Genomic DNA, 141,423 nt, shown 5'->3' on the forward strand with positions numbered 1-141,423 from the left:
GGACAAAAACAAAGAGCCGTGACGTGAGCAGGATGGATGATGTCACTTCCTGTTGTTAACCTCACTTGCTGTATGTTTCTATTGGGTGGTGGCAGCTGTGGAAGTTTGACCGGCCTGAACAGTGAGCGCTGCTCTCTGACAGAACGTTCTGGATGTCTGTCCCCTCAGAAGAGCTTCATTTGTCCTTGATTTGCTCCTCCAGTGAATGAAGATGACAGCAGAGGGTCCGTGGCGGTATAATTAACTCATCTCACACTCGTCTGTGTGGCTTTGTCAGCCTCTCAGCACATTATTTATCAAACTGAGAGTCTATTTGTGGAGCGAGAAAATCAGCGTGTTGGATCCTACTGCTCTGTGAAATATTCCCAGTGTGCTCTGAAAGGACAGCACACAGCTCAGAGTCAAAACGTCACCAGCTCACTGAAGGCTTCATTTCTTCTTCTGTTTGTTTTTACATTTCCAAATACAACACTTCCACGACGTCAGCTTTGTTTGTTTGTTTGTTTTCGCTGCAGCACAGTATCTTCCCTAACCCTGGAAAAGATTTTTTCAAAGTGCTCTGTTGGATTGTAAAATTCTTTCTTGTCCCCGGGGGGGACAGATTTGTCCAGACACGCAAAACTAAAACCAGCACAAAGACATGAACACGTTTAAACTTAACAACCATGGACATCATGACGATGGACGTGAGAGAGAAAAGAGACACAAAGATCATGAGTGAGCCTCCTTCGTGTCTGCACGCAGAGGCTGAAAGATAAACACAATCCACAGAACGCTGTTCAAACCACAGCTGGATTAAAAGTCCACTCGAGAAGAAGACAAAAAGCACTCGTGACTGCAACGCGGCGACGGGACTGGCTGGAGATCTTAAAGACGTTTCACCTCTCCCCTTCATCAGCTCAGAAGCCGAGGTCATAAAACACACCACTGGAAATCTCTCCATCATTTCAGGAGGCCTGCTCCGGATATTCACCTGACATCATTCTCCTCACAGCTGGAGACGATCCCTGTCAGACGGGGGGACGGGGGGGGGGGTAAAACACCATGTAAAAAAAAAAACTGTACAGAAGTAGGGTATGAAGCTATGAGTCTGCTACACGATGCAATAATGAGAATATAGATACCAATAAAAAAGGAAGAAGAAGAAACTAGCGAAGAAAGAAACGTAAAGTAGCCGTTAGCATGCAGACGCTCGATGCACCGTGCAGCAGTAACAGGATCCCGCAGCCTTCTCACATGGAGGCAGGATAAAGTCCAGGGGAAGTGTGAGCTCCCGCTCGCTGACACTTACAGCAGCAGCATCAGGAGGAGGAGGAGGAGGAGGAGGAGCAGGCGACCACAGCTGAGGCCAGCAGAGCCAGAAGCCAGAGAATTACTAATAAGCACATCAGAGGTGCTCGGCCTTGAACGCAGCACCGGCTTCCCTCAGAGGCTTTCACATTCACATGCAGGTAGACGGAGAGCAGTCAGAGCCGCTGCCTTTGAAATCCCGCCGGAGGATCCCAGATTAACATGCAGCTTCTGCCCACAGAGACGACTCGGGGGACTCCAGCCTCTCTGACCTCGGCTGATGAGCTCCTTTATCACATTCATATGCGAACAGGGAGCTATTATTAGTGTTATCATCGCTGTGTTTGCACCCACTAAACGCTGCCAGGATTTATCACGGAGCGGGGAAATGAAACAGGAAACAAGCGTGAGTGCACTGTGAAACACGCCGTTCGTTAACGTGGCGTGTGAGCGCCACAGACGGACTGTTCCTTTAAGGTGGATTCTCTCTTTATTAAAGTCCCGTGCTGAATGTTGATGTGGATCAGAGTGCTGACTCAGGAAGCTCATTTGGAATCTAAATGAAGCATCTCTTTGATCCCCCCCCCCCCCCCCGTCAGCTCAGGATCCATCGCAGCTCAAACTCAACGTTTCGTACTATGAACGGATTCATGTAAAGTTTTCAATGAATGCACCTGAACGTGACGCTCGTATATGGGCTGCTTTTATCTCAGATTCGATGATTCAGGCTGCCATATTTGCACACCTGTGACCTTTCACCTTTGATTTGAATGGATCAGAGGCGTAAAGGGGCGTCACAGATGTGTGACGGTTTTAGCCTCCACAACACCATAATGCAATGAAAACATGGCTTCTGTCATTGCTGGTAAAAACAGGAAGGGTGTGATGGGCGGAGCTTGGAAAAAGTCTCATAGTAGAAACGTAAACGTTGATTTCTTCTCCTCGCTTGACTTTAACTTTTTAAACCTGCATCATGATGGTGTTATTTCAGTAAAATCAAAGTATTAAACTGAACACGACACATGACTATCCACATTTTCTTATATTTTGGGTGGTGAACAAAATAAAATTAAAACCCTGCTGTTGACGTCTTTCCTCTTCTTTCAGTTTCTTCTGCTTCTCTTTTCTATAAACTCTGCGTGCGAGCGGTGATTAGCTCCGCTCTGCTGCTTATCTTATTCATTAGCCTCAGTGTGTGTGTGTGTGTGTGTGTGTGTGTGTGTGTGTGTGGAGAGGAAGTCGATACCCACCACAGTGTTATTGCCCGCCATCCATAGCTGTCGTTTTATCAGTGTTGTTTTTTATTGGGAGAGAGGGAAAGGTCTCCCCGGGCCAAGAGAAGAGAACATGTTGAAGCAGAGAAACAGGCGGACACGATGAAAGTCTTTAACAAAAGCCCCTCCCCCTCTGTGTGAGGGGGCGTTAGAGGGGGGAGGGGGCGTGGCTTTAACGGGAGCACAGGGGGGCGTGGCTTTAATGGGAGCACAGAGGGGGCACAGAGCGAGAGGAGGGGCGTGGCTTTAAACGGGAGCACGGGGGGGAGTGGTTAGGTGCAGACGGAGCACTGAGGGAATGCTACTTTTAAAAACATGCTAGTTTTCATAAAAATTACCAACCCTGCCTCAAAGCGGTCTCTCTCTCTCTCTCTCTCTCTCTCTCTCTCTCTCTCTTTCTTTCTTTTTTTGTTTTGTAGTGCAAGCTGTTTAGCGCCCTCTGCAGGCTGAGGTGAACCTCACAGGTCACACCTACACATTCACACACTGATGACAGAGGCTGCTTTGTGTCCAGCAGTGTTAACTCATTCGTTCACGTCACACGCCTCACACAGAGCGCCAGTCCACCTTGAATATATCCTGTTTGTTTGAAAGTGAAGCTCCGGCTGCATCCAGCAGCTGATGCTCAGATCACTGATCCTCCGCTCCACTTTCACTCAGGCCTCAGCTGCTCTCAGATCAGACTCCCACAGCCGTAAACCTGCTCAGCTTTGATCAGGCAGCGAGGTGGCGTGCGGGTCACAGACACCGACAGCTGCACTGTCACCGGATTCTGCCCTCTATTAACCTCCCAAACCTTCATGCACTTCCCTCTATGGAGGCTTAAAAAGTTTGATGATTCACTCGCTGAGTCAGTCGTCAGACTCTTGAACGAGCACATCATGCAGAAATATTCTGGATGCTGCGTGCCTCATTTTAGGCACATTTACCCGAAGCAATCAGAACAATCCACGTCTTCGCCGTCATTTGAGACGATCGTTGAAAAACGTTTAAAACGTCAGGGGATCTTTTAGAACGAACCGCCTGATCGATTGGATCCAAGTACGCTTGACCCCAAAGTCCCGTCACTTTGATCAGAGTGAACAGAAATGGTCACGGGAAAGATTTGTGTGTACTCGTGAACGGTCGACGGCGGGATGTGAATGCAGTGGAACGCTTTAAGATGTCACTTCAAACCCAACTGTTTCCCCGCTCTGCAGGCGCGCTTCGTCCTCTGAGCGGCGCGCCGTGCTTCTTGGCAGATTTACAAATCAACGATGTGCATACTGCCCGTTTAGTTTCCTGTTTATTGATGCTGTAGTCGTGTGTGTGTGTGTGTGTGTGTGTGTGTGTGTGTGTGTGTGTGTGTGTGTGTGTGTGTGTGTGTGTGTGTGTGTGTGTGTGTGTGTGTGTGTGTGTGTGTGTGTGTGTGTGTGTGTGTGTGTGTGTGTGTGTGTGTGTGTGTGTGTGTGTGTGTGACTTCCTGTGTTCCTGGAGCCAGCAGAAACTCGACTCACTGCAGGATTTTGCACGTTCACATTGGCCTCATTTTTTTGAAGTCTGGAGGTTGAAGTGAGGAGGCGGGGCCGCAGCACACACACACACACACACACACACACACACACACACACACACACACACACACACACACACACACACACACATGCAACAATCGTACTCGTGTGACTGTATGAAACGTGCTCGCTTTGAAATGCCACCCCGGAGCCGCTTGGTGATTCAAACCAACAAAGGCTCAAACAGCTGAGCTCTGATCAGAACAGAGAAGTGCACCTCTCTCCTTGAATCTCCACAGACATCAAACCCGTGTGACCTTCACGCCGTTTGTGTCGCTGCTTCTCTGTAACAACACGTCGTCTCGGAGGGGACGCATAAATCACCTCGGAGCTTTTTTGTTTTCTCTCAGGCGCACAAATGACTTTATGCTTCGCTGTCTGTCATACATTTTCATAATGACTCCGTGATGCGTTGCTGGAATCACAGCCAGCCTTGTTTTGGGGCTCGGGGGGGGGGCTCGCCATCTGTCGCCTCGTTTCCTGTCCTTCCTCTCTTTCCTCTCCATCCCTCTGCGGAGGATTCCCTGCTGTTAGTTTGACTCTCCACTCTGAGAACCATTAACCCCGGACCTGGACTCACATGAGGCGGCGGGCGAGCTGGGGCGGTCTGGTAGCAGGGGGGTAGCTTTAGGCGGGGTTGTATGTTGGTAAGACATTCTTATAAAAACACATAAACAATCACTCCTTTTTTTTTCTTTTTTTTCCTGCCGCTCGTCCTCTGAAGTCTTTGAATGCATCGTTCGTTTTCGTCCTCAGGATGTAAAGACGCCGGATGAAGATGAGATGACGCGCTGCACGCTGTCATTAAAAAACCATGAAGGCAAACACAAACAAACCTGTTTCATCATCAGTCACACACACGTGTGTGTCATTCCTCTTCCATCGACACGAGAGGTTAAACGCACACAATCAAATCAACAAACTCCTCCCCAGAGGAGAAGGTAAAATACTTCCCGTCTGATATTTATTCTAGTCCTGCTGTAACTAACTTTTATCTTAAGAGATCTGAGATTTTCCGGGAGTTTCTATCTGAAGGCTTCGGAGCCGCTCTTTAAGCGCCCTTCTTCTGTCAGTAAAGACTGGCCTTTTCACAGCAGGCGAAGATAACAAACAGACAATCAATAGTCTCGTACCGGCTCATGAACGCAGCTTGGAGCCTAATGATGCGTTCAGGGTCATCTGTCAAACTGTGATGAGGAGAGTGGGTGTTTTTTTACGCTCTGTCGTCGATGGTGTTTAAAGACAGAGATTATCAGCTAACGACGTTCCAGCTGCTCTCGTGATGGAGCTCCAGCAGTTTAGGTGTCCGCCGCCGCAAACACTCGCAGCTCGCAGTTAACGGCCCGAGAAGAGGAGGGGGGAGGGATGAAAGAGGCGTCATGGACCCGCTGCTGGTCAAATGACTGAGAAGCCTCAGATTCATGAGGAGTGTGTGTCCAGTTTTTTATTTCAGATGGATCCTCTTGTTCACTTCCTGTTCGACGTTTCCTTGATTCGCTCGTTTGTTGTCTAATTAATGAATCAATTAAACAATGTTTTTCTTTCTCCTCAGATGTACATCCAGACGGCCACGCTGACCGTCTCCCTCAGCCTCAGCGCCTCCGTCTCTCTGGGAATGCTCTACATGCCGAAGGTGTACATCATCATCCTCCATCCCGAGCAGAACGTCCCCAAACGCAAACGCAGCTTCAAGGCCATCGTCACCGCCGCCACCATGACCAGCAAGCTGTCGCAGCTGGCGGCCGAGCGGCCAAACGGCGAGGTGAAGACCGAGCTGTGTGAGGGTGTGGAGGCCAACGGTGAGTGTCGCTATTTAACATTTGATGCTTTGGGGGGGTCTAAATGACGGGCGGCTGTAAAAACGGTTCAGCTGGCTTCGGTCATCCGGTTGCCACGGCAACGTCCGAATCCTTTGGGCTAAATAGGGCCTCGTTAAAGTTTTTCATTCCCTGACAGGCTCAGAAGATGATCAGGCTCAAGCGTGATACGTCAAACATGTTGTCGTACAGGGCTGTTGGGGGTTCAGGGCCTTGCTCAAGTGCACCTTGGCAATACTTGGGAAGTGAACCGGCACCTCACCAGTCCAACTGAAATACTAAGTTTTACATTTGTTTCCTTGCTGAATTAATCTAATTCTTTAACTTCTCCTCTCATCATTTAGACTTCTAAATCTGTAATATATCTATTGAAATCAAGCGATCTGATTGGTTCAAAGCTGGCAGCATGGTTTAATACCTATCCACATTCGCTGTGTGAACGTCTTCTACAAAATGAACCTTTATTAGTATTCAGTGTTGTCTGACCCGAAGAAGAAGGTTCCTCTGTGAAGGTGAAGGGAGAGTCAGACCCCCCCCCCCCCCTCCCGCTGTGACGAGGATTTAACAGAACGCTGAGTGGAGTTTGCTCAGACGTCACCTGAGACCGGATCTGATGAAGCCCAACTGTTTACAGAGTTTCACTTCAAAGCCGCGTCTTTCGTCCGTCAGCAGAAAAGTGGGAGCCGTCGGATTGTTTGCTCGTCAGAGATGTGCTGACTGAACCGATGTGCTTTAATCTAACGAGCTGCGGCTCTCACATCACTTTCTCAACGTCCTCCTAATCCTGCGCCGTCTTCGCTGAATAGCAGGGAAGATACAGGGCTTTTAAAAAACCACATTGTTGAGGCTCATCGAGCTCAACAAATCACAACAACAGCTCGTCTGACTGTTACACTAACGAGAAATATTCACGGTCACCTGAGGTTAAACCCATCAGTTTAAATGACTGAACGAACTTAACAAAGGAAAACTACATTTCAGCTTCTGTACTTCAACTTCCTGCTCCGACTGGAAGTTAGGAAACGTTTCCTCGCGGAGCAAATCGAGACAAAGTCACATATTATACCAAACATCATGAGACCAATCTGTATGTGTGTTAATGTGTTTCTGCTTAAACTGAATTCTTTACAACTCCAGGATTCTTGGACGTGAGAGTGTCGTTCTCGGGTTTGTATTTTGCTGACGTCATGAAGTTGCATCAGTAAAGGTTGATATGAGTTCCATGCAGAATTAACTGAGGTTGTCAGCTTGTCTCCTTTTGGAATAGACCTGAAAACACACACACACACACACACACACACACACACACACACCACTTCAGACTTTGAATGTGTGTCAAAGCGCCCGACAAAAAGAACGTTAGTTAAAAGAGTTGTCAAGAAAAATGGGGTAAGACACACACTTTCAATCCGCTGAGTTGGAGGTTAAAACAGGACGTGCATGAGGAGTACAGACAGATCACTGTGATAGTTTCTCTATTTGTGCAGATATAATAAATATAGTAATAATAAACGTACATAATAAAGGCACAAAAAGCAATCTTTCTCTCAACTGGCTCGCTCGTGAAAAAAAGTCGCTTTACCAATCTGCAGTTTCCTTTTCTGTCCTCAGTGCCACCGACAAAAAACACCTACGTCAGCTACACCAACCACGCCATGTGAGCAACCTGCTCCTTCAGGACGAGGAGGCGACGGAGACAAAAACGAGAAGATTTCTGTGAGGGTCCGAGGAGACGTCGCCGTCGGAGATAAAAAGTCAGAACGATGTGAAGGAACCGAGTCAACACATCTGTGGTGTTTTTAATGTTTACAGAAGAAAAGGAACGGGGCGACAAAAAACCTGAGAGAATCACAACTGAAAACCATCCGAGAGGTCACAATGGAAGCAGGAGGATGGCCAAAAAAAAAGAAAAAAAAATCAATTAAAACAAGTCTTAAAGAAGAAATAGAAAAAATAATTTGTGGGGATCGACCATATTTGTTGTGATTCTAATTGTACGTTTAAAAAAAAAACAAAAAAACAACTTGTGGTTTGTGAAATTTCTGATTCTTGTCTCATGTCGTCCGTCCGTCGACCTGCATTATGAGATGAGTGCGTCGCTGTTTTCGGCTAACTGAACGGTAGCTTTTGGTGGTGAAGTGTCTCAATGCCATGGTTGAATTGAAGCATGCCTGTTTTTTTTATACAAATGATCTATTTATAATAAAGGAATGTTTCACAACTCTGTGCCGCGCCTCAGTCTGTCGGAGGGGGGAAAGTGTGAATGAGGGAACATGTGAGGTACTGTACTATATTTAGTTCCAACCAAGCAATCTGACAATGAAAACAACGCTTTACTGTCCCTCAAGGCTGCCACATCTTGGCACAGTTGGTACACAGACCGGCACAGGAATGAGTCCTGGAACCAGGATGTGAGTTAGCATTTTAGCGCTATGGGTTGCTAACTCTAAAAGTCAATGGGGATTTTGAATGGGTTTGTGGTTAGACGCCTGAAATAAGGTCTGTGGTTAACACAAGCTGAAGAGATGTTGATGTTTTGTTAGACGAGATAAGCTACGTTAGCTAAGACTCCCACTTCAATGAATTTTAAAGTTTTTCTGCGAACTTTAAACGGCGGTTGCTAACGAGTAGCTAACTGAAACTACATTGGTTGTTGCAAACATTAAACGTCATCACGACAGGAACTCTTTCACTAATCCTCCTTACAGCCTCTAGTCATGTTTTACAGTGCTCTTCTAAATATTAGTTTAATAAACCACTTATTAAGCTAACGTTTAGCTAGCTTGTCAAAACCGCTGTTTAGATCGATGAAGCATAACGGTCGTGACGTCAAAAATCAACCGACCGCGGTGTAGTTAGCTTGGAGCATAGCATTAGCTTTTTACTTCTCTCGGCTGCATTAACTCTTCAAACTTCATATAAATGATGTTCATCTGTAAAGATTATCCAACTGAACTAAAAAGCTACGCACCAGAAAAAAATGTAATGCGAGACAGTCAGGACTCAGAGAGACAGTTAACACAGGACATACTGGAGCTCTGCTGTGTTAAAGTGTTGCACATTCTTCATGTAAGGATGTACTACTGATTTTCAAAATACGATGATTTACATCGTGTGATTAAATGGGATGTGACAGTTTAGACATGGCCCGTTTATTCAACAGAGAAGAAGAATTCCTCCTCGTCCCTGCATTATTACGCTGCGGAGTAAAACTGAGAGAAACTCCATCCTCGCTGCAGTTCGACCTTTAACATCATACAAACCTGAGTGTGGCAGGAGCGCGGCACAGTGTGCGTCTCATTACAGACTTTAGAGAGGGAGAAAAAAAAAAGACGGTCAATGTGATCAATACGCGCCGTGGAACCGAAGAGGCAGGATCAATACGAGCTGCCAGAGAGAACTCTTCATGCATGTAATGAATATTTCTGCATCTCCTGGCAGAGGAGAAGAAGAAGAAGAAGAAGAAGAGGAGGAGGACAGATAGAGTCTGAGCGATGAAGCCTCCGGGCGTACTGCTTTTATTTCCCCCGACGCAGCTCTCATTTCACACAGTTTCAGCCAAGAAAAGGAGACTCTGTACTGGCGCTGGAATCAAACTGAAGATGAAACGGCACATCTGAATTCTTCCACAGGTTTCCAGTTTTTCTTCTTCTGTTTTAATCAGGCTCGTCTGTTAGCGAGTCTGAAACAGCTGGCAGGTAAGAGTTTGTATCGCTGAACAGGAAGTTCAATTTTCATCTCTCGATCAAGATGCACAACGCTTTCTTCCGCTCCTGTTTCTGTTGATTTGTTTGTGTGCAGCTGATTTTTAAATCTGTAAAAACAACCTAAAAAAAAAAGACAAGTTTGCAACGTTGTCTTCTTTATTCCCGCGGGATCTTGTAGTTCTCCTGTGATGCGTGCACAAGCTGCTCCGCTCCTCACGTTCCAGAAAACAATGGACCCAGTGGCGAAGGATGGGCGCCGTCCCACGGAGGAAAAAAAACCAGCACAGATTGGGAGTAAGGCAAGCTAAGCTAACAAGCTTCCTGTTGTTGTTTTTATTAGACATGAGAGCGGTATTGATATTTTCCACTCCTCCCAAAATTGTTGAACTCTTCTTAACTAACTTCGAGTCGTGAGAGCGACGAGAGAAGAATTCATGTTTCACTCTGGAGCTTTTTAACGAGTTCATCTGATGCTTCTGTGCACATTTCCGACGATGAAGCAGCTGATGAATTCTGACATCCCAAAGAAACCCATTAACTGCACAATGATGTCTGTCCTACTTCTGTCTGGTGGCTGCACGCCGCCTGGTTTCAGAGCAGACTCAGTGTATCTCATGTAGGAGTAGTTAATGGTACATTGATTAAGAACACAAGTTCAAACCTGATGGGGAAAACGAAAGCTGCCTAATATTGGTCTGTTCACTGAAACAGAACTAATGTGGCGGTGACCTCTGACCCCAGAGCTGTGAAACCCAAGGGGGCAATTATTTTCTTAACATGGAAGTTACAGATCAATAGCTCGTTAGCATAAGCTCTCTGCAGTGTCGTGACTAAGCTCAGCCGCCGTCACGTCTTTGTTCTGTACATTCATTTTGTTTCCACGGCAGCGTCATCTCGGTTCGCCACTCTGTGAATTCACACGCATTTCTTTCTTTTCTTTCTTTTTTTTAAGATTTATTGTTGGGCTTTTATTGGAGAGATAGGACAGTGGACAGAGACGGAAATCAGGGTTGGAAAGTGGGGATTGACATGCGGGAAAGGAGCAACAGGCTGTTGAGAAATATAGCTTCCATACATGAGGACGCGCGCACTAACCACTGAGCCACAGGCGCAGCATTGGGGTACAGCTCCACATATGCACATAATCAGACATGAGGGGGGTAAATATCGCTCGAGTCTGATTGTGCACATGATCTGTTGTGTCCTGCAGGAGGGGAAAAAAATGACCAAATCAAACACAAGAGGTCAAGGTACGTTATGGAGGTTCAGATGATATCTGAAGGCTACACGACAACCGGCGTCAGAACCTTCCAGTGACATGAATCAATAATAATCAGCAGAGCCGGCGTGGGCCTGGGGGCAGAACCATCTGAAACAGAAATGTGACAGACGGGTCTGAATGTGTTCCCACAGAGGGAGAGTCAGTCGAGCAGCCTGGCAGAACACGCTGCTTGTATTTATGAAGTGAGTGCCAGGAAGTAATCAGCTCCAGGGAGGACACTGCCAAAAGAATCAGCAAAAGGGAAATTAAATTCAGTCCACTGAGGTCTCCAAAATGAGAATTTGAATAAAAAAGACCTCAGCTCACTCGCATCACTGGAGGAAAAAAAAAAGTAAACTAAAAAGTCTGAATGTTGTCCTTCTATCGCTAGTAGTTTAGCATTTTTTGACGAGGATGCTACTTCAGTTTAGCAACACAACCCACACGTCTGCATGCTGTGCTGTGCTCTTCATAGGGATGTATCAGTGTCGTTCATTTCTCCATATATCCAGAGGAGCGGAAGCTTCTAGACACCGTCATGGACTTGTGATCACGTCTGAGCTCCTTGAAATATCTCCATCATTTCAGGAGGACTGCTGCTGACCTGGCTGCTCCTCACAGCGGGAGGCGGTCTCGGTCAGACGGGAGGGGGGGCCCCGGGGGGTTTCCTGAGGTAGGTAAGTGAAGGCTACTTCTCATCTTTAGTTATTCATCTCCTTCCTCCTGTGTTCACTTGAGGCTGGCTGCAGGAGGCTTCAAATCAGCTCCAGCTCTCATGTTGACTAATAGTTAGACTGAGACAGCATTTCCAACATGGCGGCTGCTGCTGATGAGCCTCCGGCGCCCCCTGCAGGAACAGACGGTTTCTTTACTCTTCTACAGCTTCCATATTTTGAAGAATATTAATATTGTGTTTTCACAGGAAGCTTCTTGTCATGTTGTGAGAAAGTCGTCCTCCCTGATGGATTCTGACGCACTCATAAAGGTTTATTTTTAACATCTCAGGTATCGATTCACAGCTCTGCTGATCGACAGAGGTGTGTGTGTGTGTGTGTGTGTGTGTGTGTGTGTGTGTTGAAGGGGGGTCACAGCTCACCCCCCCTGACTCTCTGAGGTTTTAATTGGCTGCAGGTGGGTTCAGTCGCAGGTGGTCTGAGCGCTGTAGCGCGAGTTCAGAGGTGGGTCAGCGCTCGGCCTCTGACTCTGCAGGTGTTCTGTTGTGTCAGTGCAGCACATTTAGACTGCGAGGAACAACGTTTATAAAGAGAGTAGCTTCCACTACAAATGCACATTTATACTGGCTCCTCTCCTGTTTGGAGCTTCACTTCATCTCCTCTCTTCATCCTCTCCTCACAGACTTTAAAGGCATCAGGTGTGCAGGGTTGAGAGGACACACGTGTCACAAAAGATCAGGAGTTTGTGTATTGATTGTTTGATTTCCTGTCCTGGGCGAGCCAGTTGTTGGGTTTTATTTTTTCAGCTTCAAAAGTCTCATGGCCTGTGTTACAGAACCTGGAGGTTCAGCTTCGGAGGCTGCAGGTTCAGCAGCGAAATTCTTATGAATAATACGTGTTATCTGTAATAAGGCGTGTAGCTGAGCTGATTGACAGGTGGACGCTGTGTCACGGTTTGTCAGGAGGCTTAAAACCCGCCTCAGCTCTCAGCCTGTCGTTAGCTTGACTCAAAGTTAGCCTGAGACAGCATTTCCAGCACTGAGACCGCCACCCATGGGACTCCAGCGCCCCCTGCAGGGACACACGGGGGACTCCAGCGCCCCCTGCAGGGACACACGGGGGACTCCAGCGTCCCCTGCAGGGACACACGGGGGACTCCAGCGCCCCTTGCAGTATAATACTGATGCTGAATGGGTTCACTGTACAGTACTCTGAACTGCAATGCATTTTGGGTAAATATGATCAGACTGTGTAGATATCACAGTAGTTTGAACCTTTTGTGATTTTTTTTCCTGTTGACCTTTGAGAGAAAGAAAACACTTCCTGTTTAACCTGAACTTAAAATGCCAGGAGGACCTGTGAAGCAGAGTGTGACGTTTTAAAACTGGAGAAAAAACAAACAAACTACAACTCCTTCCAGGATGTAAAGTAAAACTACACTTCCTCTCTGTTTACGCCTCAGCACGCAGAGATAAAACGTGGTCACACCTCACACTGGGATCTTTGTTGTGTCTTCTTCAGAGCATGTTTGACATTTTCTGATCTTGATGCCTCCGCACGTCGGAGGAGGAGGAGGAGGAGGCGTGCGCTCCCTCACTGCATCCTGGATGTTTGTTTGTTTTTTTTGTTGCAGATTGAACGTATTCATATTCAGATGAGGCTGCTCTGGGATCATTCACTGTGATATTAACATGTAAATCAGATGATTACGATGTGAAATCAGCCGTGTGTCTCGCAGGCTTTTTGTCCGTGTTGCCTGTTTATAAGACTCTTAATGAAAAATTGGTTTTACAAATTGCATTTTTTCTGAAACACACTCGTACATAAACATGAGCCTGCAGGCGGAGCTTGACTGTCCGACAGCAGGAGCATCACCCTGTGTCTGTCCTGCGGTCTGTGTTGGATTGACAGGCTGCCTTTCGCTCTGTGAAATCAGAAGAGAAATTTAAACCACTTTTATTCATCACGTGTTTCTTCATTACATCGTCACCTCTTTGCCAGCATCTTCCTCAGAAGATGTTTTCATGTCCTCGAAGCAATAATGACATGCACCCTCCTGAAATGGTTCTGGAGCTTTTAAAGGATGAATGTGTGACCAATCAGGTTGGAGGTTTGTCTCTGGAGGAGGCGTGGCCAAACTGCAGTTTAGTTTTGGTTTCACGCTGGAGCTCAAAGGCAACAACTACAATTTCTTCCTTTAAATGACAAACTTTTGATCCCGGACTCAATCTGAGTTTATATCAAGTCCACCTCATATTTATGCTGCCTGAACAGAAATCCGTTTCCAGATTAAGTTTAATTAAAAAAAAGTTGCCGTCAGCGGCGGGACGAATAATGAACTGTTTGAGCTGTTTCTGCAGGATGCTGCCTGTCGCTGCCTTTGCATTTCAATGAGCCAAATTTGTTTTGAACATACTTTAATTTTTTGAAAAATGCATCTTCTTTTTTTGGCTTCAAATTAGTTTGACCAATTCAAGGAAAACTCAGGAATAAGGTGCAGAACGCTTCCTCTTGATACACACCTGCACATGAAGACATCCCGACACCCTGACACACTCCTCTTCATCACCCCCCCCCCCTCCCCTCCCCCCGGGCTAGGACTAAGAATAGCTGCAGCCCCCCAGGAGCCGCTGCATGACCCACGGAGGAAGCTCAGAAATGAATAATTACCTTTTCCTGTCACTCACACGCTGCATAATTTACCCTTAACTGTGAGGGAAGTGTTGCATTTTTCTTCATTAAGGCGTGCGTCGCTCTGAGGCTGAAGTGTTTATTCAGAAACGCACCCCAAAGGATTGTGGGAGACAGAAAGCAGATCTTGAAGCGAGGACGACACCTGTGGGATTAGCTCCTGTTCTTCTGTCTGCAGGTCATCATCAGACAGACCACACAGTGAACGCTGAGTGTGTGCAGCAGTTAAAGCCATACTTCACCCATTCAAACATGAATCTGTCATTGGGTCATACTTGTTGTAGAAATGTGATTTTTTTTTTTTTTGGAGCCTTCTTGACCGAGAAAAAGCAGAAAATCTATTTTAAACTGATTTGAATCAAATACTACAACTCCCAGAATGCACAGCGCCGCAGGCCACTCCCACTGATCCCACTGAACACCAGAGCGAGCCTATAGGCTACAAGCTAAAAGCTAACTGGTTTTCAGATCCGGTACTGTTTGTTTTCTTTCTAAATGGTGAATTATTGTTGTTTAATCCGAACAAGGACAAGAAGGACGTCTTCACCACCAGCTGATGAGACATGTGGACACGATGCCATGTTCACATTGGCTGCAGAGGAAACCGACACCCGAGGTAAGACTATATTTCTGTAGCTTCAGTGGATGGAAACATGAGAAACTCCACTTGTACTTCTTCCCTGCCAGCTTAAAAATCTTCACGTGACGCAATATGACGATTTTTGTGTCATATAAAGAAAAACTTTCAGGCAAAGAAAAACAGGATTTTCTCGTCTCAGATTCACCACCATTCAACACAACCAGCATGTTTCTAATGATAGGTGAAGAATCCCTTTAAGCTCAAACTGGTGAGAAACCAGTTCAACAAGATTATACTGGGTAAATGTGTCTGTAGAGTAGAGCCAATAAATACAAACAATAGTAATGAATTGTAGCTTTTTCAGTTGTTATTTCTCGGAAACATCTCTCAGCTTTAAAATGTTATTTATGTAGCGTTTGAAATCCTTAAATGAAGCACCTGAAGGATACCTGTATCATTTTTAGAGCAGTTTAATCTCAGCAGAACTCCTACGACCCCTCGGCTGTGTTCCTGTAAAATCACAGCAGCATCTCCTCGTTGGAAATGTGTTTGGGTGTTACTCATCATACTTATCTGTCCGCAGCATGTGTTCTTCCCGGCTCCTGCCTCATTCTGAATGCATTACACCGAAAATCATTCATCCCCTGTCAAACAGTACACCTGTACGCTCAGATACACTTCACTGATTCTCCGCTATCCCTGCTGTCCTATTTACATTCCCTCCACCGCTCAGCCTCTAAAAGGGGCGAAAAACAAGCTGCAGGAAGGCCCGCAGCTCCGAATTATTTCAACGCTGTGTGTTTCTGTTTGCAAAACATCAAAACACACAAAATCGCTGCAGAGGAATGTTGAACAAACGGCACAAATCAACATCCTCATCGTCGTCATCTTGATCCCTCACAGAGCCCGAGGAGTGTTTGCAAACTCGGCAAAGTTTGGAAAGTTTCTCTGAGCTGTTTTTCTGAGTTGCATTCACTAAATCGCAGCTGAAATCCTGATGGGAAGTAAAAGTCGCCTTCACGTTTTTCAGCGGCAGAAACTCAGCGATGTTATCGTCTCCTGCCATCGAGTGTCGTGATGTGAGTGATCTGGAGTGAAGATGCGTCTAACTTGAAATCGACTGACCACAACGGTGAGGTCATTTTACATTTTTGAATGAAATCCGATTTTCAGGGAATCATTTCATCTGCTTGTATCCCAGATTCCTTCAGTCACTCCGGTGTCTGGATTCAGCTTTACCCTTTAATTCCACCAGATCCGTGTCCACTCCGTTCTGGCAGTGAAGCTGATACGTTTCACTTTAGGTAATGTGTGTGCTTCCACTGGGTCGGCACGATGCAACAATTTAGCACAGAAAGGCAGAAGTGAAACAGGAAGTCAGACACATAAAACATTCGATTTACATTCAGAATAAAACACTCCGGTTAACGCTGGAATTCCTTTGTGCCGGCGCTCCAGCTGATCGGCTGTGCTCTCCGTGCTGCGGAGCCGTCGTGCATCGTGCACCGGAGCGGACATGCAATGCACACAGATCTGGTGGAGTTGAGTGGTTAGAGAAAAGGGCGAGGAGCAGAGCGTGTCAACTGTCTTCAGAAATGTAATGAAGAGTTTGCATGACGGCATCATAACGACTATTTTTATGAAGGTTTTTTTGTTACCTCTCATTTTAAGGCGTCTTTCTAATGTTGGCAAGTGTTCAACTCTTTTTTTTTTCTTGACATTGTGACCCATTTTCAGGAATTGGTTTGACCTCAGAGAAACACATTACCTTCATTTCTTTATCTGCAGGATCTCCAGAAGAGCCTCGACTCGTCTCCCCCTCTGAGTCCCAATCAATAACGCCAACCATGTGGAAAAGAAATGAAAGTGAGCGTCCTTGTTGTGTTATGAGGAAGGTTATCTTCATCAGAGACTCTGACAGCTGGATGCTACATGTCTTAGTTTATTCTCCTGTTTAACAGCTTTCTGTCTTTTTCACTCTCATTTTCTCTCCATGAGAGACAGAGAGTCTCTGACAGCCTAAGTCTTACAGCTGTACAATCATTCAGCAGCAGAAACTCATTCTTCCAATCTTCATGTGAATTCTCGGTTGTGATTGGCTGCTGGGTTTTCATTTCTCCTTGATAAAAGACACGCTGTAGTTTATTATTCTCCATTCTAAAATGAGTAAATTCACATGAATGGTTTCAGCAGCGTCTGCTCAGGCGGGATACGCAGTGCAAGATAATCAGCCTGATTTGGCGCCTGATTCCTCCCGTCAGACAAAGATCGGTAAAGTCCAGATTTTGTGGATGGTGTTAGGATCCAATCTGGAAAATTAAACAAAATGGACGCCAAGCGTGAAGCGACCTGAGTGAACAAGGAAGCACAACGACCACAGCGACTCCACCTGTTATCCACCTCCAGCTCACACTTGTAAGACGTGCAACCAGGGGACCATCGCCGAGGATTCTGGGCGCCTGTGTACCGCTCAAGTTCACCATTTTCATCCATAGTTCCTTTTTTTATTTTAATGAACTTTCAAAGAAAACGTTCTGTGATCGCCAATTCTTGAGCACGGGTCGTGTGCCACGTTTGTTTAAAGTTGTGTTTACCTACAAGAGATTTCCTGAGACTTCCTGTTTTTTAATGTCAGGGCTGATTAAATCTGTGTGTGGTTGTTTGGACATTTTATTAAATTCAGCACTGCCTGCAAAAATGTTTCATAGAAACGTAATCCTGAGTTAATACAAGAAGCTCTTTCATCCTTTTATGTTCAGGCTCACAATCCCCACAGAGTGCATCGGTGCAACCTGATTATGTAACGTCTGTCTTCACAACCTGAACTCTTCAATCCGCGGTAACATGTGGGGTTTACTTCTTGTTGTTGCTGACGCAGATTGCGATGTGCTGCGATGTTTCCGCCCTGAATCTGTCAGTGCAGATGAGACGCGGAGCCGCACGGAGCCTTTAGCTCAGCTGTTACTCATCAGTCGTCTCCTGCTGTCATCCGACATGTTGTCTTCAGATGTCGCTTCCCGCTGAGACGCAGTGGCTGAACCCCATCTTCTTGTCTGTGCACATCAAAATCAAACGCACCTCTTTGTAAATACAATTGTGTCACATGTGGCAGTAAGTCAGAAGACATCCTCCTCTTGATGCGCTCAGTCTTCATCTGTTCTGCTTTTTTACCCCCGACAAGCATCACTGACAGTAACAGAGCCACGTATCACAACACTGAGCAGTCACTGCAGGGGACTGCAGACTTAACTGTTGATGATTTACGCTCCCAAAGTTCAAAGTTTTAAAGTTCAATGATCACACTGTCAGCAGACGTAAACATCACGTTCAGAAACACATCAGCTTGTACAAACACAGGGATGAAACTCACTGCTGACAGATTTCAGGCAGGTGCAGCTGAACTCCTGACAACAGATGTTTTAACATGAGGAACTTACAGACACAAGGAAACCACAGGAATGTCTTACTGTCTATGTAGGCAGCAGAGGTCTGGTAACCCTTTTGGTACTGACATGGAGCAACAGCCAACCGCTCGGATGTTCTGGTCGAGCGATGCGTTGGAGATAAAGGACCAGTTTACAATCTAACAGACAATTTGAGGAGCGAGAATGGAGGTGGAGCTGAGAGACGACGTCCAAGAGTGTCTTTCAGTTGCTCAGCCAGCCAATCCTACCAATCCATCTTTCACCAAACCCACACAAAAACATGGTAAACCAACAAACAGAAACCAACCCAAAAACATGGTAAACCAACAAACAGAAACAAGCCAACCATTGTACCAATCCTTCACCAAACCAACCCCCCTCAAAAAACTGCAAAACTCACAATGTTTGATTTCAGATTTGAAGGAGAGACAATAAAACAGAAAGTGTCATTTGTTCTTTGGAGAACATCCGTCTTCATTTTTTACGACTTCCAAGTGACACTTTAACGCAGCAGCAACAACAACAAAAAGACAAAATGTTTATCAGCTGGAATAATGGAAAAAGAAATGGCCGGTGCCTCGTCTCAAAGTGACACTGCAATTAGTCTTCTGATGGAGAAAGAACCTGAGCCAGACAGAAGTGAGAAATTGAATTTGAAGTGTCAAAATAGTTAGACTGGCTGCAGCTGACACAAAGGAAATGATGTCTTTTACAGAAAAGTGAGACAGCAGCCTCAGCGTCCCGGAGCACCTCAAGGACATTCACGAGGCTCTAATAGGTCGAACACATGAGTGAGTTTTTAGTTCACTGCTACGAAAAAGCACTGAACATGTTAATAATGCTTCATCTAATAACCAAAAGTCCATTTACTGCGACTTCTGGGCAAGCCGAGGCCATCAGCACTAATCAACACACCAACGTTCAGTTTTAAAAAGCAGTTCACCCATCTCTGTACGGTTTGATAGCATGGCTGAGACAAAGATGAAGAGGACAGTGATGGAACAATTTCAGAAGAAAAAAACAAAGAGAGAGAGAGAGAGTGACTGAGGAAGAAGCAGGACGTTCATCCCTGCAGATATTATTCATAACAGATCACGATGTACCAGCAGCCACGCTGGGTGCTGAAAGGGGCGGCAGTAGCTCAGTCTGTAGGGACTTGGGTTGGGAACCGGAGGGTCGCCGGCTCAAGTCCCGGCTTGGACCATGTCCGGAAACTGGTCTGGTAGCTGGAGAGGTGCCAGTCCACTTCCTGAGCACTGCCGAGGTGCCCCTGAGCAAGGCACCGAACCCCAAAAACCGCTCTGCAGCGCTCTCTGTGGGCAGCCCCCTCACTCTGGGACCTCTCCATTAATGCAGAGTGAAAACCAAATTTCCCCTCGCGGGATTAATAAAGTATATAAAAAAATAAAAAAATTTAAAAAAGTCATCGAATCCAAGTGACGCCTCAGGTTTGCAAACAAATGAATAATAACACCTAAAACACAAGAAAGGAACGGTCCTGATGAAACAAAGTCCAAACTGGAAGTCACTAGTGATTTACACACTGCCTGTTCTTTTATTGGGACATGCTGCCTCAGTCTGATCTCCCTCTTTGTCACTGAGCCTGGGTTGTGACACACCAAACCAAATTCCTTCGTTTCAGTTTTGTGCAGCACAGTTTATCCCCCAAAAAATCTAAACGTCGGCACAAAGATGAGCAGCTTGTTGCTGTCCTGCTGTCCTCTTTGATTTATAGCATGCGGCTCTCAAAGACGCTCGGAGAAGTTGCTGCTGGTGTTGTTTGCGCTTGCTGCGGGTTTGTTCCTCTTTTGTTTCCCCACGCTGCTTTGAATGTTCCTCTTAACAGAGAAACCATCTGAACCTCCTGCAGAGACAAATAATGACTTCTGTAATTATGCTGAAATCATTTGTGTGCGGCTCACGGTGTGTGTGTGTGTGTGTGTGTGTGTGTGTGTGTGTGTGTGTGTGTGTGTGTGTGTGTGTGTGTGTTCAGAGGTTGAAACATCTCCTCGAGTCGTGTCTTCAGTCTCAAACAGGACTGAAAAGCTGGATCGCGTCTTCACTGCAGCTGAACGCAGACATGAGAGTTGACGTCCAGAGTCTGTCGTCCAAAACAAGAACAAACAGAAGGATTGTTTCTGCTGTCTGCTGCGGTCTGCACCGACACACAGCAAACAGCTCACCAGACTTTCTCCGTGCAGAAGAGAAACCACAGCCTGGTCTTGATGTCCGGGGGGGGTTGTCTAAGCAAGTGGTTTTCATCGAGCTGGGTGTGCCATGGGAAGACCAGGTGGAGGAGACTCAGGAGTGACCTGGTGCAGACCTGGTTGCGGACTGTCGGAGGCTCGGGTGGGAGGCCCGCTTGCAGGTGGGATGTAGGGACAGTCTCTTCACCGGGTCCTGCAGGGGCCTCTTGGGTATCTACCTTCTCTGGTCCAAACAAATCCAGACCCTTCAGGAGCAGAATCTAAAGTTAGAAGGAGGACATGTTTCCTCACAGAGGAAGAGAGCGGCATCATTTCATTCAGTACACATTTGTTTTTATATATATTTATATTCTTGCATAAACCGGCGGTCACTTTTTCGGAGCAACACAATCCTGGGTGGGCCCCATCGTCATGCCTTTTTTCAGCAGTGTGCAATCATTTCTATTATTATTAAAGTAGGCACACCATCATTATGCTTTTATTCCTGCTTAGCAGGTATTTCACAGCAGAAAGCCATTTTCATTCCCAGGCGGCAGGAAACGCTGCAGAAAGCCATGAAAATCATGTGTTTCCCTGGAGGGATGAAAGCACTTTAGGACTTTCTGTCTCAGTTCAGAGGCTGATGAAACTCCCTGAAGCGTTTCACATTTTCTGCCCTGCCAAAGGGACAAAAAAAAAAAAAAAAAAAAGCCGCTTCCTGCTGATACGTTAAAACACCTCCGGAGCTACACAAATGATTTTGCAGCCTGGAAACATACGAGTGCAGGTACAAACCTGAATCACTTTGCTCTCCAAGAACAAAGTGTAAAGAGCAGCCGGCTGTTTGTGACGAGAGGGAGAAAGATGTTTTAGAGTGCCTCCTTTTTACTCATGTATCTAATGCTCTATGTTAAGGACTCGCTGGTATTATGAAACATCACTCTGTGGGAGGCCGTTCAAACTTCAAAAGTAGTCGTCATACAAACTACCAAAGGTTTCTGCCTCGAAAAAAGAAGCTGATGTTGAAGTGCAAAATCCTGCAGTTGGTCGGAGGCCGGCTGCAGGAGCACAGGAAGTCACAAACACGCCACGTTTAGGTGAGCGTGGTTACTCTGGTGCCTTTTAAAACAACACATGGAGGACTTGACCTGATGCACGCTCAGTTTATAAGACAGACAGATCTGAAAATAAAGACAAAAAAATGTAACACAAAGTAAAGTCCACACATTGGAGAACAACGCGGCAGCTGCTTTACTGACTTTGTAGCTTATCTGGAGTCATTTTAATCAGATCATGAAGGCTGTCCACGTCCTGTTTCCATGTGCTCGTGCATGATCTGTAGCGGGACGAGGAACACCTTCACCAAGCCTGCCACCGTACGGATAACCCAGTGTGACCTCCGGCTTCATTTGTGTGCCGGTCTGGAGAGTTTGAAACTCACCTGCACGTTTCTTTTTTTTTTGTCTCGTCATGGATTTGTAGATTTTTCCATTCCTGTTTAGTTCTCTTCCATGTTGGGAATTCTTGACCTAGAAAGCTAGTTTCGGAGCATCTTCAGAGGACTTCCTCTAAAAGGAAGAAGATATACTTTCATAATGATAACTTTATTTATACAGCACTCTTCAGATAAGATAAGATAATCTTTTATTCATCTCACGAGCGGAGAAATTTGCAGTGTTACGGCAGCAAAGCAGGATAGCAGAAGAAAATCACACAGTGTAAAAAATTTAAATAGATAAAAATATAACAGAAAAAAAAACATACATCAAAAACAGTAATCAAGAGCTAGTACGAAAAAGAAATGTGCATCAATTAAAGAGCTATTAAAAACATGCCTCAGAAAGGAACAGTTGAAATGAGAGTAACTTCAAGAGCAAAGTCACACTGATCGACCCTCCGGTACCTGAAGTCCTTACAGACTGACGACTCCTCCTGTGTCCTCCATGTTGTGTTTCCTTCTCGATTCAAATGATCCTTCAAAGAGTCTCCATTTAAAGAAAACTAGCTGAGAAAAATAAGCTGTAGAATATTTTCAGAAACAAAAAGACAAACAGCCTAAAATACCACACGACTAATCGTGCTCCGAGTTCTCCAGGCCACGCCCACTTTTTCCAAAAACACTGAAGTGTCCTGTCGTTTAAAACATCATTACACTGTTCAGGGATCTTTGTCCTGCTGCTTCAGGGTGAGCATCCCACAATGCATTGCTAACTACAGTTCTTACCTGTTTGAGATCAAAGCAGCCGATTGGTGGGAACAGAGCTTTAGTTTTTTATTGAGTCTCATCTCACCTTTCTGCTCTCCTCAAGAAAGTAAAAAAAAAAAAAAAAGAGAGAGAGAGAGTTGGGAAATAAATGTGGCTCCAAGAAACGGCAGCTTGTGAAAAGGGCTGGTGTTACTGACAGAGGAACATTCATTGTGCAGAAAACTCTTCGACAGTCAGACACGGAGCCGCAGCGCTGCAACAAAGAGAGAACTGGATACTGTTCATGTCTGTCTTTGTGTTCGGGGAGGGATCTGGCAGGCACTTTGGGCCTGATGGGAAATGTAGATCAGTGGGTAAGTGGATGTAAATTCCCTCCAGCGGACTGAAGCTCTGCACTGCATCAGAATCCAACGCCATCAATTATTTAATATGTTGGAATTAAAGACTGGCACGCCTCGCAACCCATTTACAGTTTTTAGGGGGAGTGAAATATTAATGCGGACGAGAGCAGGTCACTGCGGAGGCAAAGAATACAAGTTTACTGTGGAGTTTAAAGTGTGAGTAAACACTGTTGTATGATGCTGATTAAAAGCTCAGTTCAAACTCTGATCTCTCCGCAGGCTCCGGGAAAACTCTTCAAATGGTTTTATTATGGAGCGAAGGGGCAGGAAGCGTCGACTCAGGTGAGAGAAACAAAAATGAAATAAATTTGGTTTAAAATGAAAACAGCACTTTTGGTTGAAATATGAAAAACGTTGTAAAACTTCGTTCATCCAAAACTACACACCAGAATCCCACTGTGACATCACAAGGAGAGCACATTTGAAACGGAGCATTTTCCTCTTCTGCAGACCACAAACAAAGGACTGGATGGATTTATTTCACACGTCGCGGGTCAGTAGACAGGTTGCCTAAATAAAAGTTTATCAGCCTCTCCTGCTCACACACACATTGCCCGATTGTTCTTCACAAACGTTCCTATAATATATTGCTCCGATCGATTCCCTGCTGTTTACACTGTTTGCCTCGGACCTTCTCGCCTCGCCATAATCCCGAGAACCCCCTTTAGCCTTCTGTCCCGACCCGACCCGAGACTTTGGTCGACTTCACTCCCACTCTTTTACACCGTGGTCACTGTACGTGCAGCCTGCTGATGCTTCATCCTTCATCCTTCATCATTCCCTGGACTCTCGAAGCAAAAAACCACTGATCCCTGTGTCTCCAGTGCGCCGCCTTTCGGTCCGAACACGCCCTGTTAATGTGGAGAAAAAACACACACACGTATGAATCCCAGCAGAACAGCTGCAGTGCACCCATAAAGTGTAGGTTAGCCAACACAGGTGTGTCGAGTCATGGTGAAAAAGCAGCACATGCACCTCCCCATGGATTTATCCATGCTAATATGAGTTGATTAGCCCTTCTGCCTGCTGCATCTGCTCTGTGGTAATGCTTTAAATTGACTCCGAGCTTTGCGACAGGGTCACTGCGAGAGAGAGCGGACCGACTGAACGAGCTGGGTAACAAGATCTGACACCGTCGAAGGCAGGCGTCTGCACGCAGCGGAGCGGAGCGGATCACGGGACCGGACCTTTGACTGATTCCCTCTTTAGTGTTCTGATGAGCTGAGTCTGTTCTCATGTTCATGTTGAATGTGTGGCATGCTGCAGGAGTGACAGTTTCCTCTCTGCGGGTTGAGAGTTTAGTTTATTGGTTCTTCTTCACTTTGTTCCTTCAAAGGGGGGAAGAATCTTTGGAAAATCCCAAATATATTCCCGACACACGCTGATGTTTAAAACACAAAGACACTCCCTCTGTTCGATAGCTTCTTACGTTGGTCAGCCTAAAACAAAACCCTTCAACTGTGCGTCGTCTCCCGTCCTGATTTACTTCAACAGAATCGTCTTCATCGACCCGAAGTCCCAGCTTTTTGTTTCTGTCTCTGAGGACGGACGCAGACCGGAACATTTACGCCACGCGAGTCGGACGTTTCTTTTTCAAACTCTGAACCTGTGATGGAACACGAGGAGAAGAGTCCAGTCCCTCCTGACTCTAAACACAGGACTGATGTCGTTACTAAATCTGTCTCGACTTTCAGAAACCGCTCCTTCAGTCGTTTCCTGTCGTGAGATTATTTAAATGGAGCTGATGCGGCGCTGTCGTCCAGGTGCAGCAGAGTGGAATGCACAATGTCTTTAATCACATTTTTTACACCAGAACACTTCCAATAATGAGCCATTCTTCTCTCTTAGCACAGCTCGGCTGCTGAAGGATGATAATTGAGCCCCCTGCATCAGGTGAATATTTTCCATCTGTCACGTGAAGGCCAATGAGAACGCTCGGACAAACACGGTCCCAGCGAGAGCAGCGTTCCTGTCACACGCGTCACTTTAATGAACAGAGAAAACACATTCTTCAGCCTGGTTAATGGAGCTGCTCAAACAAACTCTCCGGATGTTTCCACTCCAACTTTACTCTGCTGCTGCCTCGACCAATGAGCAAGCAGCAGCTGTGTCCCGACTTATTTAACCTCAGTGAAATCCTGACTCTGCCCTCGGTTGGGATGTAAGCAGCAACGTCTGACATGAGAGGAATTCGGGCTGGCTGTAAACGCCCCCCCCAAAAAAAAATCAAGCTTGGCTCTCCTAGCAACCGTAACTAAAACAGACAGTGCTGTAAAAACAAAAGATGGAAAGGTTTGGCGTGGCAGTATTTACACGACCAACGGTCCCGGGTGAAACCCACAAAATGTTTTGAGCAGATGTGCCTTTCGTGGTTTTTTTGGTTGGTGTTCATTTTCCCGCCACGTTGGGGAGTTTGTAGTCTCCTCCCTGTTCCCTCTGAGGCCTTCCATCACAGTGCAGGACCAATCAGAGCAGCGACTGGCGTGAAGGAAGCAGGTCGCCGCCTGTTTGTGACGGGCAGGAAGAGAGCGATGCAGCATGACATGACAGCTCATCAGCCGTCGCTGCACGCAGCATGAACAGCTCCTGTGATTGGCTGCTGAACAGTCCTACCCTCTCGCCCAATAACAGCCTCCCTGAGACGCCCAACAAAAACGTTCAGTTTTGTGCAAAGCTGTTTTAACCTTCCGGGCTGCCGTACCTAAAAACCAGAAGCAGGGCGGGAAGTTTGAAGCGTTTAAACTTGACTTCTTTTCCTGCGTTATCCGTGGGCAGGTTGTGATGGTGAGTGTGGGAGTGCGGCCGACCTCCTGTGAGCGTCAGTTTGCATCCGTCTGCTCAGGTTTAATATTCCTGTGTGGTTGTTTCTGTCCGTCTGATTGGCTCTGAGCTCTTCTGTCTGTAATGATCCAAACATCCATCCCTCACTGTTGTGCTGTTATCGAGCTCCCGACGTGCTCCTTCACATTATCATAGATCAAGGAAATGATCCACGTCTCACACACACACACACACACACACACACACACACACACACACACACACACACACACACACACACACACACACACACACTATCAGCCCGCGGCAATTAGCTTCATGAAAAAGTTATTTGCAATTTGGCTTTTAACTTAGGTATTAATTTTGCAATCAATTAGCCCGAGTTCATCTTCTCCGAGTGGTTTTCCTGATGGATGTCCGTCGTGACTCAGCGAAGAACTCACAAAGTAAAGAACAAGAAAATGTTTCACCAACTTCTGACTCGCTTTTTAAATGTGTGACGTGTGTGTGCGTGTGACGTGCGCTTGACTTGAGTGTGACGTGTGTGATGTGTGTGTGATGTGTGTACGTTACATGCGTGTGACGTTTGTGTGCGTGACGTTCGTGTGTGTGATGATCTGGATCCAGTGACATGAACCTTTTTTTGTGTTTGTGCTTGTTTTTTGGACGTCTCTGAACAACACTCACACACTCGTCACGGAGACGATGAAGGAGCTGGTCTGTGGCTGGAAGAGTTAATCATCTCCTTCTCTTCCTCTCCCGGAGGCTGCTGGGAGCTCACTGTCACCATTTATGGAATTATTGTTCCTGTCGTCTGTGTTACAGCTCGAGGTGTTGCACCTGAAACTACCCAGCATGCATCACACCACCCTTTTTTTTTTTTCATATGGGACTATTTATGAATGCTGCAGTGGAATTTATTGATTTATTGATTTATTGTTTGCCTGACTTCCAAATATTTGATTTAGTAACATTTCAGTCAAATGAACATTTATCTCAAAAGTCCAGTGTTTGTTGGACGAACACAATGACTCGACTTTTTGTAGACTAGCTCCAACCTCAGGATTAATAAATGAGATGAAATGAACATGAACAGATTGAAGAAGGAGGTCATTGAGTGGCTGTTTGGTGCGGTCTGCTCTCTGACGTGATTGATTTGCAGACGGCTCTTTTGCACACGGAGCTCTTCGAGGACTTCTTGTGTTTAAAAGTGTGGAGGTGTCTTCAGAGTCACACCTTTTCATTCTGCACACAACTACCTCTGTCTCTTCTCATTTGTACATCTGAGTGAGACACTGCGCATGTTGTCAAGGACAGCCTGACTCTCTGCTCTGTTCTCTCCATGAGTGGAATCGAGAGGAGAGACAAGAGACTTACACAAGAGAACTTTAGTGGACTCTTTTCACTCGGGAACACTTTGACTTCAGCCTTGGTTGTGCCCGACAACAAGCTGAGTGAAGCCGTTTTAAAGGAGCAACATTTAACTCTGACGCCTGGTGTTTAAAATGGGTACTGCAGTCCAAATTCAAAAACATTGGAGAGCGCCGTCTCGCCCCCCTCCCCTCCCCCCTGGAGAAGACGTGCATGCAGTTTTCCATGGCGCAGACACAAACCATTCTTCGATTTAACCAGGTCCGTCCAACCTTTGCAACATTGTCTGTATGTGTGTGTGTCAGTAACTGTTGTTGACCATGCTGTTGCAACAGGACCGGCTCCAGGAGAGTCACAGCTTCCTTGGAAAAAGAAAAAAGTCGATGAATATGCAGCATTTTGCACACGCAGTCAGTGTCCGTCTTCAGTCACCAACGGTGGAAATGCTGAAATACAGAGCCATGTTGAAACAAGCCAACACAAACTGTGGGTAGAGGATCGAAGCAGGCAAACACCAGGGACAGCAAACTGGAAAACAGGCTGCTCTGTTGGGTTTCAGGATTTGGAGGTTTGAAAATACGCTCACCCTATATTCCAACCTCTGTCCTCTATTTGCACTTTCCAGTTCATGTGACATAAAACATTTTGTGTCCACTGATCGGGCTGCAGAAACTCAGATCCACTCTGTGCTCTGTAAGAAGCTGCGTTTGAACTGCTGCTACTCCTCATCCTCCTGACGGCGGCTGCAGCCTGAGGTCAGAGCGAACACTCCTCCATCAGCACCCGCTCACGGCCAAACACTCTCCTCCCCTCCGCCGGTAACAGGGACGAATAGCACAACGCAGACGATGTTATTTTGCATCTGGAGGACAGCTTCATGTATGAGCTTTATTGGCGATATTCTTCACAGCGGAGGACGCTTGATTAGAAACATAAAGCAGGAAGCCAACCTCAGGCCGGCTCCTGTGATGTGTCAGCGCTGCAGGAGAAACTCATTAGCGCTGAGAAATGAGCCTCCTGCTAATACAGCAGCAGAATTATGCTCTCTATCACCGGCTCACTGAGTGCTGTGCATTTTTCAATGTAATTAAACAGTCAGTAACCTGCTTGTAAAAGCGTCTGAGGTTTCCGAGCTTTAACGTAACGTGAATATGACACCGGCGATGGCTCAGAGCAGAGCCACTGTTTGATGAGCGGGGGAGTTGTGCGATCACATGACAGACCTGCAGGGAGAGGGGTCACATGACCCGCTCCTTACATACCGAGGAAATCGTCTGCGATCATCACTTGAGTTTTTGCGAAGCGTATTGGCCCCCTGTCTGCCGGCGTTGGCTGGCGTCTGCCCGGTTGGTCTGATTTCCATTTAACGCCACCTCTCAAGGCGGGTTCAGCCCCGACAGTCTGCCGCTGTCCTCTCCATGTTCTTTACCTTTTAGTGCAGTTTCTCCTTATTTCTCCTCTTCTTTTCTTTTTCCACTAAAAGACAAAGGAACAACGCCAGCGCCATTTTTAACGTCTAATCAGACATTACTCTCGATTAGTAGGTTAAAAATGACACGATGAGGTGCCTGAAAATGATCTTCTCGTATCTTAACAACAGACTACCGCCACCTCTCTGGCCTCGAGAGTTATTTCCTCTCACGCATTCGCAGATCGTGCGTGGTGATTGGCTGTCGGCTGGAGTCTTTGCGGTGCGTTAAAAACTTTTTTAGCGCCGGCTGTCGTCATCACTTCGCCGTCTGCTTGGTGTGTCAGGGTCTTTAGTTAACCGGTTTCCTACCCTCTAAACATTACAAACACACATTTTGAAATGTTTTTAAATTATATTTTATATACTGGTAATTGCTTCTTATATTTTATTTTATTTAAGTACTTCTTATTTTAGCCTTATTTCCCATGTTAGATGTTTTTTGCACCGATACACGAAGACAAATTCCTTGTATGTGTAAATGTACTTGGCAATAACAAACTATTCTGATTTGGATTCTGACACAAATGCTGTATGTTATATAACCAAATGTTGCAGGATGACGGGTAAATCATTTTAACCATTAAAGCATTCTGGATCTCCTGCAGATTACCTCAAGCAGCTGATGAACAAGCCATGGTGGATCCCTGACATGATCACTCACTTACATGTCACCTCAGAGCGGACCGTCGGTGCTGAGAGGATATACACTCACAGGGTGGGTTAGTAGTGCCAGCACTTTATTCTGACTCGCCTGATTTCTGCAGAAATGCCTCCAAAACACACCAATCATAGACGGCGAGGACTGTCACTTCTGCAGACTGCAGTCAGAGTGTGGACTCTGGCAGGTTTACTCTCTCGTGTCAGTATCACGCCTACACTCCTCGACATACTCCAGCATGCTGCCAGTCAGCCAAAACAGGAAGCTACTGTTACACAGTGTGGCGTGAACCTGTGGCGAGTGTGCCCACAGTGCAAAGGAAAACACACTTATGACATCCATCGGACAGTGTGGTCACCTAAACTATCTCCGTCCTCATTCATGCACGGTCTTCTCCGAACTCCACCTCTGCAGCAAGGAAGTGTGGACAACAGGGATGCCAGGTATGCAAAGGAGAACTGGTGCTGTATGAATGATGATCTATTGATTGATATGCATACGGTAGCTTTTGTATCTGCTCAAGTCAAAATTAAAAATGGATATAAGTTTAAGTCTAATGAATTATAATCGTTAAAGTTTTAAGGGCAATTGAACTGAAAGTTTCAGTTCGAGGATTATCAAGTTTTTGTCCCTGAAAGCATCAATTAAATATTAAAATATTCAGGTAGATAATGGTTGGAGTTTTACTTTAAAGTTAAGCTCCGTAAAATTTGCTGCAAAGATGCTTAAGATCTTTTATTTATTTTTTTAGTTAAAGATGTTGAACAGTACAAAGTGTCAATATAGGTGAATTTTTAAAACTGAGAATTTAAGTTTTCATTTGAGAATTAAAAAAGGATTAATAGCTGTTGAGGCAGAATAAAAAAAAAGTCCTTAGTCTAATATTAAAGCAGCAATTTGTGAATCTGACACAGAGTTTAAAATGATGCATTTGTAGGTTACCATGTGGTGGACACTGTAGCTTCAGTGTTTAGCCAGCTCTGCATGGGGTGGACACTGTAGCTTCAGTGTTTAGCCAGCTCTGCATGGGGTGGACACTGTAGCTTCAGTGTTTAGCCAGCTCTGCATGGGGTGGACACTGTAGCTTCAGTGTTTATCCAGCTCTGCATGGCTCTGTAAAGCTTTCTGCGTTCTAACCTCTCTCCATGTTTCATCTCCAACATTGATCCTAGTTTGAGCAGCTTTCTGCTGCTGGAGCTTATTAGAAACATGCAGAGGCTTTTTAGCTCGGGTACAATCACTTCTATCAAGTGATTGTAACCGAGTTCCACTGTCACTCTTATATCTGGCAAACCGAGGGGCGTCCAAAACGCACGTGTGGCTGCTGCATTGTTGTCAGAGAAGACAGGAGATGCGAGCCCCACGCATGCGCTGTCTTGGACTTCCCTACACGCATGCGCGCCACACAATTCGAAACCAAGTGAGGGAAAATCGACCGGGCAGCGCCAGAACCCGTGAGTTTTAAATCACTTCTAAAATGTATATCACTACTCTTTTTTTTCCCCCATGTATTAAATGTTTGCTCAACATGGCAATGTGTTGATTGCACTGAAAATATTTGTTTGTTCGTTGCAACTTTTAAAGTGGCAGTGTGACGGAAGATAATGTGTCTCCGTAACCCATTTAAAAATCCGCATGTTAAAGATTGTTCTCCTTTTAATAACAACTACATGACATGTTCATAACTATATGGAAGATTTCACAAATCTGAACGTTTCCCTTTATAATTCGGCATACCTCCAAGACAGTATGATGTCTTATGTTACTCTAAAATCAGGAGTTTTTACCCCTGGTGTCAGTATTTACAAAGCTTACGGAGCGAGGACTGAGTTGTATTATACTAAACAACATGCTAAACTGCAGTCTGTATGTACGCCGAATTCACCAATAGTGTCTATTTATTCACAGTGTTTGGTTATTGGTTTGTATTTGTCAGCAACGTTGCAGAAAATCCGAATGTTTTGTTAAATTGAAGGTTTTGCAGGTGAGGTTTCGTTATTTGAAATTCAAATAACGTCAACATAAAAACGACAGTTGGAGGTTTTGAGGGTGGCTTCCGTGAAGTTTCTTTTCTGTTTATACTAAATGTGCAAAATATACAAGTAGAGTTTATTTTATTGAGCTTGTAATGAAGTGCAGAGAGGTGGTTTAGTTCATGCTAACAGGAGGCTAAAGCTGCAGACCTCCACAGTGTTTACAACAGTTAGCTGCAGGCTAACTAGCTAGCAGTTACTGAACATTAAAATAAATAAAATTAATGCTCTAAAATGACGTAAAAATACTTTATGTATTATTTATTAATCATTATTATAAGTTAGCTGAAAGATGAATAGTATTCACCCTCCTTAGACTGTAGCAGGTGTTTATTTATTGTTATAAATGAGTTTGGTGTTTAGTTTACTAATATTGCTTTGTGTTTGTTTATTTGGCTCTTTATCATTGTAGTAAATTTAGTTCTTTTTTAATGGTGTTTTTTAATTGTTCAGGTATCTGTATTGTAAATATTTGTGATGCATTTACCTCAATGTCCTGTATAGTGTTTAGTTTGGATTTTAATTGGTGTAGTTAATAGTTGTGTTTGTGGTAACTTCCCTTCATCAGCAGACCGTCATCGTTTTACAAAGTCAGAGCAAACTGAATATGAAGAAGTTCAACACTCAGTCCAATATTAAACCACCGCTGCAGCGATGGCTGCAGGAAGAGCTGAGAAACAGAAAATCTGTCAGTGAATGAGTGAATGTGAACTCCTGAGTTATCCTCTGTTTCTCTTCTTAAATTAAGTTTGATCAGATGGGGTGTTTCTGGAGGTTAAAGACGTTATTTTTCAGCTGCTCTGACTCTACGTGGAGCGGTATATGTGGCTAAGATTACCCCCCCCCCCAAAAAAAAAAAACACTGTAAGGAAAGCAGCTTAATGCAACACCTGACAAAGCTTCAGTGCTCCACTCTCTTGTTGTGGGATTGATGGATAGATAGATAGATAGATAGATAGATAGATAGATAGATAGATAGATAGATAGATAGATAGATAGATAGATAGATAGATAGATAGATACTTTATTGATCCCGAGGGAAAATGGTAACTGTGAAGCATTAATCAAATATTGACAGATCCTGGAGTTTAAATAAAGAACAGCAGGAGAGGCAGAGTGTGTGTCGGTCTCTCTCTCTCTCCTTCCTGTTTCTTGTTTTGAAAAGTATCCCAAACATGACCTGCTGCGGAGGACATGAATATGTTCAGCATATGTTGCCATGGCAGCGACTTCCATTGTGACGTTTGTTGACTGTTGAGAAGTGGCACCTGTCGGTGGTGCGGCCGTGCCACGTCAGTCATGTGGTTCCTGCTGTCTGCCGGTCGACCAGCCGTGACGGCTCGTCAGTGTGACGTTCAGTACCTGAGATTTGGTGTGGAGCGAGCGTGACACTCGGCAGCAGCCTGACCCGGGGTGCAAAGATCTCTCTAAACCAAAAGTTTAGACTTTACAAAGCTAGCTTCTGGCTCTGAGTTATGTCGTGGACACATTGGACTCTGAATCATTTTGTGCAATAGAGAGGACGCTTACCGTGAAATCCACTGGACCCCTCCTCATGGGCTCATCGCCCCCCCAACTCTGCACCCATGGGTGAAAGCTAACCCTGATGTGGTTCATGTTGTCTCCCCTTTACCAGGACTGGGTCTCATCCAGCGCCACACAGAAGAGCACCAGAAGACATCTTTAGGAAAAAGGCTGACTATATTTTGGGTTGATTTTGGCGCCCCCCCGTGGACAGTTTCTTATCACGGCGTATTCTGTCTCTGATATGTGGTAAAAAATTGATCTTGCGGTAGAGTCGGTCGGGAGCTCCTGCAGTCCGATGTGCATGAATGGATGAGTTACATCTGATGGTCACGTTACACTGCAGCCTCTACCGTCGCTGTGGGAAAGTGTCAGTGTGCAAAAGAGCTCTGGTCCATTTACACTAAATGCCAAACGTAGCGCTCACTGAACATTTACTCAGGAGTTAAATTTAAAGTTAAAGTTGTAAAAAGTCAAACCAAGGTTGTTGTGGCGTGTCACAATGAAAGCAGCTGAACTGATTCTTCACACAGAAACACACAGTCCAGTGTGGATCGTCTCTGCAGAGACAGTCCTCTCTCCACATCTATTCTAGGACTTCTCTTTTCTTGTTTTTTTTTTTTAGTTCAGCTTCTGTTGAGCCTCGGTTTCTCTCATCCCCACAAAAAAAAGAGAGAGAGAGAGAAAGAGATTATGCAAATTTAGAGTCGCTAAGGTTTGTGTCTTGGCAAACTCTCCGGCGTCGGCTGAGCGAACAGAGAGGACACTCTGGGATTCGATAAGACACAGAGGGCTGTTAGACATGGGAAGGAGAAACCCGATCCACGCGGGCGCCTCTCCCGCTCTCTGTCTCTGACGTGGACGTCTCTGATTGGCTGAAGTCTGAGAGGACAGATGAATTCGTCTTCTCTGGCTGCAAACTGTGGAGAAAGGACATCAGCTTGTAACTCATGCATCCTCCTCGCCAGTTTATTCATGATGTAATACTTTGTGATGTCTGGTGCTTCTGCAGCCTGCCTCAAGTGGACGCTTGAGGAACTGCAGGATTTTGCACTTCTGCGTCTTTCACCTTGAGTCTGTCGCTCGGTGTGACACCAAAATATTTGTGACTAGGTGTTTTTTTTTTTTTTTTTTTTTTTTATTAGCATTTTTAGCCCTAAATTCAATTCTTGGAAGAAGGCGTATTTCTGAAGGGCCTTATGAATCCATGTTTTTTTAAATAACATTAGATCAGATTAAATACACTTTCATGTCCTCGGGGGGAAATGTGCCCCCGGGCAGAAGTTCACAGAACTTCCCATAAACAAGCACAACAGCAGACTGTAAACACTTCAGACAAGGGGATTTAAAATGCACCACTCCTTCAGGCACCTTTCATCGTGTGACTCTGGATTCACAGGAGCGAGCTGGTCCTCGCAGCTTCTTCACCGACTTTTATCTCATTTGAGTTTTCATCGTGAGTCATCTGAATCCTCAAACAGAAATGTTGGAGAAAGTGGAGCTGTCCTGGAGTTGCACATTGACTCCTGGGTTAGTTTGGGAAAAAGTACATAAAGAGTTTGGATTCTTTCCCAAACGCTCGCAGCAGATGTGCGTCTACTCGAGGCGTCTTAAAGTACCTTTTATTTCTTGCTACATTTAAAAAGTGCTGAGTCATATTTGTGTTCAGCCTGTGACGTTGTTTTGGCATTTTTGGAGAGCGCCCTCTGTATCACCTCTGTTACTACCTCCAAAGACGCGACAGAGGCAGGCGAGACGTCACGCGTGTTTAAATGTTGCAGCTTCAAATGAGGCTAAAGAGAAAAACTATGCAAAAAGAAGAACAGTCATTCCCTTGGAAACTTTTAGAAATAGATTTTCTCCTTAAGCGAAGATGTGACGCGGCAACCTCTGGTGTTGAAAAAAACGCAAGTGCAGTTCATCGAGTGTCCACTAGAGGCTCCAAAAGACCTTGAAGTCACAGCAGAAACACGTTTGCAGCCTTTGTGAAGGACACGAGTTCTGCATAATGAGAGGCGCGGCAGAAGTTTGGTACCCAGCACTTCCAATATGGCCGCCGCCATGGATGGGCTTCCAAGCAGCCAATGGGTGACGTCACTCAAGCTTTACCTATTGCTACAACTGACACCCATGCTAATCGTGCTACCAGCTGACCTTCGTGTTTAATCCGACACTGGTGACCTTCAGTGTGAGCGCGGCAGATTACTCAGCGTTCACCGTCCATGTTTGAAGGATTCCTTATTGTTGTGAAGCTTCAGTCTAATCGGAGCTTTAGTCGGGTTTTCAGAGGTTCCCTTTGACACCAGTGCGCCGGTCTCACCTTTCATGTTGAAATGAACAGCATTGATCTGGGTTCAGTGGAAGGATTCATTTAAAGTGTTTACAGTCGCTCTGCATGTCTGCCAGCCTCTCTTCCATTCTCTCCATGATGCGCTGTCATCTCAGCGCCTCCAACCCCCTCGGCATCATTTCCTCGACACCTCTCATTGACGTGTTTTTTTTTTTATTTTTTAGGGCTGAAATCCTCAGTGCAATCAAACGATATTATTAAGCCGTCATCTCCTCTGATGCAGTAATTACAGCGCTGCTGCTGCTGATCCCGTCCTCTTATCAGACAGCTTCGTGCCTGTGTGCTTCTCAGTCCCAAAAAAAAAGTCAGGTTTCATTTTTTAGTAGAAGTCATTTTTGCACTGAGGCGATACTTTTAACGGCAGCTCATTAAACCTCTAACCTCCATTAAATGTGATAGAGAGAGAGAGTGAGCGAGCGAGAGAGAGAGAGAGAGTCCCTGCGGAGCGAGCAGTCAGCAACTCTTCACTCTTTATTTCTCCCTGAAATATTCAGACTCCTCTACAGGTCGCAGAAATGTTCTCGACCGCGTGTTTGCTGGGCCACGTGAAAAGTTAGCAAAAAGAGCGGTTGCCATGGTAACGGTGACTAAATGAGAGGGAGAGAGAGCAACGGGGGCGAGGTCATTGAGTTGTAGTTTGGCGAGTCGATCAATGGAATGAGGACACTTAAAGGAAACTTAAAAAAAAACAAGCCGAAGGCTTGAATTGTATGATTTTGAAATCATTTATTTGTATTTTATTGCTGCACGTATGTCGTTGAACAACCTGCCAATCAGCTGTTACTCTGCCCTTTAAAAAGTCCACGCTCTCTCCTCCACTTAGTTTAAATTAGCATCACCTGTTTGAGCTCGTTAGAGACACCTGTCACACTCGTCCAGGAGCAGCTGCATGAACGCAAACACACTCCACCTGCAGTTTCTCCTCCCACAGGAAGTCCGAGCGAGCTCAACAGGATATTCAGCTCGAGCCAATGGGAGGAGGGCGAGTGACCTTTATACACTGTGACTGCTGCACGGTGCAGCACGTGTCTGCACGCCACCGCTACCGTCTACCTGACTCCATGTAGCGTTGATTTGAAGCCCCTCCCCCTCCTGTCTCCAGCTGTGAGGAGCCGACATCTACGGCTGAAGAAAGCTGTTTGACTGTGCTGCAGAGCGGCCGGTCAGCGTTACTTCTCCTTGTTTACCGACGTGCCTCAGAGCAAACGGATGACGCTGTGGTTGTTGTTGTTGTGCTGCAGGGTCGTCCAATCCTTGGCCAGATATCTGAGCACGTCTTGCCTTTTGTGAGCTTTAATTAGTTGGCGACGTTCATTGCAGAAATATGCAAATCCTTTTGTTTTGCATGACAGGAAATTGTATTTTTGTGTTTCATGATGTGGCTTTGATTACACGAGATGTGGATTTGGACTTTTGGGCATTTTCATCTTTTTTTTCTTGTGTCTCATAGTGAATACAATCATTAGTAATGGAGCTTGGAGTTAATTGCAGCCAGCATCATTCTGCAGACTGCAGTCCTCTCTCTCTCTCTCTCTCTCTCTCTCTCTCTCTCTCTCTCTCTCTCTCTCTCTCTCTCTGTCTCTGTCTCTGTCTCTCTCTCTCTCTCTCTCTGTCTCTCTCTCTCTCTCTCTCTCTCTCCTCTCTCTCTCTCTCTCTCTCTCTGTCTCTCTCTCTCTCTCTCCCTCTCTCTCTCTCTCTCCCTCTCTCTCTCTGAACCTGTGTCAGGTTCTTCTTATCGGCTCCTGCTGCAGCTGAAAGACGGTTCATCTCTCTCCGTGCCCTCCGGGAGGATTTCTCTGATTCCTGCTGCAGAGGAAACTCTTCCAGCGTGCGTGGAAAATAAACCTTTTAGATGTGAGGTTTTTTTTGCATCCCAAGGCTGAGGATGAAGATAAGACACATGATCTGTTCGCCATGCATAGATAAAACAGGCTATCAGTTACACAGACAGTATGCATCGCTCTACCTCTTCATGTTCCTCTGAATATTTAAATCCTCCTTGGATGAAATACTACTGAGATTAAAACCTTCACATCTTTCTTTGGTTAACTTTTATTTTACAGTGCGTGTAAATCAATCAGCAGGTGAACTGGAGAGAGCTCCATTCTTCCAAACAAACAGGGTTAAAAAATCATTTACAGGTCAAATGTTTAGTGACTGCTCCAGTAGATTTCCTGTTAGATGTGTAGAGACGGAGGACCCGTCCACACGTCGCCGGCTGTCTCACTAAACAAAGATATTTGTCTATGTTTGTCCTCTCATCCACACGAGAACGCAGATTTACGCCATCAAAAACGAAGCTTTTAAAAACCTCCGACCAAAGTGAAGATTTGTGATCCGTTTATGCGTTTGCACGTGAACGTCAGTAACCAATATGTTCTTACTTACGTCACACATGCGACCTGTGTTTACATTCAGAAACCGCGTGGACGCTTTTTTTCTTGCTTGTTTTTACGAGTCCAGATTCTGCTCCATGTTCAAGGACACAGGCGAAAGGACGACGTTATTTTCTATAGTTAAATTATTTGTTTTGTGGAAGCGACGTCGGGAGACGGAGGCTTACTCTGATTGGATGGGATTTGGGGAACTACTGCCCCCTAAAGGTCTGACAAGCTTATAAAGGCACTTCTGCTGTGACGTGTGGATGAAGTTTTTTTCCTAAAAACGAGGTTGTGTGTACGACGCTCTCGTCCTCTGTGATCAGACGTGAAGGAAACCTGCAGCAGCCAGTGTGTCCTCCTTCTAACTTCACATTCTGCTCCTGGACTTGTTTGGACTTTGAACAAAGTGTTTCCTCTCAGGATGTAAACTTTCCCCTTGCAGGAGGTGTAACGCAGGTGTGAGATGTGAATTTAAAACAGCCCAGCCTGGACGTGTGTGTGTGTGTGTGTGTGTGTGTGTGTGTGTGTGTGTGTGTGTCGTCCACAGAGAGCCTGTGACTCACTGCCGAGGTGTGATTTTAAATGCTTTTAATAAATGCTGGTGTGTTTTTTTGGAGCACTGCTGATCCGCTCTCCCTCGGCACGCTCCCCTCCCGCTCCGCTCGCTCAAGCTGCTCCTGACCTGATAAAAAAACCTCCTGAAATCACCTGCTGAGCTGCGCGCCGCTCTATTTTTATTTATTTATTCAATGGGAGAAACTGCCGGAGCGTGAAACTGTGGCAACTGGAGGGGTTTGGTCGTGTATTTATGAACTTTGAATTTGCAGCCAGCACGACATCTGTGTGTTAAGTTCACCTCTGTCCATAATCGATGAGTGATTGGTTATTGTCAAACAGCAGTCACATGTCAGACGGTGGGATTGTTATGCTGTTCCGTCATGAGCCCGGGTCTGCTGAAGATTTCTGCCTGTTAAAAGGAAGTTTTTTCTTGCCACGCTATGACGGATTAAGCTGGGCTCTTGTAACATAGCCATAAGTAAGGTCCTTTACCTGCTTTTTGTAAACATAACAATGAGCATGTTTACCTGCTCTTTTGTTAATGTTAACAGACATTAAAGCAGGTAAGGTCCTTTACCTGCTTTTGTAAAGTGTCTCGAGATAACGCCTTTTATGAATTGACGCTATATAAATAAAGATTGATTGATTGATTGATTGATTGTTCATGTCTGGTGTGTGCTGAGCCTGCGTGCCTCTCGGCCTCTCGGCCTCTCTGTATGTCGGGCTGAACTCGAGAGCTAATGAGGGTCCCGGAGAAGCTCAGAGGAAAACCAGCACCTGCTGCTGTCGTCTGCAGGGGTCAGTGCCGCCCCGCCCCGCCCCACTGCGGTGCGTTTACAGCCCGCTGCCGGAGTCCGATATGTGGCCGCTCTGTGGGAGCACAGCTCAGTCCGTCTGCAGCATCCATTACTGGAGCTGCTGCAGGAGGTTTCAGGCCGGCTGGATATGTGTGCAGATGTAGGCTGAATATGATCTAAAGACGTCCGATCACGGACCAATATTGTGAATTTTTCTTGTTTTTTTTAAATTGATAGAAGTTGCAGACAGACTTCTGCACGTTTGATTAATTTGAAAAAATACGTGGACAGCATTTTGCTCTCCGTGTGTTTGTGAGAGAGCAGCTGTGGTTCATTTTCTGTAAATTCACAGGCTGACGTTTCTCCTCGCTTCACTTTTATTCACCTTCATGTTTGGGCCTTTTATAGTGACCGTTTGAATAAAACCTTTTTCTTTGTTGCATAAATGTTTCACACTGAGTCAGCGGGATCTGATAATAAGAAATATGATCATCGCTTCATAAAAATGGAGTCCATTAACTCTAAAAACAAAAACAAAACAACATAGCTGCACCTGACCTGAAGCCTCTCTCAGACAGGTCGTGTGTGCTCGTGTGAGGAACCCTGTTTAATCACCTTTCTTACCTAAATTGTTCTGCATAAAATAAATCCACCCAATTAAGGGACTTTTGGCTGCTGCTGCTTAAACCTCTTAAATCGAGGTGTTTCTCTTTTTTTCTTTTTAAATCCAGTGGATGAAGCTGTTGTGTTTATTTCATTATTGCATGTGTGAAGATGTGAGACATTTTTAAATACCTGCAGAATAAAAAAAAGGGGGGGGGGGATTAAAGGGGAGTCATGTTGTCAGCTTTGGGTACTGAACAGTTTTCTAATCTGCACCCACAAACCAAAATGTTGTGTGAGAGACGTTGTCGGCCCCCTTTTTATTTATTTATTTTATTTTTTATTGATTCTGCACTGCTGGAACTATGAACTATTTCAGTTCCTTGAACCACATTAAGAGGAACATTTTTAGCTGCTCGTTGGTGCGAATGCAGACAGGAAAAAGTCTCCTTGGGGTGCTGTTCTCGAGGAACTCTCTGGTGGATATTTCCGGAACTATCTGGTCCCAAAACGCCTCTCTATCCCTCTAATGTCATCATCAGTTGGAGACCCCCTTCAGCACATCAAGATCAACAACATACATACAGAGCAGAAGGAACAGCCTGCATTGCAGTCTCGGTCGTGACTGAGTTTGGAGCCCTGCAGGTCGAGGACACGGCGTGGAGGAGAGAGAAAACCAGGTAGTCTGTTCTACCTCCCACTCAGAGAGCCGCTCTGACCTCATGAATGAATCACTCATCACGCTCTAATCAGGCCTCTGGCTCCGCCCCTCTGGTTCAAATCACGCAGATTTACTTGATTTTTATTTCACTCCTGTCTGGGGCTTTTCTGCCTGACTGAGCGGCTGAGTGCACGGCCGAGTGAGCAGCTCGTCTGCCTCGCAGGCTGTTCTCGCTCGGCCGTCCTCGCTCCACGAGGTTCCACCGAGGGACTCTCTCAGTCAAATCTGCAGGAAGTCAAACTAACGAGCTCTGACAGGAAGCGACGTGCTACCTGCTGGGAACACGGCCAACACTTATCCTGGTTACTCTCCGTAACGCCTCACAGACATTAACCCTCCCGCCGCGCTGTCGACATGGATCTGCTGCTTCCTGTCAGAGGTTTCATCCTGGTAACGAGTTGTTGTGCGGCGGAGGAACGACAACACCGCTCGTCAAACCACAGATCCCAGTTTGGATCAATCTCTGCCATTCCATTGGTCAATTTGACACTCAAGTTGTTGATTCATAAATAACACTTTTTCCTGTCAACGTCTCTCAGTACAACTCGACGCCATGCCAGTCCAAGTGCTTTCAGAGGGGGCGGGGCCAGACGCCAAGGTACCTCCACACCTGGCCAGCATTCCCATCGCCGTCATTGACATGAGCAGCGACTGCTCCAACAGGAAGGTCGAGGTTTGTTCGCACAGTGATTGGTTTCTCATCGCAGTGTGAGTGTGTCTGGGACGGTCACGTGTGCGACAGTTAGAGCTGCACGGTTACAGTTAGCGTGACGTTAGCGTTCAGAATAATCAGGTCGCAGACGCCTGAATTTATTGCATTAAAATTAATTGCAATAAATTCAGACTTTTATATTTAATATGAACAGTTATTTTATGTAATCCACATTTTACCTGTTGGGTCGAATGATCGTGCATTTACACCGTTTTTCATGCACGCTGATGAAACTCTTAATTAACCATCAGCTTCCCTCTGAAGAGTTATAGTTAGGCTATTTACACTGTTATAGTAGAGATAGGAAAGCAGACAGAGAGTCTGCAGGAAAGGAGCCCGAGCCGTCTGCCTGCACCAACCGCGGGGGCGACCGACGTCCCGAGTTAGGATTACCCCGGGGGTCACATGGATGTAGCTTGATTGGGTTTAGGCGTCTTTCATGGGCATCAAAGCGACAGAATATCTTTAGAAATGTTTGTGCAAGAATGAATAACTAAAAAAAAAAGAACACTAGGATCTGTTTTTGAAATTACCTGGAAACATCTCCACTTTGCATTCAATCATAAAAAGATGAAATACCTGGGTGGTGTTTCAAAGGTAACACATCTTTTCCTGCACTGATATCTCTGCTTTACCACCTGCCACCATCTGTTCCCTTCCACATTTCTTTTGTATTTCAACGTGACGCCGTATTCTTCTTTTTGATTAGTATGCTGCAGGAATAAATGTCTGAAAAGCAAAGCGGCAGAATAATCCACCTTCTGTCTCGCGGCTCATCTCCCAGAGGCGCTCATCAACGCTGCTCACTTTTCCTGATGTGGCTTTGATCAGTCGACAGGCCCGTTCACAGCTTCAATTTCAGCTAAATGTTTTTTCTTTTTTCAGTTTGCCTCCAAGTTCAATGTTTTTTTTTCATTTTCAGGGAAGAGTTGTTCACAAAGGCCCGCTGGTGTCGTTAGCAGCCGACAACTTCATCCTGAAGACCATCATCCAAGGTATCGCTCAACATGTCTGTTGCTCTGCTGAGTTGGTCCGTGCAGCTTCCTGTCGGGCGCTCTGTGTGTAATAAACGAGTTTTCAGAGCTGCTAAATCCAGTGACGTCGTAAGCCCAAACAAAATGTGTCCACGAGGAATCCATTCATCAAGCTGCCACTCACAGGCTCACATTTGTTCCAATTATAACTTGGGCTTTTTATTTTCTTTCCACTGGCATCTTTGTCACAGCTTCATCAAAGTCTGAAAGACAAAGCTTTCACGTGATTAACAGAACCTTGTAGCTTTTTATAACCGAATGATTAGCAGCCATTTTACACGAGAGGAAAAAAACAACTTTAAGGGGACGTATCCTGACATTTATTTGGGTAACCTGAGCGTCTACAGACCCACAAAGTGTGAAATAAATCCATCCTGTCCTTTGTTTGTGGTCTGCAGAAGTCTGAAAACACAGAGAGAAATGCTCTGTTTCTCCTTGTGATGTCACAGTGGGAAAAACCCGTTCCTCCCCTGGTATCTCCACCCATGGACACCACCCCCAACCTCGAGCTAAACTTTTAAGCAGGTCCGCCATTTTTATTCTCGCTAGCGAAGGAGTAATGTCTGCTGGGAAAACTCAGGGGGCGGAGCTTATTGCATTTAAAGAGACACACACACCAAAACGGAGCATTCAGAGAGAGCTGGTTTCTACAGGGTCACAAACCAGAGCACAGCACTGATGTTTCATTTAAACCACAGGGGACTGTTATGTTATTTTCTGATGCTTAATCAAAGTTTTGGTTTGTATAATCAGTCGAGTAGATCCTGTGTTGCCTTTCGTAAATGCCTTTCAGAAATGACTTATGCACGCAGTTAATACTTGAATGTCACAAAGCAGAGTTACATAAAACCGTATAATGAGACATTTATAACACAGAGGGCCGTTCTCTTCATGTCAGTGAGGTTTGGTTGTTCAGCAGGTTTGATTCTGTTGATGTGCAGTGAAACCCAAACTGAGACACTCGGAGGCTAAAAGGTTGGTTATACTGCAGAGCTGTGTAAAGTTTTCTGTGTGTGTGTGTGTGTGTGTGTGTGTGTTATTTTTGTAATTTAATGTGTATCTGTCTGGACTGTTCTGTATGTGTGAGGTAAGCTCTTTAGCTGGTCTGGATTGCAGCGGCCGACAGAGTCTGTGGCCTTCTTATCTCTGAGCAGCCTGATTAAAAAGCCACAGAGAGCAGAGGCTCTTATTGTGGTGAGAACATCCTTCGTTTTATGCTTTTAAACTCTCCCACGTCAAGCTCGCCTGTGTGTCCAGCAGCAGGATGAGCGGCGTTCGACCTGGTCATGAAGGGGACGGTCTGTTTGAGCACACCTTTTCAGAAAAGTGGAGCAGCCAATCAGGCCTAAGTGCTGTACAGGACACACCATTAGTGTTAGAAAAATGTGGTAAAATGTATGTAACCGAAGATTAGGTTATAAATTTGGACAAAACCAAACAGGACATTTTGTCAATCAAGATGCTGGATGGAGAGAATAATTACTTATTTGCTTGAAATTGAATTATTTTCCAACTTTTTAATCACAGTATCCCAGTATATGAGGACTCGTGCAATTTTTTATTTTATTTTTTTGTTTTGTTTAGAAAAAGAGTCCCAGCCAAACCCCTCGTCTCAGCTGTCATCCATCAACGTGGTCCTGATGGGAGCGCTGGCCAAGGACTTCAGCCAAGCTGTCAATCAAGGGGTACGATCTCTGTGTGACACCTTCATCGAAGTGTCGAGCTTATTGGTGCTCTCAGTCTGCATGTGATGCCTTGTTGTTCATTAGTTTAGCCCTTTAACTCTCATGCAATCTTTCTGCAGTTTTCAGACGCCGGTCATGTCAGCACTCACCTTCGACCTGGTGCTCATGTTAGCAACTACACCTGCTTCGTATTACTTTCATGCGTCTTTGTGGCGATGGCGACTCTTCAGCTGACTTTTAATATTCATTGTGTTGTCACTTTTCATCCCCTCTGAATCCTCGCAAATCACTTCATTGTGTCATAATGCTGTAAAACGGTTAAAAAAAAAGAATAAATAAAAGCATTGACTGTGGTGGCACCGTGTAAACGCTCGCTGCAGCTGCGCTCCTTGTTCTTCTTCTGTGTGTTTACTTAATGGAATGATAACAACTCTAATAAAGTCGGTTAATTTTGTTGGTTAATATTATCAGGAAAATAAAAAATGATAATCAATTGGCCTATTTAGCAAATGTTTTATCTGAACCAATCGTTATCGCGTGGTCCTGTTGCGATATAAACACACTGTACACTACATAGAAAAATATCACTTTCTGTATAAGACGTGATTAAATCACAACTCCATGAATCTTTATTTAGCGTCAGGAGACTTAATGTAGTGACGGCAGTGTGGATGGAGATGATGATGATGATTCAGTCTGATGCCGTCTGGAATGATTCTCATTCACACTTTGATTTATTTTCAGGTTTCTATTCATGTCCTCGCCGTGTGTGTGTGTGTGTGTGTGTGTGTTTGTTTGTTTGTGCTTGTGTGTGCTGTAATGGTTGAACTTTAAGCTCTGACGCTCTGATATTTACACCTGCAGAGAGATTCAGCTCTTTTTATGGGAAACACATTTTTAGAGATTTTTTTTTTTTTTTTTTAAGTCTGTGATGTGTTGCAAGTATTTATGTTCCTATACGATGCACACGTATACTGTGTACGTGTATGGTTAGTTAGGATATTTGCCATAATATCCACCCATCCCATATGCAATCATCCGTCCAATATCCATCATTGCAACCATCCAATACCCATTCATCCATCATTCCAATCATCCCTCCATCAATCCAATCATCCATCAATCCAATCATCCATCATTCCAATCATCCATCATTCCAATCATCCATCCATCATTCCAATCATCCATCATTCCAATCATCCATCATTCCAATCATCCATCATTCCATTCATCCATCATTCCATCCATCCATCAATCCAATCATCCATCATTCCAATCATCCATCCATCATTGCAACCATCCAATACCCATTCATCCATCATTCCAATCATCCATCATTCCAATCATCCATCCATCATTGCAACCATCCAATACCCATTCATCCATCATTCCAATCATCCATCATTCCAATCATCCATCATTCCAATCATCCATCCATCATTCCAATCATCCATCATTCCAATCATCCATCATTCCAATCATCCATCATTCCAATCATCCCTCCATCAATCCAATCATCCATCATTCCAATCATCCCTCCATCATTCCAATCATCCATCATTCCAATCATCCCTCCATCAATCCAATCATCCATCATTCCAATCATCCATCATTCCAATCATCCCTCTATCAATCCAATCATCCATCCATCCATCCGTCATTCCAATCATCCATCAATCCAATCATCCATCAATCAATCCAATCATCCATCCATCATTCCAATCATCCATTAATCCAATCATCCATCAATCCATCCTTCTATTTATTATTTTCAGTGTGTGTGACATCGGGACACTTTCATGGATGGAGCGTCTACAACGACGTTGAAAGGTGTCACACCTGTTCATTAAGTCAGCATCATCATGGACTCGTTTCAGAGGGGTTTAATTACCCACTTTCTCACCGCTTCAGGGTTTGGATGTGACTCAACGTGTCAAACTCCGTGTAAAGCACGTAAACAGGGTGAACGTGTTTAATCCAGGAGAGTGTGGGAGCCGTGTGAGATGTAAAACCAAACAGCCCGAATTTCCTATAAATCCCTGATAATCATTCACAAGCTGACTCCTTCATATTGGAAGCTTTGTGATGACTGCCTCCAGAATTCAGAGATCTGTAATATTATCACAACAGCTCACCTGTTGTCACTATGAACATGTTTATAACCAGTTCACACAGAGCCAAAGTCTAAACCGCCAACTGCATCAAAGCCTGTTTGATGGCAAGCTCGGTAAACTGTCCTCTTCATGTGTCGGAGCTCTGCTGTGACGGCTAAACCTCCCGCAGCTCCTTGAACTCCTCAAAGTGACTCTGAATCATCCAAGCTGCAGCTCCGTGTGCTGCTTTACCTGCAGTCCACTCTGACACTGTCACCACTGTACACAGAGGCCGCTGTGATGTTGGTGACCGGGGCGGCGATTCTGCTTGCGACCTGGACGGCGAACAAATCAGAGAAAATCCAGTTGTCGGCAGACGCTCTCTTTGGTGAAACTCAAACAGGAAGTCACGGCGGCTCGGCTGTAGATCTCGGAGGCTCTGCGTGTCTCTGTAACGTGATTATTCAGACTATCTGCTGTCCCTTTGTCAGCCCTGAGTGGAGGCTTTGAATTTGTCTCGGGGGCACTTGACACGTCAAACAAAAGACAATCTCCGCTTTTCACACCAGCTTATCATCGGCGGCTTGTTGTGACGTTTTACTTAACATCTCCCAGGATGCAACATCTGCTGCTTCAATCTGTCCTCCCTCTGGGAAGGAGCATGTAAATTCATCCCTCTTTGCTCTCCCAGTTTTAATCCCTGATGTCTCTGCTTTTTTCTTGATTCTTGTTTTTTTTTTTTTGTGCAGGATGTGGTCGTGGCCTCTGGATTCACTGTGGGCAAATCTCCAACCGTTAACAAGGACAAGCTGCACCCGTGTAACCTGCTGCTGTCAGGTGGCGACGCCTACATCTATGTGAGGACTTTAATCGTCTTAGTATTATGCTCTGTGTGGATTCTTATAGCGTGAGTGAAAAGACTGTTTTCAAGCCTTAAACCGTGTGAGTGTTGGTGTGAAAACTGTCAATCAAAGTCTAATACAGGCTACACAACAGAACCCTGATCCTCCTCTTCCAGGCAGAATGAAGACAAACACTCGAAGGTTAGCCTGGCCTCTGACAGCTGACGGGCAAACAACAACGCTAGCTCTGGTAGAAAGGTGGTTTAGAGGATATATGTGATGTTAAGTGCCAATCCACCAAAGACTGTGTGTGTGTGTGTGTGTTTTAAATGGTCCTTCATTGGTTAGGTTCCTGAACAGAGCGTTAATACATTAAATGTCCTTTCATAAAAGTCGTCTATCTTCCAATTCACAAGGAGGCCGTGATTTAAGGAAGACGAGCACCCAAAACGGTCAACCAGGATGCTAGGATGGTCTTAAACTGTACCATTGTATATCGTGAAATCCAATGTATAAGAAGCACTGTTTGTTTTTTCATCTACAAAGCTGTAAACGTCCGTACTGAAGCTAGGAGTGTGAATCTTGGTAAAGTGAAGACGGAGCTAAACTGCTCCAAAAGAAACTGCGAGTTGTGGCCGAAGTCATCCCGCAGGAACACAGAACTTTTTTTTCTCTTAGGGAGACCTCCTAAAAAAACCCCCCCAAAAAACAGGCTGCATCTTTCAGCCCGGTGCAACTTAAGAGTAGATAACAGATTTTAATGGCTAACAACATGCGCGGCTAACAACATGCTAACGAGCTGAAACTCAGCCTGACTTCAGAATCAGTCATGCAGCTAAAAGATGGTGTCAAAATCGGCCTTGAATGAGTATATTCTTGACCTCAATGTAATCCCCAAAACAAACCTGCAATACTTATCAACACCTGGGCAAAAATAAGCCCCCCCGCACGCACGCACGCACGCACACACACACACACACACACACACACACACACACACACACACACACACACACACACACACACACACACACACACACACATATTCTGCTTCTGTTTTGTATGTTGAAGTCGATTAATTCGACATGTATTTGTTCGTTGCTCAGCTTCTGTGTCTGGACTAATGCATCACAGCTTCATTGTGTGTGTGTGTGTGTGTGTGTGTGTGTGTGTGTGTGTGTGTGTGTGTGTGTGTGTGTGTGTGTGTGTGTGTGTGTGTGTGTGTGTGTGTGTGTGTGTGTGTGTGTGTGTGTGTGTGTGTGTGTGTGTGTGTGTGTGTGTGTGTGTGTGTGTGTGTGTGTGTGTGTGCTTGTATGTGTTTGTGCTTGTATGTGTGTGTGTGTGTGTGTGTGTAACAGTCGGTTACAGCCTGAGCTGTAAACAGAAAAGGACGCCTCTTCTAACGTCTCACACCAAGTCACCATCAGAGCGAGACGATGAAAACAACACCTTCGTCCGCCTTCATGTTCCCTCTTCTTACCTTGTGATATTTAACCTGCAGGCTCAGCTCGTCCTGCCGAACCTCACCACGTACATTTTAACACTTAAAGTGGGATCAGAGTGTCTGACGCGAAACTTGAACAAACTTTACTGGGAGAGAATTTGAGTAATTCATGTTTAAAAACATGTTTAAGACGCTCAAAGTCAGAAAAGAAAATGTCTGCTGTGAGTCTTCTTTTGTCTTTTCTCTTCTGAACCCACACGACTGTAACGTCTCCTCTTCTCTCGTCCTCCTTCAGGTGTCCCGCCTGCTGACTCCTCCTGACCCCGGATCCCAGCCAGCCGTCAAGAGGAGCTCAGCGCTCTCCGCTCAGGTCAGAATCAGAGGCTTTGTTAGCTGGAGAGGAAGCTTGAGTTTATTGTGGAGGTCTTGTATCTGTCAGGGAGTTTCATATCAGCTGCTGTCTGTGTCACAGTCACCACTGCATCTAATAATACAGATCTAAAACAGCAGCCAAACACCAGACAGAAACAATCAGTCGCTTAGTTTAGTTTAACGCCAAGACTGGAGAAGCTGTCATTAAAAAAACCCGACCTGATGGGAAGCAGTTATTTATAGCTTGAAACATCAGTTGGAACATCAGCAGCCCTTCGTCAGTCTGCAGTTTGATACAGAGGTGATGATGAGATCCACGGTCTCCTCATTAACACGCGCCAATGTGTTAGCATGTACTGTTTGTCAAACAGCTGTGTTGTTACAACATCAGGCTTCACGTCGTGTATGCCAGCAACACTCAAGTCTTTTCTTATATCATCTTCATCAAGGTTTTACAGAAATAAAGTCCTTTATGATAGTGCAGAAGGACACAAGACAAATTACTATAAAAGGCCACATATTCTCCTGTCCTTCAGGTGAAATCAGTGTCAGAGCTCCTCTTCAACATGTGTGTGAAGTGTGTTGTTGTAAATCCACTCTGATCCTGTATTTGATCATGTCTATAAAGCCCTCTATTTCAGCCCTGCTCAGAACAGGCTGTTTCTGTGTCTGTAGCTTTAAATATGTAAATGAGCTGTGTCTGACCACGCCCCCTCTCTGGAAGGGCTCGGGTGTACTCGCTGCTTTCTGGCTCCATGTCCTATTGTTTACGGTGAGAAGGCAGACTCAGAGGGCAGAACAAACACCTAGCTGTGGGAGTGTCACCCACCTGGGGGAGGGGCTACTGCCCTTTGTGATGTCATGAAGGGAAAATCACATTTTCTAAAAAGTGGAGCAGGCAGAAGACGAAGAGGATGGACTTTTTCTCATCATTGGGTCAGACTAGAGACACATGTTAGAGTTAGAGGAACATGGAGAAGTGCAGAATGTGTCGTTTAAGGGATCTAATATTTGCCACATTTTACCTTCCATTTTGTGAGTATAGAGCTTTGCAGCTAAAAAAAAGGGGCGTCAGCCTCTGACTGAAACGGTTAACGGTTAATTCCGCCCTCCCCATATGCTGACTCTCTTCTGATTGGCCCACTCTCTGGAATTTATATCGAATTTCTTTTAGCTTTCTGAACAAACATTATTCTCCAAACTTCTCCATGATTGGACGTGAAATGATCAGGAACCTCACATGGATCTAACTCTGCTCAGTTACTCACAAATTCTGCAGAATGCATCATTTACAGAAAACTGAACGTGTGCATGATCAAACGTGCACGTGCAATGTACACACAAGCATACAAATTAACATGTGCACGTGCAGACAGGAAAATACATGCACATGCGAAGATGCTGAAAAGTTCTAAGAAAGTGATAGAAGGTGAAGGTGAAACAGCAGAGTGATTAAACTGATGAAGTCATGTGTAAGCGTTGGCATTAGCAAGGGTCAGACACTAAACATGGGGTCATGTTTGGTGTACAAGATAATTAATCTCCATTGAGCGTAAGAGAAAGCAATCAGACTCCTGCTGTGACGCTGTGTTTGAATCATATTAAGTCATCAGAACTTACACCTGGACGAAGGAAGAGGAAGTTAAACAAACAAAGCCACTGATAATCTGTGAAAGCTGAAAACATACCTCATGCTACATTAAGGACATAGCGTAGGCTAGCTACATGCTAACTGGAGCTCGCTGCTGGAGCCTTCTTTCAAACTCGCCCGTCTCTGTCCTCAGGTCTCCAGGACAACCAAGGCTGCAAAACACACGTACGTGCGCCTGGGCGACCTGAAGGCTGGACCGGCGGTCAACGTGTACGGGGTGGTGACCTTCTTCAAACAGCCCTATAAGTCCCGTGGAACAGGTGGGTTCAGTCCTCCTCTGTCACGAGTATGTCGTCTTCACAGCCTCTTGAAATCAGGGCTGATTCTGATATCCATGTTATTTCTGTCCTTCTTCTTAAAAGTCGGGTTGGTCATTTTCTTCTGATCCACTTTTTCAGATGTTGGTTGAAAGTGTCTTTAGGTCCTGGCAGAAATTAATAACTCGTGTTCCCTGAAAAAAAGGAACAAAGCAAAATCTGTATCAGTTTGTAGGTCTGTAAAAACTTAGCTGCTTAAATTCTAAACTTTAAAGTTGGAGTGTGTAATCTTGATCCTCCTCAGCTGAAGTGCGGTACAGACTCCGGTCTTTTCAGAACCACGGACAGAGACGTTAAGCCGTTCAGCCGCTCTGCATGTGTGTAACATTTCTTTAAGAATATCTGTTTAAAAATGTAAGAAAGACAGATGGTTGTATTAAAGGGGATCCAGAGAGTGAACACACACGGGCTCCTCTGACGCTGAGACGAGCTGACGGGCAGAAAGACAGAGAGGTAGGGTGAGTGCTGAGGCTCGTTGAGGTGTACAAATGTCTCCGATTATCTGCGTAACACACTCGGAAAGGTGTGGAGAAGAGCGGGATTGAAGGATGAGTTTCCACCTCACGAGTCGGAGACGGTGCAATAATGAAAGTCTGAGAGTTTGAAAGAGCGGCTCAGCTTTTTAAATTCACTGCTCGTCAACATCGCATTTGAAGCTGAATTAATCCAATTCACTGAACCTCTGCGACAATATTTCATCATTTCACCGGGAGTTTAGTGACGCTGGTGTGAACAAGAACGTGTTGGACGCCAGGAGCGGGGAGTCAGGCGTGTGTGCAAAGAGGAAACAGTGATAGCATGATAAACACCGACCTGCAGTCGTGCAGCACACGGTGTGTGTGTGTCTGTGTGTGTGTTCTTAGACTGACTAACATTTAACAAACACGTTAGATAACGTTTGTCGTCATCTTTGGAGTCTGCTAAATCTCTGCTATCACTTTGCTCCCATGAATGTGTCGATAAATTCATTGCAGGTCAATTAAAAAGCATGTTGTGGGCGTGTCTGTGTGACTTGTGTTAGGACCTGGAGGGTTGCTGGTTCAAGTCCTGAATTAGCCCATCTAAGGGGAAATTGATGCAGATCAGGTGTTAACTTCCTGGCTTCCCAGAGGAGCCTTTTGAGCAAGGCACCGAAACCACAAACCCTCCCTCTGACATCACTCCCTCGGTGCACGTCCATCGGATCCTGCTGGTTCCGGGTTTTTCCTTTTTACAGGATAGTTCACATTGCACACAACCTTCAGTACTTGACCTCCTGAATCCTCTTATGACTATTTGACCATTTTTATTTTCCCTTTCCGCTGAGACTTGAGAGAGAAGGGTGCAGAAAAGTCTGAGAGTCTTTGTCCACATTGCTCACTGACAATAATGTGAAATAACTTGTCAAACAGAACCGGGGGGAGCTTCCTGTTTCTGATTCAAGCGAAAACTAAATAAATCAAGTGACTTCTGATCTCACAGGTTTTACATACTCAGTCCATTTAGATGTGTGTCTGTTTTCCTAACACCTGCATGTGTGTGTCGCATGTTCGAAAAAATTACATTTTCCCTTAAGAATCAAATTTTTCGTTCTTCGTCACAGCCAATCTTTATCACACTTCGTTTAGTCTCTTGTTAGACTTAGACTGAACCTTATTGATCCTTTTGGGATGACTCCCTCAAGGAAATTTAGGAAAGTCAGTCGGCCATTTTTGTTTGTTTGTTGTTGTTGTTTCTGACCCTTGGATGGTTTCTCTCTGCAGATTTCTGCTCCATCGTGAAGATAACCGATCAGTCCAATAAGGAGATCCTCTGCAAAATCTTCTGCAAGAAGCTGGATGATCACCCCAACATCTTCCAAGTCGGAGACATCGTCCGCTTGCACGGAGTCAAGGTCGGGATTTCTGGCTGCTGCTTTTAGTAAACATTTCTCAGTTTAAAATCTCAATTTCTTGATTTTTTATTTTTTTTTAGGCTTTTGGAACTTTCAAAAACCGGCAAACATTTAAATAAAGATAAAGCAGTTTATTTTAAAGTGATGTCTGTTTCTTCCTCTACGCAGCCTCATTCTTACAGAAACTGCATCGAGCTGGTCAAGACGTTTGGCTTCTCTGCTTTGACGTTTGACGGGGTGGTCGGCAGACCCGTGGAGCCTCGGACGTCCAACCGCTCCTTCCACTTCGACCAGGACGACCGGCGGATGGTGGAGGAGCTGAGGTCCTGGGCTGCAGGTCAGGGTCTCCTCCCTCAGCTGTCCTCCATCACTTTGTCTGCCGTTGAGCCCAAGCAGTACTTCGACTTCACCTGCCAGCTGCTGGCCAAAGCTCCCATCGACAGCACCTGCATCCTGCTGAGGGTAAGAGTCTTAGTGCAGGAAGAGAGGGCACAAACACTGCATGCTTTCAAGAGGGAAAAGAAGCAGGGCTTCAATCTGGATCACTCCTGCAGGTATGGAGGGGAGCTCAATGTGTTCTTTTCTGCTAAGGTACATTTCATTCTTTTGGGATTTCCAAGAAGCATGTTATAAAATAAAACAAAGTAATTTTCATTTCAAGTTGTCGACATTACGTCAACTAGGCCACCAAATGAACAACAGATCATCCTCGGGAAGACAAAGCAACATGTTTGAACAATTTGTCTTTATTCCCCTGTGTTCTTGTAGTTCTCTTGTGATCTTGTAGTTCTTCCTGTGATCTTGTAGTTCTCCCTGTGATCTTGTAGTTCTTCCTGTGATCGTGTAGTTCTCTGTGATCTTGTAGTTCTCCTGTGATCTTGTAGTTCTCCTGTGATCTTGTAGTTCTCCTGTGATCAGATCCAGGTTCACCTCTCCTCGTTAGTCTGTGCTTCTGCTTTCTTTTCTGGCTCATGTTTTCTTTCAATCCTGCGGGGAAAAACCACAGGCATTCATTCTTTATTCTTTTTATTTAATTCAGACTCCAGGATATCATTTAAATGTATTCAACATCCCAGAGTCATGCTAATAACGTGCAGATCTAAAGGGAGAAGTTAACCTTTTGGTCTTTGATGTTTCCTGCTAATAAACAACTCAGAATCCCTACGCGTTCACGCCGCAGCATCACAGTCACCACGAAGCTTCCCCTGAGGATGTTTACTGTCAGCTTACGTCTATTTGTCCTCGCTGCCTTGTGTTTATTACCCATAGTCCCCTTGTTTATTCCTCGTTAATGTGACTCGCAGTCTTGTTAGCGTACGTGCATGTAATGAAGCTGTTGGCCCTCTCTCTCGGAGTGACGTCGGGTGGCCTCGGTGGGAGGAGGTGTCATGTTTTCTCCCCGTCTCGGCTCTCGAGCTGTTATACCTGCCGCCTCAGTTTTCCCGAACAGAATCGAGGTTTTAAGTGGAGCCTGGTCTGCTGCCAGCGAGGCTGATCGAGGAGATAAATGTGAGCGGGATTTGGCAGCGACTGCTGGTCCGCCGCCAGCCTCCCTCTCACTGATTTCTAAAGCTGCTCTGAGCGTGTTGCCTGCTGTTATACACACACACACACACACACACACACACACACACATCCAGGAGAGGATCGTTTCCACATCATAAACGCTTATTAGACCAAGAATAGATTTTAATACCTCTCCTTAAGCACTCGAGATCAATGTCAACAAAGGTTTGTGAAGCATTCTTTGCTCTCGACTGGGAAGCTTAAGCGTGAAGGGTTGTCTGAACTCCTTAAGATGAATATTATAACTTTTTTTTTTTTCTTGTCAGTTTTTATTTACTCATTTGTTTATTTATTTTTTGGGATGTCCCGATCCAACCTCAAAGATCGCTTTCAGGGGCCTGTCAAGGTTTTTTTTTCCGATGCTCTTGATGGCCGTCGTGCCTGCGGTGGCATCTTTGCGCCTGCCTGCTGACTGTGACAGCGGCATGGAGAGTCAGCGCTGTGCTGCACAGCTCCTGGTACAGTCATCACACTTTGACTGTTGCAGCTCTTCCTGCGTGCACAATCAATCCCCTGCAGATGTTTCAAGACGCATCAGCGTGAACGATCTTAAGTCTCTCTTAACGAGCACACGGCTACAGCTTGCATCGAGTATAAACCTCCTCTTTACCTAAACCCTGTCATCCAGGTCGACACTACACTCTGCCAATGAAGGCGTCTGATCCAACCTTCACAACAGGGTCTTTAGTCTCTAACTAGACTCTTCTGGTTCTGGCTCCGTCGCCCCCCCGGGGGTGGAGGGGTTGGAACCAACTTCCAAACTCGATCTGCAGATTGAACTATTTGACCTGCAGAGTGCCTTTGCACCTTTAAGGAAAAAGCTAAAGACCCAGCTCTTTGTGAACGCTTCTGATGATGAGGATGATGATGATGCTGATATATAGGATTCTGCTGATGAACTACGTGTGTGTATGTGTGTGTGTGTTCAGGTGTGGGACGGGACCAAGTGTCCCTACACGCTGCTGGAGGTGACGGTGGAGCCGAACGTCACCGAGGGGCCGTCCTCCTTCTCTCCGGAAAAAGAGAGTTTCATCGCCAACGTCTTCATCTACGACAACCACGTGGAGTCCGCCAAGCAGCTGAAGGTCAGATCTCACTGCAGCACCGACAGCTACACGCTGAACAAACACCCTTCCCATGTAGTCCAACTTCTGTTCAGCAAAACAAACAGTCCAGGACACAAGGACATAAAACGTGCAGAAAACGTGCGTCGCTGCTGGTTGAGGGGGTTTTGTTCTTCTTATCGTTTCAGGTCGTAACACCAAATGGATTGTAGAGGAAATCCTGATTTGGTAACCTTTGATTGACAGGACTCCAAGACGACTCGAGTGAACTGTAGTGCGAGAGTAGGGAGCGTGTCCTCCCAGGGTTTAAATTCATTCAGCTTGTTAGACTGGATGAAACCCCGGACGAATCCACCCTCGTCTTTTAAGAAGTCAGTCTGCTGTGAAATCAGACTGTGTGTGTGTGTGTGTGTGTGTGTGTGTGTGTGTGTGTGTGTGTGTGTGTGTGTGTGTGTGTGTGTGTGTGTGTGTGTGTGTGTGTGTGTGTGTGTGTGTGTGTGTGTGTGTGTGTGTGTGTGTGTGTGTGTGTGTGTGTGTGTGTGTGTGTGTGAGAGACTGTATCAGGGCAGCACATCCATCTTGATTCAGGTTCCTGAGTCATAAATTACATCGTGTCGGTCGCAAAGTCACATTGAATTACACGTCGACTCCACAAACACGGCTCCACTCAGTCACACAGCTGTCGCTCCCATTTCTCAGAATAACAAACTGTCGAACCCCTGAACGCATCGTTTCAGGACGTTTCACAGCGTGCATGAAGCGTCTCGATACCTGTCACGTCTAACAATCGTATTTAACGTCCGCTCACACCTGAAGGGCTTTTTCATCTGAAGACGTCGGCGTTTCTTTAACCTGCAGGGGGCAGGAGAAGGGCTGACAAATAACCGTCTTTATAAGGCCCCGCCCCCTTTCTTCACTGTTTCCAACAGCTCCTGAATCACAGTTATGATCGCTTTTATCGCTCGTTTTCTAGATGATTCTCTGAGCTCTTTGTCCTCTTCAAACATGAATACTATGTGCAGAGCGTTTGGTAGGCCGAAGCGACCGCGGAGCGCCGGCAGGGAAAACTGCGGGGAGCTCATTTCACCCTGCAATAATCACAAATAACTGTGAACGCACAGCAGGAATCACTGATCATAGTGGTCGCCTGACCTCCCGCCTCACATCGCCACGCTCTGCCGTCCACTTTACACGCAGGAGTCTGAGTCACCTCTGGGTAGCTGCACACTCTGGTCTCAGTGTGCTGGAAGAGAAACTATTCTTTTTATTGCAACCTTGATTTTCAAACACGGGAAACTTTATTGGGGGGGGGGGGGGGGGGTCATTTCTATCTATGAGTAACAGCCGACTTTCATGTGTTGAATTAATTCTGTGCAGCCAGCGGGAGCGCCTTCTTCCTGTGGAGAATTCATCAGCGAGATCACGTCTGGAAACGTTCTTTAACGTTCGCTTTATTTACCAATTGTCTACTTAAGTGAAGTTAAATCTCCTCGTGGTCGTTTTAGTATTAATTAACGCCGTTGCCGTCGGCTGTTACACGGTCCCCGGGTCTGTTAAAACATCTCACTCACCGCTCTGTCCTGGTGTGACGCACATCTGCACTCGACCCCGCAGGCGTGAAAGAGCTCATCACAATCAAAACGGCCGCCGCTTCATTACTCAGAATCTCTCTTTCCTCCGCATCTAAACGCAGTAAGCACACTTCATCAGCGCTCGGCTTTAAACAACAGGCGCCGTTATGAGTCTGAATTAAATCATCTTCTCCCGTTTTGTTTACGAGCGCTCCCAGGGACAGGTGTGGCAAATTAGCATCCCCCGTGAACGCCGTGATCCGGGGCTGGTTTCACTCCAGACTCCGTCCCTGATGAATGAAACATAAGTGAGTAATATGGAGGTCACTGCATAAAAGCTTGTAGATCACGGCCTCGTCACCACAGCAGCCTTTGTCTTCTTTTTGCTGTATGAAAGTTTAGAAGTCGGCCTTTACGACACGACAGATGCGAGGATTTTCTTTTAAAAACAAGCCAGATTTTAATGTTCAAGATATCAGAAAACCAAAGCAGGAGGTCGTTTATCTTTTTGTGTTTAATGGACCATTTCCAAAACAGTCAAGTCAGACTTTAATCTCCTTCTTTATTCCCACTTCATGCTCACGACAGGCGTGCAGCTCAGACTGTAAATATCAACGGACGAAGCCTGAGAGGTGTTACCCATCGGCTCCTGCAGGGGGCTCCACTACGAGCAGCTGTTTCAGTTTTGGTACCAGGATGTAAACATGTTTATTGATGCTGTAAAAACAGCTTTTTTGGGGGGGGGGGGCTGTGGTGTGAACTCGTCGGACTGCAGGATTTTTTTTACACTTCCGCATTTTGCGTAGGTTGCTGCTTGGCGTGGACAGGCGTCCCGTCACGTCCGCACGTTTTCAGATGATGTTCCCCTTACGTAATGCCGGAAACAACCTTTCCTACAAAAAAGAGAGATGGAGTCTTCCGTTAGCTGGTGTGATGATAATTAATTCAAAAAGAAAGAAAAAGGAACTTAGAAGCAAGATGGAAGAAGTCAGCAGTCTGAGATCGTCCACTTTTAGAGTTCACACATCTTTGCTTTTGGCTTTGTGTTTGCTCCTTTGTGCGTCGCTTACAAGTATCCTGGTTCAATAAGATCCAAACTCTTGAAGGGCTTTTAGGTCTTTTGGAGGCTGTTGTGGATTGGGATTTGAAGGAGTAATATTTCACTTTGGCTTTGTGTATGGTGTGCCTTTGTTCCTTCACTCAGTAGATTAAAGATGGCCGCCTCCTTTAAGGCCGACAGGAGCATCCAAACTGTTGCACACATCCCAACCTGACCTCTGAATGTGAAGAGGGTGAAACGGTTTCTTTAACACCAGTGAGTCAGTCAATGCACCTCAACAGTTACTCGGCATGATGCACGCCAAGATTGCGTCCACCAAAGGAGTGTTTGAGCGGGAGTATTTCCTCCAATTACCGGGCTCCACTGGTGAATCATCAGCGGTATTGTGTGAAATCGACTGAGGCGCCTCTGTGAGAGGGGAGGCCATTAGGAGAGAAAGGAGCCCATTATGATGAGGAGAGGAGCGAGCGAGGAGAGAGCGAGTGCTGCGGACTGTGAGTGTGTGCCGCCTCCTCTGTCATTGATTTCCACCCAAACAGACACAAGCAGTTGGTAAAACATTTTATTTGAGTGGTACTTGTTTAAGACAGAGGGGGGAAAGAAAAGAAAGACTGAGCGCAACAAAAGTTCCATCAGGAGAAAAGTTCAAAAGTCCTTTTGCACATTATGTTTTTTAAAATAGGGTGGGAATCTTAGGATGTAGAAAACATGGACGTAGTTTCAATGACGCCATCTACTGGTGACTGAGGGGCAGTTTTGAAGCCCAAAGATGAAAATACTGTCTCAGACTTGCTTTGAGTAAACGTAGTAACAGGTGGAGGCTGAAGGTCTGAAGCCTCCTGACAAACAGCTCAATGAATGTCTTATCAGCCACGCCCACAAATCGTCCATCTTTAATCAGATTAAACCAGCACAGTTCTTTTGTTCCAGGCTCTTAATAAAAAAAAAATTAAAAAAGATTTTTTGAATGAATTTAGAGTTTTTCAGAGACGGCGGTAAGCGGATAGTCGTGGAAGTACAGATTTTATTTTATTTTTTTTTTTGCACCCCATTTTTGTAAGGGTGCCTCATGATACGATTTAATTTGAACTTTTTAACTGCTCGATGTGTCACACATTATGACAGGTCACGACTGAACATATAAAATAACACTTGGATCCTGTTGCTGACAACACTACACTACTGTTATTCTGTGATTGCTATATTGCAATACTATCATGTCACGTGTTTCCCACACATCCCACTCTTATATTCAGAGCCTATTAAATCCCCATTGGGAGCTCAAGTGCACGCAGAGAGAGAAAGAGAGAGAGAGAGAACTCTGCAGGTATAAACTTCCCGTAAACACACCGACTGCAAAAACTTTCAGCTTCAAAAATGGAAATAATTGGACCACATTCTATGTTTTTGAAGCACAAACACCCAGCTCAGATTTTTCAAGCCCCCAGAGTCAAAGCGGGGGAAAGTGATTCGAGGCCGTACAAACAGAAAGTGACATGATTTGATTGGAGCTGACTTGAATTTTTGATCTTATATGAGCAGACATGAACTTTTCTGTGAGGCAAAGGAAAAATTCAGGGTAGGTTTTTTTTTTTTGTTTTTTTTTAATCTGATCATGAAGTTGCAGTGTAGTTGGATGTTGACGTCAACATGCTAGCAATGATGATGATGATGTTTGCACTGACATGTGACCATGTTGGTCAGGGTTAAAACTACAACCAGTCAAATTCAAGGCAAGTAGCAGACGACATGGATCAGATAATAAAAAATAAATAAATATTCAGGGAGCACAGAGGGGAGGGCCGGTGAAGATGGAGCACGGAGAGAATGCTACTTTCAAAAGTCGTCATGCTAGTTTTTTAAAAATGACCAACCCTTCCTTTACAGTCTGATTCGATCATTTCATTTTGCAGTTATCTTCACGTTTGCTCCTTTAAAACCAGACTCGTCCTGATGGAGGAGTTCTTTTTATTGAGTCGCACACTCACAGTGTCTCCTTCCCTCACTTTCCCCATCTCTTATATTCACTTCCTCCTGACTCGACCATTTTTCATGTCTCCATTTATCTCGCCCCTCCTGCAGCTCCCTCTCCCTCTGTCTCAGCAGAATCTAGCGAGCAGCTGTTTACTCTACCTGCTTACCTCCACACTCATTTTGTTCTCCTGCTGAACCTGTCCTTAAACCCGACCTTCTTGTTCCTTTCTGTGTGTCGTGTTTCTACGTCTCAGATACTGAACACTAATGTTGAAACAACACAAACTAAACGGGGCTCGGCTGCAGGCCAACGTCACTAGAATCCATTTATAGTTTTCCTATTGAAGCCTGGCAATAATTACACGTTTAGTCGAGTGCTGATAATGTTACTAAAAATGAAAAATGGATTTAGTCAAACGTTTAGTTCAGATATCCGTGTGTCCCGCAGGATTCATCTCTTTCTATGTTGATGATCCTCCGACTTTCAGTTTCTCTGCTGGCGCCTTAAACTCGCCTCGGAGCCAAGTCCTCCGAGCCGCCGCTCCAACGGCATCTGCTGTCTGCGTCTCAGGCTTTTCTGTTTGTTCTCGTCTTCCCCACCTTTCCAACTCCTGCTTCTAGCTGCAGAGGAGATGAATAATTACATTGTGTTTTTGGGGCCACATATTGCGCTGGGTTCCTGGTGACTGAGCAGGGGAGTTCTCGGGGACTCCGTCCATGTCTGAACCTACAAGTCTGATCGGAAGTTCAGCAGATAAAGAGGCTGTCATGATGCTTGCATTTTAAAAAGTCACATGACTATCCTCCTTTTCACGCAGTTTAAATAAGAGCTCTCATGTCATGAATCCACCCAAACTGACTCTTGACTTTATCAACTCCTGTGACTGAAATAGTTTTGTATCTGTAAGGGCTTATATTTAATTCTATGACTGGGAAAGGCGCTGCCAATCAAAAATATCCTTTCTGCTAACTCGGGTACATTTACATCCGTCTGAATGTGGATTAATGTTTCACTGTCCCTCCTGTGAGAAATCAATCTGAGTCAGCTGTGTCCGATAGGGCTGAGTGTTTCCCACACTTTTCATACAAATTTAAACCCAATGTGCTTTACACAAGACAAAGATAAACAAACACAATTCAGACTCATTAAACAATAATAAACAAAACAGTCAAAGATAAACTAGCAGCCAAAGGAACGACACAAAAACAATATTTTAAAACTGCTTTTAAAAGAGCTTAAAGTTTCTACAGACCTCAGGTCAGCAGGTTTATTCCATATGATCCATATCTCAATATAGATTTTGGATAATGTCCTACACGGAAATCACTACTAGAATACAAGAATAGCCCGAGCGTCTGATCATGTCTATAAACCCCTCTATTTCAGCCCTGCTCAGAACAGGCTGTTTCTGTGTCTGTACCTTTAAATATGTAAATGAGCGGTGTCTGACCACGCCCCCTCTCTGGAAGGGCTCGGGTGTACTCGCTGCTTTCTGGCTCCATGTCCTATTGTTTACGGTGAGAAGGCAGACTCAGAGGGCAGAACAAACACCTAGCTGTGGGAGTGTCACCCACCTGGGGGGAGGGGCTACTGCCCTTTGTGATGTCATGAAGGGAAACTCTCCAAACGGCCTGTTTGAGCACACATTTTCTGAAAAGTGGAGCAGGCAGAAGACGGAGAGGATGGACTTTTCTCATCATTGGGGGGTTTGTAGACAGACTGGGATGAGTCTGAGTTGTTGTTATGTTTGAGAAAGCTCAGCGGAGAAGCGTGGATGTGTAAATTCCTTTTTTCTGTGTTTCCAGGCTGCTTGTTGTTGTTTTTTTTAATGGCTGCATCCTGGCATGTTGTGGAGGAAGTTTGAGCCATTGATTGTTGTGCTCAGCTCCAACTGTTTCCGCTCATTATCTTATCTTTAGCACTCATGGTCGACTGAGTGCACATTTCCATGTCACTGGATGTTGGGTTTTTTGTTTTTTTGTATGGGTGGAGGGGGGGGGAGCGGGTGCTCGCTGATGCAGCTCGCTCTTCCCTCCCACACTGTTTCCTGTTTGGTGAACACAGCTCTGAGGAAGATGAGACTTCTTCGTGTCGGGCCTGCGGGCTCAAATCTCCTCCAGAAACCACCGGCCGCGGAAGAATCGCTGTTTCTCCTGGCGCTCGAGGAGTCAGCGGAGCGTCAGTGAAACAAGCGAAGGTTCAGATCGCTTCATTACACAGAGCTCGTCTCAGTGGAAGACCCCCCCCCACCCCCGTCTCAAGTACGCATCACTCCTTTAAGATTACACAGCCTCGGTCAGATTTCTCTCTCTGTGCATGTGAGTGGGTGTAAAGCTTCGTCAGAGGAGGTGTCTTTTTTTTTTTTTAGTTTCCAGCATCGTCCTTGTCAGATTGTCTAACAGTCTGTTCTTTTGGCTCTTCTGGAAGTATGTCGGGAAACTATTTCATGTTTCAGTGTGGGTGAAACTGTCAAACTCTGCTCACAAGAACAGAGGAATATTAGTGTGTTTCTTAAGGTCATGCTCACTCCTTTGGAGGTCGAATAATGCAGTCAGTGCTGAATCCTGCAGGGTCCGCTCGAGGCTGCCTCCAGGTCATCTCAATAGTAATGTGTGGATTAGAGACATATTAAAACTCATCTAATCCCTAATCTGGTGTTAATAGTGTTCACTTAACAGGCAGTAGCTCCGTCTTGAGTTAGGAACAGGAAGTGTGCAGGTTCAACTCCCCGGGGGAAGGCCAACAGCTGGGAGCTGAAGAGTGTGAACTGAGTCATTTCTCCTGGTGGGATCAATAAAGGAAATCTGCTTTATTTGCACGGGATCAGTATCACCTGTGATGGTAACATCCTCTTTGTTTGTGGGCGGGGCTGCCAGGTGATCACTCGGAGGGTAAAGAGTCACCCTGCATGACTTCCAGGCTTCACCCCGACTTTAATTGCTAAAGAAGTTCTCCAGTATTTTGCAGGTGTGAAGATTGGTAAAAAAAATCTCTGCAGTTTATAAAGTATGGCCTCGTAATAATCCCAGGTGTGCTGTTACCCTCTGACCTCTTTATGTAACTCACAGCACTCGGCACATCGCCTGTATCGACTAAATGTTGGTCAAACTTTGGACAAAAGTTTTCTCTGATTTATTCGTCGAGGTTTCAGAGTTTGAGAGTGCAGGACGGAACAGAGCGCGCGGTGATGGGGAGCTTTGAAGTCCTCTCTTGAACCTAGCAGGAATAGCAGTCATTGATCTCCATCCACAGATGGAGTTAACCCACTTCTCAAGGAACTGGAGATGTTCAAATATTTACTTTTTTTTTTTTCCTGGGCACTTTTAAGGGCTTTTTCTCCATGTTGGAAGTTTAAACTTTGAAGGCCTCCAAGGTCAATAATTAACTTGAAAAACTTCCAACAAGAACAGGAACTTTTTCCTGTAGTCCGTGTTGTCGTCTCCTGTGAACGGAGGCGATGCTCGTCCACTGCTCGGACCCTCGGACTGATAGAGACACATTTTAAACGTGTACGATGGGTGAACCTCAAGGCTCTGTGTTAGGCTCCCTTTTATTTAGTCTTTATATTAAGAAGAGATACAAATACAAATGTATGCCGATGACACTGTTTTATACATGTGTGCCAAAAACAGCAGAGCTAGCCGCTAAAAAGTCGACCGTTGCCATGGAAAGGACCAATCATGTCTGAGCCTCAATAAGCATCAGCAAAACTAAATGAATGTTCTTCTACAAAACCAAACGGACATTTTAACGAAGGCCGAGAAGATTCAAATAAAATGTGCAAATTTTGCAACGACAGTCGGAATCCCCCCCAAGAGGGGCCCCACCCGACTGCTCAGCAGTGCATAAATAAGTTTGTCACTGAAAGTAAACTAAGACCAATTAAGATGAATTATCTGTGATGATGTCGATGAAGGTCACCTGAAAGGCCCCCGATTGATTTTCACCTTCGGCCACAACAGACTCTAGAAACGCCACTTCCTGTGAACATCCTCTGCATTGATCGTTTTTAAACCTTGCATGTCGTGCGGTTGTAAACCAAACTTGTCGGCCCTCTCAAGTGGGGGGGAATAAAAAAAAAAGTATTCAAAGCAGCGTTTTTCTCGCCTGAATTAAGGAGCTCTCTCGCCACTGTCGTAACACGTTATCACACTTTTAAGAAAATACAATATCAGGCTTATTAGGCCTCAGGGGCGATGAGCCATTTAGCTACGTGATGCTAATGAGCGAGGTCATGTGGTGACTCCATCGAGTCGAGATGGTTTGAAAATCTGTCCGATTCGGTTATTCAGACCGATCACCCAGGAGACTGTGAGCTTTCAAACGACCTTGTCTGACCTTTCACTGTCAGACATATCTGCTGACACGGCTGTGTGTGTGTTAGCACATAATAAGCCAATACTCCAACCAGAAGTCCTTGAGTGTTATATGTCTGAGTGGAGTCGAGCTATTAAAGCTGAAATTAGGTTTGCTGGAGTCGGTCACGTCCCCCCCCCTTGAGTTGATTTTCCAGCACAAAGAGCCCTGCTGTTGGAGTTAAGCTGTATCTGTCTGGCGTTTAAAGCCCATCTCCTGCTGCTCCATAAAGAAACCAGTGTGAAATGAACAGTTTCTTCTTCACAGTGAGGCCGCAACTTTTTTCTTTTTTTCTTTTTTGGCCGCCGTGTGGAGCTTCGGCTTGACGAGACGCAGCGGAGGCCTCGAAGCGATCCTTTGAATTTTAAGGAATCCCTTTTTCAGCGCACAGCCGAGCAGCACTAATGCCACGAGACAGCGGCAGCAGCGGCGGCCGCGTCTTGGCTGTCGGGCAGTGGGCGGCCGGTGGAGTGTTCAGTTTTTCAGACAGATCAAGTACTTGGAGAAGCCGCCACGGGCCGCTCCGCTCGGTTCCTCTGCCTCGTCTGTTTTGCAGGGGAAGCTGCAGGGACGCTTTTTCTGTCAGTGCTGAGAAACCAGGGCGTCCTACGGTCTCTGAACGCCCCTCTGTGCACACGCTGACAGTGATGATGTGCCATTTATACTACGTGTGGTCTTCTGCTTCAACTCTGACTGATCAAACACTCACAGCCAGATTAAGACCTTCAACTTCCTTTTTCTGCATTAATTAACATTTTTGTCAGCGGGATTTTTTTTAATTTTTTTTTGATAACGACGACCTTTAAGATGGCTCCCAAACACTGGTTAGAGCCGTCAACGTCTAATAAGACTTTTTTTTTATTTTTTATCCTTGCCTGTCTCGTCTTACTCAGCAGACAGGTGGTGATGAAATCCTCCTCCAACATGCATCCACATAACTCCAGGCACAAAATAAAAAAAAGGTACAAATGCCAAACTGAAAGTTTGACTTTTCTAAGAACTGCGTCTCAGTAGGTTTCTGGCTGTACTTTGATCAGGTGAGTCAGGATCTAAAGTTGGCTCTTGTGCAGCACACTTAAACGTCCTCATTATAATCACACCTGGCCGCCCGCTGCAGTGATATTAATGTGCATGTGCAGACGGGGAAAGTCGGCCGAGCTGACGCCACATGGCAGCGCCTAAATTTGCCCTGCCTTCTGTCCTTGCTGAGGTTTTTTTTTTTTTTTTTTTCGCAGCATTAGTCACCCTCGCAAGTTCTCTCGACGCCTGTTTCCAAACCCCCGGCTGTGCTAAGATTCTGGTGTAGCTCTAAGAAAACACAGCCAGACTCTGGAGTTCTTACTGTTGTTTCTTCTGTCTCGTTCTGCTAAACACTCGGCTCTCTGGAGACGACGTAAACCCGGGACGGAGTCTGGGATTGTGCAAACAAACAAAAAAAAAAATGCTGTGTGTTTGTTGGTATTGTTTGCTTCCTGGCACAGAGGGATTCATCGGATCTTAATAATGATTCACAGGCAAATACCGTGTTTGCTAACGCTCTTAGAAAGAGCTGCAGAGAGAAGAAGCAGTCACTTTAGCAAAGCAAAGGTTGGAGAATAAGATCTTCTGTTTTATCATCGAGCCTCCTGACAGGATTAAAGAACGAGCGTGCGACTTCCAGTAGATTCATAAATCCAAAACAAACGAAAGCATGCTAATGTTAGAGCTATTCAGTAAGCTAGTTTGTCTCAAGGCGAGTCGCCAGCTCTGCAGCTCAGCTGGTGAAACTGCTGTTTAGGTAATCTGAAGGTTGCAAGTTCGAATCCTGAGAGGAACTTATGTTCCAGAATTTCCCCCATTTTGGAGAACAGTAAAGTTTATCCTTATCCTTCGTAGCTTCATGTAAATCTAAAAACACTCGCATGATGTTCAAATAAGCAGCGAGTATTTGAAGTTCTTCTTCCAGCCGGCCGTGGCGTCCAATCAGAAAGCATCACAGACAGTCATGACTCAGCGATATCCTGGATGTCTGCTTCATCTATACGGACGACGTCGCTCAGTCTGCCTTTAAATCCATTTTAATAAGAGCTCAGCGTTCTCCCAGAATGGAGATGTTTTATGAGTGCTCAGCGACGGGCAGTCACTGTGAGGATTTGATCTCTTTGTTTTCTCTCCTGAAGTACGTTTGGTAAATGGCAAACGGACGTGAAGCGAGCCGGACTGAACTAAACCACACCGCTTGGTAGAAGAAGAAAAAAAAGAAGGAGAGGGATGAAACTAGAGGACGGTTAAAAGAGGAGAAGGAAAGATTGAAAATGGAACTATAAAAGGAAGGAAGACATTTTAAGAGGAGGAGGAGGGAACAAAAAAAAGAGTGGAAGGATAAATGGTGGAAGAAGGAAGGAAGGAAGTAGGAAGAAAGAAGAAGGGAGGAATCGTGAAAGACGGAAGAATTTTAGAAGACTGACGAAAGGTGGTGAGAAGGAAAGGAAAGAGTGAGATACAGCAGGAAAGGAAGCAAGGAGGAGAGGTGGCACGGCTGAAGAAGAAAACCAAAAAGGTCTTCATGGACGGACTGGGAGAAAATAAATATGTATGAGATTATACAGCGAGCGTATGTCCTCTATAAACAAACAGACTGTTCTCACTCTTCAGCTCTTTAAACGGTGGTGACTAAGACGAGCTGCAGATTTGCATCCATTCATGTCTGATGGTTCCTGTAGCTTTCCTGACGTCGCACCACAGAGAGAACCCTGACGCAGGGCGTTAAAGTGGAGGACCTCTGCATCAATCAACGCCACTTTACGCCACCTCGATCCCCCCACCCCCAAGCTCACTTTGCCCGCCCCGGCGTTTTGTGTTTTGAGCCGGGTGTTCTGGGAGAAGAAACACTCTGACTAACCGTCTGCTCATTCACTCTGAATCAGCTCACAAACGACGTGGATTCTTTTAAGGCTCCTCGCTGCTGGAGGAGACGCTAACGCTAGCTTGACTTCTGATGCGTTACCGATATGAGCAAGGAAACAAACGTATACTTTTATGACTTATCATCTACAATTAAATAAAATAAATTACAGGACCTTGAAAAATAAATAAAATAAATCCAACAAACACAAATTATACTTTTAAAGTCTGTTCGATTGTTTCTGTTTATATCTGAGATTTTAGACGCAGTTTGATAAAATCCGATATTTGTTTCCTGGCTGATATCGGCCCGATATCCGATATCGTATCGGGACACCCTTACTGAAAAGTGTGGGAAGCATTTACGCCGCCACTTAAAGCAGCTCAGATATGATTTTTTTTTTGGGTCGTAGCAGCTGATCAGGATTTTTCACAAACGCTTCCCCTGCTCCCGAGTTTTCAAAGGAACGTCCTTTAATGAGATTAACGGAGCGTCCTGCACGCACTCACACACGAGTGTTTGCAGCTCTCCAGTCCTCCCAGTTCATCTCTGAGCTCCTCATGTGGAGCTTCAGAGGCGAGGAGTCCTCAGGAGAGCAGCAGCTAATCCACCCTGACACAGACTCCTTCTTCTCTCGCTGTGCTGAGGGGAAAAAATTGATTTAAAGGAAGCCACAGCTTATCGAGGATCCTCTCCGCGGGTCGCTCTCCTGCTGTGATACAATTAAAGGTCATGTATGGGCGTTGTATCGGGGTCGTCCGGCAGTGACCTAAAAAAGGCCAAACAGTCGAGGGCGAGGGAGGGAGGATGTGTGCTGGTCTGTCGTGACGACGAGCTGGGAAAGCCAAAGTCCTCTGAGCAGAATCCCCTGTCAGCACGCTGACTGGATGTTTAGAGCAACATCGCCCTCTGCTGGCTGACATCCTCTCTTTTTTATTTTTCATGGATCTCTATTTACACCACAGATCCAACAGCTGCTAATAAGAGCAACACTTTTCCCCGTTCCTGACTTTCTCTTCAGCTCAAACAACATTTGTTGTTTGACGCCATTTTTTCCGTCTGTGCTGATGAAGCGTTTATCTTATTTGTTTGTTTTGTTTTTGTTTCGGGTTTAATTGTTTGCCGTCTCCAGACGATACTTTGATAACAGCTCTTCTGCACGTTGGTAACATCTAATCAAAAAGAAGTTATCCACGTGCATTATGGGAAATGTAGTCTTAAACGAATGTGTTTGGATGTCTCGACCTTTTGCTGCTTTATACTCTCAGAGCTTCTCGCTTAGAAATCAGATGTTTGTAGTTCTGTTGTGATAGCTTGTTAGCGGCCCAGCTAGCTGACACCTGAACCACTGACTGTGGACCAGCCATGTTTTTACTCCTGGATAATTCTGCTGTGTCTTTGTCCTGTGAAGTTCTTATAAAGGTCCCATGTCGTCCTCCAAGTAAGCAACCCGGGTTCGAATCCGACCTTTTCCCTCATGTTATTCCCCGCTCTCTCTCTCTCTCTCTCTCTCTCTCTCTCTCTCTCTCTCTCTCTCTCTCTCTCTCTCTCTCTCTCTCTCTCTCTCTCTCTCTCTCTCTCTCTCTCTCTCTCTCTCTCTCCCTCTCCCTCTCCCCTCTCTCTCTCTCTCTCTCTCTCTCTCTCTCTCTCTCTCTCTCTCTCTCTCTCTCTCTCTCTCTCTCTCTCTCTCTCTCTCTCTCTCTCTCTCTCTCTCTCTCTCTCTCTCTCTCTCTCTCTCTCTCTCTGACTTCTGTCCTGTCTGTCTAATCAAGCCCCCCAAAAACAGCCAATAGAGAATCGTTTAAAAATAACGTCTGGTTTGTCTCCTCAGCCTGGAGACTTCCTGAGGATCTACAACCTCCGAGCGATGCTAGGACCCAGTAAGGTCCCCGGCCTCCCGAGCAGCCAGGCGGTGGAGGTGGATAACATGGCCTTTCACCTGCACGGAGGGACGGCGTTCGGCAGGGGGGTCCGGGTCCTCCCAGAGGACAGCCCTGACGTGCAGGAGCTGAAGAGGTCAGTGCAGGGCTGCGTATTTGGACCGGGACCGACCACAGAGGCACACGTGTACACGGCGTGTTTGCCGGCGGGTTTGTGCAGCAGCTGCACAGGATTTATTTAAGAGTTTACACGATTGGAGCAGCTGCTTCAGAGGAAACACTGGAGGAAAACGTCCCATAAAATCCGAGTTGAAGCATCCTTTTCAGCTTGTGAATGCAAACAATTCAATCAGAGCAGATAATGACTTCCACTGGATTGACTTGTATGAATCTGTGCAGCGTATGTCTTTGTGTATCCGCAGAGCGATAGCAGCGATCCAGGAGGACGAGGAGCTGAGTGGCTCTGAGATGATGGAGATCTGGGGCACGCCACCCGAGTCTCCGGGTACGAGTGGATCTTAACTTTCTCTTTAGTTTACTCTCTGAGAAGGAACCAGACGGGGTCATTTTAGTGTTGACCTCTGGATGGATATGGATAAAACTGTGTCAGTGTGTTCGTGGAGGCGAGGCGTGATGGAAAACACCCGAGCAGACGAAGCAGCAGTCTTTATGTCGATGCTACGTACATTATTTTTTTTTTGCATGTGTAAAAACACCAGAATAAATTATGATAGCGTAAAAAAAAAGAACATCCGTCCTGCGCAGAAAGAGCCTCTCTTCAGGACGCGATGGATGCATTAAAGCTGAAGACTGTCTGAAAGCCCAAACTTCTGCAGGGCTGCAACAAGAAGTGCAAACTTGAGCTGTGACCTGAAGGTTTCCTTTCAAACAGACGGACGTATAAAACCATCGTCTGAGTGTTCCTCCGTGCTTTTTCTACTTTACCCTGATAATGGCTTTTAAAGAAAGAAAAAAAAAAAAAAAGGACGCAGTGCACAATCAATGCAATGAGATGCATGACTGACTTCCATCTCTTTTTGTGATCTAGATCCCGTCACAGCGGAGAGCAGCACAGGTGAGAAAATGTCCTCTTCTGTTTGTTTCCTTTTTGTCGGCAGCTCGACATCCGTCCCGTCTTTGTGTTTCTTGAAGGAGAGCATTTTAATTTTCCCCTCTAAAGCAAGAACGTGCGACATCAACATCTCATCTTGTCCCGTCTCTGCAGTCTGAACGTGTCTCTGAGTCAGGGGGCGGGGCCTAAAAGCAGTTTGTTTTGCTTTCACGCCGGTTCCTCCTCCTTAATGTCTCGTTGAAATCTTCTGCTCACAGAGAGAACCTGCGGTCATGACCTGCAGCCCGTGACCTTGTCCCAGCTGAAGCGGTCTGCAGCGGGTCCGGTCCAACACGTCAGAGTCCAGCTGAGGTCGTACGAGCCGCTCAGACTCCACCAGGCTCTGAAACTCTACTGCAGCAAGTGCAGAAGCATGTAGGCTGTTTAAGTTCTAAACTTCAGGATGTGGCTCGCTCTCTGTCTCAGTCAGTGTGGACTCTTCACGTCTGCTCTCTCTCTCTGACCCCGTGCGGGGATTTCAGGCAGGAGGTCCCGGACCTTGAAGTGGTCGCAGGTCTCTTTTCTGAGGCGTGCAGGAACTCTGGACCTTTGAACCCCCCGTCGTGGGCGCTCTCAGGGCGGGTCGATGCCCCCGGGGATTCCCCGAATCGAAGCCTGGCTGTTCACCTGTCCACCCAGCTCGTATCTGAGGGCAAATCTACGGAGCTCATCTTCCTCGGGGGTGAGGTCGCCTCCACAATAAAAAAAATAAAAAAGTTTAATCTGAAATCAGAGAGTAAGAGACGTTCTGGGGTTGCAGGTTCAACTCTGGAGGAAACGAGCTGCCTGGCGTCCAGCTTTCAGAATATCGTCCCTGTGATGTCATCGGGAGGTCAGATGGCTTTGCTCGACCTGTCGGCACCGTTCCTGTTCAGAGGCAGGAAGAGATACTACGGGTACAGATGACTTTTTAAAGGACCAATCAGTGAGCTTCCTCTCTGATCTGTGAGCCGAGGATCAACGTTTCCTCTGTGTGTGTGTGTGTGTGTGTGTGTGTGTGTGTTTTTCAGGTGTCAGCGGTGCTCTGAGGTCGCAGTGAGGGAACCGTGTGCCGCGGCGATCGACGAGAAGGTCGTAGCAGAAGGTGAGACGTAACGAAGCTCCTCCGCCACGACCTCACATCAACCGTGTCGACCAATTTACATCTTTGTGTTGAGGCGTTCTGGAAGCGTGGCGAGCAGAGAAAACAACCGGGGATCACACACACACACACACACACACACACACTCTGACATCTAAACACACACGCAGCGCTGCTCCGCCAATCCGTGAGAAACTGATGAGATGTCGATCAGTTTTTACACATTTCACGCAGGACTACTTCTTCAAGTTCCACAAAAACTCATTTTCTCTTTTTTTTAATTGTTTTACATTTATTTATATTTGATGAATAAACTCACCACACGTCACCGTCTGTGTTCTGCAGCTCTCGGCGTGCAGCTGCTGCAGTTCGTCCTGCTGATGAAGCTCGAGCTGCAGGACTCGACGGACACGCTGGACGTCTTCCTGTGGAGAGACGCTGTGAGTTTTCTCATCGCCATCAGAATCCAAAGCTCAGCATGCATCAAATTAATCAGTATTAAAGAAAAAAAAAAAAAAAAAGAGGCGAATGTGAAAGTGCTTGAACGTGCTTTACCTCTGAGTGCCAGCAGGGGGCGACTCGACCAGCTGCAGAAAAAAAAAAAACAGAAAAGTCTTTAAAAGAGACATTTAACAACGTTGGTCCAAATATGGTCGCTTCTGGGTCACGTGACATTAGAGGTGGCGTAAAGACGCCGTCCAGAAGCTGCTCCAGTTTAACGGGTCAGAATCAGCGCTTGGACCCCTTCGGGCCCTCGCCGTTCATTTTAGTCTTCGTCTGTCCCGTGCGAGCTCTCTGACATCTTAAAGACGAGCAGAGATGATGTCAGCGCTTTGTTTCCACATTCAGGAGGAGTTCTTCGGCGTGGCAGCAGAAGACGCCTCGGCCAATCAGGAGGCTCAGAACAGCATCCGTCAAACGATGAGCTTCCTCTGTCCAGCGGGGGGCGCCACGGGTAAGTATTTTAAATATATTCATCTGTAAAAAGAAAACACAGAGGAGTGTTAAGTTCAACACACACACAAGAAGGATAGAGCCTCGTCAGTTAGTTGCTATGGCAACCCCAAACCTGGAGCTCGACACACAGTGAAGGTAACAACGTGACCTCCAGGAAAGAGAGAAGGGAAAATATGACAGAGCTGCCTTAATAGAGTGTGACTGGTCGTCTGTCTGTATATATCAGCCGCCCTGGGATTGGCTGGCGAGCAGTCCAGGGGTTTAGCCCCGCCCCCTCATCCCATCCTTCACAGCCTCAGGTGTGTTTGTGTCCTCAGGTGAGCGGCGTCCGTGGATGGATTTGTGTCTGGCGGCATACGAAGCAGAGAACCGCATGTGTTATCAGATCTGTCAGACCGTCTTCACCGAACCCGCCTCATCAACACGCAGCAACCCGAACCCGGCCTGAAACACCTGCAGCTTAGAAAAAACCAGCTTTGACCTTTATTTAAACCTATTCCTGAAAACAAACATTCATGTATATATTTCTTTAGATGTATAAAACTGAGTGTGTTTGAAAACGTTCTTTGAGCGACTCTTTTATTTAAACGTCATGTGTGTTGTGTATTTGTGTTCTTGGCATGTTTATGTTTGTATTTTTGAGGTTTGTACATGTAAATAAAACTTTCTTTATATAGTTTACTTTTTATCATTTGTGTCACAAATTACTTTAATTACACACAACACACACATCTAGTCCTTGCAGCTCACAGAGGAAACAGAAGGGTTGAGTATCTGCTGTGTTATTGCGCCCTCTGCTGGTCAGAACTTCTTAAAAACTTCTAATGAACTGGCTCTCCTGTGACGATGAAACGCTGAGTGATAACTTTATTATCCACTTTGAGCAAGGGTGTAGGTTTGACTTTGATTTGGTGGGGACATGAAATCAGGACTTACAGTATTTTAAGTATTTAAATGTATTATTTTGTACTGTTAATGTACTTAAACTATTAAAGACAATACTGGCAGTCTCTTCATCTCACTGATAAACAAAACAAAGTGTACTTGTTTTAGTTTAGAATCACACAGTTCTCACAATCATAGAGGTTTCTGCTGGAAAGAAAGTGGTTTATTCACTGGGTTCACTTCTCAGGACGTTTTAGCTTCTAACTCAGTCTGAAGGTTTCTCTCCTGTATTTCTATTTCAGACGTCGAAGATGTGTTGAGCTGCTAGCGTTGAAAATACCCCATTTCCTGATATCACTGTTTCACAATAAAGGTCTGTCATCGACGTTTAAACTTGGAACTTTTATTGTGAAGACCTTGCCGGATATAGAATGTGTTTATTATCGATTGGGAGATGTTTCAGCGGATTGTGTATTTGGGAGGCGTTGCCGAAGTGGGAGATGATTTCACCCATCGTTTGAGATTGGTATGGACATCATACGCAAATCTACGCTTATGTCGGTACGGCGCGCATTTTGCGGCGTTTCCATACACTGATCCCGGGAAAGTTTCCCCAATAACTGATTTTTTTTGGACAATTCCGTTGGGGTGCCAAGAATACATACCAAGAATATAGAGCCGAACCGAAAAGGTGGAGCTAAACACTGCAGTCCGCTGATTGGTCGAAAGATTCGTCACTTCCTGTTTGACAACAATAAGCCAAACCCCGCCGTGTTTAAACCACAGACGATGATCGTTTACGTCTGTTTGTTTCTCCTCGAGGCACACAGCCTTCACTGAAACAAAGCTGGATTGAGTTTTGTGATAAAGATCCACATGCTAGTGACAAAGTGGATGAACCGCTTGATGTCTTCCAGCGTTTTTCTCCTTTTGTTGAGTTTATTAGTTAGCAGTTAGCGGTTAGCAGTTAGCGATTAGCAGTTAGCTGCTATCATACATAGCATACGGCTTACACGTGGGTGGCCGTGGAAACAAACAGGATCAGGCTTAACCGAACCAAACTGTACTGATCCGTACCGGACTGCTATGTGGAAAGGGGGCTTTTTTTAGACAAATAGTTTTAAGGAGAGAAGTTGCCGCGATTTTTCTAAAATGTCTGGAGTTGAGTTGCTGAGAGCTTTCACCGAGCAGAGACTGCCTGCAGCTGCTGAAGAGATTCTGGAGCAGTTTGAAGGAACAAAAGCAGAATATGAGGAGGAAATCCGTCGATTAAAACGGGAAACGAAGCAACAACGCCACCTGCTGGATGCTGCTTTCAACCCTAGAGTCTGCCTCCACAGATTAGGTTTGTTTTGGTTTTTCATGCTTTTTTATTTCCAGTCAAATGTGAACATTACCTGTTTGTTTGATTTTGATTCTGTCACTCGTGACTCCGCCCACTGAAACATCTCGTGCATACCCTGTATAAAGTAGTGCTATCAGTGGTTTCATCTGATTAGTAAATTCAGGTTTCTATAACTTTATGTATTTCACTGTTTTCACAGATGTGCAGCAGCTGGTGGTGAGTCAAGACGAGGTTTCACCTGAGCAGCAGGATCTGAGCCCTAGACTGGACCAGAGCGAGCCACCAAACTCAGCACAAATTAAAGATGAAGAGAAGGAACTGTGGGGCAGACAGGAAGGAGAGCAGCTTCAAGGGCCAGAGGAGTTTGATATCAGCATGTTAACATTCCAACTTGTCCCCGTGAAGAAGGAGGAAGATGACGAAGAGAAACCTCAGTCCTCACAGCTTCATGAAAACCAAAGTGAAGAGAACAGAGTCACACAGCATATAAAAACAGAAGCTGACGGAGAGGACTGTGGAGGAGCAGAACCAGGCAGAGACTTTAATCCAGACAGTCATTTACAGCCAGATACTCCTGACAAGACTTCAGACTTTTCTGGATCTGATACTGATGACAGTGGTGATTGGGAGGGGAGAGATGAACCTCAGGAAGGTTTAAAACTTCTGCCAAACAAAGACATACCAGATACTCCTGACAACACTTCACTCTCTGAATCAAAGGCAGATGACACAAGGTGGGCTTTGGAGGGCTCCAGGAATCCTCAGGAAGATTTAAACCCTGTGCAAAACAAAGATGTACCTGTGAGTAATGTGATATGTAATACAGCTAAAATATCAGTCAGCTCCTCTGAATGTGCTACAAGCTTCGGACAAAAGAAACCAAAAAAACAAAAAGAAATCCAAACAGGAGTGAAACTTTTGAATTGCAAAAACATCAGCTGTTCACTTTGTAAAAAAAGTTTTTCTTCCCAAACAGATTTTGTGAGGCACATGAGGACCCACACAGGGGAGAAACCCTTCAATTGTTCAGTTTGTTGTAAAAGATTTACACTAAATGCAAATCTGAAGACCCACATGGCAGTTCACTCAGGAGATAAACCATTTAGCTGTTCAGTTTGTGGTAAAACATTTACACTAAATGCAAATCTGAAGACCCACATGGCAGTTCACTCAGGAGAGAAACCATTTAGCTGTTCAGTTTGTGGTAAAAGATTTACATACAATGGAAACCTGAAGACCCACATGGCAGTTCACTCAGAAGAGAAACCATATAGCTGTTCAGTTTGTGGTGAAAGATTTACACGAAATGGAAGACTGAAGGACCACATGGCAGTTCACACAGGAGAGAAACCATTTAGCTGTTCAGTTTGTGGTAAAAGATTTACACAAAATGGAAATCTGAGGAAACACTCTGCAGTTCACTTGGAAGAGAAACCATTTAGCTGTTCAATTTGTGGTAAAAGATTTACACAAAATATAAGTCTGAGGCGACACTCTGCAGTTCACTCAGGAGAGAAACCATTTAGCTGTTCAGTTTGTGGTAAAAGATTTGCACGAATTGACAATCTGAAACACCACCTGGCAGTTCACACATGAGAGAGACCATTGAGTTGTTCATATTTTTATAAAAAACGGTCTCTCAACGTGATTGTTCCAAACGTCACATGCTTGTTTGTGAAAGAAGGAAAATTCAAAATGTCTGTAATGCCAATTACTTCCTGTAGGAATTTATCAGAAAAGGTCAGACACATCTTAACAATGTTCAGATAAACACGAAACAGACTCCAAAATAAGTCTTCTTCAGTTTGATGTTTTCAGCAGACAAAGTCACATGATCAACTAAATTCTGCATTCTGAAACAGTTATTGAAAAATGATTGACAAATATGTTGTATTTGTTTTCCTTTGTATGTAAAAAAAACTTTGTTCCAAACATAAAATAAAGTCTTGTTTGCAATATTTTTTTAGTTGTGTTTTGTAAATTGGTCTTGATATTTATTGACCCGCTCACAGAGTGCTTTATGAAATATTTCAGCTGCTCTGTTTGTGAATAAATATTTCCAAGAGAAGAGATACACAGAAGATAGTCCTTACATGTGTATCATACTGAAATTCAATATTTTGATATGAACCAGACCTCTCCACACATGTACATTTGGTTCAAAATGCTGAAGCCAGACTCTTTTGCAGATGCAAAACATGTCATCACATAACACCTCTTCTGACCTTCTTGCACCGGCTCCCAGTTCAGAATAGACACGTAAATATCTTGCTTGTGTTTAAAGCCCTTCATGGCTTCACTCCAGTTTACATCACAGAACTTTTACAACTAGGCCCCTCAGGTCATCGCACCATAAGTGACGTTCCGGTTCCCTTATTTGCACCGAGTGTCCTCCAAGTTGTCTCCTCCACTTGCGTCTTAGTCCCGCCCACCAGAGATGCACGGAGGAAACGAAGCCGAGGAGAGAGGACAGAGGAAATCAATTTTAACAGACATGAGAAGTCCTTTCCTCGACAGCGTCACATGACGCGACATCAGCTGATCACGTTCAGCTGTCAATCAGACTAACAGCTGTTTATGTCCACACAAACACACACTGGATTATTTCTAATCAAACACACATACAGTTACAGTCGATGGTGTAGGTTTGATTTTGACTTTGGTGGGGCATTTTGCAGCGTTTCCATACACTAATCCCGGGAAAGTTTCCCAAATAACCGTTCCGTACCGTTCCACTTTTTTTGGGACCCTGGAGTCCTAAAACCAGGATGTGAGTTAGCATTTTAGCGTCATGGGTTGCTAACTATAAAAGTCGATGGAGATTTTGAATGGGTTTGTGGTTAGACGCCTGAAATAAGGTCTGTGGTTAACAGAAGCTGAAGAGATGTTGATGTTTTGTTTGATGAGATAAACTACGTTAGCTAAGACCCTACGTGTGAATTTTAAGGTTTTTACGCAAACTTTAAACGGCGGTTGCTAACGAGTAGCTAACTGAAACTACAGTGGTTGTTGCAGACATTAAACGTCATCACACAGGGAACTCTTTCACTAATCCTCCTTACAGCCTCTAGTCATGTTTTTCAGTGTTCTTGCAAATATTGGGTTAATAAACAACTTATTAAGCTAACGTTTAGCTATCTTGTCAAATCCGCTGATTAGATCGCTGAAGCATAACAGTCAAGACGTCATTACAAACTGATAGTGGTGTAGTTAGCTTGTAGCATTACGTTAGCTTATTACTTCTCTCAGCTGCATTAACTCTTCAAACTTCATATAAATGATGTTTATCTATAAAGATTATCCCGCTGAACTAAACAGCTACACATCAGAAACGTGTGTTTGACACAGAGATTATTTTCTGCAATGATCCAAAATCCAATGCAAAAATCCTGGAGGTGAATTTTCGTAGGAAACACCGGCGCTATTTTTTCGTGCCGAACCGAAAAGGGGGAGCTAAACACTGCTGTCCGCTGATTGGTTGAAAGATTCGTCACTTCCTGTGTTACAACTGTAAAAAACAAAACAAAAAAAAACACCATGTGTGAACCACAGATTGGTCTGTAATCTGTTCTGACTCAACAGCAGCACTGGTGGCATTAAGAGAGGGGACATCAACATCTCGTCCTGATTTAGTTGGGGAGATCCTGTGCTGCTTACTAGAAGTTGAGAATGTAGGTGGTCAAATTGGGTTTTTATGGGTACCCGGTCATTCAGGGATCGAGGGAAATGAAATCTCTGACAAGCTTGCAAAAGAGTCTTTGAGTAAACAGAGTATTGACATGAATGTTCCTCTTGGGAAGAGTGAATGTAATAGCATATGTAAAGAAAAGTTAGAGTGTCAATGGCAGAGAGAATGGGATGAAGAGCAAAAGGGCAGGCGTTGTTTCTCTCTGCAACCATCAGTTAAAAGGAAAAGGCTTCTGCTGAAATTAAGCAGAAAGGACGATGTGGTTTTAACTAGGCTGAGGTTCGGATAATGTGTTCTAGCCTGTTACTTAAAGGTAATAGGTAAACATCCTGATGGCCTGTGTCAATGTGGACAGGAAGAAACAGTCCGACATGTTGTGTTTGTGTGTTGTAATTATACGAATGAAAGAAGTCAGTTATTCAGGGAGTTATCTGACTTGGGACTCTCATCCTTCTCATTGAAGTCCATATTTCCTGTGGAAATAAATGCCCAATGTGTTGCAGGCGCAATTCTTTGTTTCTTGCACGCTACTGGCCTGTATCAAAAGATCTGAAATAATTATACACTCCGAGACTGTGGAGGGCAGCATTACACTTCACAGTGTACAGCCTGCCGGAACTCTAAGAGAGGAAGAAGAAGAACCACAGACGGTGATCGTTTACGTCTGTTTGTTTCTCCTCGAGGCACACAGCCTTCACTGAAACAAAGCTGGATTGAGTTTTGTGATAAAGATCCACATGCTAGTGACAAAGTGGATGAACCGTTTGATGTCTTCCAGCGTTTTTCTCCTTTTGTTGAATTTATTAGTTAGCTGTTAGCGGTTAGCTGTTAGCTGTTATCATATGACGCTGTTTACATAGCGGCTATCGTCATACGGCTTACACGTGGGTGGCTGAGGAAACAAACAGGATCAGGCTTAACCGAACCAAACTGTACTGATCCGTACCGGACTGCTATGTGGAAAGGGGGCTTTTATTATATGTTTAAGGTAACCATGGCAACGGCTCGGCAATGTCAGTTTGAAATATAAACGGAGTTTTGAAGAGAGAAGTTGCCGCGATTTTTCTAAAATGTCTGAAGCTGCGTTGCTGAGAGCTTTCACCGAGCAGAGACTGTCTGCAGCTGCTGAAGAGATTCTGGAGCAGTTTGAAAGAACAAAAGCAGAATATGAGGAGGAAATCCGTCGATTAAAACGGGAAATGAAGCAACAACGCTACCTGCTGGATGCTGCTTTCAACCCTAGAGTCTGCCTCCACAGATTAGGTTTGTTTTGGTTTTTTATGCTTTTTTATTTCCAGTCAAATGTGAGCATTACCTGTTTGTTTGATTTTGATTCTGTCACCTGTGACTCCGCCCACTGAGACGTCTCGTGCATACCCTGTTTAAAGTAGTCCTATCAGTGGTTTCATCTGATTTAATACATTCAGATTTTTAGAACTTTATACATTTCACTGTTTTCACAGATGTGCAGCAGCTGGTGGTGAGTCAAGACGAGGTTTCCCCTGAGCAGCAGGATCTGAGCCCTAGACTGGATCAGAGCGAGCCACCAAACTCAGCACAAATTAAAGATGAAGAGAAGGAACTGTGGGGCAGACAGGAAGGAGAGCAGCTTCAAGGGCCAGAGGAGTTTGATATCAGCATGTTAACATTCCAACTTGTCCCTGTGAAGAAGGAAGAAGAAGACGAAGAGAAACCTCAGTCCTCACAGCTTCATGAAAACCAAAGTGAAGAGAGCAGAGACACACAGCATATAAAAACAGAAGCTGATAGAGAGGACTGTGGAGGAGCAGAACCAGGCAGAGACTTTAATCCAGACAGTCATTTACAGCCAGATACTCCTGACAAGACTTCAGACTTTTCTGGATCTGATACTGATGACAGTGGTGATTGGGAGGAGAGAGATGAACCTCAGGAAGGTTTAAAACTTCTGCCGAACAAAGACAAACCAGATACTCCTGACAACCCTTCACTCTCTGAATCAAAGACAGATGACACAAGGTGGGCTTTGGAGGGCTCCAGGAATCCTCAGGAAGATTTAAACCCTGTGCAAAACAAATATGTACCTGTGAGTAATGTGGTATGTAATACAGCTAAAATATCAATCAGCTCCTCTGAATGTGCCACAAGCTTCGGACAAAAGAAACCAAAAAAACAAAAAGGAATCCAAACAGGAGTGAAACTTTTGAATTGCAAAAAAAAACGATGTTCACTTTGTAAAAAAAGTTTTTCTTCCCAAACAGCTTTTGTGAGGCACATGAGGACCCACACAGGGGAGAAACCCTTCAAGTGTTCAGTTTGTGGTAAAAGATTTACACAAAATGGAAATCTGAAGACCCACATGAGAGTTCACTCAGGAGAGAAACCATTTAGCTGTTCAGTTTGTGGTAAAAGATTTACACTAAATGGACATCTGAAGTCCCACATGGTAGTTCACTCAGGAGAGAAACCATTTCGCTGTTCAGTTTGTGGTAAAAGATTTACACTAAATGGAAGGCTGAGGCGACACTCGGCACTTCACTCAGGAGAGAAACCATTTAGCTGTTCAGTTTGTGGTAAAAGATTTACACAAAATGCACATTTGAAATCCCACATGGCAGTTCACTCAGGAGAGAAACCATTTAGCTGTTCAGTTTGTGGTAAAATATTTGCACTAAATGGAGGGCTGAGGCGACACTTGGTAGTTCACTTAGAAGAGAAACCATTTAGCTGTTCAGTTTGTGGTAAAAGATTTACACAAAACAGAAATCTGAGGCAACACTCTGCAGTTCACTCGGAAGAGAAACCATTTAGCTGTTGAGTTTGTGGTAAACGATTTATACGAATCGAACTTCTGAAATACCATCTGGAAGTTCACACATGAGAGAGACCATTGAGTTGTTCATATTTTTATAAAAACGGTCTCTCAATGTGAATGTTCCAAACGTCACATGCTTGTTTGTGAAAGAAGGAAAATTCAAAATGTCTGTAATGCCAATTAATTCCTGTAGGAATCTATCAGAAAAGGTCAGACAAATCTTAACGATGTTCAGATAAAAAAAACATATAACAGACTCCAAAATACGTCTTCGTCAGTTCGATGTTTTCAGCAGACAACGTCACATGATTAAATAAATTCTGCATTCTGAAACAGTTATTGAAAAACGATGTACAAATATGTTGTATTTGCTTTGTACGTAAAAAAAACTTTGTTCCAAACATAAAATAAAGTCTTGTTTGCAATATTTCTTTGGTTGTTTTGTAAATTGGTCTTGATATTTACTGACCCGCTCACAGAGTGCTTTATGAAATATTTTAGCTGCTCTGTTTGTGAAGAAAATATTTCCAAGAGAAGAGATACACAGAAGATAGTCCTTACATGTGTTCCCTCTGCAGTACAGGATTTGCAAACCAAATGGAGCTCTGAGACAACCCTTGGATGTTCATGCAGCCGTGGATCACTGGTAGGTTTATCCCCAGCTCCTGCAGCCACATGTCAAAGTCTCCTTGGTTAAGCCACATCCATGCCCTGATGACCTCCACACCCAACTACTGAAATTCAATATTTTGATATGAACCAGACCTCTACACACACATGTACATTTGGTTCACATAACACATGGTGGGGACATGAAATCAGGGCTGACAGTGTTTTAAGTATTTAAATGTATTTTTTTGTACTGGGAATTTACTTAAACTATTAAAGAAAAACTGCCAGTCTCTTCATCTCACTGATAAACAAAACAAAGTGTACTTGTTTTAGTTTAGAATCACACAGTTCTCACAATCATAGAGGTTTCTGCTGGAGAGAAAGTGGTTTAGTCACTGGGTTCACTTCTCAGGACGTTTTAGCTTCTAACTCAGTCTGAAGGTTTCTCTCCTGTATTTCTATTTCAGACGTCCAAGATGTGTTGAGCTGCTAGCGTTGAAAATACCCCATTTCCTGATACCACTGTTTCACAATAAAAGTCTGTCATCGACGTTTAAACTTGGAACTTTTATTGTGAAGACCTTGCCGGATATAGAATGTGTTTATTATCGATTGGGAGATGTTTCAACGGTTTGTGTGTTTGGGAGGCGTTGCCGAAGTGGGAGATGATTTCACCCATCGTCTGAGATTGGTATGGACATCATACGCAAATCTACGCTTATGTCGGTACGGCGCGCATTTTGCGGCGTTTCCATACACTAATCCCGGGAAAGTTTCCCCAATAACTGATTTTTTTTGGGACCCTTCCGTTGGGGTGCCAAGAATACATACCAAGAATATAGAGCCGAACCGAAAAGGTGGAGCTAAACACTGCAGTCCGCTGATTGGTCGAAAGATTCGTCACTTCCTGTTTGACAACAATAAGCCAAACCCCGCCGTGTTTAAACCACAGACGGTGATCGTTTACGTCTGTTTGTTTCTCCTCGAGGCACACAGCCTTCACTGAGACAAAGCTGGATTGAGTTTTGTGATAAAGATCCACATGCTAGTGACAAAGTGGATGAACCGCTTGATGTCTTCCAGCGTTTTTCTCCTTTTGTTGAATTTTTTAGTTAGCAGTTAGCGGTTAGCAGTTAGCTGCTATCATACATAGCATACAGCTTACACGTGGGTGGCTGAGGAAACAAACAGGATCAGGCTTAACCGAACCAAACTGTACTGATCCGTACCGGACTGCTATGTGGAAAGGGGGCTTTTTTTAGACATCTAGTTTTAAGGAGAGAAGTTGCCGCGATTTTTCTAAAATGTCTGGAGTTGAGTTGCTGAGAGCTTTCACCGAGCAGAGACTGCCTGCAGCTGCTGAAGAGATTCTGGAGCAGTTTGAAGGAACAAAAGCAGAATATGAGGAGGAAATCCGTCGATTAAAACGGGAAACGAAGCAACAACGCCACCTGCTGGATGCTGCTTTCAACCCTAGAGTCTGCCTCCACAGATTAGGTTTGTTTTGGTTTTTTATGCTTTTTTATTTCCAGTCAAATGTGAACATTATCTGTTTGTTTGATTTTGATTCTGTCACTCGTGACTCCGCCCACTGAGACGTCTCGTGCATACCCTGCATAAAGTAGTCCTATCAGTGGTTTCATCTGATTAGTAAATTCAGGTTTTTAGCACTTTATGTATTTCACTGTTTTCACAGATGTGCAGCAGCTGGTGGTGAGTCAAGACGAGGTTTCACCTGAGCAGCAGGATCTGAGCCCTAGACTGGATCAAAGCGAGCCACCAAACTCAGCACAAATTAAAGATGAAGAGAAGGAACTGTGGGGCAGACAGGAAGGAGAGCAGCTTCAGGGGTCAGAGGAGTTTGATATCAGCATGTTAACATTCCAACTTGTCCCCGTGAAGAAGGAAGAAGAAGACGAAGAGAAACCTCAGTACCCACAGCTTCATGAAAACCAAAGTGAAGAGAGCAGAGACACACAGCATATAAAAACAGAAGCTGACGGAGAGGACTGTGGAGGAGCAGAACCAGGCAGAGACTTTAATCCAGACAGTCATTTACAGCCAGATACTCCTGACAAGACTTCAGACTTTTCTGGATCTGATACTGATGACAGTGGTGATTGGGAGGAGAGAGATGAACCTCAGGAAGGTTTAAAACTTCTGCCAAGCAAAGACATACCAGATACTTCTGACAACCCTTCACACTCTGAATCAAAGGCAGATGACACAAGGTGGGCTTTGGAGGGCTCCAGGAATCCTCAGGAAGATTTAAACCCTGTGCAAAACAAATATGTACCTGTGAGTAATGTGGTATGTAATACAGCTAAAATATCAGTCAGCTCCTCTGAATGTGCTACAAGCTCCGGACAAAAGAAAACAAAAAAACAAAAAGGAATCCAAACAGGAGTGAAACTTTTGAATTGCAAAAAAACCAGCTGTTCACTTTGTAAAAAAAATGTTTTCTTCCCATTCAGCTGTTGTTAAACACATGAGGACCCACACAGGGGAGAAACCCTTCAAATGTTCAGTTTGTGGTAAAAGATTTACACAAAGTGGAAGTCTGAAGTCCCACATGGCAGTTCACTCAGGAGAGAAACCATTTTGCTGTTCAGTTTGTGGTAAAATATTTACACTAAATGCAAATTTGAGGCGACACTCTGCAGTTCACTCAGGAGAGAAACCATTTAGCTGTTCAGTTTGTGGTAAAAAATTTACACAAAATGGGAGTCTGAAGTCCCACATGGCAGTTCACTCAGGAGAGAAACCATTTAGCTGTTCAGTTTGTGGTAAAAGCTTTACACAAAATGGAAGTCTGAAGTCCCACATGGCAGTTCACTCAGGAGAGAAACCATTTAGCTGTTCAGTTTGTGGTAAAAGATTTACACAAAATGCACATTTGAAAACCCACATGTCAGTTCACTCAGGAGAGAAACCATTTAGCTGTTCAGTTTGTGGTAAAAGATTTACAGAAAATGGACATCTGAAATCCCACATGTCAATTCACTCAGGAGAAAAACCATTTAGCTGTTCAGTTTGTGGTATAAGATTTGCACGAAATGCACATTTGAAGTCCCACATGGCAGTTCACACAGGAGAAAAACCATTTAGCTGTTCAGTTTGTGGTAAAAGATTTACACACAATGGAAACCTGAAGATCCACATGGCAGTTCACTCGGAAGAGAAACCATTTAGCTGTTCAGTTTGTTGTAAAAGATTTTCACACATTAAAACTCTGAAATACCACCTGGCAGTTCACTCATGAGAGAGACCATTGAGTTGTTCATATTTTTATAGAAATGGTCTCTCAACGTGATTGTTCCAAACGTCACATGCTTGTTTGTGAAAGAAGGAAAATTCAAAATGTCTGTAATGCCAATGAATTCCTGTAGGAATCTATCAGAAAAGGTCAGACGCATTTTAACGATGGTCAGATAAAAAAAAAATACATAAAAGACTCCAAAATGTCTTCTTCAGTTTGATGTTTTCAGCAGACAAAGTCACATGATTAAATAAATTCTGCATTCTGAAACAGTTATTGAAAAATGATTTATAAATATTTTGTATTTGTTTTGCTTTGTATGTCAAAAAAACTTTGTTCCAAACATAAAATAAAGTCTTGTTTGCAATATTTCTTTGGTTGTTTTGTAAATTGGTCTTGATACTTACTGACCCGCTCACAGAGTGCTTTATGAAATATTTCAGCTGCTCTGTTTGTGAAAAAATATTTCCAAGAGAAGAGATACACAGAAGATAGTCCTTACATGTGTTTCCTCTGCAGTACAGGATTTGCAAACAAAATGGAGCTCTGAGTCAAACTTTGGATGTTCATGCAGCCGTGGATCACTGGTAGGTTTATCCCCAGCTCCTGCAGCCATATGAACCAGACCTCTTCACACATGTACATTTGGTTCACATAACACATGGTGGGGACATGAAATCAGGGCTTACAGTATTGTAAGTATTTAAATAATGTATTTTTTTGTACTGGGAATTTACTTAAACTATTAAAGAAAAACTGCCAGTCTCTTCATCTCACTGATAAACAAAAAAAAGTTTACTTATTTTAGTTTAGAATCACACAGTTCTCACAATCATAGAGGTTTCTGCTGGAGAGAAAGTGGTTTAGTCACTTGGTTCACTTCTCAGGACGTTTTAGCTTCTAACTCAGTCTGAAGGTTTCTCTCCTGTATTTCTATTTCAGACGTCGATCCCGACGTTTAAACTTGGAACTTTTATTGTGAAGACCTTGCCGAATATAGAATGTGTTTATTATCGATTGTGAGATGTTTCAGCGGTTTGTGTATTTGGGAGGCGTTGCCGAAGTGGGAAATGATTTAACCCTTTGAGGTGACTTGTTCACGTTAACCTAAATATTGGTGTGGCCATTTCAGCCATCCTTTGAGATTTGTTTGGACATCATACGGTCCATACGCAAATCTACGCCTATGACTATGACAAAGCTGAGGTTTCTGTCTCGTTCTGGTTTACACTGTTTAAGTGCAAGTTTAGCGTTTACCAAACCGAACAGTTCTGAACCAAACCGGACCGCTTGGTGGAAACGGGGCTAAATAAAACTCTGCAGCCGGTGGAGTGTTACGTCTCTGTTATCTGTTTGGTTTGATGGATCTGCGACGACCAACACTTCCAACAGACAGACGCCCACGTGTGAGCTGGACTCACAAATGTCCTTGAGCTTTAGAGAAAGTTTAATGTCTCAGGTGACCCGTACGACGTACTCCACTAAGGTCACTGAGTTTTCTACGAAGTCAGGACGCTGTTTGAAACGTATACTCGGTGTTTTCAGAGAAGCTCAGCTGGAATTCCAGATCTGTGCCGAGTTTCTACAAGTTGGTCGTCAAGTGAAATCGCCTCCATGTTGAGATCTTCTTTACAGCAGATAATTAATTCTTTTGTCTTGGCTACATTATCTTCTACCTGACTCAGCAGCGCAGTGTGAGAGAGCAGAATTCTTGGAGGGATGATGTAAAGCCTTCATCCCCTGAGCTTCTGGGTAAACAGATAACCCCGCGCGCTGTGCGTAAAAGCACCGCGCAAAACGTACCAGAAGCTTTACGCACGAATGTCAACAAGCCAGAAGAACCGCTGAGGGGTGGATGCCCTCCAGGGGAAATCCTTAAAGCAACCCCTCATGGACCCACATGTAGCCCCGAGAGGAGCGGAAACAACCGGCATCAGAGACGGAGCACAGTACCCGGGAGGACGAAGCGAGTTCCCCCTCACACTGAACACCAGTGACTACGAGGAGGAGTACTCACTTCCGGACTTTCCGGGTTTAACACCGTTCACCCCGGTGGAGACGCGGCCCAGGCGGAAGAAGGTGAAGAACCCCTTCTATCCGGTCACTGCGGAGTCTTACGGCGCGTACGTGATCACGATCTTCGCCGCCGTCATCTTCAGCGTGGGGATCATCGGGAACGTGTCGGTCATGTGCATCGTGTGTCACAACTACTTCATGAGGAGCATCTCCAACTCGCTGCTGGCCAACCTCGCGCTCTGGGACTTCGTCGTCATCTTCTTCTGCCTGCCGCTCGTGGTGTTCCACGAGCTCACCAAGAACTGGCTGCTGGGGGAGTTCTCGTGAAGGATCATCCCCTACCTGGAGGTGAGTGGGGGGGGGGGGGGGGGTATTGTGTCACAGAGAGAACCTGCGGTCATGACCTGCAGCCCGTGACCTTGTCCCAGCTGAAGCGGTCTGCAGCGGGTCCGGTCCAACACGTCAGAGTCCAGCTGAGGTCGTACGAGCCGCTCAGACTCCACCAGGCTCTGAAACTCTACTGCAGCAAGTGCAGAAGCATGTAGGCTGTTTTAGTTCTAAACTTCAGGATGTGGCTCGCTCTCTGTCTCAGTCAGTGTGGCCTCTTCACGTCTGCTCTCTCTCTGACCCCGCGCGGGGATTTCAGGCAGGAGGTCCCGGACCTTGAAGTGGTCGCAGGTCTCTTTTCTGAGGCGTGCAGGAACTCTGGACCTTTGAACCCCCCGTCGTGGGCGCTCTCAGGGCGGGTCGATGCCCCCAGGGATTCCCCGAATCGAAGCCTGGCTGTTCACCTGTCCACCCAGCTCGTATCTGAGGGGAAATCTACGGAGCTCATCTTCGTCCGGGGTGAGGTCGCCTCCACAATAAAAAAATTTATTAAAAAAAGTTTAATCTGAAATCAGTGAGTAAGAGACGTTCTGGGGTTGCAGGTTCAACTCTGGAGGAAACGAGCTGCCTGGCGTCCAGCTTTCAGAATATCGTCCCTGTGATGTCATTGGGAGGTCAGATGGCTTTGCTCGACCTGTCGGCACCGTTCCTGTTCAGAGGCAGGAAGAGATACTACGGGTACAGATGACTTTTTAAAGGACCAATCAGTGAGCTTCCTCTCTGATCTGTGAGCCGAGGATCAACGTTTCCTGTGTGTGTGTGTGCGTGTGTGTGTGTGTGTGTGTGTGTGTGTGTGTTTTTCAGGTGTCAGCGGTGCTCCGAGGTCGCAGTGAGGGAACCGTGTGCTGCGGCGATCGACGAGAAGGTCGTAGCAGAAGGTGAGACGTAACGAAGCTCCTCCGCCACGACCTCACATCAACCTTGCAGGCCAATTTACATCTTTGTGTTGAGGCGTTCTGGAAGCATGGCGAGCAGAGAAAACAACCGGGGATCACACACACACTGACATCTAAACACACACGCAGCGCTGCTCCGCCAATCCGTGAGAAACTGATTAGATGTCGATCAGTTTTTACACATTTCACGCAGGACTACTTCTTCAATTCCACAAAAACTCCTTTTCTCTTTTTTTTAATTTGTTTACATTTATTTATATTTGATGAATAAACTCACCACACGTCACCGTCTGTGTTCTGCAGCTCTCGGGGTGCAGCTGCTGCAGTTCGTCCTGCTGATGAAGCTCGAGCTGCAGGACTCGACGGACACGCTGGACGTCTTCCTGTGGAGAGACGCTGTGAGTTTTCTCATCGCCATCAGAATCCAAAGCTCAGCATGCATCAAATTAATCAGTATTAAAGAAAAAAAAAAAAAAAAAGATTCGAATGTGAAAGTGCTTGAACGTGCTTTACCTCTGAGTGCCAGCAGGGGGCGACTCAACCAGCTGCAGGAAAAAAAAAACAGAAAAGTCTTTAAAAGAGACATTTAACAACGTTGGTCCAAATATGGTCGCTTCTGGGTCACGTGACATTAGAGGTGGCGTAAAGACGCCGTCCAGAAGCTGCTCCAGTTTAACGGGTCAGAATCAGCGCTTGGACCCCTTCGGGCCCTCGCCGTTCATTTTAGTCTTCGTCTGTCCCGTGCGAGCTCTCTGACATCTTAAAGACGAGCAGAGATGATGTCAGCGCTTTGTTTCCATATTCAGGAGGAGTTCTTCGGCGTGGCAGCAGAAGACGCCTCGGCCAATCAGGAGGCTCAGAACAGCATCCGTCAAACGATGAGCTTCCTCTGTCCAGCGGGGGGCGCCACGGGTAAGTATTTTAAATATATTCATCTGTAAAAAGAAAACATAGAGGAGCGTTAAGTTCAACACACACAAGAAGGATAGAGCCTCGTCAGTTAGTTGCTATGGCAACCCCAAACCTGGAGCTCGACACACAGTGAAGGTAACAACGTGACCTCCAGGAAAGAGAGAAGGGAAAATATGACAGAGCTGCCTTAATAGAGTGTGACTGGTCGTCTGTCTGTATATATCAGCCGCCCTGTGATTGGCTGGCGAGCAGTCCAGGGGTTTAGCCCCGCCCCCTCATCCCATCTTTCACAGCCTCAGGTGTGTTTGTGTCCTCAGGTGAGCGGCGTCCGTGGATGGATTTGTGTCTGGCGGCATACGAAGCAGAGAACCGCATGTGTTATCAGATCTGTCAAACCGTCTTCACCGAACCCGCCTCATCAACACGCAGCAACCCGAACCCGGCCTGAAACACCTGCAGCTTAGAAAAAACCACGAGTCGCTCACACCAGCTTTGACCTTTATTTAAACCTATTCCTGAAAACAAACATTCATGTATATATTTCTTTAGATGTATAAAACTGAGTGTGTTTGAAAACGTTCTTTGAGCGACTCTTTTATTTAAACGTCATGTGTGTTGTGTATTTGTGTTCTTGGCATGTTTATGTTTGTATTTTTGATGTAAATAAAACTTTCTTTATATAGTTTACTTTTTATCATTTGTGTCACAAATTACTTTAATTACACACAACACACACATCTAGTCCTTGCAGCTCACAGAGGAAACAGAAGGGTTGAGTATCTGCTGTGTTATTGCGCCCTCTGCTGGTCAGATGAACTTCATAAAAACTTCTAATGAACTGGCTCTCCTGTGACGATGAAACGCTGAGTGATAACTTTATTATCCACTTTGAGCAAGGGTGTAGGTTTGACTTTGACTTTGGTGGGGACATGAAATCAGGACTTACAGTATTTTAAGTATTTAAATAATGTATTATTTTGTACTGTTAATGTACTTAAACTATTAAAGAAAATACTGTCAGTCTCTTCATCTCACTGATAAACAAAACAAAGTGTACTTGTTTTAGTCTAGAATCACACAGTTCTCACAATCATAGAGGTTTCTGCTGGAAAGAAAGTGGTTTATTCACTGGGTTCACTTCTCAGGACGTTTTAGCTTCTAACTCAGTCTGAAGGTTTCTCTCCTGAATTTCTATTTCAGACGTCCAAGATGTGTTGAGCTGCTAGCGTTGAAAAAAACCCATTTCCTGATATCACTGTTTCACAATAAAAGTATGTCATCGACGTTTACATTTTTATTGTGAAGACCTTACCGGATATAGAATGTGTTTATTATCGATTGGGAGATGTTTCAACGGTTTGTGTGTTTGGGAGGCGTTGCCGAAGTGGGAGATGATTTCACCCATCGTTTGAGATTGGTATGGACATCATACGCAAATCTACGCTTATGTCGGTACGGCGCGCATTTTGCGGCGTTTCCATACACTGATCCCGGGAAAGTTTCCCCAATAACTGATTTTTTTTGGGACCCTTCCGTTGGGGTGCCAAGAATACATACCAAGAATATAGAGCCGAACCGAAAAGGTGGAGCTAAACACTGCAGTCCGCTGATTGGTCGAAAGATTCGTCACTTCCTGTTTGACAACAATAAGCCAAACCCCGCCGTGTTTAAACCACAGACGGTGATCGTTTACGTCTGTTTATTTCTCCTCGAGGCACACAGCCTTCACTGAGACAAAGCTTGATTAAGTTTTGGGATAAAGATCCACATGCTAGAGACAAAGTGGATGAACCGCTTGATGTCTTCCAGCGTTTTTGTCCTTTTGTTGAGTTTATCAGTTAGCTGTTAGCTGTTAGCGGTTAGCAGCTATCAAACATAGCATACGGCTTACACGTGGGTGGCCGTGGAAACAAACAGGATCAGGCTTAACCGAACCAAACTGTACTGATCCGTACCGGACTGCTATGTGAAAAGGGGACTTTTTTTACACATCTATGTTTAAGGTAACCATGGTAACGGCTCAGCAATGTCAGTTTGAAATATAAACGGAGTTTTGAAGAGAGAAGTTGCCACGATTTTTCTAAAATGTCTGAAGTTGAGTTGCTGAGAGCTTTCACCGAGCAGAGACTGCCTGCAGCTGCTGAAGAGATTCTGGAGCAGTTTGAAAGAACAAAAGCAGAATATGAGGAGGAAATCCGTCGATTAAAACGGGAAGCGACGCAACAACGCCACCTGCTGGATGCTGCTTTCAACCCTAGAGTCTGCCTCCACAGATTAGGTTTGTTTTGGTTTTTATGCTTTTTTATTTCCAGTCAAATGTGAACATTACCTGTTTGTTTGATTTTGATTCTGTCACTCATGACTCCGCCCACTGAGACATCTCGTGCATACCCTGTATAAAGTAGTGCTATCAGTGGTTTCATCTGATTATTAAATTCCGGTTTTTATAACTATGCGTTTCACTGTTTTCACAGATGTGCAGCAGCTGGTGGTGAGTCAAGACGAGGTTTCCCCTGAGCAGCAGGATCTGAGCCCTAGACTGGATCAGAGCGAGCCACCAAACTCAGCACAAATTAAAGATGAAGAGAAGGAACTGTGGGGCAGACAGGAAGGAGAGCTGCTTCAAGGGCCAGAGGAGTTTGATATCAGCATGTTAACATTCCAACTTGTCCCCGTGAAGAAGGAAGAAGAAGACGAAGAGAAACCTCAGTCCTCACAGCTTCATGAAAACCAAAGTGAAGAGAGCAGAGACACACAGCATATAAAAACAGAAGCTGACGGAGAGGACTGTGGAGGAGCAGAACCAGGCAGAGACTTTAATCCAGACAGTCATTTACAGCCAGATACTCCTGACAAGACTTCCGACTTTTCTGAATCTGATACTGATGACAGTGGTGATTGGGAGGAGAGAGATGAACCTCAGGAAGGTTTAAAACTTCTGCCAAACAACGACATAGCAGAATCTCCTGACAACCCTTCACTCTCTGAATCAAAGACAGATGACACAAGGTGGGCTTTGGAGGGCTCCAGGAATCCTCAGGAAGATTTAAACCCTGTGCAAAACAAAGATGTACCTGTGAGTAATGTGGTATGTAATACAGCTAAAATATCAGTCAGCTCCTCTGAATGTGCTACAAGCTCCGGACAAAAGAAACCAAAAAAACAAAAAGGAATCCAAACAGGAGTGAAACTTTTGAATTGCAAAAAAATCAGCTGTTCACTTTGTAAAAAAATGTTTTCTTCCCAATCAGCTGTTGTTAAACACATGAGGACCCACACAGGGGAGAAACCCTTCAAGTGTTCAGTTTGTGGTAAAACATTTCCACTAAAAGGAAATCTGAGGCGACACTCGGCAGTTCACTCAGGAGAGAAACCATTTAGCTGTTCAGTTTGTGGTAAAAGATTTACAGAAAATGGACATCTGAAGCGACACTCCGCAGTTCACTCAGGAGAGAAACCATTTAGCTGTTCAGTTTGTGGTAAAAGATTTACAGATAATGGACATCTGAGGCGCCACTCTGCAGTTCACTCAGGAGAGAAACCATTTAGCTGTTCAGTTTGTGGTAAAAGATTTACACTAAATAGAAATCTGAAGACCCACATGGCAGTTCACACAGGAGAGAAACCATTTAGCTGTTCAGTTTGTGGTAAAAGATTTAGACAAAATGGAAGTCTGAAGACCCACATGGCAATTCACACAGGAGAGAAACCATTTAGCTGTTCAGTTTGTGGTAAAAGATTTAGACAAAATGGAAGTCTGAAGACCCACATGGCAGTTCACACAGGAGAGAAACCATTTAGCTGTTCAGTTTGTGGTAAAACATTTACACTAAAAGGAAATCTGAGGCGACACTCGGCAGTTCACTCAGAAGAGAAACTATTTAGCTGTTCAGTTTGTGGTAAAAGATTTACACTAAATAGAAGTCTGAAGACCCACATGGCAGTTCACACAGGAGAGAAACCATTTAGCTGTTGAGTTTGTGGTAAAAGATTTACACAAAATGGACATCTATGGCAACACTCGGCAGTACACACATGAGAGACCATTGAGTTTTTCATATTTTTATAAAAATGGTCTCTCAATGTGATTGTTCTGGACGTCACATGCTTGTTTGTAAAAGAAGGAAAATTCAAAATGATGTAATGTCAATTAATTCCTGTAGGAATCTATCAGAAAAGGTCAGACACATCTTAACGATAGTCAGATAAATAAACGCATAACAGACTCCAAAATACGTCTTTAGTTTGATGTTTTCAGCAGATAGTCACATGATTAAATAAATTCTGCATTCTGAAACAGTTATTCAAAAATGTACAAATATGTTGTATTTGTCTTGCTTCGTATGTAAAAAAAAAAAAAAAACTTTGTTCCAAACATAAAATAAAGTCTTGTTTGCAATATTTCTTTGGTTGTGTTTTGTAAATTGGTCTTGATATTTACTGACCCGCTCACAGAGTGCTTTATGAAATATTTCAGCTGCTCTGTTTGTGAAAAAACATTTCCAAGAGAAGAGATACACAGAAGATAGTCCTTACATGTGTTCCCTCTGCAGTACAGGATTTGCAAACTAAATGGAGCTCTGAGACAACCCTTGGATGTTCATGCAGCCGTGGATCACTGGTAGGTTTATCCCCAGCTCCTGCAGCCACATGTCAAAGTCTCCTTGGTTAAGCCACATCCATGCCCTGATGACGTCCAGGCCCAACTACTGAAATTCAATATTTTGATATGAGCCAGACCTCTACACACATGTACATTTGGTTCACATAACACATGGTGGGGACATGAAATCAGGGCATACAGTATTTTAAGTATTTAAATAATGTATTTTTTTTTGTCTTGGGAATTTACTTAAACTATTAAAGAAAAACTGCCAGTCTCTTCATCTCACTGATAAACAAAACAAAGTGTACTTGTTTTAGTTTAGAATCACACAGTTCTCGCAATCATAGAGGTTTCTGCTGGAGAGAAAGTGGTTTAGTCACTGGGTTCACTTCTCAGGACGTTTTAGCTTCTAACTCAGTCTGAAGGTTTCTCTCCTGTATTTCTATTTCAGACGTCGAAGATGTGTTGAGCTGCTAGCGTTGAAAAAAAACCATTTCCTGATATCACTGTTTCACAATAAAAGTCTGTCATCGATGTTTACACTTGGAACTTTTATTGTGAAAACAGTACCGGATATAGAATGTGTTTATTATCGATTGGGAGATGTTTCAACGGTTTGTGTATTTGGGAGGCGTTGCCGAAGTGGGAAATGATTTCACCCATCGTTTGAGATTGGTATGGACATCATACGCAAATCTACGCTTATGTCGGTACGGCGCGCATTTTGCTGCGTTTCCATACACTAATCCCGGGAAAGTTTCCCCAATAACTGATTTTTTTTGGGACCCTTCCGTTGGGGTGCCAAGAATACATACCAAGAATATAGAGCCGAACCGAAAAGGTGGAGCTAAACACTGTAGTCCGCTGATTGGTCGAAAGATTCGTCACTTCCTGTTTGACAACAATAAGCCAAACCCCGCCGTGTTTAAACCACAGACGGTGATCGTTTACGTCTGTTTATTTCTCCTCGAGGCACACAGCCTTCACTGAAACAAAGCTGGATTGAGTTTTGGGATAAAGATCCACATGCTAGTGACAAAGTGGATGAACCGCTTGATGTCTTCCAGCTTGGGTTTTTTTTTTGAGTAGCGTTTTTCTCCTTTTGTTGAGTTTATCAGTTAGCTGTTAGCGGTTAGCTGTTAGCGGTTAGCAGCTATCAAACATAGCATACGGCTTACACGTGGGTGGCCGTGGAAACAAACAGGATCAGGCTTAACCGAACCAAACTGTACTGATCCGTACCGGACTGCTATGTGGAAAGGGGACTTTTTTACACATCTATGTCTAAGGTAACCATGGTAACGGCTCAGCAATGTCAGTTTGAAATATAAACGGAGTTTTGAAGAGAGATGTTGCCGCGATTTTTCTAAAATGTCTGAAGTTGAGTTGCTGAGAGCTTTCACCGAGCAGAGACTGTCTGCAGCTGCTGAAGAGATTCTGGAGCAGTTTGAAAGAACAAAAGCAGAATATGAGGAGGAAATCCGTCGATTAAAACGGGAAATGAAGCAACAACTTCACCTGCTGGATGCTGCTTTCAACCCTAGAGTCTGCCTCCACAGATTAGGTTTGTTTTGGTTTTTTATGCTTTTTTATTTCCAGTAAATGTGAACATTACCTGTTTGTTTGTTTGACTTTTCCCTACGAGCGAGAAATAATTGTGTTGCAGGATCGTGTGAATGTCACTGTGTTGATCAAATATATTGAACCAAAATTTCACCATCTGACCCTGAAGAAACAAGCTGAGGGGGAGGGGCTTGTCAAATAGATACCAATGTTTGTTTTCGTCTCCTACAATCAGCCAGGGTGGTGTCATGGCTGCCTTTTACCTGTTGACCAAAGTCAGAAAAGTTGTAGGTTCAAACACGGCTCTGTGAATGTCACTGTTTCCTCCAGGGACTGCGTACGGATTACGGCTGTTTTCAGCGTTATTTGCAGGCTGACCACTCGAGTTGTGCAGCTCCACATGTCCGCAGACAGCAGTTACAAAATGACCAAATCTCAACAAACGGTGAAGACGTCATCTCTGACACTTGGAGAGAGTTAATGTTGTGTACATAAGATCATAAATAACAGGCTTCCAGGGACTTTAAAGGCCCCGACATAGCGAGGAGATCGTCAGCATATTAGCCGGTCGGGCTGAAGGATGCCATTGTTAACGTTAATGCTGAATTTCCTTTGCGGGAAATGCATCGTGGGAAGGGAAGGCGGCAAAGGACCCAACCGTTAGAGCCTCCAAATCGGGGAAAAGAAGGCTGCATTCGAAGGAGCCGCTGAATTGGGACCAACACTTATCACACCGGTGTGACGCAGTCGTTCTGACAACACAGCCCACGAAGGCTGCGGCCGCTGGAATGGGACTCAGCTTATGTGATAGTTTGTGCACAAAAACGCCATGACCACACGTCCACAGAGAGAACTGTCACGATACTGTCGGTGTGTTTGATTGAGTCACACAAAAAGAGCAACAAGCTGTTAATAAACACTGAACTTGAATTTTGACTTGAATTTCAAATTAAAGGTACATCTGTAAAGATGATGTCATATATTGATGTTTACACCGATTCTATTGAATCTTTGTTCAACCAATCAAAGCATCGATGTGGAGTGATGAATCATCGAGCCCCGAGGTCCCCTCATCACAGAAAAGACATAAAGCCATGTACTGCTTCCTGACACCACTATGAGCTTTCTGTCACTCGTGACTCCGCCCACTGAGACATCTCGTGCATACCCTGTATAAAGTAGTGCTATCAGTGGTTTCATCTGATTATTAAATTCCGGTTTTTATAACTATGCGTTTCACTGTTTTCACAGATGTGCAGCAGCTGGTGGTGAGTCAAGACGAGGTTTCCCCTGAGCAGCAGGATCTGAGCCCTAGACTGGACCAGAGCGAGCCACCAAACTCAGCACAAATTAAAGATGAAGAGAAGGAACTGTGGGGCAGACAGGAAGGAGAGCAGCTTCAAGGGCCAGAGGAGTTTGATATCAGCATGTTAACATTCCAACTTGTCCCCGTGAAGAAGGAAGAAGAAGACGAAGAGAAACCTCAGATCTCACAGCTTCATGAAAATCAATGTGAAGAGAGCAGAAACACACAGCATATAAAAACAGAAGCTGACGGAGAGGACTGTGGAGGAGCAGAACCAGGCAGAGACTTTAATCCAGACAGTCATTTACAGCCAGATACTCCTGACAAGACTTCCGACTTTTCTGAATCTGATACTGATGACAGTGGTGATTGGGAGGAGAGAGATGAACCTCAGGAAGGTTTAAAACTTCTGCAAAACAACGACATAGCAGATACTCCTGACAACCCTTCACTCTATGAATCAAAGGCAGATGACACAAGGTGGGCTTTGGATTGCTCCAGGAATCCTCAGGAAGATTTAAACCCTGTGCAAAACAAAGATGTACCTGTGAGTAATGTGGTATGTAATACAGCTAAAATATCAGTCAGCTCCTCTGAATGTGCCACAAGCTCCGAACAAAAGAAACCAAAAAAACAAAAGGAAATCCAAACGGGAGTGAAACTTTTGAATTGCAAAAAAAACATCTGTTCACTTTGTAAAAAAAGTTTTTCTTCCCAAGCAGCTGCTGTTCTACACATGAGGTCCCACACAGGGGAGAAACCCTTCAAGTGTTCAGTTTGTGATAAACGATTTACACAAAATTCAACTCTGAAGACCCACATGAGAGTTCACTCAGGAGAGAAACCATTTAGCTGTTCAGTTTGTGGTAAAAGATTTACCCTAAATCAAAAACTGAAGACCCACATGACAGTTCACTCAGAAGAGAAACCATATAGCTGTTCAGTTTGTAAAAAAATGTTGTCTTCCCAAACAGCTTTTGTGGGGCACATGAGGACCCATACAGGGGAGAAACCCTTCAAATGTTCAGTTTGTGAAAAAAGATTCACCCTGAATCAATATCTGAAGACCCACATGACAGTTCACTCAGGAGAGAAACCATTTAGCTGTTCAGTTTGTGGTAAAAGATTTACACTAAATGGACAATTGAGGCGACACTCAGCAGCTCACTCAGAAGAGAAACCATTTAGCTGTTCAGTTTGTGGTAAAAGATTTACACACAATGGAAGCCTGAAGTCCCACATGGCAGTTCACTCAGGAGAGAAACCATTTAGCTGTTCAATTTGTGGTAAAAGATTTACACACAATGGAAGCCTGAAGTCCCACATGGCAGTTCACTCAGGAGAGAAACCATTTAGCTGTTCAATTTGTGGTAAAAGATTTAGACGAAATTCACATTTGAAATCCCACATGTCAGTTCACTCAGGAGAGAAACCATTTAGCTGTTCAGTTTGTGGTAAAAGATTTACACTAAATAGAAATCTGAAGGACCACATGGCAGGTCACACAGGAGAGAAACCATTTAGCTGTTCAGTTTGCGGTAAAAGATTTACGCAAAACAGAGATCTGACGCGACACTCTACAGTTCACTCAGGAGAGAAACCATTTAGCTGTTCAGTTTGTGGTAAAAGATTTACACGAAGTGATACTATGAAACACCACCTGGCATCTCACACATGAGAGAGACCATTGAGTTGTTCATATTTTTATAAAAACGGTCTCTCAACGTGATTGTTCCAGACGTCACATGCTTGTTTGTGAAAGAAGGAAAATTCTAAATGTCTGTAATGCCAATTAATTCCTGTAGGAATCTATCAGAAAAGGTCAGACACATCTTAACGATGGTCAGATAAAAAAAACACATAACAGACTCCAAAATACGTCTTCTTCAGTTTGATGTTTTCAGCAGACAAAGTCACATGATTAAATAAGTTCTGCATTCTGAAACAGTTTTAAAAAAATGATTTACAAATATTTTGTATTTGTTTTGCTTCGTATGTACAAAAAAACTTTGTTCCAAACATAAAATAAAGTCTTTTCTTTCTTTGGTTGTGTTTTGTAAATTGGTCTTGATATTTACTGACCCGCTCACAGAGTGCTTTATGAAATATTTCAGCTGCTCTGTTTGTGAAAAAACATTTCCAAGAGAAGAGATACACAGAAGATAGTCCTTACATGTGTTCCCTCTGCAGTACAGGATTTGCAAACAAAATGGAGCTCTGAGACAACCTTTGGATGTTCATGCAGCCAGGGGCAGCCGTGGATCACTGGTAGGTTTATCCCCAGCTCCTGCAGCCACATGTCAAAGTCTTATTGGTTAAGCCACATCCATGCCCTGATGACCTCCACACCCAACGACTGAAATTCAATATTTTGATATGAACCAGACCTCCACACGTACATTTGGTTCACATAACACATGGTGGGGACATGAAATCAGGGCTTACAGTATTGTAAGTATTTAAATAATGTATTTTTTTGTACTGGGAATTTACTTAAACTATTAAAGAAAAACTGCCAGTCTCTTCATCTCACTGATAAACAAAAAAAAGTTTACTTATTTTAGTTTAGAATCACACAGTTCTCACAATCATAGAGGTTTCTGCTGGAGAGAAAGTGGTTTAGTCACTGGGTTCACTTCTCATGACGTTTTAGCTTCTAACTCAGTCTGAAGGTTTCTCTCCTGTATTTCTATTTCAGACGTCCAAGATGTGTTGAGCTGCTAGCGTGGAAATACCCCATTTCCTGATATCACTGTTTCACAATAAAAGTCTGTCATCGACATTTAAACTTGGAACTTGTATTGTGAAGACCTTGCCAAATATAGAATGTGTTTATTATCGATTTGGAGATGTTTCAACGTTTTGTGTATTTGGGAGGCCGAAGTGGGAAATGATTTAACCCTTTGAGGTGACTTTTTCACGTTAACCTAAATATTGGTGTGGACATTTCAGCCATCCTTTGAGATTTGTTTGGACATCATACGGTCCATACGCAAATCTACGCCTATGACTATGACACAGCTGACGTTTCTGTCTCGTTCTGGTTTACACTGTTTAAGTGCAAGTTTAGCGTTTACCAAACCGAACAGTTCTGAACCAAACCGGACCGCTTGGTGGAAACGGGGCTAAATAAAACTCTGCAGCTGGTGGAGTGTTACGTCTCTGTTATCTGTTTGGTTTGATGGATCTGCGACGACCAACACTTCCAACAGACAGACGCCGGCGTGTGAGCTGGACTCACAAATGTCCTTGAGCTTTAGAGAAAGTTTAATGTCTCAGGTGACCCGTACGACGTACTCCACTAAGGTCACTGAGTTTTCGACGAAGGTCAGGACGCTGTTTGAAACGTGTACTCGGTGTTTTCAGAGAAGCTCAGCTGGAATTCCAGATCTGTGCCGAGTTTCTACAAGTTGGTCGTCAAGTGAAATCGCCTCCATGTTGAGATCTTCTTTACAGCAGATAATTAATTCTTTTGTCTTGGCTACATTATCTTCTACCTGACTCAGCAGCGCTGTGTGAGAGAGCAGAATTCTTGGAGGGATTCTGTAAAGCCTTCATCCCCTGAGCTTCTGGGCAAACAGATAACCCCGCGCGCTGTGCGTAAAAGCGCCGCGCAAAACATGCCAGAAGCTTTAAGCGCGAATGTCAACAAGCCAGAAGAAGCGCTGAGGGGTGGATGCCCTCCAGGGGAAATCCTTAAAGCAACCCCTCATGGACCCACATGTAGCCCCGAGAGGAGCAGAAACAACCGGCATCAGAGACGGAGCACAGTACCCGGGAGGTCGAAGCGCAGCGAGCCACCCAAGGACTCACGGGAAGCTCTGCCTGCAGCCATGGCGCAAGAACAAGAGGCCGAGTTCCCCCTCACACTGAACACCAGTGACTACGAGGAGGAGTACTCACTTCCGGACTTTCCGGGTTTAACACCGTTCACCCCGGTGGACACGCGGCCCAGGCGGAAGCAGGTGAAGAACCCCTTCTATCCGGTCACTGCGGAGTCTTACGGCGCGTATGCGATCACGATCTTCGCCGCCGTCATCTTCAGCGTGGGGATCATCGGGAACGTGTCGGTCATGTGCATCGTGTGTCACAACTACTACATGAGGAGCATCTCCAACTCGCTGCTGGCCAACCTCGCGCTCTGGGACTTCGTCGTCATCTTCTTCTGCCTGCCGCTCGTGGTGTTCCGCGAGCTCACCAAGAACTGGCTGCTGGGGGAGTTCTCGTGCAGGATCATCCCTTACCTGGAGGTGAGTGGGGGGGGGGGGTATTGTGTCACAGAGAGAACCTGCGGTCATGACCTGCAGCCCGTGACCTTGTCCCAGCTGAAGCGGTCTGCAGCGGGTCCGGTCCAACACGTCAGAGTCCAGCTGAGGTCGTACGAGCCGCTCAGACTCCACCAGGCTCTGAAACTCTACTGCAGCAAGTGCAGAAGCATGTAGGCTGTTTTAGTTCTAAACTTCAGGATGTGGCTCGCTCTCTGTCTCAGTCAGTGTGGACTCTTCACGTCTGCTCTCTCTCTCTGACCCCGCGCGGGGATTTCAGGCAGGAGGTCCCGGACCTTGAAGTGGTCGCAGGTCTCTTTTCTGAGGCGTGCAGGAACTCTGGACCTTTGAACCCCCCGTCGTGGGCGCTCTCAGGGCGGGTCGATGCCCCCGGGGATTCCCCGAATCGAAGCCTGGCTGTTCACCTGTCCACCCAGCTCGTATCTGAGGGGAAATCTACGGAGCTCATCTTCCTCGGGGGTGAGGTCGCCTCCACAATAAAAAAATTTATTAAAAAAAGTTTAATCTGAAATCAGTGAGTAAGAGACGTTCTGGGGTTGCAGGTTCAACTCTGGAGGAAACGAGCTGCCTGGCGTCCAGCTTTCAGAATATCGTCCCTGTGATGTCATTGGGAGGTCAGATGGCTTTGCTCGACCTGTCGGCACCGTTCCTGTTCAGAGGCAGGAAGAGATACTACGGGTACAGATGACTTTTTAAAGGACCAATCAGTGAGCTTCCTCTCTGATCTGTGAGCCGAGGATCAACGTTTCCTGTGTGTGTGTGTGTGTGTGTGTGTGTTTCAGGTGTCAGCGGTGCTCCGAGGTCGCAGTGAGGGAACCGTGTGCCGCAGCGATCGTCGAGAAGGTCGTAGCAGAAGGTGAGACGTAACGAAGCTCCTCCGCCACGACCTCACATCAACCGTGTCGACCAATTTACATCTTTGTGTTGAGGCGTTCTGGAAGCATGGCGAGCAGAGAAAACAACCGGGGATCACACACACACACACACTGACATCTAAACACACACGCAGCGCTGCTCCGCCAATCCGTGAGAAACTGATGAGATGTCGAACAGTTTTTACACATTTCACGCAGGACTACTTCTTCAAGTTCCACAAAAACTCGTTTTCTCTTTGTTTTTAAATTGTTTTACATTTATTTACATTTGATGAATAAACTCACCACACGTCACCGTCTGTGTTCTGCAGCTCTCGGCGTGCAGCTGCTGCAGTTCGTCCTGCTGATGAAGCTCGAGCTGCAGGACTCGACGGACACGCTGGACGTCTTCCTTTGGAGAGACGCTGTGAGTTTTCTCATCACCATCAGAATCCAAAGCTCAGCATGCATCAAATTAATCAGTATTAAAGAAAAGAAAAAGAAGAGGCGAATGTGAAAGTGCTTGAACGTGCTTTACCTCTGAGTGCCAGCAGGGGGCGACTCGACCAGCTGCAGAAAAAAAACAGAAATCTATAAAAGTCTTTAAAAGAGACATTTAACAACGTTGGTCCAAATATGGTCGCTTCTGGGTCACGTGACATTAGAGGTGGCGTAAAGACGCCGTCCAGAAGCTGCTCCAGTTTAACGGGTCAGAATCAGCGCTTGGACCCCTTCGGGCCCTCGCCGTTCATTTTAGTCTTCGTCTGTCCCGTGCGAGCTCTCTGAGCAGAGATGATGTCAGCGCTTTGTTTCCACATTCAGGAGGAGTTCTTCGGCGTGGCAGCAGAAGACGCCGCGGCCAATCAGGAGGCTCAGAACAGCATCCGTCAAACGATGAGCTTCCTCTGTCCAGCGGGGGGCGCCACGGGTAAGTATTTTAAATATATTCATCTGTAAAAAGAAAACACAGAGGAGTGCTAAGTTCAACACACACACAAGAAGGATAGAGCCTCGTCAGTTAGTTGCTATGGCAACCCCAAACCTGGAGCTCGACACACAGTGAAGGTAACAACGTGACCTCCAGGAAAGAGAAAAGGGAAAATATGACAGAGCGGCCTTAATAGAGTGTGACTGGTCGTCTGTCTGTATATATCAGCCGCCCTTGGATTGGCTGGCGAGCAGTCCAGGGGTTTAGCCCCGCCCCCTCATCCCATCTTTCACAGCCTCAGGTGTGTTTGTGTCCTCAGGTGAGCGGCGTCCGTGGATGGATTTGTGTCTGGCGGCATACGAAGCAGAGAACCGCATGTGTTATCAGATCTGTCAGACCGTCTTCACCGAACCCGCCTCGTCAACACGCAGCAACCCGAACCCGGCCTGAAACACCTGCAGCTTAGAAAAAACCACGAGTCGCTCACACCAGCTTTGACCTTTATTTAAACATATTCCTGAAAACAAACATTCATGTATATATTTCTTTAGATGTATAAAACTGAGTGTGTGTTTGAAAACGTTCTTTGAGCGACTCTTTTATTTAAACGTCATGTGTGTTGTGTATTTGTGTTCTTGGCATGTTTATGTTTGTATTTTTGAGGTTTGTACATGTAAATAAAACTTTCTTTATATAGTTTACTTTTTATCATTTGTGTCACAAATTACTTTAATTACACACAACACACACATCTAGTCCTTGCAGCTCACAGAGGAAACAGAAGGGTTGAGTATCTGCTGTGTTATTGCGCCCTCTGCTGGTCAGATGAACTTCATAAAAACTTCTAATGAACTGGCTCTCCTGTGACGATGAAACGCTGAGTGATAACTTTATTATCCACTTTGAGCAAGGGTGTAGGTTTGACTTTGACTTTGGTGGGGACATGAAATCAGGACTTACAGTATTTTAAGTATTTCAAGTATGTATTATTTTGTACTGGGAATTTACTTAAACTATCAAAGTTTCATCTCACTGATAAACAAAACAACGTGTACTTGTTTTAGTTTAGAATCACACAGTTCTCACAATCATAGAGGTTTCTGCTGGAAAGAAAGTGGTTTAGTCACTGGGTTCACTTCTCAGGACGTTTTAGCTTCTAACTCAGTCTGAAGGTTTCTCTCCTGTATTTCTATTTCAGACGTCCAAGATGTGTTGAGCTGCTAGCGGTGAAAAAAACCCATTTCCTGATATCACTGTTTCACAATAAAAGTATGTCATCGACGTTTAAACTTTTATTGTGAAGACCTTGCCGGATATAGAATGTGTTTATTATCGATTGGGAGATGTTTCAACTGTTTGTGTGTTTGGGAGGCGTTGCCGAAGTGGGAGATGATTTCAGCCATCGTTTGAGATTGGTATGGACATCATACGCAAATCTACGCTTATGTCGGTACGGCGCGTATTTTGCGGCGTTTCCATACACTAATCCCGGGAAAGTTTCCCAAATAACGGATTTATTTTGGGACCCTTCCGTTGGGGTGCCAAGAATACATACCAAGAATATAGAGCCGAACCGAAAAGGTGGAGCTAAACACTGCAGTCCGCTGATTGGTCGAAAGATTCGTCACTTCCTGTTTGACAACAATAAGCCAAACCCCGCCGTGTTTAAACCACAGACGGTGATCGTCTACGTCTGTTTATTTCTCCTCGAGGCACACAGCCTTCACTGAAACAAAGCTTGATTAAGTTTTGTGATAAAGATCCACATGCTAAAGACAAAGTGGATGAACCGCTTGATGTCTTCCAGCGTTTTTCTCCTTTTGTTGAGTTTATTAGTTAGCGGTTAGCTGTTAGCTGTTAGCGGTTAGCTGTTAGCTGTTAGCGGTTAGCTGTTAGCGGTTAGCTGTTAGCGGTTAGCTGCTATCATACATAGCATACGGCTTACACGTGGGTGGCTGAGGAAACAAACAGGATCAGGCTTAATCGAACCAAACTGTACTGATCCGTACTGGACTGCTATGTGGAAAGGGGGCTTTTATTACACATCTATGTTTAAGGTAACCATGGTAACGGCTCAGCAATGTCAGTTTGAAATATAAACGGAGTTTTGAAGAGAGAAGTTGCCACGATTTTTCTAAAATGTCTGAAGTTGAGTTGCTGAGAGCTTTCACCGAGCAGAGACTGTCTGCAGCTGCTGAAGAGATTCTGGAGCAGTTTGAAAGAACAAAAGCAGAATATGAGGAGGAAATCCGTCGATTAAAACGGGAAATGAAGCAACAACTTCACCTGCTGGATGCTGCTTTCAACCCTAGAGTCTGCCTCCACAGATTAGGTTTGTTTTGGTTTTTTATGCTTTTTTATTTCCAGTCAAATGTGAACATAACCTGTTTGTTTGATTTTGATTCTGTCACTCATGACTCCGCCCACTGAGACATCTCGTGCATACCCTGTATAAAGTAGTGCTATCAGTGGTTTCATCTGATTAGTAAATTCAGATTTATAGAACTTTATACATTTCACTGTTTTCACAGATGTGCAGCAGCTGGTGGTGAGTCAAGACGAGGTTTCCCCTGAGCAGCAGGATCTGAGCCCTAGACTGGATCAGAGCGAGCCACCAAACTCAGCACAAATTAAAGATGAAGAGAAGGAACTGTGGGGCAGACAGGAAGGAGAGCAGCTTCAAGGGCCAGAGGAGTTTGATATCAGCATGTTAACATTCCAACTTGTCCCTGTGAAGAAGGAAGAAGAAGATGAAGAGAAACCTCAGTCCTCACAGCTTCATGAAAACCAAAGTGAAGAGAGCAGAGACACACAGCATATAAAAACAGAAGCTGATGGAGAGGACTGTGGAGGAGCAGAACCAGGCAGAGACTTTAATCCAGACAGTCATTTACAGCCAGATACTCCTGACAAGACTTCCGACTTTTCTGAATCTGATACTGATGACAGTGGTGATTGGGAGGAGAGAGATGAACCTCAGGAAGGTTTAAAACTTCTGCCAAACAACGACATAGCAGAATCTCCTGACAACACTTCACTCTCTGAATCAAAGACAAATGACACAAGGTGGGCTTTGGAGGGCTCCAGGAATCCTCAGGAAGATTTAAACCCTGTGCAAAACAAAGATGTACCTGTGAGTAATGTGATATGTAATACAGCTAAAATATCAGTCAGCTCCTCTGAATGTGCTACAAGCTCCGGACAAAAGAAACCAAAAAAACAAAAAGGAATCCAAACAGGAGTGAAACTTTTGAATTGCAAAAAAATCAGCTGTTCACTTTGTAAAAAATTTTTTTCTTGCCAATCAGCTGTTGTTAAACACATGAGGACCCACACAGGGGAGAAACCCTTCAAGTGTTCAGTTTGTGGTAAAACATTTCCAATAAAAGGAAATCTGAGGCGACACTCGGCAGTTCACTCAGGAGAGAAACCATTTAGCTGTTCAGTTTGTGGTAAAAGATTTACAGAAAATGGACATCTGAAACGACACTCTGCAGTTCACTCAGGAGAGAAACCATATAGCTGTTCAGTTTGTGGTAAAAGATTTACAGATAATGGACATCTGAAGTCCCACATGGTAGTTCACTCAGGAGAGAAACCATTTAGCTGTTCAGTTTGTGGTAAAAGATTTAGACAAAATGGAAGTCTGGAGACCCACATGGCAGTTCACACAGGAGAGAAACCATTTAGCTGTTCAGTTTGTGGTAAAACATTTACACTAAAAGGAAATCTGAGGCGACACTCGGCAGTACACACATGAGAGAGACCATTGAGTTTTTCATATTTTTACAAAAATGGTCTCTCAATGTGATTGTTCTGGACGTCACATGCTTGTTTGTAAAAGAAGGAAAATTCAAAATGTCTGTAATGCCAATTAATTCCTGTAGGAATCTATCAGAAAAGGTCACACATCTTAACGATGGTCAGATAAATAAACGCATAACAGACTCCAAAATACGTCTTTAGTTTGATGTTTTCAGCAGATAGTCACATGATTAAATAAATTCTGCATTCTGAAACAGTTATTCAAAAATGTACAAATATGTTGTATTTGTTTTGCTTTATATGTAAAAAAAAAAACTTTGTTCCAAACATAAAATAAAGTCTTATTTGCAATATTTCTTTCGTTGTGTTTTGTAAATTGGTCTTGATATTTACTGACCCGCTCAGAGTGCTTTATGAAATATTTCAGCTGCTCTGTTTGTGAAAAAACATTTCCAAGAGAAGAGATACACAGAAGATAGTCCTTACATGTGTTCCCTCTGCAGTACAGGATGTGCAAACTAAATGGAGCTCTGAGACAACCCTTGGATGTTCATGCAGCCGTGGATCACTGGTAGGTTTATCCCCAGCTCCTGCAGCCACATGTCAAAGTCTCCTTGGTTAAGCCACAACCATGCCCTGATGACCTCCAGACACAACTACTGAAATTCAATATTTTCATATGAACCAGACCTCTTCACACATGTACATTTGGTTCACATAACACATGGTGGGGACATGAAATCAGGGCTTACAGTATTGTAAGTATTTAAATAATGTATTTTTTTGTACTGGGAATTTACTTAAACTATTAAAGAAAAACTGCCAGTCTCTTCATCTCACTGATAAACAAAAAAAAGTTTGTTGTTTTAGTTTAGAATCACACAGTTCTCACAATCATAGAGGTTTCTGCTGGAGAGAAAGTGGTTTAGTCACTGGGTTCACTTCTCAGGACGTTTTAGCTTCTAACTCAGTCTGAAGGTTTCTCTCCTGTATTTCTATTTCAGACGTCGAAGATGTGTTGAGCTGCTAGCGTGGAAATATCCCATTTCCTGATATCACTGTTTCACAATAAAAGTCTGTCATCGACGTTTAAACTTAGAACTTTTATTGTGAAGACCTTGCCGAATATAGAATGTGTTTATTATCGATTGGGAGATGTTTCAGCGGTTTGTGTATTTGGGAGGCGTTGCCGAAGTGGGAAATGATTTAACCCTTTGAGGTGACTTTTTCACGTTAACCTAAATATTGGTGTGGCCATTTCAGCCATCCTTTGAGATTTGTTTGGACATCATACGGTCCATACGCAAATCTACGCCTATGACTATGACACAGCTGACGTTTCTGTCTCGTTCTGGTTTACACTGTTTAAGTGCAAGTTTAGCGTTTACCAAACCGAACAGTTCTGAACCAAACCGGACCGCTTGGTGGAAACAGGGCTAAATAAAACTGCAGCCGGTGGAGTGTTACATCTCTGTTATCTGTTTGGTTTGATGGATCTGCGACGACCAACACTTCCAACAGACAGACGCCGGTGTGTGAGCTGGACTCACAAATGTCCTTGAGCTTTAGAGAAAGTTTAATGTCTCAGGTGACCCGTACGACGGACTCCACTAAGGTCACTGAGTTTTCTACGAAGGTCAGGACGCTGTTTGAAACGTATACTCGGTGTTTTCAGAGAAGCTCAGCTGGAATTCCAGATCTGTGCCGAGTTTCTACAAGTTGGTCGTCAAGTGAAACCGCCTCCATGTTGAGATCTTCTTCACAGCAGATGATTAATTCTTTTGTCTTGGCTACATTAACTTCTACCTGACTGACTCGTGTGGCATCATGTCTGCAGGTCCTTTTGTGTGGGACAAACAGCCATGTCTAAAAACCTCCTCATGATGAGAAAAGTCCGTCCTCCGTCTGCTCCACGTGTACCTGTACTGGCGTAATACCAACACTTACCACCAGAGGGCCAACTAGACTAACATTTACTCTGACAGAACTTTGAAAACAATGGAACCTTTACTCCAGTTTATTTCTTTAACTTTTACCAAACTGCAGAAGAATTCTGGGAAATGTAGTGATATATTCATTAACGTGTAAGAGCACATTATACTAATACATCAAAACAACAATTATTAGATGTTTATTTAGACTTAATTTCTGGAACCAAAATAGAATCTTCTTAAACTATATATTTTAATCTTAGTGCTTTAGAAATGTCTGTAAAATGAAAAATAATCTCGATGGTTTAATCCTCACAGTAAGCCCGTGCAGATAACAGTGGAGTGTTATTCGTACAGTTTATTATCGGATCAGAGCACGTTTGACAGATGACTCCCCCATCACACTCCCCCGCCTTCTCTCCTCTTCCTCCGCCTCTCGGGTGCTCTTGTCTCCCTCAGATGGAGCTCAGCGTCTCCACGGGCAGCTTTTCCCTGCGCTCCCTCTCGGCCTCCGCGCGCTCCGGGGCGTGCTGAGCGTGCACAACTTGACGGGACGGAGGTGGATCAGCCCGGGATTTGAGTCAACGCTTTTAATTTGATTTCCAACCCCGGCTCTGGTGAATCTGAAGAGTCGCCTCAGTTTCCGAGCCCAGTTAAAGGACACACTTACTCATCCTCTCTCTCTCTCTCTCTCTCTCTCTCTCTCTCTCTCTCTCTCTCTCTCTCTCTCTCTCTCTCTCTCTCTCTTTCGGTGATGCATCCAGACTGGAGCCGCTCCAGAACGCACCCGAACCGGACAGGTGCACTTCGAGGATTTCGAGAAAGGTTTTTGCGCACAAAGATTAAGGAAAACTAATATTTTCTGGAACTTTTTAAGTGGACATTTTCACATCTTTTGGACTGATTTTTTTTTTTTAGCACCAGTAATGGGTCCATCATTTTGGAAAACAGGCCAGTTTGATCTCACGGGTTAAAACAGAACCACAAGATGCTGCTTCCATTCTCGAGGTTACTGTGTTTGTGGCTCTGCAGTGAAGCCGTGGTCAGTCAGCTCCACTGGCACAAAACAAAGACGACTGTCAGCCCTCATTATGAATCCGACCCCGCTGAATGGAATGCGCAGAGCCGGGTATGGCGCACAGTTATAGCGGAGGACAATGGGGGGACGCGCAGTGTGAGAGAGCAGAATTCTTGGAGGGATACTGTTGCGCCTTCATCCCCTGAGCTTCTGGGCAAACAGATAACCCCGCGCGCTGTGCGTAAAAGCGTACCAGATGCTTTACGCACGAATGTCAACAAGCCAGAAGAACCGCTGAGGGGTGGATGCCCTCCAGGGGAAATCCTTAAAGCAACTCCTCATGGACCCACATGTAGCCCCGAGAGGAGCGGAAACAACCGGCATCAGAGACGGAACACAGTACCCGGGAGGTCGAAGCGCAGCGAGCCACCCAAGGACTCACAGGAAGCTCTGCCTGCAGCCATGGCGCAAGAACAAGAGGCAGAGTTCCCCCTCACACTGAACACCAGTGACTACGAGGAGGAGTACTCACTTCCGGACTTTCCGGGTTTAACACCGTTCACCCCGGTGGACACGCGGCCCAGACGGAAGCAGGTGAAGAACCCCTTCTATCCGGTCACTGCGGAGTCTTACGGCGCGTACGCGATCACGATCTTCGCCGCCGTCATCTTCAGCGTGGGGATCATCGGGAACGTGTCGGTCATGTGCATCGTGTGTCACAACTACTACATGAGGAGCATCTCCAACTCGCTGCTGGCCAACCTCGCGCTCTGGGACTTCGTCGTCATCTTCTTCTGCCTGCCGCTCGTGGTGTTCCACGAGCTCACCAAGAACTGGCTGCTGGGGGAGTTCTCGTGCAGGATCATCCCCTACCTGGAGGTGAGTGTGTGTGTGTGTGTTCGGGGGGGGGGGGGGGGGGGCACAGACATACACACAGTTCAGGTGAGAGCGGGTCTGACAGATGTTATATGGAGCACCTCCCATGACGTCATTTGACAGGCAAACCCTCCCAGATTAACAAAGAGGTTAAGATTTATTTTCAAGCCTTTAATCCCTCCACTCCTCCATTAAAACATCGCTCCCTGATGTGTCTTTAATGTGGACATAATCATCCAGTTCATCGTTCTCCATGTGAAGTTAGAGTTTTATATCAAAACAACATTTCAAGTAAATTATCACCAAATCCCTCCTGCTGGAAAGAAGCAACACAAAGAGCAAAGTTTGTTTTATAAAGAAGATCAAGACTGAGCGCTCCTTATTTGATTCATTTTAGTGGTGCTGTGATTTATTATAGAAGTGGGTCCTTTACCTGCAGAAATAGAAGGTTTCGGGTGGATGTTAAATTCTAACATCTGGGACCGTATGGAGTAGCTCCCCCCGAGAACGCCTCCTCCTTCTGCTGCATGTTCAAACGTTCAGCAGAGGAGGAGAGGAGCTCCTTCAGGAGACTTTACCCAAAAGCCAGCGAGATAATGACCTCCATCGCAACGAAGCACAACATCATTCAGAGGATGACTCTTTAAACATTACAAGAAACACGTGACTTTAAGGACAGACGGCCATCTTGCTCACCTCATCATGCTCAGGTGAAAAGATGGAAGCTGACTGAAGCCTTCACACCAGAAGTTTCTGTGCAGTTTCAAATCTCTAATCTGTTTACCTGGGGAGTCGGCCTCGCAGTTAGGGGCGCCTTAAAACCGCCTTTTTTATTTTTTTACAGCTCAGCGTTCATTCCTGACAAATCTTCTTCTGCATGGTAACAGGTCACCTCTTAGTGTAAAAAAAAAGGGGGGGGGGGGGGGGGTTAAATCAGGTTTAATGACGCCTAATGTGAGGGGTCTTTAATCTGATCAGGGTCACATCAGGCAGCAGAGAGCAGGCCGACACCTGCTGACCAATCAGAGTGAAGATCAGGATTAATGGGAGGCTGAGATTAAGGAAAGACGACCCCCCTCTGATCAGCCGTCATCAGAGGGAAACACGGAGGGGCTGAGATTAGATTATTGTGCCCTTCTTTTGCACGATTGTTCTGGTTCTGTCCGTCCTGGTCTGGTCCCTCATGTCCCTCTTAAAGGTATAGTAGACCCCCAAAAACCTGCATCCTTTCCAAAGCCAGCGGTGCACAGACTTCAGGACTCTGAGCTCCAGGTCAGCTGACATCTTGGGAGATAAAAATGGAGCCTCGCTGTGAGCCAGACTTCATCAGCACCTCACATCAGCGTTTGACCTCACGCGAGCTCTCGTGGCTTAAAGAGAGAAAATCCTCACAAAGTTGGAAAAACATGTGAAGTCTTTAACCTGAACAACTTTGGAGGAAAATGTGGACGTCTGAGGACTTTATTTCATTTTTAAAAAAAGATCCTGTCGTCAGAAGCAAGAGAGAAATGATTCTCTCACCCGGTCACGAGTTGATGTAAAAATCAAGAAAATGAGCCTTGAGTTTTTCTGCCTTGCTTTTGCACAGTTGTCCTGCTTCTGCTCGTCCTGCACAGAGCGAATGTTTTCACTCCCTGTGAATGCCAAAACACTTGTGAATGTAAAGACCGGCTGAGAGGTCAGATTTAATCTTCTTAGGAGCTGCAGCTCTCTTTGTTTGATGACCTACATGACAAGAATCTTCTGATTTTATCGAACGAAGAACTCCAAGTTAACACTTTCTCTTACGGGCTGCAGACAGAAGGTTTGAATCAAACAACATCTGTTTCTCTGACAGATGGGAAGTGAGGCTATGAGAATAAAACAGGGACAGCAAATTATGATGAGTCAGCAAGATCTCAGAGAAGAAGTCTGAACAATAACTTTGGAAATGATGACTCATCGTGTTTAAGAGAGACATTATAGAGGCTCATGTGTCGATCCAAAACGGCAAAAAGAACATGACATCAGGCAACACACACACACACACACATAACTGGTGACACAGAGCAGAGGGCTGCGTGTCTGCACCACCTGATGTCAGAGCCCTCCTCTTTAATGACAGAGGTCACTCTGAGGTCACGATGGATGTGGAAATTCTTCAAGTCTTAAATGCATGCTCATGAAATGTTTCCCCCTCTGCTTCTTTTCTGGGATCTCTCCACGAGGTGACTTTCTGCAGAAGCGTGACAATTACCAAACACTGATGGGACGTTTCGGCCTGCAGCCTTTCTTTAGTGACATTAAAGGAAGTGATTTGATTTCTTAAAGCTAACTAAAAAAAAAAATCATCTCGGACTCTAGAAGTGATTGACCATCTTTCCGAAGGACGCTGCAAAATCCAGCGTGCCCAAGTCGATAAAAATATATGAATCTGTGACTTGTTCTGTTTGGTTCGCAGGTGGCTTCCCTCGGGGTCACGACCTTCACCCTCTGCGCCCTGTGCATCGACCGTTTCCGAGCAGCCAGCAACGTGCAGATGTACTACGAGATGATCGAGAACTGGGCGTCCACCACGGCCAAGCTGGCGGTCATCTGGGTGGGCGCTCTGCTGCTAGCGCTGCCCGAGCTGTTGATCCGACAGCTGGTCACCGAGGACGAGGACCGGCCCGATGTGACGCCGTGTGAGCGCTGCGTCGTGCGAATCTCCACCGACCTTCCTGACACGCTCTACGTCCTGGGACTCACGTACGACGGCGCCCGCCTCTGGTGGTACTTCGGCTGCTACTTCTGCCTGCCGACGCTGTTCACCATTCTCAGCTCGCTCGTCACCGCGCGCAAAATTCGCCAAGCGGAGCGGGCGTGCGTCCGCGGCAGCAAGAAGCAAATTCAGTTGGAGAGCCAGATGAACTGCGCCGTGGTGGCGCTGGCCATCCTCTACGGATTCTGCATCATCCCAGAGAACATCTGCAACATCGTCAGTGCGTACATGGCGGCCGGCGTTCCCCGCCGAACCCTGGACATCCTGAACCTGATCAGCCAGCTGCTGCTCTTCTGTAAGTCTGCGGTGACGCCGGTGCTGCTGTTCAGCCTGTGTCAGCCGTTCACCCGAGCCTTCCTCGACTGTTGCTGCTGCTGCTGCGAAGAGTGCGGCCCGCCCCGCTCTCCGACCACGGCCACCAGCGGCGTCGACAACGAGTGCACCACCACGGAGCTCGAGCTGTCGCCGTTCAGCACCATCTGCAGGGAGGCGTCCACCTCCGCCTCCACGGGGTACGCCGCCGTGGGGACGCACTGCTGAGAGACGCTGTGGAAAAAAATCGATGTTTACAGACAGACCGAAGGCGGAACTGTTTGTCCATTCACTGTTTACAGAATATGAAGGAACACAGTGAGTATCCGTTAGACCCTTTTCCATTAACTCACCAGTATTTCACTGAAAACACACACACTGTACCTGACAGAAGCGAGGAGCAGACTTTGACCCTGAGAAGACGCTCCGCTTTGAAACGCTTTATTCTAAGTTGTCGTAATTTTTAGAGAAGAAACTTTGAATCAGAAAACTTTATTCTCCTCGAAGGTCGAACGACTCAACAGGCCACTGCTACAAGAAGTCTACGCGTTCCTGTAGATTTCTTTAGTTAGAGATATTTAGTTGTTCCATGATATGTAAAATGACTCGATGCTTAACAGGAGACATAGAGACCATTTTAAGGACAGTTAAGTGTTACCCTGTTTGGGTGAGGGTAAGAAATAATCCTGCACTCCGGCTGCCGTCAGCACCTGAACTTTGTATATTCTTTTATTTTTTACTTTGTGTGAATGAGTCTGAGAGGAAAACTGTAATATATTGGAAAAGTCTGATAATGCTGTGTGGTGTAAATCTGTTCTGGATGCTCGTCTTCGCTCAGTATAACGTGATTATGTTTTGTTTTTGGTTTTTTTAGCCACGAGAGATGTGTCACTTGAATTAAAACATATTTTAAAGTAGATTCCTTTTTGAAACAGGTGGTTTTTTATTCATGCTAAATCACACACTGTAAATATTAACCTGAGTGACGTCAGCCGTCTGATCCTGCAGGGGGCGCTGGAGGCTCGTCAGCAGCAGCCGCCGTGCTGGAAATGCTGTCTCAGGCTAACTTTGAGTCAAGCTAACGACAGGCTGAGAGTTGCAGCTGAGGCGGGATTTAAACCTCCTGACGAACTGTTACATCCCGCCCACCTGTCAATCAAGTCAGCGACACGTATTCATTATAAAATCACAACAGAGCCGTTTTTTTTTAAAAAGTTCCAGAAAAAGAAAAATGTATATTTTTCGTTATTGTCCCTGCAGGTAAATTGATTTGCAGTTGGAAGCATCAATACTAATGACTACATAAATACATAAACGCTCCGTAAAGATCATCCTTTAACCCCTCGATGCCCAGTGTCGCTAATTTGCATCAAACCGTTTCCGCTCTAAATGCAGCCAATATGGCGTCCGTATTCCTCCACTGCCGGTTGATGCATTTTCAATACAAACCTAGGAACCTTTAGCAAGCACTAGTTTGTCATCGGACCAGTCGGAGACAGAACAACATCTGTGTGATCTGCTATTTTTATGTAATATCTATTTATGTGCTTAAACTTAATTTAGCTTCTACTTAAAAGTAGAAACACGTAAAAACATGTTTTAATACTTGAGAATAAATTCAGGGGTTAAATGTGCAGGAGCAATGTGCAACTCAAATTAACTTCTATTTAACAAACACAAAGCAGCTGGTGCGAATAAGACCTGATGCCTTTTTGTCGTTTCTACATTTCAAACTTGAATTTGACCGATTTAAAGTGGACGACAGGCCCAGACACACCTGTCGTTATAAAAAAGGGAATATAAGACTTATGAGACAAACGGATGGAAGTCGACGTTTATTTGAGAAATGAAGCAGAATGAGACTCGTAATCATCGTCCAAGCAGAGGACACAGTCACCATTGTTTGTACAGTTCAGCCTCGACACAACATGTCCTCATTAACTCAGAGCAGCTTCATGAACAGCTCAGTCCTTCCTCAGACACGGGCAGAACGCAGCTGGCGTGTTCGACTCGGCGTGCGAAAACTTGATTTACTTCACGAATGTTTTATTCATTTTCCATCAAAACATGTAAAAAGAAGAATCAGACTGATGGCACTTTATTTGCTGTGTCACTCTCACTGCAAAGCTCAGCTGGGTTTGTTTTTTCTTTCTCTCTCTCTCTCGCCATCGTTTTCGTCATCATGGACGCCGCCCAGTCCGGGACACAACGCACCATTGTCCTCGCCTCCCGTTGTCACGACGACGAAGGGGAGGCTTCCTCTCAGCTGGCTGCTGCTGCAGTGAACGGCGCTACAGTACCGCAGACAGCACGTCGTCGTGAGAGGAGAGGCGGCTGACGGTTTGAGTCAGTCTGCTTTAATAAACAGCTGCTACATAAAATAAACAAAACAATCAACAGTTTATACTGGCCGACAACAGAGCTGACGTCACGGGCAAAAGAGACGAAGTTACGGTGGGCCTCGCTTTCAATTTCAAAATAAAACTCCATCTACGGACTCACAACCATTTTATCACTTTATCACTTTATCCTCAGTTGTTGTTTGCACGTTTTTCTCTTTATTCCCGCGTGATCTTGTCGTTCCCCTGTGGGGAGTGTACAGCTGCTCGCGGCTACGCTAACGTAACGCTAGCAGGGCGAAGCAGTCTGACGGAGCGCAGAGGTTAATGTAAATCTGAGGCTGCACCTCAGTGAAAAAACACTCCTCAGTTATTCAGACTGGCCGCTGCCCTTATCATCTATAACTCTCAGTGTTCATCAAATCTGCTGTGTGTGAGGAGCCTGGACCTTCAGAGGGAGAGGAGACAGCCGGTCCCTCCTGGTCGCCTCCCCTGGAGACGTCACCTGGTCATGAACCGAGAGGAGACCCAGGTGTAGACCTACAGAGCTCTCTGGAGGGGAAGTCCCAGGAGGAGGTGTGTACGAGACCTGCCTCAAGTGGACACTCGAAGAAGTGCAGTTTTTTTTTTGCATTTTCTCTTTAACCCCAAGTGTTGCTGCTTATTTTTTGTGCTTGTTGTCCAAACTTTTTAAGAACAGCTTTTAGATGCCAGCTGTCGAGCTGACGTGTGTTTTTAATTTGAAATAAAGCCCATCTGTCAACATGGAGGAGGCGGGGTTTATGACAGCAGAGGGCCAGCAGAGGGAGCTCTAAATGTCTTCACTCTCAAAGGTGGGCGTTTTCCTCAGTCCATCACTGTCTATGTTTAGGAAATGTAAAATATGTTGCATCGCCTGAATTCTCCCTCATTTAAGATATTCTGATATGTAATGTGATTTGGATTTATAGATTCCATGCTTGAGGATAATTACATAACATTCTTGTCTAATTGTTCTCATCACAGAATCAACCAGAGGGGGACTCTTTGTCTATAAACCACATTCTTCTCTAATCACCCGTTTGGCTTTGATTTCTGCTCTGGCACCGATCGAACATGTTCGAGTCTTTTGTCAACGAGGGCTGGCGGCCCCAGTCGCTGCTCCAGTAATTAGACAGCCCCATTCATCCAGAGACAAAGGGGGCGACGGGTACACCGAGGCTCCGCTGCTGAACACGCTGCTCACTGACCTTCTCCAAAAAGGCTCCCAGGACTGTTTTCAGAGATGAGACGGACGTCCTGGGAGAGGACCGGGACCGCTGCCCTGTGATTGGTGGACTGGAGCCAGGCCGCCACGGGAAACAAAACCACTCATCGTGGAGGGTACGGAAAACATGTGAGATGTCAAAATAACACACAAGAGACATTACAGATGCATAAAGTGGAAAGTTGTGAGCGTGTGTGTGTGTGTTTGTTGTCTGGGATAAAGTGAAGAAACACTCCAGTTAAAGAGACGTTGCTCTTTTAGAGGGCGATCAGGACAGTTTAGCTTCACTTTACGACAGCTGTAATGTCAGTCGTCTGTTATTCACAGTTCTGTCAAGGACAAAAAAAACTGCAGCAGGTAAATATGCATTAAAATAATGATTGTGAAGAATCTTCAGTGATCGTGCCCGGTTGAAGATGCTAACCGTTTGTTTCCTCTGCTGCTCTCTGAGTTTAAATAATAAAGCTTGACTGCAGCCTCTCTCCTCACTCTGCGGCGGCCTCCCCTCGAGACACCCCCCCCCCCCCCCCCCCCCCCCCCCTCCCCCGGTGCTGAGTCTTAATAGAAGCGGACTCTCGGCTGCTGTCACAGAGCTGCAATGATCTGATTCACTTTATGAATTCCCTCCAGGCGGCTGCTGCTGCAGCTCCCCTCCGCAGACTCTCTTCCCATCCACTCGGTTTCTTCACATAACAAGCTGAACGTGTGCAGACTGAAGCGTCGCCTCCTGACACAGTCCGCTGCTCAGTCTCCTCATCCAGACAGGATGTGGAGACTGAGGAGATTCTGGTTTGTCTCCAATATGAAAATAAAAGATTTAACATTTTTTAGTGAAACAATATTTTAAGCATGATCTTTCTTTTGGTGCCAAAACCAAAAATGGCTTTTTCACAATAATGTGTCTCACTCGTGGTTAAGGGTTTCAGTACAAGCACTTCCTGTTTTAGTTTTGGAAAAGATCATAGTTTGGGCTAAAACCACTACAAAAAGGATCACCAGGTTGTTCGTACTGGCAGCAGGCTCCAAAGTGAAAGAGTAAAGTTGTCCCGTACCGAGCTGAAGCAAATCTCTTCCAGGCGTGCCGAGGACGACCTACAGTAGTGTGAATGCACCCTCACAGATTGTGCAAACATGCAAACAAATTTAGAGTTCTCCTCTTCTGGATTGATTAAAGAATAAAACAGAATAATGATGTTGCCAGATAAAAAGTTAAAGTAAAAGAAAAACGAGGGTTAAACAGCAAAGTCATGTTTCATCCCTGAAAGCTCGATATCAAATACGACTTTGTATCTTTACAAATTAAATACAAGGATTTCCCTTTGCATAGTTTAAAAAGTAGCGTAGAGTGAGATGCTGATACAGTCGCTGCTAAACGAGCGCAACGAAACACATCCTCAGCGATTACCCGGCCCCGACGGGAGCATCCGGTCCTTTAGGCGAGAACATCAATGTGTGCTTAACCCCTCTGAGCGAGATCACGGGGAAAGGTTGCAGATAATTATGGAGGGGAAATAAGAAGAGGCAAAAGGATCTGAGAGCCCGTCCGCTCAATTAGCACCATGAAAGAGTCTTTTGACAAACGGCTTGAGTCAGCATCCATAATGGATCCGCTCTGACAGAAAACAGAGCAGAGCAGATTCATACACAGCAGATCATTTTGTTTCTGTGAGAACTAAAGGTAAAGCTTCTCTTTGAGGGTTTCGGTGACACGCCCAAAGCTCTGCTGTTGGACTGTCATTCATCCACAAACTCTTCAATAGTTTCAATGTTGCTCTTCTGAAAGCCAATGAACGGCTTTCTTTAAAATCAGAATCCATCTGAGCTAAACTTTGCTCACAAGTCTGTTTTTCTCCTCTGGAAAGTGATGCACCGGCTTTTCAAGAATCAAAAGTCAAACATGCAAATTGATCACTGCGGTTTCCAAAAACTCACCGTAACTACGAGCCCGTTCAAAATGAGAGATTTGCTGAAATACTACAACGGCAAAAGATGACGTCCAACATGGCTGCTACGTGCATCAGCCGTAATGTCAAAACTGTAACTGTTGTTACAACTCCCTGTCAGGCGGGCCGGGGAGTCGGGGGTCTCAAATAGTGGACAAGCAAGGGTCCACTATAGACGCTATCATGAGAATATTTGCTGTGTAGTCCAAGCAAATGTCAACATCAGCAAAAGATTGGAAAACATATTGCAGCCGTTAAATTATGTGCACGGAGATCACAGTGGTCAAACTCCTCCTCCCATTGGCTCGTGGTGAATTCTCCGGATAATATACTGCGGCGTTCTAACTTCAGCCTACTTGGACTTCCTGTGGGAAAAAATACTGGAGGACTTGCTGGAGAAACTCCCGATGAAGTCCGAGTGGGATTTATGGGCGGGTGTTTGTGTTCACACATACTGGGAAATATCCGGTGTAAAAGCCATTGGCCCTCATTGACCTGTGTGTAAGTGCTTCTCCTCAAACATTTCTCATCTCCGCACCGACTGCTCCAGAGACGTGTTCAGCTGTGACATTTTCCCTCGCCGACTTGCAGGTCAGAGCAGAATCCGAGACGAGAACCCAGACATGAAATATTCATACTGGGACGCACACAACAAGGCCGGCTGTTCATCAGGGGGGGCAGCACCCTCGCTCACAAGCTGGATTCTTCTGAAAGAGCAGCTGATGCTGACGAGTCCTGAATATGGATGAGCGGACGTCAAATGATGTGTTGTGACTTCAAATCTCACTGTCGCCCTGAAACTCTTTCATTCACACAACCCAACAATGAGTGTGTGTTTTAGGCACTGAGCTCTGCACATTCCAGACCACAGAATGTGGTTTATTTTACAACCACTCTGTGTACTTCTGTGAAATCTGACTTAGTGCTAGGCGATGTATCCCCCCCCCCCCCCCCCCCCCCCCACTGGACAGATCCAAGCTTTCTGTTTCCTCCAGTTCACAGCCTTCATGCTGAGAAGTGACGTTTATACAGCTAGTACTGGAAATTCCTGTGATGCAGCATTAAATATGGTTTCTGGACCATTTGGCTGTTTGAGTTAATAATGTTTTGGAGACTGTAAGTTAGCCAAAGGGCAGCTGAGTCGGTCCCCAGCTCCTTCAGCAACATGTTCGATGTGTCCTCGGGCGAGACACTTCACCCTGAGTTGCTCCCACTGCTCAGTCAGATGTGTACGAATGGGATTCATTACTTCTGATGGACTCTTCACACAGCAGCCTCTACCATCAGGGTGTGAATGTTGAGTTGTGACCTGAGGTGTAAAAGCGCTTCGAGTAGTCAGAAGACTAGAAAAGAACGATGCAAGCTCCAAGTCGTTTATTACAAACTGCCCATCAACCTTACAAAGCCCGTTTATAATCGAACAAACGTATTAAAAAATAGTGTCCCCATGACATCACGTCACTGTTTAGTTGAGAAAGAAAAGACAAGCCGGCGTCCATCCATCCATCACAGAAGCGCCACTCAAACATCTAGGTGATCTGGCGCTACGACCACCAGACATCCCAGCCGCTTCCATCGGACCGTGTCGCCCCCCCGTAACCAACGCCGTCCTTATGCATGCACTTCCCGCTCCAACCTCCAACCTCAGTGACGAGAAAGTGTGGACATCAGAAACACGAGGAAAAAAAAAATCTTTCATGCATATTATCCCATATCTCGCGTCTCGAGATTACCCTTTACATTGATACGGGCTAAACAAACAATGATTGATTGATAACCGTTACAACCATTTTTTAACAAACATCCAAGTAGGAAGGCTTTAATTTAACCACACATGTAATTAGGGGCACACAGTCGACGACATGTTCAAGATCAAATTCATCACAATGGGAAGGAAACTTGCTCACAGGCAATAATCAATCAGCAAGCGGTAAAGGATAAAGTGCATCAAAACACCTCTAATGCTAAGCTAAGCTAACCAGACAAATATTAACAAGAAACCATTAAGGAAGGAAGTCAACAATTATATATATTTTTGTGATAAATTAGCCTTCCATGTTTCATATTTCTATAAATGAATCCTCTTTTTTTTCTCACAAAACTGTCAAATAAACCTGTACCCAGTTAATTTGTAGTTTTCTGGTCCCTTATATGAAAATCAACGGATTTAAACTTTTGACTCTAATCACTTCTACCCACATCAGACAGTCCCTGTTCTGTTTGAGCCATAAAATCTGTGTGGTGATGAAATTAGAATAATCGTGTCCTCTGGTTGTGTTGGCGCAGAGCTCTTTGTGCACGACTTGTGTGTCTCTCTCAGATCTCTTGTGTGAAATCAGAAGCAGCAGGACGATCGTGCACCACCGCTGGAGGAGAAAAATGTTCCTGACAGCAGAACCGCCCCCCCCCCCCCCCCCCCCCCCAAAAAAAAAAAAAACAGAAGAGAAACCCTGCTGCCTTGAGGACACAGTCAGTATGATCAGTGACACACTGAGAGGTAACAGCCCACATAGACACAGCAAGATGTGCTGCTCCAAATCCTGTAGATTCACATTTACATTTTTGGGTTATTTTCTCTCGTGCTTTTAAGCAGAATCTCTTTGATGTTGCATCACAAACTGGCTGCTCTACTTAAAGGTGTCTCTGCATTTTGGCTGGAAATCATTCATGTGTCTCAGAGGCATTTTAGAAAACATGTCTGTGGTGGCTTCAAAAGGTTCTGTACGGTGGCCCTGAGGCTCAAAGGTTCAGTTCGCTGCTGTATGACTTAAAATATGGATAAATAAATATGTATATGCAAATATTGCTTCAGCTTGTTTAGTTTAGTGACAGCAGCCGGAGCTTTACTTTATTTTGAATAGATTTGTCTTTTACAAGTTATGTGATTATTATTTTGTGTTTTTGTAGACTTTGTATTTTATATTTTCTTTGACAATTCGACACCACTGTTGGCACCCCCACTGTAAGGTAGAGAATACAACAGAGTCAGTGTGGAGTAATAGAGCTCTGGCTCCCGCTGCAGGACAATAGCCTTCACTGCAGCTGAGAGTTTTTTAAACCAGCAAACTTTATTTAAACTAAGAATAAAGTTTAAAGTAGCTTGACAAAAAGCTTAATTTTTTTAGTACGAATAAAATTTCAATAACAGAGGGGAATAAGTCAAATGACAGCGGTAAAGTACGAGACAAGAAAAGGACAGAAGAAATCTCAGGAGGTTTTTCCAAGATTAAATGTTTGCAATTTCTGAACCACCATCAATTAGGTCATTAGGTTACCACGACTTTTCTGAGGAGCACGTGAAGGCAGCATCAATTTCCCTCTGAAGTCAGCGTGTCGGATCCAACAGGCTGCTCATGCTTCTCCTGCTGATTTAACCTTCAGGATGTTTCCCTTGGACATAATTATTCTGTAAGTACTTTATTTTATTACTACTTCGATGTCGAAGGAAGAATATCATTAAATTATTTTAACTTAACCTTTGAAGTACCTGACAGAGCTGTAACCTAGCAATTAGCATGACTCAGCATTTTAGGTTTGGCAAATTTAGCTCTTAAATGGTGCCATTTTTTTTAATCTAGCATATTTATTTTCTTCACTCAATATCTAATTTGTGCTTTGTAGCAGTTTTACAAGTGTTGAGTGTTTCAAAAAAACAAAACACATGAACTTAAGTGAATCAGTAAAATATGTTTCAGCACAGCAGATGGGTATAAGGACTTCTCACAGCCACCTAAAAATACTTGACTTCTAGTGTTTGTGCATGAGGGTTTTTTTTTTTTTGTCCTGAACAAAAATATTATCAGAGAATTACAAAAGGCAGACAAATCTGAGTCTTTATTGTAAAATACTCCTCAGTCACACTCATATTTAATTTTATTTATTTTAGTTCCATTTCTGTTTAAAACCCTGTTTCATCCTCCTCTTCTGTCTCTGGTCAGGATGTGCTGCCATCCAGTGGTTGTCCCGCCGTACTGCATTTCCATCACCCAGTGCCACAAGAGGACAGGTACGACTGTGCTAAATGGAAATCTGCAAATATGTTTGAGATTCTTTGTTACAGATAAAAAGATGAAGATTATTGTGCACTAAAAACCTTAACTTGGTTTAGACTGACAAGCTGTCGGAAAAGAGAGATTTGTTTTAACTGAGTTTAAAGCGTCTTTAACGGTTCATAGTGAAGGTAAAAACAGCCAGAAATAACAGAAGAAAAAACTGTTAACAAACTGAAATCAAACTGAAATCATAATAAACTTCAGACAGAGCAGTATCATCAGCAGCAGGAGGGGGCGGGGCCTCTCAGCCCCTTGGTTCCTCGTTGTGGCAACGGCCTCAGATATGACGTTGGGTACGAGGACCAACCTGCACGGCTCGTCTCTGTAACACATGCAGTCGAACTTTCTATCAAACCAGGCAATGTCGTCCTGCCACAGGTTGCCGCTGACGGTCAGTGGTCCGCCGCGCTGCCGCTGCTGAATACGGAAACTCCTGGGACTGAGGTGAAGGTAGACGTCTTCATCCCAGTTCTTCCTCACACAGCGACCTCGGCCCTGACACAGCGCCTTGCTGCAGAGTGTGGTCGCTGTGGTGACGTTCAGGATGTACGGGTTCATTATCCGCTCCAGGTGGCGTCGAGCGTCGAAGCAGGAGTCCTGCAGGATTATGGGATAGAAAGTAAACGGCTCGTCAAGGGCGCGGCTTCAAACTGAGAAATACGTTACAAACCCCTCGCAGAGAAATCACTTCAGTTTTCACCTCAGTGTCCGTGACATTCATGTCTCCCCAAGAGACGACTCCCGCGGCACCGAGTGCGGCGGCTTCTCCGATCGTGTTCACCAGATCAAACTGCAGAAAAATAAGGACGCCAAACAGTCACAGCTGGTTGATTGATAAACATCACCGCTTCTCATTGCAACCCAATGGCAAATAAACAAAATCATCACAGGCTTGTTTTTTTTTTGTACGTATACATCTGTTAAGCATCAGGACTCTTTGTCAACATTTAGTGTTAAAATATTAAAGCTTGAGTCTTGGGAGAAACGTGTTCTGACCTCTGACATGTAGTCATCCACGCTGTCTTTGTACACGGGGCGGATGTAGGCGTAGACCGGGATCGAGTAGGAGCTGTCTGGGAGCGTCGACACCCTCATGGCTTCCTTGATGCGGTGTCGGACAAACAGCCGGGCCTGCTGGGAGTCTCTGAGCACCAGCTCCAGGTAAATGGATGGAAAGAGCGCTGTGGACTCCTTCCAGAGCCACAGCAGTTCGTCGTTTCGGTCTTCTTCGATGGAGGGACACTCTCCGGTGTAACCTACCATGTCCTGGTTGTAGTCGTAGTTGTAGCAGTCGGGGTACAAGTAGTAACCCCAGAGTCGGTTGGGTCTCAGCTTCTTGCCGATGTCTAGTGAGCGGAGAAAGTATTTCTTAGCTGAGCGTTCGAACACGATCTTAGCGCGATCCTCAGCCTCGTCGACGGACAGCGACGCGTTCCTCTTCTGGACTGTTTCGATGGAGATCTGACGGTAGATGTCCTTGCTGCCCCAGTTTCTGGCCCACTGTGGCCTCCACTCCTCAAAATCCAGCACAGCCAGACCCGGCCGGTCTCTGGGGATGTAGTACTCAATGTCATCCTCGGCCAGCTCGTGGTGCTCCTTCAGGTCGACCAGCTGCGGCAAACCCTCATCGTACATCTCGCCGGTGTCTTCGTCCACGTAGGGGAAGAGGCCAAAGCGGTCGGTGTAGAAAATGGAGATGGTCTGGTTGGTCGCGGTCTTCAGGGTGCTGCTGACGAAGTGGAAGTATGAAAGGTCGAGCGCCATGCCGAAGCGGATCTCGCACAGCTCGGTCGGTGCGTTCCACATGAACAGGAAGGGCTGGTCCGCACGGATAGGAGGGTCGGTCCTCGGTAAGGCGCGGCTGGACTTCAACACGGCGATGAAAAGGACGATGAGGTGCAGTTTTACTCGGCTCATTTTCAACCATTTATCTGATCTGTGAAGAGAAGAAAAGAGACGCACACTTCGTAAGTACGCTCGCTTCGCTTTGTTGTAATTCAAGAACTCATTTATCGTTTGTTCTTGAGGTTCATTAATGCTTCACCAATCAGAGCAAGAACAAAAACAAACGATTAAAAGCTGGTTGTCACTTTTCAGTGAATGTGTGCTCAAACAGGCCGTTTGGAGATTTTCCCTTCATGACATCACAAAGGGCAGTTGCCCCTCCCCCAGACAAGAGAATGTGACCTTTAATATTTGTAATCATTACATTTATACATTCACACTTTATTTACCGCCATATCCCCCCCCCTCATTTTGCAGCGGTTTAAAAACGTTGTTCAGTTCAAGTCAAAACATGGAGAAAGTTCAGCGGTGATAAAGCGCCACATGTCTCCACTTAAAAGGAGATTTATGTGTTTTTAATATCCTGACAAAGAACGGCTGACTCTGTCGTCGTTGAGGTATGAGACATCAGTAGCTTCACTTCCTGTCTGTTGTTCACAACGGCTAGAAAATCCAGCTGTGAAATTTGGAGATGTCGAATTCACTTCACCTCCTGATAGATGACTTCTTACGCTGGGTGCACCATAAATTAAAAGAAATACTAAAGTAGCTGCACTGGGTTGCACAGACAGGGCCTAGTATTAACATTTAATGATGTTGCACCAGCGGAGATTTCTCTCATGTTGCCGAAAGTTACAGTTCCAAGTTATTCTTAGTTTGGCAAAAAACTGACAATGAAGATGACTTATGTTAATGTTATACCAGTGCTGATATCCAAATTATGTGTTAAAGGTTTTTTTTTAATACTTAAGGAGGTCAGTTATGAATTAAAGAACAAACTGAAACCAGACCCACTGCAGACGTTACAGAGATTTTACATCTATTAATAGTCGGCTCGGCACGTCTCGCACAGTCGTTCCATGTTTACACTCGTAGTTGTTTTTACAAGCTTTATCTGTGCACCTGTCTGCACAGCCTTATCACACTTTCATTCACCTGTTCCGCTGTCTGCCGAGTACGAGACCCTGTAAAACAGCCCTCACTGTAAAAAGCGTTGACTGATAGTTTTATACACTCGACGCAGCGGAAGCTTCCGAGTCTTTACGAGGTCACGGGATCTGGATGTGTGACTACAGTAACTCTGCAGGTGAAAGCCTGACAGGTTTATGATTTCTGTCGTTTTCAAATAGAAGGTGCACTCCGTCCGTCACTACGGGTTCAGAGTCAAAACTGTGTCACAGCTGATGGCGAACCCCATTAATGTTGGGTTCAACACCAATAAACCTTCGAACCTGAAAGAGTCAGCTAATAAGACGTTATTAACAAATCACTTACCGGCTGTGGTGGTCCAACTGTCCAATCTGCACGCTCGGTGAGTCGTTAAAATTATGACCTGTTTGTCATAAACGCTAACCTTTCTCTCCTCTGGAAGTCTAAACAGCTCCCCTTGAAAAAAGCTGTTGCCAGAGCTTCAATTACAGGCGCAGAACACTTGTGGAAACTTGTCAGAGCAGAATGATTTGCAGGCCTGAGGTGCTCTGTTATTTATTGGGACGTCCTGATGCGTTCCAGGCTGAGGATGAGCTCCCCCTCCTCCCTTTCAACGCCGGGAGGAAGATATCTGAGGAAGCTCCGGGATGAGGACAATGTGTGGACACAAGTGGCGCTCATATCCGAGGGCTGTGTCAGGACACGCGAAGTATGCGGGGAGAGTTTGCGCTCGGTCAGCTGTGGATGGAGGTTTGATCAGGTTGCTTCAGCAGAGTGGTGAATCACATGGAGAAACTGGGCTGTTCCCGTCATCAATCATCACCAACTTCTGCTTCATGATGAAGCCGGCTGAGTGTCATCACTGGTCGACAACGGCGAAGGATTACTTGTAATTTGGCTGGAAGTGAACTGCAATACACGGTAGATGTTCCTAACGCTGCAAAACAGACTTCTCTGTACAGATTTTTTTTTTTTATTATTTGTAATCTAGGAGACAAACTAACCACTCATGGGATTATAAGTAACGAGACTTGTCCTGAACTGAGGGGTTACCGTGGTTACAGCAGCCTTGGGGAGATTTAAACTCCATCAACTTGTACTCTAAAAAAAATAACTTTAACGTCAGACCAACATGTTTGGACTCGTGGCCTTCATCGCACCGCACTCATTATGTCCTCTTTTGTTGTGAAGAACCTTTTTAATGAACGTCTGTGATGACTCAATTTGTTCAAACTAAGGGGCTCTGAAAAGTCGACCTTTGACCTCCTTGACACCTAGAAACCAGGATCTTGTTGGCTTACGTGTTTATTTAGTATTTATAAGTACACTTTGCGTTTAAATGCATTCTTGTTATTTTGATTGTGCCCAAAAAGTTCTCTGTATTTGCAAACAAATTTGGCATCCAGAACGGCCTCACAGTTTTTATCCTTTTACCCATTTATCTGCCAATTTCCTCATAAGAATTATGTATAATTATCCCATACAATAAAATATGAGACTATGGATTACAAAACGGTACATTTCAACACGATACACTTTGCTTTCTCCTGCAGACTGAGACTTGCTGCGATCATTTAGCTGCCTCCTTTCTCGTACTCATAAATAGAAACAAACACATAAATCAGCAATCAAAAAATAAATTCCACGTCAGCAGAGAAGCACAGAACCAATGACAGCCACAAAGAACGCACGTTTCACATTAACCACGTTGCAAATGTTCTGGTGTTTGTGAAAATATAATAATATAGCCATGAGACAAACCTTCAGCCTGAAGAAGAAGTCTAATTAGCAGTGAAATTAAAGACTGTAATTTAGAAGTAAGACAAGTGTTCATGCATTTGTTTGTTCCTGTCTTGGCTGCCGTCTCCTTTGTGGCCTCTTGGATCCCGTAGCAACCATATCTGACAGCGAGGCTGGATGGGCATTAGTCGGCTTCATCCTGGTTGACGTTTGAATTTGACATGAATAAAGAATCGCCCCCTGAGATGCACCACCTCATTTTCAAAGTGGTCCAAACACAACAAGCATGCAGAACAGCATAACCTAACAGACATACAGTAACACAAATAATAATAAAAAAGAAGCTCTCTCAACCTCTCCCAGCCGACCCCCCCCCCCCCCAGCTTTCAGTTGTTGATTAAAACCAGGTGAAGGAATAGAGAACAACATGCATGATATGGAAGCAATTAGTCTTGTTGCTCATTTTCTTTGTCTTTTGCTGCAGCTGCTAAATGGCATCCAAAAACGTAAGTGCCTAGGATAAGAATGCGTTTAGAAGTGTGGCTGATGTGAATCTGCTTACAGGGCCGAATGTCTCCACAGACAATGGAACGTTTGAAACATATCATGCACTTAGAAAACCACAGCTTTTAATATCTATACTCATTTCACATGTACTTAAAGTGACCACAGGTGGAGGGCTTGTCAACGGGGGGGGGGGGCCCTGAGGGCTCACATATTCAAACCAAAGCAGTGGCCTAAAATGTGCAAATGGATCGATAAAGTAAAGAAGTGGAGAGGAACGATCAGCCGATGGGAGATCAAAAAGAAAGAGAGGGAAAAATTGGACGAGTAATTGTCGATTGAGTTTCGCCTGGGGCTCCGACACAGTCTCTTGAATCACCACCGAGTGACCATGTTGGGAAGTTTCCTTAACCTGCAGCAAAAGGTCTGAATGCCCGATCTGATACTTATTTTTTATGCCAAACTAATTCAGCTCCATTCATGTGCAGCTGTTTTAGACATGCGAACAGTAACTGCTGCTGAATGTTTCCTCAATGTAACATCCAAACACTTGTGCTGGCTGCCTCGTATCTCTGTAGTATTATTAAGGAAAGCCTTATTTCATTGCCTACTTTTTTTGGAATCAAGAACTTAAAAAGATTTTACGCTCTGTGACGTAATCCAGATGTTTTAAAGAGCCTTTTTGAAGGCTGGGTGGTTAGGAAATCTACTCAATATTCAGTTATTTCCCATTCTGCCCTCGAGCTTTAATTTTCTGCTGACAAGGCAAGAAAGAACTTGGATAGAGGATGAAAAAATCTGTCCTCAAACAACAGCATTATAATGACTGTACTTAATAGACGTGTGCCAAAGCCTTGTTACGGTACTTGGTGTACCGACACACCTAAATGGACAAGACTCATCACTGTTATTAACTTTACCTGAGCTTGTCTTGCTATAACAAGTCCAGATGTCTGCTAAGAGTCTGAGACTCTCAAAAGTACATCATTAAACAACACTATTAAACAAATGCTAAATGGGTTAAAATGGCAGATGCTGAGTTCTGTGATGAACTAAAATAATGCAACGGTTGCCATTTGCTATACTGTTTTCGTTTTATTTAGGTGCCTTGAATTGAATTTACAGTTGAAATAAGTTGGTATTGCATTTTACTTGTTTATGTAACATTTCGGCCTCGTGTCCACCAAGCATGTTTCTTCGCTGCTTCGAGCGCTCAACTGGAAAATGTTTAATCTATTCAGAAAGGCGCCAGCGCTCTTTTTCAAATGTCTCTTAGTTTTGTTGCTCACAGATCGTGTCTTTTTACCCATGTCCTTTTTTTGCGTTTGTGTCTGATCGGGGTAGAAAAAACAAAAAGACAAAAAAAAAGAACATGCATTAAAAAGTAACAGAGCCATGTCGGACATACAGGGGTCGTTTAAACAGGATAGACGTGCAGCGCACAAATGCTTCAATGCTAGCGAAAAAAAACGCTAGGTGGATGCAGTCCAGTTTCCCATTTAAGAGGGTAGTTCATCAAATTGTAATAATTCTAATTGCATCAACAACTACATAATTGTGATGCTCATAGGTATCAGTATACAGATTAAACCCAGATTTGTCTGGTCTTTTTAGGACGCAGCAATTTAGGTGAGCAGCTGGATCCAGTGTAGCACTGACAGGTGAAGTTTTCAGCCCAGGTCTTAAGATCAGCAGCAGATGGAAGACCAACGGCCACGTACTTCCTGTTAGCCTTCTGGATGCTGAAGTGAGTGGGGTTCAGGTGCAGGTAGTGGGTGGAGTCATAGTTCTTTCTGACGCATCGGCCCTTCCCCTGACACAAGACCTCGCTGCAGAGCATAGCAGCTGCCGTCACGTTGGCGATGTAAGGGTTCAAGGTGGATTCCAGGTATTTAGACAGAGAAAGACAAGCGCCCTAAAGGGAGGACGAGAGGTTTGAAGGTGAGAGACAGTTCAAGTTATTTCGGAAGAACAGCAAAGTTTTGTTTGGATGCAAGGTAGAAACTTAATAGAAAATATGACTGTGAGAAGAATAAGTTTGAAAACATTTTGTGTCATACTCAAAGCTACAGTGAGGAACTATTTCTTTGTCTTGATTTGGCGCCACCTGTGGACAAAGTGGTAACTCAACTCTTTTGGAGAGCTTGCCATGTACTTCTTGAGTCATTGTTTTTAGTTCCTGGTGTCTTTACAGTGAAATGTTTCGACGGGAGGAACTATCCCCCAGAACTATGGTCTTTTTGAGGAACTACGTACGTTTCGACCAAATCTAGGCGGGTAAGAGTGTAGTTCCGGGTAAATGATCTACCCCGATACATGACCCAGCTCGGGGTTATGTACTTCCTGACGGTCTAGACTAGAGGCTCTTGGGGCAGGGCTTGCAGTGCCTGCTGGGCTGAATGTCTGATTGGTCAGTCAATCGTAGCGTAGTAAAGTCTGATTGGCCAGAGAGTGCAGCTTCTTTACATTTCTTCATAGTGCTGTCAATTATATTTATAACAAGTCACTGTTTTCTGTTCATCTCTGGGCCATAAACGGAAATTCTGTTCATTTTCATGTAACTTCTCATTTGAAACCGACATGACAAACACGAATCAGCCCAATCCCAAAACCTATAAGATTAAACAACAAATGTCAACTGCGGCTCCTGTGAGTTCCTTCTCAAAGAGGAAACACAGGCAGACTCACAATATGCTTATTAAAGCCTCGTCATCTGAGTTCCCCTTTTTAGGACCTGAAGAGAGCACATCACAGTGTTTTATCTTGATGAAAAGAAACTGACCTGAGACGTGACAGGTCTGTAAGTCATTGTTCTCTCTTAAAGCTTCACTGTGCTTCATATCACTCATGACATTTGTGTTAATATTTTACCAAGTCAGCATAAACTCTTCAAAGAAAAACAACTCTTTGATGGTGAAGACGCTACGCGGGGAAATCACTCAACAGACAGAATGATAAAAAAAATGATTACAGCCACATTTTAAGCATGCACTGAGCATGTTTTGTTAAAATGACTCCTCCCCTTTTTAATAGACAGGCAGAATATGCATACTCCAGATAATGGAGGTTACCTTGTTGTGGTAGTCTTTGGTTGCTCCCCACATTATGATCCCTGCAGCACCCAGAGCTGCAGATTCTCCAATAGTGCTGACCAAATCCGTCTGAAAAGGAGAAAACTTTTAAACCTCTCTTTACAAATATACTGAAATAACGAACAAGACATTTATTTCTTCTTATTTTTTTTTTTACCATTTTCAGACTGGAATTCCATATTAAAGGTAGATCAAGGGTTAGGATTAGCCAGCTAGCATTAGTAGTGGTTTCCTTGCACACTATGTAAGCCCAATTTAAAGTAAAAGTTTTAGCAGTGAAAATCAGCTTCTTATGTTAGAAGCTGTAGAGATATGTTGTAAGTCCAGAAATAAAAAACCTTTTAAACAAGACTACCGGCTAACCTTGCTCAGGAACTTCCTGGCCTGTTCCCGGTACAGTGGCCTTTGATAAACGTAGATTGGTACGGTGTATGGACGTTTGGGCAGCTTGGATACCCTCACTGCCTCCTGGACTCGGTTGCGGGCGAACAGCGCGGCTTTGGCGGAGTTTCTCAGGCCCAGGTGGAGGTAGATGGAGGGGAAGAGGGCGGTGCTGCGCTCCCAGAGCCACAGCAGATTGTCGTTCTGCTCTTGTATCCTTGCAGAGCACTTCCCTGTGTAGTCATTGTTTTTCCAGTTGTAATTGTAGCAGTCAGGGAACAGGTAGAAGCCCCAGTGGCGATTTGGACGCTCACTGACACCAAGACTAATGGTCTTCTCCATGAAACATTGCGCGGCATCCTGGAAGTGTACCTTTGCAAGTTCTGAGACTTTTTTTCTAGATAGTGATGGAAACATCTTCTTGGCGTTTTCAATAGACAACTTCTGATACACATGCTTTGACCCCCAGTTTCGGTCCCACATGGGACGCCAGGACTCCCAGTCAATGACGACCAGCCCAGGAGAAGAATCCTTGGAGATGTATTTCTCTATCCGGCCCTTGGACCGTGCCAGATGATCTGTCAGTTTGCCTTGTTGAGGGATTCCACCATTTTTGATCTTACCTTCTTTGTCAACTCTCGGGTATAGGCCGAGTCGTTCCTCGTAGAAGGTGGTGAGGAATTGACCTGGCACCAGGTTTGGTGTGGTCACCGCCTGGAAGGCTGCAGTGTCCAGTGGGATGTGGAGTTGATGACACTTGCTCGTTGGAGCGTTCCAAATGGCCACGAAAGGATACCCCTTGAGAAGCGGGGGATTTGTCGGGGGCAGTGCAAGGATGGTTGCGATGGATCCAATGATGCCGAGGAGAACACAGGACTGGAAGGCCGAGGCTGTCATGATATCTCTGAACTCAAGGAGGGTAGACAAAATATTAGACACACCTCTATTTATGACCCCGGGGCAGGAGGGGGTCTCCTGATTCACAATATAAACAAAGAGTGGAGAGGAACATGCTGGCAAACACTAAACATTATGAATCAGTGCATACTGTGCATAGAGTCTACCGTCCTGCAGCCATTACTGAGAATAAACATCCCCACTTACTCGAGGTGAAATCCTCTGATTGTGTAAAACACAGCTCACCCTGCAGAATGGTTTGCTGTTGAAACAATCTTGTGAAAGCTTTATACTTTTTTTCAACCAAAAACCAGAAGACGTCCGTTGTTCAAGCTTTTATAAATATACATTTTGCGTAATTTCATTTAACCGAACAAACAGTGTTCACATCACAAAACTGCTTCACACCCTTTGCTGTCAGTTTGCTCCTAACCCTAACCCAACTCTGAAAACTAATTGTTTGATAAAACATCATCAGCCTTGTTCCAATAATCCCTATTTATCTTAAAAGACACAGGTAGTAAACAGTTTTACAATATTTTAATCATTATCTCTTACCTGCTAAGCGTCTCTGTGACTCACCGTCGGCTTGTTTTACAAACTCTTCTGCTTTTGCTGCTTCACGGTTCAGAGGAAATAGTTTCATCACTCACATTGATCGTTATCTGATCGAGGTCTTGACATTAAGTTGGATGAACCATTTAGTCTGTTATTTTGTTTTTTTTGGAAATAAAACATAAAACATATTGTATTTCATGTGTTTGTTTTTAGATTTCTTCTTGTTTTATCGCCATTCTCAAACGTTAGCTCACAGTTGTGATCCATTTTACTACAATTATCAAACTTTTTAAAGCACGAGGATAAGCATAGGGCCACTGAATTGCACTGAGAAGAAACACTGACACTGTCTGGTATTTTTCATGTGTCACTGATAGTAAGAAAGCAGTATATAACGTTTTTGTTCACACCTCTTCCTCTTTTTGGACAGAAACCATCTGATGGATAATTATTTTCATTATTTTGGATTTGTAAACAATAAAATAATTGAAGCACTCTAATCGTACTTGGCATCAGGGGTGTCTCCAGGATTTCTGGGCCCCATGAAAGACGTCACGTTGGGCCCCTCCACCACATCCTCAATCAACTCTTATGTGTCGCTGCTGTTTGACACAAATGACCAATTAACAGCTTTAAATCATTTCATTTCATCATTTTTTAAGATACAATATCTAATGATGAAAACTAGAAAAGTGTTGAAGCTTTAAAAGACTTCGTCTGTCATTGGCAGACTGGGATTTTTGGGATTTATATGTTGAAAATGTCATATTGTTTGCAAGGGGAAACTGAAATCCACATTGCAATGAAATATTAGTGGATGCAGCCATCATGCAATCACACCCAATGTGATTGCATGATAGGACATGATAGGATAACGCTGATAGGACACAGTATTAGAGGCCCTTGGTGTTCAGTCCTACTTTTCCTCCAGCCATGAATGGTCCGACATGTTACATAAAGTGGAAGTTGTTTCTATGAATAAACAACATGGCTGCAAACAGTTTCCCTGAAATCCTGTGTGCGCACAGAAGAAGATCAAGAGACGCAGTCGTACTGAAGAAGTCTTTATTTGCAGTGCATTTACATTCAGGTAACATTTGCATAGTCCTTGTTGCATATTTAGTTTACAATCTCAAAAAAAAGAACAAACAAAAAAAAACATGAGAAGTGTCAGAAACAGTTACTGATGTGTAATGTGAAAAGATCTGAACTTCACCTGAAGGCTTGTTTGAGATGAAATACTGATTCAGTTGAATCCAGAGTCGGTGCTTCAGAGCTGACAGATGCTACATCTACATTAAGAAAGGTAGAACTTCGTCTGACATTAATACACTTCTGCTTTGGATTTAGTTTTTCCTTACAATGATGAAGAATTCTGCGAGTAAAAGACGAAGTCGAATGCCGTTTTTTTTTTTTTTTTTTTTATCAAGTTAGCCAGTTCCAGTCAGTTTAAGTAGATGCCTTTGATTGAGAACTTTAATGTGCAGCTGCCACAGAAAGTCAACACTGTAGAAACGTGAAGTCGTCTTCATGAGGTGTGTAAAGTGACGTAGACGTAGTACATGAAATGACAGAAGTTGTTCTTGGCGGCATCATTTGAGTTAATAATGAGGTGAAACTAAAACATCCTTTGCTTGTCTTTGAGTTCCAAATAAACCAACATAATGTTTGATGTCCTGTGAATGTAAAAAATGAGCCGAACACTTTTTTTTTCTTCTTCTTAAAGGAAATGTTTTTGCTCCATTTCGGACTGATCCTCTTTGATGCAACAGCAGTGTGTCAGGAGAATCTCAAAGCAAAGTCACCTCAAGCAAATTATGAAAATGTGTGTTTCCCAGTCGATGCATTCAGGCGACTTTGTCACTGTTCAGTGTGGAACATTTGCTTTGCTTTTGGTCTAAACACATCTTCAAAAGACCTCCAACTTTGCATCAGTCAACTTTCTACTTCCAGTTGTTTTTTTTTTGTTTTGTTGTTTTTTGCAGGATACATTCGTTTAACACTGCAGCGCTTTACAACTCATCTTTGGTTTGAACTAAAACCTGACTTTGGCAAGAAGAAGGCGCTGAAGACCTCCGCTGAGTCATGTGTGCCGATAGTATGTGCCGTCTGTTACATCCTGTTCAGTGTTTCGTCATAACTACAGTACTGTACAGCAGCTTCAGAGACGGAGACATCACCGCTGTGATCTCTCAGCCACGATAGGATCAAAAGCTAAACAGTCTGTTAATCTGAATCATCTCCACTGAGTTACAGTAACATAAACCCAAAACCCTACAAAAGCAATATGTTGAACTTCAGGGCTTATATACCAAAACAAACAAAAAAGTTAAGATACAAATAAATGAAAAGCACCTACATGTGTGCATCATGTCACAACAGGCTCATATATGAAGTGTATACTACCAGAGTATAAGAAACAGTACAAAGAATACACACCCCATAATGTCTTTTGATGAGGGATACACAAGTCATGGCATTTTGAACAAAGAATTCTGTAAAAGGAGATTTTATGTGTTTTTCATTTGATCTATTTAAACTGTCAGTCTGCTTTTTTAATCTTCTGGAAGGATCCCAACGCGTGTGAGCATTTTTCTTAAAGAGTGAGATCCTTTTGTTCAGAGCCACCAGACTCCATTTACAAAACATTACTAATACTCGAGTTGCTAGTCAAAGTACACACACATGCACAAACGGGATCCTGTGGACATTCACAAATGGAGAGGGCTCCTGAGCTGATGGGAGGGGGGGTTCAGAGCCTTGCTCAGAGGCACGTCGGCAGTACTCAAGAGGTGAACTGGTAACTCTCCAGATACCAGACTTGGTCCCTCCAGTTCTCAACCCAAGTCGTTACAGGTTCAGCACAACTTAACAAAGATACTGCTCAATGCAACGTGGACCATCAGCTTCCCCTTTCTGCAAAGACTTATTTTTTTTTTTTTAATGGAGTCTGGTAGATTTGAACTCAAAGGTTCAGCGACAAAAGTTTCTGCTCAACGCAACAAAGGGTCAAATCTTTGAATGGATCCTTTTATGTAACAGAACAACCAGTGTGTCAGTCACAGAAACAAGCGCCTCGAGTGGACGTTTTTTGATTGAGTGTTTTTTTTCTTAAAGAGCCGGTACAGCCCAGCTCACTGATGAAGAAAACAAAAAAACCCACCACAGACCAAATGTCAAAGGTTAGTGATTGTTTTCCTACGTATGACTGAGTGGTTAGGATTAATACCCTTTGGTTTTCCATTTCAAATCTTGGCTTTTTAGTGTTCATTAAAAAAAAAGGAAAATCTGACGATTTTAGCAGTCAAAGAAAAAGAGAAACTGCAGTGCTGTTGGAAGTCAAGCTTTTCAAACAGACCTCTTCCTTGGAGATTATTCGGTACAAAGTCTAACATACAGTTTACTTTACAAGATAAAGAAATGCAACAAAGGAAGGACATATTGTTCCACCAGGTGAACTGTTTTACAATCAAACGGACCTTCATGTTTCAAGTCAACATGTCAAATCTCTGTTTTAATGTAAAGTGCCATATCGTCCCTAAAACACATCTGTGTTAACAATAATACTCTTTCCGTCAGAGTGCATCACACGATAAGTTTAACAGGAGCATCAGCACCAGCAGGTGGAGGCTGTATCCGGTCCGTGTTGCCTCACTCTCCCCTGCCTCCGGGCTGTCACCCTGCTCGTCTTCCCACTCTGTCCTCTTCCTCTCTTGCTCGTCCCGCTCGTCGTCGTCTCCCCACGGCCTGTCGTCCTCCTTCACTATGTTGATGCTGTCGCAGCGCTTGCCTTCATGGCCTTCGTAGCAGTGACACCTGAACCTGTCGGTCAGCAGCTGCAGCTCGTGCTGCGAGTGCCACCCGGTGACGGTGAATTCCCCGTCACCCGAGCGACGGATACGATAGCTCTTGGTGCTCAGGTGGAGGTAATGAGGGGCGAGCGGGTCCAGGCGGACGCAGCGGCCGTTCCCCTGGCAGAGGTACTCGCTACAGACCTCAGCGGCTCGAGTCACGTTGGTGATGTACTGACCCAGGCGATAGTTCAGGAAGGCTTTCACCTTGGAGCAGTTGTGCTGTAGAAAACAAAACAAGATATTTACTGAACACCGTCCAACCCAACCGGGCTCACAGCATTTAGGAAAACTTCCTTCTGTCTTTTCTTACCGTCTGTTCCAAAGGTCAAAACTGAACTGGGGGAAAAAGGCTTTCAGGTTTACTGCTTCCTTTACTCCCTTTAGCAAATTACCCAAAAGACCTGAAACTTCATTCTCAAGACCAAGATATCGAGTGATCAAGACCAAGACCTGGTCAAGACCATAAATATGAATCATCTCGTGTGCAGAGTCACTCACTTAATTCGCATAACACCGTGAAGGTTACGGCCATAACCATGCTATAAAAATCAAACTAGTTATTTGTTCTTTTAGAAAGAGACATTTTCCTTCTAATCGCAGTGATCAGAAAAATAGCCTGTCCGTGGAGTTCTTCGACGTCCTTTATGTAAAATCTGGATTATGCCCAGTTTAAGACTGAGAGAAGTAAAAATGCTTTTAATTCTGAAAAATGTATAATTTAACCTAATATTGACCATTTGAAGGCAAATATTTTTATTAAAATTTTTTGTTTTTTTCCAAACTTTTTAAATCTTGTCAAATATTCTGTATAACTGTAGAATTAATTTATATCCTTGCAAAACGAAATAGGGAAAACCCTAAAGGGTGTGTTTTACAGTGAAATCACAAAAAAAACCCTCCCATGGCTCTCGTGGTTTTATCGGATGTTACTTAGAGGATCTTTTGTCTTTCACGCAGACAGAACACTCTGCAGGCCGTGAGAAAGGTTGTTTCAAAACACCACACAAAGTCCACTCCCATCCTGTCTTGATTCTTTTAGCTTCCAAAATAAATGTACCAATTCTGAAGAAACATTATCTTTACATGTAGGTACAAAGTGTTATGTCATAAAACGCAAAATTTGAATAAACTTTTGAAAGGTCACCCACCCTGGACGCGGTCAGGTTCAAGTCTCCCCAGATGACGAATCCTGCAGCTCCCAGAGCGGCGCTTTCCCCGATGGTGTGGATCAAGTCTTTCTGTAGGAAAACACACAGCGACAGACGTCACATCACACTGCACTGCCTGTCACTTATAATAATCGCTTCATTAGCCATAGTGTAATCAAACAGAACAAAACTTTATATTCTACCGTTGAGAACAAATCTGCTACATAATTGCTTAAAATATGTTCTGAAAAAGAATCATTAAATGTGCTCCATGTGACAGAGTCATTATGAGGTTTATACTTCCAATAAAGTAGTTCTCTTATAAGCCCATTTAAAAAAATAAATACTTGTTTTCCTGTTTTTTCAAACACTACACCACTTCAGTGAATCAGCAGATTGGGTTTTAAAAAAAGATCACAGCTTTCAAATACTTTGGGAATGCTACTGCTGTACTTGCCTGTACATCCACTAGATGGCAGCGGTCGATGAATTAAGATTGCAAACAATGACTGTCAGAGAGCTGTAACATCTTGCAGGATGGGCAAGATAACAGTACTGAGGGAACAAGCTAGTTCGTAACTCAAGTGATTCCATTTTCTTTATGTTTAATATCTTCTGCAACATAATTTAGAGGCAAAGAATCCATTTGTTTACTTCAGTTTATTGTGGCAAAAATAAGGTTGCATTCAAGTGTTTTTCCAGTCAAGAAAATGAATTGACATTTTTGACTATTGGGTGTAATTTATAGAGCATCTTTGGTATTGCAAGACAATTTGTTTAGGAAGTATTTATGTTAATGCGGTTTGACATTTTCTTTACATTCTAAGTCAGTAATTTTAATAATTAGCAAAAGAGAGAAACATTTTCAGTTTCTTCCGCTTCATTTCTAATTCATCAGACTTAAGAAATACTGTACTTTGATGTGCAGCAGCACAGTGACAACAGGCAAACACACGAAACAAACTTAAGTATGTAGATGATATGCTTAACACTAAACTCTGAGAAACATAATGTGATAAACGTTGCTCTTACTGCGGTGAGGAAGGCCAGAGCCTCATCTCGGTAGCCCAGTCTCAAGTACACGTATGTGGGGAGGTCGTACTCTTTCGAGGTCAGCGAGGCGACGCGGAGCGACTCCCTGATGCGGTGCTGAGAGAAGTGCAGATTGCTGATGCTATTGGTGTGACTTCTCCTGATTGCCACCGAGGGAAAGAGTGCCGTGCTGCTGTTCCACAGCCACAGCAAATCGTCATTCCTAAGCCTCTCCAGCAGGGGGCACAAGCCTGTGTAGTTCTGCTCGTGCATGTTGTAGTTGTGGCAGTCGGGATAGAGATAGAAACCCCAGTGGCCATTGGGGCGAAGGCGTGTTCCTAGCTGGATAGTCTTCTGCATGAACGCCTTGGCGCTTTTTTCAAATTGCCGCCGTGCCAACTCCTCAATCTGCGCATCTGTCACATTAGCGTACGCCTTGGCGGTTAGCTCCTTCGACTTGCGTCGGTAGATGTCCTTTTTGTGCCAGTTACGGCTCCACTGAGGCCGCCAAAACTCCCAGTCGATGACAGCCAGGCCCCTGAAGTCCTCTGCAGGGATGAAGTGGTTGATGTCCTGGTAGGCCTTGAACAGGTGCAGGTCCAGGCTGCAGTTTTGCGGCACACCACCATGCACAGCGACACCCTGTGGCGTGTAGTGAGGGTAGTAGCCCAGTCGGTTTGCATAGAAAATGGTGACATTCTGGCCCGTCCAATCAGCACGCGGGCTCCCGTGGATGTGGAAGAGGCGGTCAAGGTTGGTGGTTATGTTATATTTGATGGTGCACATGTCTAGTGGGGCGTTCCAGGCTGCGATAAATGGCTTCCGGCCAATCAGAGGCAACTTGGCAGGTTTCGTACCAAAGGCTGCATGGAAGAGCAGAGCCAGCCAGGAGCAGGTGAGGGCAACAGGTACAACATGTTGGGAGGAGGATGACCCGCCCACTGGCACCACAGGCATCCTGGGAATCAGGAGAAGCAGCTGTCAATCATCCTGTAATGAGAGAGAGCGAGGGAGGGAGGGAGGGAGAAGGAAAAATAGAATTATTTGACAGTTTTTATCTTCCTTCTAACATGAGCGTATAATTGGCCTAAAAGTAAATCTCAAATTAAGATCATGAAAACCTTTGATTCTTTGGCGAGTCAAAACAATTTGATCTCTTATTTTCATTAAAAAACATTATCAAACTAATGAAGCATTAAAAATGAACTACGGATCTTGAGTGATACCAAAAGCTGCCGTGAGCAAAAGAGAGAAAAAGAGCTTTGCCAGCTGGTTTTGGTAAATAAAAACAAGAAATGACCTATAGTTGGGAAGTCTGTGTTTGTTGCCATGGTATCAAAACAGGTTTTGTTAGTGTTTGATTTTGGTGGTGCGTTCTGGCGTTAGACTGTGACCTCAGGTAAACAATAGAGCCGGCAGTAAAGTTCAAGGATGCCAAGACTGGATCTTGAAATGAGCAACATCGAGTCAGAAAAGACCCCACTGTCTCAGAGGAGGGAGGAATTGGTCCAATTATCCAGCAGGATGAGCCAGGCTTTATACAGCAGTCTCCTGTACACCTGAGAAAAAATCCCCCGAGAGCAAACAGTCAGGCAATTAGTAACAGCCAACCAAGGCGAAAGATGTCAAGTTCTTGAGGTATCTGCAAAACAATGAATGAATGGGTATGCTGTATGTCTCCACCGACCTCATTTATGTCTTTATATTTAGAAGGTTGACAAGAATAAGTATAAATAAATAACTGCAATATATCAGGACATAAGGCACACATGAAAATGTTTCCTGAGGAAGAAGAATGAGGTACTGGTTACCCAATCTTCTGTATCCTAAACATATTTACCAACTGGCCGCGAACAGAATCTGAATTGACAGTGCTTATTCTCCAGAGAATAGTTCCCATTGTTTGGAAATATCGGGCGTTTTATCAAGAGCAATATAATCCTACACATACAGTAAGAAGCTTTAAAAGGCTGGTGAGAAATAGACCTGATGTGTACAGTGTGAAACCCTTCAGGGATGTCGGTTTCCTTACCACAGGTTAAGAAACTGTGGTGCTCCTGACAGGCAATGCATGCAGCAGAGACACTAATATCTAAGCTCTTAATGACAGTGAAGTGTTTCGACCCTCTGGCTGTGTTTATATTGCTCATTGTCAGTGACTTTATGGATGTCACAGCTGGATGTCAAACAGCTTCTGTCTTAGAAGTAAATGTCTGTTTTTACTGTCTGTCTGAGTTTTTAAGCGGTTTCCTCACTGCACAATAGAGAATTGTTAAAAAGCTTCAGAATATGCTTTCACATGTGAATTTATGAGCCGATACTTTTCCATGATAAAGTCTGTGAAAACATCTGGAACATTCGGAATAATACAAAATCCCCCAGTGGTTGAGATTTGTATTCAGGTTTCATTGGACAGCCCAACAGTTTTAAACATGTAAGAAGGAAGACTGATGGATGGATGCATGTGGATGAATAGCCAAAGGTCAAAGGTGACAGAGAGGAAGTCAGTTGACACCCAGAGAGAGGAAAGATGACCCCTGCTGCACAGACCGCTGCTTTCCAGTTCACATGTAGTCCTCCTCCTCCTCCGACCAGGAGCTGAAGCCTCAGGCCACAATGACAGACCTCGCTGCCAAATGTCTCAGTGAGGTTTAAAGTCCGCTGCATCTCTGTGTCCCGTTTACCAAACATCCCTCCAGAGACACAGACAGAGCATACAGACGTCTGAATTGTGTGCTCGGGTCAATTTGGCCTGAAGTTTCTTTCTGTGCCGTTCCATGTAACACACCAATGTAAAGGTCTAGAGTAGGGAATTACTGGGAAAAGTTGAACACAAGATTCATGAGTATTTTTTATTTCAGTGAAAAAAACACTGCAAACATT

General features: G+C 44.7%; 9 protein-coding genes and 4 long non-coding RNA genes across 13 annotated transcripts in view; 10 read left to right on the top strand and 3 right to left on the bottom strand.

Moving 5' to 3' along the window:
• The window catches only part of LOC306824895 (metabotropic glutamate receptor 8-like), a 94,247-nt gene extending 85,437 nt beyond the window's left edge, over positions 1-8,810 (top strand). Inside the window, exons 10-11 of the mRNA XM_079345303.1 lie at positions 5,670-5,916; positions 7,546-8,810. Of these exons, the coding sequence (XP_079201429.1) occupies positions 5,670-5,916; positions 7,546-7,595 (297 nt within the window). The 3' untranslated portion in view covers positions 7,596-8,810. The remainder of the gene's footprint in view (positions 1-5,669; positions 5,917-7,545) is intronic.
• A 21,859-nt stretch (positions 8,811-30,669) lies between these two features.
• LOC306824896 (protection of telomeres protein 1-like) lies at positions 30,670-72,321 on the top strand. Its single transcript, XM_079345304.1, has 20 exons — positions 30,670-30,800; positions 40,853-40,986; positions 41,948-42,020; positions 43,644-43,744; positions 46,587-46,694; positions 48,419-48,493; positions 50,280-50,406; positions 52,206-52,336; positions 52,505-52,798; positions 54,832-54,987; positions 68,644-68,828; positions 69,115-69,197; positions 69,741-69,767; positions 70,022-70,178; positions 70,286-70,485; positions 70,564-70,699; positions 70,814-70,887; positions 71,230-71,324; positions 71,734-71,839; positions 72,159-72,321. The coding sequence occupies exons 1-20, from the start codon at positions 30,698-30,700 to the stop codon at positions 72,287-72,289; spliced, it is 2,496 nt and encodes an 831-aa protein (XP_079201430.1). The 5' UTR covers positions 30,670-30,697; the 3' UTR covers positions 72,290-72,321.
• Positions 72,322-72,967: 646 nt separating this feature from the next.
• Positions 72,968-76,029, top strand: LOC306824908. The gene is made up of 2 exons (XR_013779189.1): positions 72,968-74,071; positions 74,271-76,029. It is a non-coding gene; the product is annotated as an uncharacterized lncRNA (long non-coding RNA).
• A 2,874-nt stretch (positions 76,030-78,903) lies between these two features.
• Positions 78,904-79,686, top strand: LOC306824911. The gene is made up of 2 exons (XR_013779191.1): positions 78,904-79,022; positions 79,223-79,686. It is a non-coding gene; the product is annotated as an uncharacterized lncRNA (long non-coding RNA).
• Positions 79,687-82,075: 2,389 nt separating this feature from the next.
• On the bottom strand, positions 82,076-90,705 carry LOC306824906. Its single transcript, XR_013779187.1, has 2 exons — positions 90,615-90,705; positions 82,076-82,417 (listed from the first exon to the last, which is right to left on the bottom strand). It is a non-coding gene; the product is annotated as an uncharacterized lncRNA (long non-coding RNA).
• Positions 82,414-83,816, top strand: LOC306824903 (uncharacterized protein). The gene is made up of 2 exons (XM_079345312.1): positions 82,414-82,662; positions 82,862-83,816. The coding sequence occupies exons 1-2, from the start codon at positions 82,470-82,472 to the stop codon at positions 83,647-83,649; spliced, it is 981 nt and encodes a 326-aa protein (XP_079201438.1). The 5' UTR covers positions 82,414-82,469; the 3' UTR covers positions 83,650-83,816.
• Positions 87,375-89,264, top strand: LOC306824904 (protection of telomeres protein 1-like). Its single transcript, XM_079345313.1, has 5 exons — positions 87,375-87,505; positions 87,632-87,705; positions 88,027-88,121; positions 88,530-88,635; positions 88,953-89,264. The coding sequence occupies exons 1-5, from the start codon at positions 87,429-87,431 to the stop codon at positions 89,081-89,083; spliced, it is 483 nt and encodes a 160-aa protein (XP_079201439.1). The 5' UTR covers positions 87,375-87,428; the 3' UTR covers positions 89,084-89,264.
• Positions 90,706-90,716: 11 nt separating the features above from the next.
• On the top strand, positions 90,717-92,665 carry LOC306824902 (uncharacterized protein). Its single transcript, XM_079345311.1, has 3 exons — positions 90,717-90,913; positions 91,110-91,932; positions 92,353-92,665. Exons 1-3 carry the CDS (start codon positions 90,721-90,723, stop codon positions 92,609-92,611), a joined length of 1,275 nt encoding a protein of 424 aa, XP_079201437.1. The 5' UTR covers positions 90,717-90,720; the 3' UTR covers positions 92,612-92,665.
• Positions 92,666-98,311: 5,646 nt separating this feature from the next.
• Positions 98,312-113,739, top strand: LOC306824897 (prosaposin receptor GPR37-like). Its single transcript, XM_079345305.1, has 3 exons — positions 98,312-98,378; positions 108,639-109,771; positions 112,209-113,739. Exons 2-3 carry the CDS (start codon positions 108,863-108,865, stop codon positions 113,046-113,048), a joined length of 1,749 nt encoding a protein of 582 aa, XP_079201431.1. The 5' UTR covers positions 98,312-98,378; positions 108,639-108,862; the 3' UTR covers positions 113,049-113,739.
• On the top strand, positions 99,731-102,879 carry LOC306825797 (protection of telomeres protein 1-like; the record flags this gene model as incomplete). The annotated part of the gene is made up of 7 exons (XM_079346753.1): positions 99,731-100,548; positions 100,656-100,855; positions 100,939-101,074; positions 101,179-101,252; positions 101,583-101,677; positions 102,073-102,178; positions 102,498-102,879. The coding sequence occupies 7 exons, from the start codon at positions 99,731-99,733 to the stop codon at positions 102,626-102,628; spliced, it is 1,560 nt and encodes a 519-aa protein (XP_079202879.1). The 3' UTR covers positions 102,629-102,879.
• A 7,790-nt stretch (positions 113,740-121,529) lies between the features above and the next one.
• LOC306824943 lies at positions 121,530-127,439 on the top strand. The gene is made up of 3 exons (XR_013779196.1): positions 121,530-121,756; positions 122,287-122,354; positions 125,917-127,439. It is a non-coding gene; the product is annotated as an uncharacterized lncRNA (long non-coding RNA).
• Positions 122,368-124,317, bottom strand: LOC306825798 (hyaluronidase-5-like; the record flags this gene model as incomplete). The annotated part of the gene is made up of 3 exons (XM_079346754.1): positions 122,368-122,997; positions 123,101-123,190; positions 123,397-124,317. The coding sequence occupies 3 exons, from the start codon at positions 124,315-124,317 to the stop codon at positions 122,578-122,580; spliced, it is 1,431 nt and encodes a 476-aa protein (XP_079202880.1). The 3' UTR covers positions 122,368-122,577.
• Positions 127,440-129,156: 1,717 nt separating the features above from the next.
• Positions 129,157-139,839, bottom strand: hyal4 (hyaluronidase 4). Its single transcript, XM_079346812.1, has 7 exons — positions 139,662-139,839; positions 138,541-139,530; positions 137,509-137,598; positions 136,084-136,579; positions 131,034-132,064; positions 130,650-130,739; positions 129,157-129,493 (listed from the first exon to the last, which is right to left on the bottom strand). The coding sequence occupies exons 2-7, from the start codon at positions 139,495-139,497 to the stop codon at positions 129,164-129,166; spliced, it is 2,994 nt and encodes a 997-aa protein (XP_079202938.1). The 5' UTR covers positions 139,498-139,530; positions 139,662-139,839; the 3' UTR covers positions 129,157-129,163.
• Between the last annotated feature and the right edge of the window lie 1,584 nt (positions 139,840-141,423).

Source organism: Symphodus melops, assembly GCF_947650265.1.
Source record: "Symphodus melops genome assembly, chromosome: 6".
In the NCBI taxonomy this organism is placed as follows: domain Eukaryota; kingdom Metazoa; phylum Chordata; class Actinopteri; order Labriformes; family Labridae; genus Symphodus; species Symphodus melops.

Bases quoted from the DNA above. Each gene is read 5' to 3' on its own strand.
- LOC306824896 (XM_079345304.1), top strand. From the start codon at position 30,698: ATGCGAGCCCCACGCATGCGCTGTCTTGGACTTCCCTACACGCATGCG. The intron at 30,801-40,852 runs GTGAGTTTTAAA...AACGTCTCTCAG, and splicing joins ACCGGGCAGCGCCAGAACCC to TACAACTCGACGCCATGCCA. The intron at 54,988-68,643 runs GTCAGATCTCAC...TTGTCTCCTCAG, and splicing joins AGTCCGCCAAGCAGCTGAAG to CCTGGAGACTTCCTGAGGAT.
- LOC306824903 (XM_079345312.1), top strand. From the start codon at position 82,470: ATGTCTGGAGTTGAGTTGCTGAGAGCTTTCACCGAGCAGAGACTGCCT. The intron at 82,663-82,861 runs GTTTGTTTTGGT...CTGTTTTCACAG, and splicing joins AGTCTGCCTCCACAGATTAG to ATGTGCAGCAGCTGGTGGTG.
- LOC306824904 (XM_079345313.1), top strand. From the start codon at position 87,429: ATGTCATTGGGAGGTCAGATGGCTTTGCTCGACCTGTCGGCACCGTTC. The intron at 87,506-87,631 runs GTACAGATGACT...TGTGTTTTTCAG, and splicing joins GGCAGGAAGAGATACTACGG to GTGTCAGCGGTGCTCCGAGG. The intron at 87,706-88,026 runs GTGAGACGTAAC...TGTGTTCTGCAG, and splicing joins CGAGAAGGTCGTAGCAGAAG to CTCTCGGGGTGCAGCTGCTG.
- LOC306824902 (XM_079345311.1), top strand. From the start codon at position 90,721: ATGTCTGAAGTTGAGTTGCTGAGAGCTTTCACCGAGCAGAGACTGCCT. The intron at 90,914-91,109 runs GTTTGTTTTGGT...CTGTTTTCACAG, and splicing joins AGTCTGCCTCCACAGATTAG to ATGTGCAGCAGCTGGTGGTG. The intron at 91,933-92,352 runs GTGTTCAGTTTG...GAAACCATTTAG, and splicing joins ACAGGGGAGAAACCCTTCAA to CTGTTCAGTTTGTGGTAAAA.
- LOC306824897 (XM_079345305.1), top strand. From the start codon at position 108,863: ATGCTGCTTCCATTCTCGAGGTTACTGTGTTTGTGGCTCTGCAGTGAA. The intron at 109,772-112,208 runs GTGAGTGTGTGT...TTTGGTTCGCAG, and splicing joins GGATCATCCCCTACCTGGAG to GTGGCTTCCCTCGGGGTCAC.
- hyal4 (XM_079346812.1), bottom strand. From the start codon at position 139,497: ATGCCTGTGGTGCCAGTGGGCGGGTCATCCTCCTCCCAACATGTTGTA. The intron at 132,065-136,083 runs GACGGAAAGAGT...AGTGTTTGCCAG, and splicing joins CTTATCGTGTGATGCACTCT to CATGTTCCTCTCCACTCTTT. The intron at 130,740-131,033 runs GTTAGCCGGTAG...TCTCCTTTTCAG, and splicing joins CCAGGAAGTTCCTGAGCAAG to ACGGATTTGGTCAGCACTAT.